Raw genomic sequence first — 144,179 nt, forward strand, 5'->3', positions numbered from 1 at the left:
GTATTGAGCTTGACCAGTCCGGCATTTTCGTCCAAGCTTCATCATTGAATGGCGGTAAAATAGCGGTCCGAAATCCAGATACTGTTAAACATGTCCAACACCAAATCAGATTAAATGCTCCTAATATCTCGGAGAATATTTAATATAATAATTAGTTTATATTTATAAGATACGTTAGTCTTATTTTACTTAATCCTATTTGTTTTGGATTCAAATTCTGTATTTAACTTAGCACCCTTAGAAACCGTGGGTTTATATATACCATTGGTTCAATGTGTTAGTTATTATTAAGTTTTTCTTGTTTGTCGTTTTCTTAATAAAAGAGTCGTTAAGAGTTATAGAAATCTTGTGTACTGATTCACTTGCTCAAAGTGCTCAAAGTTTAACAGATACGTCTTCCATTGTAACTTTGTAAGTGCTCTAATAGCTAAATAGCTAAAAGAACTTTCTTGCTATTGGGCCAAGCCCAGGCCCATTAACAACAATATTTATATAAATCCTATAACGAAAGTCTTACAACTCAAATTATGGGCCCGACTCATATCCTTTCGTTCATGGTCCGTTTATTTCAAAAAATATTTATTGATGAGTTTGTAGTAGATGTTTTCGAATTGTTATTGTTATTGTGTCGAAGCAGTGTTGTAGAACTCACTAGGTGCTAGTACTTGCTAGTCGAGTTGTAAACAAACCAAACGTTTAGAGAACCGATCGGTAGGAAGTTTGTTTTCGTTGGAACACGAACACGGAATTTTGTTCGTTTAGTTAAATGAACAAACATGTTCATCTGCCTGCGTTCATGAGCAAGCTCAATTTCTTAATGAACGAGCACAAACAAGATTTTCTATTCGGTTAGTGTTGAAGAACAGTTCATGAACAAGTTTAATACTAAACGAACGAACGTGACCAAGGCTTTGTTTGATTTGTTACTATTTTTCTTTCGTTTTAAACAGCAAAAATAGTGTATTGAGTCAGGTCACTGGCACTTGTTAATATAACTTCTGTAATTTATAAATTATAAGTGATGGTCTTACTGCTACTTGATTCTTTATTATTATTTTAAGTTTGAAATATATAATCTTATTTTTTTTGGTTTCTTGTTTGATAGTTATTATTTAATTGGTTTGGCATTTGCAAATTACTATGCGTGCTGTAGGAAACCGTTCGTGTATAAAAATAAAACACTTTTAATAAAATGATTACAGTATAAGGAATCAAACCTATCTAGGAAAACAAGTAAATTACAATACGAATTACACTGGAAAAAATCAAAATCACAATACAATTGAAATAAAATAATGCAAGAAAGGTGTAGAAGAAGAATGGTGTCGTAGTCTTTGTGGCCGAGGATCGTGTTTTACACGGGGCCCTTAAAACAAATCCCGGGTCTCTCCCCGTTTTGTTTCCCAGGGTACAACGGCCTAAGCAATATGTACTGCCAGGGAGGGCTCTAGCACCCGAATAGTATCTTAAAAAAAATGATGAAGATGATCAAGAATGTTGGAATTTTTTAGGAAGAAAGTTGGAGGAAACACTAGAGAGAATGTGTTATTTTGTGTGTCTACAACCAAGGAGCTCCCTTGGTATTTATACTAGTAAAAAGTTGAAACTATTCAACCATCATTAACCAAAACTTTAATTTTTGGCCAAATTAAAGGAATCGTTAACCAAAACTTTAATTTTTTTGACCAAATTAAAGGACATTTTAATGGCTCTGACTAATTGACTAACAACCTTGAATAATATAATTCAAAGTTTAAACATATATATTTTTTTTCACAAAAATTTTCCAAAAATCCCCCACATATGAAAACAAAACTTATTCATTTTCACATATTTTCCAACATCCCCCACATGTGAAAACAAAACTCATTCATTTTCACATTGAGATAAATCCATACATGCAAGTTTCTTAGATTCAATTCAACGTTTAAGCATTGCAGGATAGGTAGGTGTTACCCTTTGAACCTTCCTTTGTGAAGCATACATAGTCTCCTAGCGGTGTGTAGACATGATGTCTCTGAATATACCCCCATTTATATAGACGACAATACACTTCACACAACACTCTCCCTGGTCTGGCCAACCCCTCACTGTCGTGTCCTATTATGGTCCTGGAACACTAGCCTGGTTCTGCGAGAGTTCTAGGATTTTTGCCCCAAAATCCATTCGAACCGACCCTAGTTCTCTCTCACATAGGTGATTCTCGCTCGAATCATTAAAAACAATAGGTTTGTTGATTTCCACAAATCATTAACCTTTATTATGTTTATCCTTACAACATGTGTCACTGATTGGAATGGACTAGGATGCGCGCGCACGCAACGCCCTTTAGTTTGGTTTGGGGTACTCCCCCACAGTGACCACCCTTGGTTTCATGATTAAGTTGTCCTATTGAACCTAGATCTTGGGATCTCCAGTCAACTAGGTTAGGTTTCCCTCGTGTCCCCTTTTCCTATGGGCTTTAGTCCCATTCCTTTTGACGACTTGTTAACTAACTCTTTGCTTAAGCCTTTTTTTAACGGTTCTGCAATGTTATCTTTTGACTTCACATAGTCAATCGTGATAACACTCGTTGTGAGTAGTTGTCGTACCGTGTTATGTCTACGTCGAATATGCCTTGATTTACCGTTATACATCACACTATGGGCTCTACCAATCGCTGATTGACTGTCACAGTGTATGCAAATAGCCGACAAAGGCTTTAGCCATATTGGAATATCTTCCATAAATTGACGTAGCCATTCCGCCTCTTCACCACATTTATCCAAGGCGATAAACTCCAATTCCATCGTGGATCTAGCTATAACCGTTTGCTTAGAAGACTTCCAAGCAATAGCTGCACCACCAAGTGTGAATACATATCCACTTGTTGATTTAGAATCTTTTATATCCGAAATCCAATTTGCATCACTGTATCCTTCGATCACAGCTGGATCTCGATTATAATGGAGTCCATAGTCTCTTGTGTATCTTAAGTACCTTAGAATCCGTGTTATAGTTTTCCAATGTTCCACGCTCGGATTACTAGTATATCTACTTAGCCTACTCACGGCATAAGCTAGATCGGGTCGAGTACATGTCCTAAGATACATTAGACTACCAATAATTATTGAGTACTCTAACTGAGCAACACCCTCGCCTCTATTTTTAGATAGATGGTGGATCGTATCAATTGAATTTGACGCGACACGCGTGTTATCCTTATTGAATTTCTCAAGAATTTTATCCACATAGTGATATTGACTCAAGATAAGACCATTTTGGGTTCTAGTAATTTGAACCCCAAGAATCACGTCCGCGAGACCCAAGTCTTTCATGTCAAACCTCGCTTTCAACATATCTTTTGTAGATTTAATCATAGTATCATTACTCCCAATGATAAGCATATCATCTACATAAAGACATAAAATCACATAACCTCCTGGCGTGTCCTTCACATAGACACATTTGTCACACTCGTTTATTTTGGAACCACTGTCAAGCATGACATGATCAAACTTTAAGTGCCATTGTTTTGGAGCTTGCTTCAAACCATACAATGATTTGACTAGTTTACATACTTTGCCCTCTTTCCCTGGGGCGGAGAAACCCTCAGGTTGCTCCATGTAAATCTCTTCATCTAAATCGCCATTTAGAAATGCGGTTTTTACATCCATTTGGTGAATTTCCAAATTTCGTAAGGCCGTAATTGCAAGAACCAACCTTATTGAGGTTATTCGCGTGACCGGTGAGTAAGTATCAAAATAGTCTAGACCTTCTTTTTGTCTATACCCTTTGATCACTAACCTTGCCTTATATTTATCAATACTTCCATCGGCTTTCATCTTCCTTTTGAATATCCAACGATATCCAAGGGGTTTACAACCCGGCGGAAGATCTACTAACTCCCAAGTATGATTTTGCAATATAGAATCTATCTCGTTCTTAATTGCTTCTTTCCATTGAGGTGATTCCGCGGAGGTAACCGCCTCGCGGTAGGTATTGGGCTCACCCTCAACCATGTAGCTCACGAAATTAGGACCGAATGATTTTTCAATTCTTGGTCTTTTGCTTCGTCTAAGCTCACCTTCCTCAACTTCGGGTCGTTCATGTCTCTCATCATGAACGGTATCATCAATCGCTCTTGATGTACTTGCTTCATCAACCGCTCTTGATGAACTCGCATGTGTTTTCCTTAAACAGGGAAACACAATTTTGAAAAAAATCGTTGGTCCTCCACTCAACAATAGTGCCTTCATGTACATTGGGATTCTTGGACTCATGTACAAGAAACCTATGCACATTACTATGGTGTGCATATCCAATGAATATACAATCCACGGTTTTAGGTCCTATCGTTAGTGCCTTTGGTAGCGGAACCGTCACCTTGGCAAGGCACCCCCACACTCGAATGTATTTGTATGAAGGTTTATTACCCTTCTATAACTCATACGGAGTCACGTCCATTTTCTTGCGGGGTATCTTATTCAAGATATAATTGAATAAGATACCCCGCAAGAAAATGGATTTTCAACCTCATCTTTATACAAGATAAACTTGTCTATTGTTTCATCCTTACTTTTAAGTAAGTATACATAGCAATACCGAGTACTATCATCAATGAACGTGATGAAATACTTATTTCCACCTCTTGTAGGAGTGGCTTTTAAATCGCACACATCGGTGTGGATTAAATCAAGGTTCGGTTATTCGTTGAACCGATTTGAAAGGCTTTCTCGTTAGTTTGGATTCAACACATGTTTCGTATTTATATTTTGAATCGATTTTAAAACATGGAATGCTATTTAATTTAATTATACGTCGAATTGAATTAAAATTTACATGTCCTAGTCTACCATGCCAAACACAAGAATTAGAATTTGACGACTCAATCATGTAAATAGAAGTTGCAATTTCATTCATAGAATTTTTGACAACAATTACATTCAATTTTGAACATAGCATTGTCGGCATAACCCTTGCCGACAAATATTCCATTTTTCGATAAAATAAATTTATCTGATTCAATCACCAAGCGAAATTCGTGCTTGTTGAGCATCCATCCCGAGACAAGATTCTTGCGAATCTCGGGAATATAGAGAACTTTGGTCAACGTGAGCTCCTTGCCAGAAGTCCACTTCAAGACCACATCGCCTTCCCCCATGATGTCCGCAGTCGCTTTATTCCCCATGTAAAGCTTCTGATCACCCGCCGCCTCTTTGAAATTCTTAAAGAGTTGTTTGTCGCCGCAAACATGGCGGGTTGCGCCGATGTCAACGTACCACCCTTTGGGAGCGTCTCCCAAAACGTTGAATTCCTCGATGAAAGCCGCTTCATCGGTAATCATCGCCACGAGAGGAGTGCCATCCTCGTCCACTAAATGCGCGCGCTCGCGCTTCGGTTTCTTGCACTGGTTCGTCCGGTGCCCCATCTCGTTACAGTTGTAACATGGTCCTTGGAAAGGTGAAGGCTTCTTTTTCACAGCCCCTTTCTTCATGCCAAGTTCCATTTTCGCTTTCCCTTTGTTACCTTTGCCTTTGCCCTTGTTGCCCCCTTTGGAGGATTGACCGTACTCGACTAAGTTAGCCTTGGCGGAAACATCCACTAGGCTACCTTTTTGAGCTCTCTTATTGTCTTCTTCTATCCGAAGTCGAACAATAAGATCATCAATAGTCATCTCATTTCGCTTGTGTTTAAGATAATTCTTAAACTCAACCCAACTAGGAGGCAATTTTTCAATCATCACTGCACTTGAAATGTCTCACTAAGTGTCATTCCCTCAGCAAAGATGTCGTGAAGTATAACTTACAACTCTTGGACTTGACTAATTACAGTCTTAGAGTCAACCATTTTATAGTCCAAGAAACGGGCGACAACAAATTTCTTTGTTCCCGCATCCTCCGTTTTGTACTTTTTGTCTAAAGACTCCCATAATTCTTTGGCAGACTTTATTGAAGAGTACACGTTATACAACGCGTCAACTAAACCGTTTAACACATTGTTTCGACATAAGAATTCCGAATGCTTCCACGCATCTACCACACTCAAAGTTTAAGCGTCGGTCTCCCCCTCCGTGTTAGTGGTTAGGGGAGCGGATTCTGTCAAGAACCTCGCAAGGTTCAAGGTGGTCAAATAGAAGAACATCTTCTGTTGCCACCGTTTAAAGTGCAAACCCGAGAACTTCTCGGGTTTTTCAGCGTGATTAGCCATGGTAGTCGCTCCTACCATAACGGGCAAAGGCGTACCGGTAACCTTGCTCGATGACGGTGATGCCATTTTTTCTGAAAAATAAACTATGCTAAGTTAGTTTTTCGAAAATATTAATAGTGGTCGCTCCCACTAATTAAAGTTACGCAAAAAATTTTAATCCGAACTCTCGAATTAACCCACCAAAGGTGTTCTAAGTCCAACTTTGAAGGGACCAAACAATGGGTTTTTCCAAGAGTTTAGCGTTAAAAAATCCGAATTGTAACCGGTTTCCATTTCTACAAAGTCGCTCCTTTGAATAGAAACGGAAAAAAAATGTTTTTTTAAAAACACAACCGCGTAAAACAAAACTAGTTTGAGTCACACGAGAATGTTTTGAATACACGAACGGTTATTTTTAAAAAATTTTGTTTTAAGATTGTAGGAAACCGTTCGCGTATAAAAATAAAACACTTTTAATAAAATGATTACAATACAATGAATCAAACCTATCTAGTAAAGCAAGTAAATTACAATACGAATTACACCGGAAAAAATCAAAATTACAATACAATTGAAATAAAATAATGCAAGAAAGGTGTAGAAGAAGAATGGTGTCGTAGTTTTTGTGGCCGAGGATCGTGTTTTACACGGGGCCCTTAAAACAAATTTCGGGTCTCTCCCCGTTTTGTTTCCCATGGTACAACGGCCTAAGCAATATGTGCTGCCGGGGAGGGCTCTAGCACCCGAATAGTACCTTAAAGAAAATGATGAAGATGATCAAGAATGTTGGAATTTTTTAGGGAGAAAGTTGGAGAAAACACAAGAGATAATGTGTTATTTTGTGTGTTTTGTGTGTCTACAACCAAGGAGCTCCCTTGGTATTTATACTAGTAGAAAGTTGAAACCATTCAACCATCATTAACCAAAACTTTAATTTTTGACCAAATTAAAGGAACCGTTAACCAAAACTTTAATTTTTTCTACCAAATTAAATGGCATTTTAATGGCTTTGACTAATTGACTAACAACCTTGAATAAAATAATTCAAAGTTTAAACATATATATTTTTTTTTTCACAAAAATTTTCCAACATGTGCACCAATTAGGGGTGTTTATATATAGTTAAAAGTTAAAACAGGTTGAGTTAGCAAATCAAGCGATTTGGGACTTACATGATTTAGTTCATGGTTTGAAAATCTGGGTTTAACGATCAATATCTGGACATAATATTTATGAACCATCTTCGTATCGTGAAGTAACTTAGCCTGATTCCTTAGTTTTGCAACTACCCTTTCATTTGGTCATAGAACAAGCTATGTCTATGTGACTTCCAACTTAATAAATTTACTAGGTTATACATTTTGATTATATACTTGAAACCTAGGTGTGATCATCCTTTTTATTTATTACAAAATAATTTTTTTTATTTTCAATTTTATTAAATTTTTATCAAACCAATTCAAAAGTTTAGTTCATTTGGTATAAATAGTCAAAAGAAGCATGTAATACTGATCACATGTTTCTCGTGGATACAATACCCTGTTTACTCTAACTATCTAGGTTATTCAAGCTTTTGCATGACTTTAACGATGGTCAGCTCACGCATATTCTTCCTCTCATTCGTTTAATCCAAAGTGAGTCGGCCATTTAACTGACATGGGTCTAAATCTCGATTTCTCATAATGCATTAGAACCAAGCCCTTTAGCTCATGAGAAGCGGCCTCACTTTGAAATTTACATAGGTGAACCTTATCAAGAGTTCCTACAACTAACACTCTATGGTAGGCCCTTTTGATCGTTTATTCAACTTTAATATATCATGAAACACAACACGTTATATTTCAACTCTTCTATAACTTATTAATGCGTGTATTTCAACACACCGGTATATTAGTATGATACTTTTGGTTTCCTTGGCCTTGAGAATGTGGAGCTACTTAGTTGTATTCAACGGTTCGCATACGTAATGTTATGACTCCAATATCTATGGATATAATTTTTTGGGTCGGCCGCCTCATACCCGTCTCCTCTTTCTGACTTCAGCTAATAACTAGGCCCAAACAATTTACATCAAGGTTTGTAATAACGACTTAAACAACATGTTTAACACGATTTTTGTAGCCGATCATTTAAGTTACCATGCTTGAAGTACACTAGAATGCCACATTATCATGTATAATGATAGAAGTTAAATTTATTTCCCAAGTTTTTATGGGAATTAACTTTCAACCATTAAGGAATTAGTAGTAATGTTATAACTCCAAATTAGATAAAACTTTATTCTAACGTGTTTGACCTAGTCAAAAGTGGCTCAACTTAAACATGGAGGGTGTGGAAGAAAAATGATCGGGATGAAATGATGTGACGGTTCAATTCCAAATGGAACACCGCCTCTTCCCTATCGGTACCGAAAAATTCATACCTGTCGGTAGTATTTCTACATAGATACATAACTACCTTTTGAAATGATGATTATTACTTTATTAGTAGGGAAAATTCCGAGAATGTCCACTTTAAAAAGAGATTTTCGAGTTTTATCCCCGCTTTGCAACATATTCCCAAGTGTCCATCATAAAATAATCGTCACACCTAGATTGTTAGAGTCAACAAGTAGTTTATAAAATACTGGCGCGTGGCACCAAAATTTGCCGAAACGAGTATTTTAGGAAAACAAATTTGTTGGGACGAGTAATTTATAAAACAAAATGTAAAAGTCGAGTATTATAGAGAACAAATTTGTCGGGACGAGTATTTTGTAAAATTTTTTGTTTTTTTTGTTTTGGAATATGTTATTAATTTGACTCATAATTAAATTTTCTTTTATAACTTTTAAAATATAAAGTTATATAGAATTCCGAATATACCATCGAGATGTACTTTTTTTTATCTACGTCCTGACATAAATATTATTCAAAACTGAGCCGGTCAAATTTATATTGAAAAATTTGGCTAAACTCGGTTTTGAATAAATTTTTTTGTCGGGACATAGATAAAAGATAAACAAGCCTCAACACTATATTCAAAATTTTATAAAACTTTATATTTTAAAAGTTATAAAAGAAAAACTAATTATAAATAAATTAATTGTAATAATACAGCATTCAAGAAAAATGAAAAAAATCGTCCCGACAATTTTGTTCTTCAAAATACTCATCCTTCGCATTTTTTCTTCAAAGTAATTGTTCCGGCAATTTTATTCTCAAAAAACACGGCCCTGGGTGTTTTATGGCGAACATTTTAAACGGTAATTAGATTTGGACAACTTTGGAATCGCTTTCTTGTTGATGGACATTGATGGCTTAAATGCTTAGCCACGTCTTCTATTAATAGTTCCTTTACATCATGAAAATTAAATTAGTGGTTAAGCTTTCTACGTCCAATATTTTCTAGAATAATTATTATATATCGTAAACTAGTTTTTGAACATGTTTATTATACAAGATTAATACAATGCATTATTTAAAACAAATAATTTTTAAAAAAATTTTAAAGATAAACCAAAGAACATAATTATATTAAAAATGCATTACAAATACTTCTTTGTATAAAATATTTGAAATGGTATTGATAACTTCGATTAGAGTCTACTTACCACTCTGTCTAAACAGATTTTGGCTTGAACCATTTTGACTAGAACCAAAAAGTTGCCAGTTTCAACCCGAACCCATTTTAACCATAACCAAATTCATTTATTAAGTTGGTCCGACTTGACCGAACTCATTTTCACACAAATCCGTCTGAGGAAAACCAGTATGAACCAAATTGGTTTTTGAGCTAAACAAATTTTTTTAATTGGCCCATGTTGACCTGAACTCATTTTCATTCAAACCAATTTTGACCTCTTCGATTCATGCCTCATTGACTCATTTGATAGAAAATACGTCAGAAGCTCATCCTTTTTATGCTATGAGCATCCAAAATCCATTTACATAACATAACGTAATATGCTAACCTTATGTCATAATATCTCATATGAAGTCACACAACCTGATTAAATATGAAAAATCACAATTGTAACATAGGAAACAAACTTATCTCCAACCATCTCTAATGGTTTATGCATAAAAAGTGATATATTTAATTCAAACATAACACATGCTACCATTTCAAAATATATTATAAATTAAACATTTAAACCCACAAAACATGCATCAACTTATAATATCTCAATGTGGTATTTAAAAGCTCAAAACAAAATTCATAAACCAATATTTGACAACCATAATAAACTCAAATCTCAATGTTTTACTCAAGATTTCATAAATATCCAAATTATCCTATCACCCATTGACTACATTGATAAGTGCAACAAAATTGGTTTAATAGTAATGTCATAAAGTCTATAATAATGGATGTCCATATATCATTTTTTGACAACATTGATACATTTAATAAAATTGTTAAGTCTATGAATAATCATGCAACCCCATAGAGAGTTGTTTGCAAACTATGGAATATAAACTATAAGCAGACTCTATTTCAACCGAATAATCGTGTAACCTCAAATAGTGTGTTACATATTGTAATATAAACTATAAACAGACTCTATTCCAACCGAATAATCTTGAAGTACACACATATTTAAATATCTATTTAAACATAGGTCACTAATTATTATACGATAATTGTTGATAAATCATTATTTAACTAATTTAATACTTCAATGTTTGATTTTAAACTTATTATAGATATTCAATAGTTTGTATGTTTTTTTTTTAATCATGGTTAAACTTTTTAGATCTAATAGTAAAATTAGATGTAATGGGTTAGTAGAAGTTAGTGTGATTTAAATTACATTAAATACATTTTTTTTTCATATGGGTTACAACAAATTGGTTATACCACATTAAACTCATGGCCCATGGTCCATGAATTAAGGAGAGTATAAATTAGAAAACATGAGAGAATAAAATTGAATGTTATTATGATACATCATCTTTATTATTTTTGTTTATTAGTATAAATAAAGATAGAAAGGTAGATTTATACGATTAAATCTGAATGTTGGTGTAAATCGTAAACATACATTTATTAGTTTCATTGTCATCCCTTTTACTTTAAATTATAAATCTTTAACGTATTTTATTTTCATTTAGATTGATTTTTTTTTTTTTGATAGCATGCGCTTGTTAACTCTTTTAAAAAACTTCTATATAAAGTATGTTTTTTCTTTTACTTTTTCTTTTTTTTTTTACGTTCCAGTATAGTTTTGTTTAAAATTGAATTGTATTTATAAATGATGGCTTACATGCTTAGCCATTTTTTAATATATCTTATTTTAATAATTTTTTTACATTATGAAAATTAAATTAGTGGTTAGCTTTCTATGTCCATGTCCAATATATTTTCATTACATAGTATACTAGATTTTATCTCTCGTATTACGTGGGTTATTTTACATTATTTGTTTTTAATATTTATATATTATATTTGGAATTTAGTTTTATTTATTGTAAAAAAGTTAATAATTAATATATAAAATGGTTTCACAAATAAATGATATGTTATAATTCGGTTTAAAAGCCATTTGAATTGGTAATACTCATTACCCGTTTATTTTCTTTATTATAAAATTGTTTCTTAATTATAAATAATATCTTTTTTTAAATAAAATAGGATATTAATTCTTAGTATATCCCTATTTTATAGGATTTTCATATCAAATATATTATGAGATTAATTTTTAATATAATGAGATGTTATAACCCCTTTAAGAGCTATCTGGGTTTGGTGAGACATTTACCGGTGAATTCGGGTCAAATACGTGAGAAACCTTCATTTACAAATAAAGCAATTTGATGGCTTAAGAGAATGGTTGTTTTACATTTTTCGTTTTCTAATATTTATGTTTTGGATTTTAATTTTCTTTATTGTAAGAAAGTTAATAATATACTTAGGGGTTGATGATAAAAGGGTTTCATAAATAAATTATATGTTATAACTCGTTTAAAAAAATATCTGGATCGTTTAAAAGCTATCTGGATTTGGTGACGTATGACCCGCTTATGTTTTTTACTATAAAATTGTTTATTAAATATAAATAATATATTTTTCTTTTTAAATTGGATATTAAATTTTAGTATATCCCTATTTTATAGGATTTTCATATCAAATAATTGGTAAGATTAATTTTTAATTTAATGAGATGTTATAACCCGTTTAAGAACTATCTGGTTTTGGTAAAACCCATACCCATGAATTTGGGTTAAATCAATGAGAGACATCCATTTAAAAATCAAGTAATCTGATGGCTTCCATAAAAGTGGGGAGCAACCACATCGCGACACATAGGATTTTATAGGTTTGGTTTATATATATTATATATAGATATATACTATTAAGTCTGTTTATTTTTAATAATTTTTTACATTATTAAACTAAATTAGTGGTTAGCTTTCTACGTCCAATTATTTTACTAGCTTTAGAAACCCGTGTATTACACGATATAAGTTAATGTATAAATTACAATGACTAATTTAATACGAGTAAAATAAAAGATAATTAAGTTTCTTTATATTATTATGTAAAAAATGTATTACAAATATAGTCGCTTTATATCATCAAATATATTTGAATTTTCAATCGATAATGTGTTGTTCTACCATCAGTATACAATAATGAAACAATTCCACTGGAAGCAACATTTAAAACAACGAGGCCTTTAGATCTGAAAGATGTAATTAAAGTCTTTCATAAAAATGTTTTTTATTCCATACCCTAAACCATAAACCAAAAGGGACACCAGATTTTCCTTTTTGAACAGCTTTTATGATGTCCTTATAAACACACTGTTGTTCAACTGTCACAATAGTCTTATGCTAAACATAAAAAATGAAAATTTTGTATATGAGTTTTGAGACTTATTAAATATTGAATATTTGTAAAAAGTAAACAAAATTATTATAGTCTTCTTCAATATGAAGATGTCTCAAAAATTAAATGGTAGTGTACTCTTTAAACATAAACTCTTTTATATATATTTTAATTTTAAAGAAAATATTTTATGGCACGTAATTATATATATATATATATATATATATATATATTAAGTATGTTTACAATATAATTTATAGCATTAATAATTCAATCAATGGAGATTAACCAATTAATACGGTATTTTGAATTTATAATTAATACTATTTATAACCAAAATATATTTTTTATTTTCAATCAATAGAAGAGAAATGATTTGGGCAGGAATTTGATAGTGAGAGTTAACATCAGAATGTCATGTGCCAAGAATTATTTTATTTTATTAGTATAGGTAGATAGGTAGATTATCTATATTTATGGTATATTTGTTTTTAATGGTCCCAACTATTGCCTTTTGGTCACTGTTGGTCCCAACTAATGAATTGTCTACTCATAGGTCCCAACTTTTAAAGTATTCGTTTCTAATGGTCCGCGACTAACAGAATCCTAACGCCGTTAGTTTCAGGTTGTCGGGAAAACGTTTTTGGCCGGAAAATTCAAATTTATTGCTAGAAAACACCACCTGAACACCGTAACCACCGCCAATTGACTCACCGCTAACCAACTACCACCACTTGAGCACCATCAACCGATTCCGACGATGCTTCTAAGGTTTATGGCGACCTCAATAATTGGGGCTTTTACTAGAAAAAAGGTTCCTAATGGTCCGATACGAAGTTATCAAGATGTTTGGGATAAAAATGTTGAGTTTTCGGGAAAAAAATTGGGTTTTCTGGCCAAAACTGTTTTTCAGGCGACCTGAAACTAACGATGTTAGGATTCTGTTAGTCACGGACCGTTATGAACAAATAATTTAAAAGTTGAGACCAGTAGTAGCCGATTCATTAGTTGGGACCAAAAGTGACCAAAAGACAATAGTTAGTTTCAATTCCGCCCCTTTGTCTTTAAATAATATACGTATGTATCGCATTTAATTTTCATTCGTTTGAATTTTCAATAACTCACACCGCTTGTTAACCTTTTTTCTTTTAAAAAAATAGTTGAATGTGTAAATATTGACATCCTGACATAATTTTTTTTAATACGAACTTGTATTTAAGTTAGATTATTTTGTGCCATCGTTCGCTTCACGAGTGCAAGTACTATAATAACTCGATATCAGTACCAACCGAATTCTTGCTACATCGCATGAGAAAATCCTACTACTACTATTACTACCAGTAGTTATCACCACCACCACCACCACCACCACCACCACCACCACCACTTTAAATTGGAAATAAATGATCTATTTTGTGTATTAGCTAAAAATAATAAGAATATTGGATTTTAATAATCCATTTTGACCTATCGGTCGATATTAATCCTAACTTAAGAAATTCCCTAGATTAATCCCAACTTTCATCCTATTGGCTTCCACTGAGCCTTTTCTTACCGGAAACTAACCCAGTTAGTTTTAGAGCAAAATATGTAATTTCTCCAAATTGAGAGGGATGAATAAAAAATGTAATAAAACTTAAAAATTCACCACCACCTCCACCATCGCTGTTGCCATTGCCACCATCATTACGACCAAGACCGTGACTGCTGTCGCCGCTGCCACCACCACCACTCGCGGGTATGGACCGGACTTTGGGTTTCTCCCTGGAACTGTACCCGAAACCGGAACCAATGGAACCGAATCCACCAATACCCGATCAAAACCTGACACTAACCTACCCGAAACCTGAAAAAAACCCGGAAAACCGGGTCATAACCCGATCAAATACCCGACTAATACTATACCTGAAACCGGTTCTTACCCAAACCAGTTTTGACTTTTGTTGACTATTCCTAGAACCAGTTCCGGTTCCTAAAAGTACCTGAATTATGCACCTCTAATCTTAAGTTACTTAACCATCACTCATCAGACAGAAAACCCAACTGCATGATTGTTTCATTAATTATCTGAATTATGTACTAGAATTAATTACACAGTTACGTACAGGATCTGATTATGTAACCATGCATTTCTTCCGTGTTTCATGAACCATATATTAAACTTATATTTTTCAACATATGTCTACCTATTTGGGAAGGTTCGAGGTTCAACTCAGTTTAAAATTATTTATATAAAACAGGGTAGGAGTAACATTTACCCGTTAAAATATATAGTATACTTGTTAACAAAAAGATTTATCGTTCTTTGGTCTATAATTCACTCACGAAGAAATTCATTGATAATTTATATTGACTTTCACGGCAAGTAAACGATTAATTTTAGAATAAACTCTCCAATTTTATTAACCAAGAAAATAACTCAAAACTTGATTACAACCTTGCTATGACTCGACATATATAGCTAAGCATAACTCATTTATACTAAAACTAGGATTCTAACAAAATAATAAAATTAATTAAGATAATTAATTCAAACTTGATAATTATCCAATGCCCTCTCAACTTTACTTACACTCTACCAATACTTCTTCCTTGCATCAAAAACCACATATAATTTAAGGACGGTTTAGTATTTAACTCCCAGAGACTTTAATGCAATATGGGTCTAATGAAAGCATGGATAAAAGACATATTTTGAGTACATAGCATTGTTTTGGGAAATTGAAAAAAAAAAGTTGAGTAAAAAGTATTCATTGAATTTGTAACAGCCTAGAAATGACAAACATAGCATATGAATATTCATAAAAACTATACCATAATGAGTAATATGTGTAGATTGAAATTGAAGTTGCCATAATAGAAGTAGGTAAGAAAATTAATGTTTTCTGTTAATAAGTTTATTCAAAATCATGTAAAGAAGTCCTTAAGTTGTAAAATAAAATAAAAATAAAGTTGTAATAACTTAGAGTTAGATGTGCTATTCTTTTCGTCCTTAACGTTTAAAAATCACATTAGACATTCTTTACGTTTAGGTAAATTGGATTTTAATAATTCCATTTAATTGTTATTGGCCGATAATAATCTTAACTTCGTTTATTGCCACTGGTGGTCCCAAATTTAAAAAAAAAAAAAAAAAAATTGGCTCTCAGTGGTCCCCGTTGAAAAAACTTAACGACATTAAGTTTTTCCGAATTTCAAACTGGTTTTTTAGGGCTTTTGATTAAAATGAGGATACGACCCAGAAACACTATAAAAGCCTCATTGGAATAAAGCCCCATTTTTAAAATATGTAAATACATATTTAATGTATATATTAGGTTCACTTTAAGAGCTACAAACCAAAATACAATCCTGACATAGTGGTAAGGTTCAACTTTTGTTATTGTGGGTGCATGTTTGAAACCCACAGTTTCCAACTTTATTTTACAATGTTTTTTACATCTAATGAAAATGGATACCGAAATTATGAACCAATTTGATTTTATTTTTTTTTAAAGGCCACAGATTTATTTTTTGTTTTTAGGCCTTTAAAATGATTAATTTATATATTTATAATTTTGGAAGAAAGTATGCATCATGGGTTATAACTTCTGCCGTTTAAATTGTACACATTTGTTATTGGACCACTATGTCCCCTTCTTTCTTACGTTCCAACGTCTCTTTTACGATCGTTCTAAAATTCATCACCATTATTTGTGTTGTTTCCGTTTGTACGAATCGTCTACTCTTAATTAATTGTTCTCCGATTCATCCCCGCAGTGTTTACGGCGGTGGTACTGTTAGTGTTTGTCGGTCGTACTTTTGATGCGATGATGCATGCCTGAGCATCGAGGACTATGATGCTCTCCTTAGCCCTATTTTGTCAAAATCTTATACGGGAATATAGGGCATTGACATCATTGTAGGTTCGTATTTGGAACCTTCGTCTGTTGTGCTGTTGATTGTCGGTTGTTTGTTGTTCCATGGTTGCTGTATTGTCTCTTTGAACTGATTTCGTGGTTTAGTATGCCTCCTATATGTGTATCTGTCCAATTTCCACTGAAAGTATTTAAAGCTATGATGGTCTCTTGAACTTTATACCCGATGATGTTGTCTGAGACAGTTTATGTTGTTACATTTACGAGTATGGGTGTTGTAAATTTTGCATCATTTGTAGGAAGGTTTATGCTTAATTTGATTTCCATTTGGAATTTTGGTGTGGAGTATAGATCTTTTTATTGAAGTTTCACATTGGTACTGAAGAAACACTAACCGGACCCCGGGCAGATTACTGGTAACCTGGGGGTTAGATAGATGTTTCCCACGAGGGGTTAGACCCTTGGAAGATGGTTCTTCTGATAACCTGCAAAACAGACACCGTGAGCTCGTCACTGAGAAGGGGGGGGGGGGGGGGGTTCCTCCTTGTGACCACCCTCCGGCGTGAGAATCAGACTAGATTGCTCTTTAAATATAAAAGTATATTAAGAGATTGCTAGAGCAGATATCAGGTATAATATGATGATAATGTGGTAAGATATGATAAGATGAGATGGTCATACCATTTGTGGTATTTATAGCCGAAGGTAGGTTTCCAAAGAGGTATGGCCGGCTGCAACAGTGTTCCTGTTCCACCAACAGTAGCCTACGCACGTGCCCTGCTGGTAGTTGGTGGGTAGGTAGCGGCTGATAGCGACCAGGCCTGCTGTATACTATTCCTGTTCCACCAACTGACGGCTACGCACGTGGTATGGCAGTAGTTGGTGAGTAGGCAGCGGCTAATAGTGACATACAGTGCAGGAGCATGCTGCTCGCCATACTGTTGTCAATAAGCTGTCGTATCTTTAGTCAGATCTTTTTCCCATACCTCGTCAGGTACAGTACAGAAGATCTTCCTGTATCGTACGGACTGGCTTATTTGGGCGGGAGTATTCCCCCTCCCGCCCTTGTGCGGGATTGTTCCCGGCTTCGCTCATTCCTTCAGGTGACACTGAGTGAGAGCTAAGTGCCTTGTGCGTGTAGCCTTGCTGCGCGGGTGGCCTTCCCTGATGGCTTGTATCCGAGGCTGCGGGAACAGGCGGAGTCCTTCACCATCGGGAGGCATTTCCTGCGGGACCAGCTTGCGTACTGCGCGTAAGGACGTCACGTCTCTGAGCATGGTTGGTCCTGCGGATCCAGTTGGTTTTTGCGCAGACGTCCCTCTTTTAGGTGAGTCTTGCGGGTCCAACTGGGCTTTGCTGGGACCTACCTCTTCAAGTCCCCCCAGTCCAATGTTCTTCTCATGAGTGTTTAATAAAGTGAGGTGAACTTTTGGACTTAAGCAGAGGGTTTTGAAAATGGTTTTTCTAAGGTTTTCCATGGGGATTCTTCCCGCGGAAGTCCTTGTCACTTGCAGAAATGCCCGAGTTTCCTGCTTGGTCTTTGGGTATGATGCGGGTAGGCTGTAATCTCCTCGCACGTCAGGAGCGTTGAGTCCCACTTGTGTGGATTCTCCTTGAGGTTTTGGTGGTTTTGAACATAGTGATCAATTATGTTAAGACCACCAATTCCATCCTGGAGCTTCGAACAACGTAGTTCTCGACGTTCCCGCTATGCGGGGATGTTATTTCCGTTTCCGCAAGCATTGCCCAGAATATCCTTCTTGGTTTCAATTCCCAGCGGAGCGCTAGGTATGTGAAGGGTTTTGCCTTAACACTGTACCTGCGCTCGTCTTACGGTTATTTTACTTCCAATGTATTCCTGGCGTCAATTCCCTGCGGGTGCTAGGTTTGTGAAGGGTTTTGCCTTTACACTGTATCCGCACCCGTCTTATAGTTACTTGGTTGCCGAGGTACTTGGCTTCAATTTCCTGCGGGTGCTAGGTATGTGAAGGGTTTTGCCTTTACACTGTACCCGCATCCGTCTTACGGTTACTTGTTCGCCAAGGTTTTCTTGGCTTTAATTCCCTGCGGGTGCTAGGTATGTGAAGGGTTTTGCCTTTACACTCTACCCGCATCCGTCTTACGGTTACTTGTTCGCCAAGGTTTTCTTGGCTTTAATTCCATGCGGGTGCTGGGTATGTGAAGGGTTTTGCCTTTACACTGTACCCGCATCCGTCTTACTGTTACTTGTTTGCCAAGGTAAGGGGGGTATTTTCCCGCCTACTTTATGATCTTTTTAAATTTTGAATTTTGAAATTCGAAAGGTTGGTGAGGATAAGAACAGTCCAAACATCTGAAACGTCGTGCGACGGTTTCTTCTGACTGTGTCAGGACGTGCAGGAAGTTATGGTGACATGACAGTACATGATCATTCCAGACGCTTTTTCAGGCGCGTGGGCGCGATTTTTCGGGCGCGTGGCCGCGAAATTTCTGGCACGCGTACTTTTTACAGCTGTTGCCAGCTAGCTTTTTGCCACGCGTCATAGTTTCATTTCACCTTCGATTTCTCTCTCCTTCGCATTAAATTCACCGCATTAATTGCGATCACTATATAAAGGGGGAGAGGGTCATTTTTAATTCACACCTTCACCCTTCTCTTCCTCTTCTTAGCGATTTCCGGCAAATACTCCCCTTTTCAGGCAAGCATTTTCCCGAAATCGCTTTCTTTCTGCAAGATGTCTTCACATGATCTCGAGTCTACCACCGATGACAGGAGTACTGCTGGTGAGTGCCAGTGTGCTCTGCCCGGCGATCAGTACCGGTATGTTGTTAGGAAGTTCATGCTCGATCCTTTCGAGCCTGAGTTTCCTGAACCCCATCAGACCGTGTACGATGCCCCCAGAGGCAAGATCGGGGTTTATGCAGCATTCTTTGTCTATGGGAATCTTAGGTTCCCATTGACAAAGTTTGTTTACCGTGTCCTTGAGAGGCACGGTGTTCATCTGACCGAGTTGCACCCCATGGCGATCGCCAAGATTCGCCATTTCGAGTGGGTGTGCCGGATTCTGGGCATTGAGCCCTATGTGGACCGCCTGATGACCTTCTATACTTGGAGGTGCATCCAGGGGTGGTACACCCTGACAACCCGGATCAAAGGTTTGAAGATTTGCGCGACCGAGCGCAGTCTCCGATCGTGGAAGCGGGAGTTCTTCTACATTTCTGCCCGCGCCATCCCCATTGCCATGAAGTTTAAAAATGGCCAAGCAATTCCGAGCCACCACGCCACCAACTACCAGGAGGCGGAATGGTTTGCAAAGATATCCCGGGTCCAATCTCCGGTTTACCGGTTTGCGGAGTCCGGGATGGTGATGCTGGGGATGAGCCGGGTATGGAAGGATGCGTCTCAGGTTCCCATCCTTCTCGAATACGGTTTGAACTCTACTCCTTATGGTATGTCTTGTCTTTCTTGCTGATATGAGTTTGTCTTCTAACTGTTTCTTTTCTTTCAGAGGGGAACAATTTGGAGTCGCTCCTGTACCCGCGGGAAGCTGACGATCCTGTGCGGGTGGGTACTCGTGCTCTTGACGAGAATGAGTTGCCCATCCTGGAGCAAACAGCGGATCGGTTTGTGGAGGTCTATCCGCTGGGCCACGAGATCCTGAGCCACCGGCGGCCAGGTAAGGCGTTATTCTCTCCTCCACCCCTCAGTGCTGTACCCGCTGCTGGGATTCCTTACATGCTGTCTTCTTCTGAGGAATCCGCAGATGGTCCTCCGTTAGTGCGGAAGAGGAGGGCTGCCGTCGGGAAAGGGAAGGAGAAGGTGGCCTCCACAGCTGATCCGGTGCTTCTATCTGACACCGAGTCAGATAGTGAAGAGTTGGCGGGGAACCCCGGTGGTGAGAAGACCACTGTTCCGGAGGCTACGACTGTTACCTCCGGAGAACCGATGACGACGACGGTGACCGGCATCAAGAGACCGGCTCCATCGGGTTCGTCCCCGCCCGTCCGTACGTTCAAGCTCAAGAAAACCCGTAAGTACAACTCTTAGGCTTTTATCTTCGTAGTTTAATCTTCCAAGTCTTTTAACACTTTTCTTCTTTACGCAGGTGTGGATGTTGGCGCATTCCAGAGTGAGGGGCCGAGTACTACCTCTCCGCCAATGACGGTAGGCTTGGTCAGCCTACCTGAGGCGTCGACCCAGGCGCCTGCGCCTGCTTTCGCTGGTTCTGTTGCCCATTCTGAGCCGACTGTTCCAGCCGAGATGACGTCACCGCCGGCTGTGGGTGCGATTTTTACAGCATCCTTCACAGAGCCGGCGGTTACTTTTGCCGCGGATTCTGCGGCAGCGACTGCGGCGGCTCCCACCATGCCCCCGCCACCGGCACCGACGGCCGGCCCATCAGGTACGCATGGGAGTACTCGCCAATCTTTGCCACCTTCCCATCTGCCTGACCTTTTGGATGGGTTTCCTTTGGGTTCAGGTGATGGGTTCGGCGGTTATCGGCCTGTTATAGACCCTACAGGTGCGTAGGGTTCAATTGGCCCTTTTTCACTTTTAATTTTTATCATCTTTTCCTAACTGCTTTTTTGTTTTTTGCAGTGTCGGATTCCAATGAAGTGTATGTTCCGCGATGGAACATACGCCGAGGAACAACCCTTCGTACCCCTGTGGAGTGCGTGGAATGGGCTCGCCACGCTGCTCCCCATGGTGCGTTGGGGGAAGCCATGGCTAGCTACCAGGAGGGTAGGCTAACCAATGAGCTTCGGGTTCTCCAGGCCCGGATGCAGCCGCGCGTCGAGCTGCTTTGTCGTGAAAACGACAAGTTAAAAGCAGCTCGCGCCAAGGAAGTATCTCAAGCGCGTGCTCTTCGGGAGGAGAACCAAAAGTTGGCCGCAGCTGCTGCGGAGAAGGAGAAGGCCTTCAAGGCCCTCGAGGTTGAGGTTCAAGCGCGACTCGAGGCCCGCTCCAAGGCTGCCCAAGCTGTTAACGAACAGCTTCGGCTGGCTAAGGAGACTGCGAGGAACGCAACCGAGAGGGCCACCAAGGCTGAAGCCGTTGCTGAGCCTTTACGCGTGGAGAACGAGGAGCTCAAGGCCAAATTGGAGGCTCTCCAACGTGCTCATGATGCCTTGGCGATGGAGGATGCCAAGAAACTTCAAGAGATCCTGGACCAGAGGGGCGTGCTTGATCACACCGAGCGGAAGCTTAAGGGCGTCGAAGAGGCTGCCGCAAAGGAAGTGCTACTTGCCAAACTTAACAAAAGCGAAGCCGAACGCGCCTGTACCCAAGCTCAATCCGCCCTTCAAGAAGCTCTGGTTGCCAAAGAATGGCTTCTTCGAGAAGCGTTGCCTCAGGTATGTTTAGCTTTACGTCTTCACGCTTTCCTTTGTAAATAGAAAAGGTTTTAACACTTGTATTTTTTCTTGTAGGTTGTGCATCGGGTCTTCTCAGAGACATCTTACGACGATGCTATGAGCGCAGCCCTCAACGCTTCTCACGAGGATGGGGAACGAGCCGGCTTCTTGCTTGGTCTAGGGTTCGTTGAGAAAGGCGTCCCGCCTTCCAACTTCCCTTTGTACAATGTTGATACTGAAGCCATATATGACCAAGCAGTAAATCAATACGCCGCCTTCCCGCATCCAGTGGTGGAGAAGGTGAACCAAGTGGCTGCTGCTGATGATGGGTTAGCTATCCTTAAAGCTTTCCTCGAACCGCCCCGTTCTTCTGATGGAGCGGGTCCAAGTGGAAGCGGCCCTGAAGCTTGATCCTGAAGATCCCTTCCCATTGCTAGGATAGTCTTGTACAGATGTATTTATTTTCTTTTCGTAGGCGGGTAGTTACCCGGCCATTCTTGTAATAATTCGTTTGTGAAATATTAATCTTTTTGCGTATAGGATTGTTATTTCCTTCTTTGGGTTTATTGCTTTATAAACTTATGACTTGCATACTTAGTTTAAATTAGCAATTTTCCAAGTGTAGAATAAGTTAACCTTTTGAACGTGGTTGATTATGGGTTAAAGTTTTGCTTCCTCTTTCGTGATTGTGCGGGTAGAACCGTCACTTGCACTTAGTAAACTTTAACCTTCATCTGACCTGCGTGTAGGTTTTCCTCATCCTTTGAGGATAAGTTAACCTTTGAACGTGGTTGATAATAGGTGTGAAGTTTTGCTTCCTCTTTCGTGATTGTGCGGGTAGAACCGTCACTTGCACTTAGTAGGATGGCAAAACTTTACCCTTATCTGACCTGCGTGTAGGTTTTCCTCATCCTTTGAGGATAAGTTAACCTTTGAACGTGGTTGATAATAGGTGTGAAGTTTTGCTTCCTCTTTCGTGATTGTGCGGGTAATACCGTCACTTGCACTTGGTAGGATGGCAAAACTTTACCCTTATCTGACCTGCGTGTAGGTTTTCTTCATCTTTTGAGGATAAGTTAACCTTTGAACGTGGTTGATAATAGGTGTGAAGTTTTGCTTCCTCTTTCGTGATTGTGCGGGTAATACCGTCACTTGCACTTGGTAGGATGGCAAAACTTTACCCTTATCTGACCTGCGTGTAGGTTTTCTTCATCTTTTGAGGATAAGTTAACCTTTGAACGTGGTTGATAATAGGTGTGAAGTTTTGCTTCCTCTTTCGTGATTGTGCGGGTAATACCGTCACTTGCACTTAGTAGGATGGCAAAACTTTACCCTTATCTGACCTGCGTGTAGGTTTTCCTCATCCTTTTAAGAATTGTTTTGAACCGTTCGACGCGCGGTTGTCAATAGGTTATTGTTCAGTTTCCTCATTATGATTCGTGTGGATAGACCGGCACTTTCATTTTTGGGTGCTGAACCTTTTCCCTTCAACTGACCTGCGTGAAGGTTTTTTCACATTATTGGGTTTGTGCGGGTAGGACCGCCTTCCCACGCAACGACTTCACGTAATTATGCGGTGAAAGCCGGCATACTAGTGTTTAGAAAAGTAAAATCATCAGCTTCGATGTTCTAAAGAGAATCATTTCCATTAGAAGTGGCTCTTGGCCTTTTCTTTACAAATTGGAATTGATTTACATGCAAATTGTGTAAATGAGCTCCCTTCCATGTTGGGATGGGAGTGCCATCGAGCCGATACGCACCTGGTTCGGGATCTCGTTCTTTACGCAGCATGTAGTCTCGACATTGAAGCTGGAACTTTTATTCGTGTTTTCCCCAGCTGAGGTTCTACACGCACCCGCCTGCTCAGCCTTTATTGCGCCACGAGGTGCGCGAGCGTCCCATCTCTGACAAATGCTTCGACCATGTCTTTTACGTCTATGCATTCTTCAGTGTTGTGGCCTTTTGTCTTGTGAAAGTCACAGTATTTGCTCCGATCAGCATCATGACGATGTCGGATTATTGGAGGCTTTGGCCATGGGAGCTCTTCAGTAGCGAATATCTCAGTGACGCTCTTGGTGAGTGGCGTCCATCTGGAGTTCCGGTGCGGATGTACATTATCCCTTCCGCCCAATCGATGTTGCAAGCCGGATGAGGTGTCAAAGTTTACCCTTGACTGCCAAATGCCTAGCTTCCGCTTTTTATTTAATCGGGCGGTGAGGACGTTGTCTTCTCTCGTTTTCTGAGTGTAGAGGTTTGTGCTCTGGGGGAGATCTCTACCCAGTTGCTTCTCCGTTTCCGCATAGCGTTTTGCTGCTGTCATGATGGCATCCCATGTGGATGGCATGCCATCTTTACCCGTTAGGGTGCGGATGAGCTCTGGGTCATGCGCGCCCTGGATGAAGGCAGCGCGAACAAGATCTTCGCTGATATTGCCCAAACTTAGCTTCTTTGAGTTGAAGCGAGTGATGAAGTTTGGCAGAGATTCATCTTCTTCTCGTATGCATTTGAGGATTGTCCATTGCTCCTCGGTATACTTCCGTTGCTGGCTGAAGTGTTGGCTAAACTTCTGCTGGAAGTCTGCCCAGTCGTAGATGTGGTTGACCGGTAGACGATCAAACCAAGCTCTAGCAGCCCCAACAAGCGTCATTTGGAACATGTAGCACCAGGTGGGTTCCGTCCAATTGCTGACGGTTGCCCCCGCTATGAACCTGTTCAAATGATCGTCTGGATCAGATATACCGTCATATGTGCCTATGTTAGGCATTTGTTTGGCACTCTTTGGGGCGATTGCTTCCGCAATGTCCCTTGCAAACTTGGACGTTCCTGCATTTGCAATGTTTGGTCTGAACGTTTTGGAGAAGTCTCGTGGACTTCCACCTGTGCTTTTTGGTTTGAAGGCTTGTCCAAAATGCCTTTTCGGTTGGGATTCCATTTCCTTACGCTTCCCTTTTGCCCTATGGCGAGGGTTCGCGTCGAAGTCGGATTCCTCCGAGTCATCCTCCCAGTACTTGAATTCGTCGGCCTGTTGTATGGAACGCAAGCGTTCGTCCAACTCAGCCTGGAATTCCTTTTGTCGTGCCTCCGCCCATGCCTTAACTTCATCGAGAGTTTGGCGGGGGAGTCTTCGTTTCTCAAACTGGGTATCAGTGGATCCCAGTAGGCGATCATTTACTGCACTTGCTCCAGCTTGAGTAACTGGGGTAGTGTTCGTAAAATTTACTTCACTTGCCCCGGCTTGGGTAACCGGGGTAGTGTTTGTAAAAACTGTGTTACCGGTATTCACCCCAGTAGCTGGGGTTGTGGTTACCGGAATTTCTCTAACCATCTTTGTAGAAGTTTGAAAAAACTGGAGAAAAATAAAGTTCTAGCTTTATGCACGGATGGCGCCAATGAAGAAACACTAACCGGACCCCGGGCAGATTACTGGTAACCTGGGGGTTAGATAGATGTTTCCCACGAGGGGTTAGACCCTTGGAAGATGGTTCTTCTGATAACCTGCAAAACAGACACCGTGAGCTCGTCACTGAGAAGGGGGGGGGGGGGGTTCCTCCTTGTGACCACCCTCCGGCTTGAGAATCAGACTAGATTGCTCTTTAAATATAAAATTATATTAAGAGATTGCTAGAGCAGATATCAGGTATAATATGATGATAATGTGGTAAGATATGATAAGATGAGATGGTCATACCATTTGTGGTATTTATAGCCGAAGGTAGGTTTCCAAAGAGGTATGGCCGGCTGCAACAGTGTTCCTGTTCCACCAACAGTAGCCTACGCACGTGCCCTGCTGGTAGTTGGTGGGTAGGTAGCGGCTGATAGCGACCAGGCCTGCTGTATACTATTCCTGTTCCACCAACTGACGGCTACGCACGTGGTATGGCAGTAGTTGGTGAGTAGGCAGCGGCTAATAGTGACATACAGTGCAGGAGCATGCTGCTCGCCATACTGTTGTCAATAAGCTGTCGTATCTTTAGTCAGATCTTTTTCCCATACCTCGTCAGGTACAGTACAGAAGATCTTCCTGTATCGTACGGACTGACTTATTTGGGCGGGAGTATTCCCCCTCCCGCCCTTGTGCGGGATTGTTCCCGGCTTCGCTCATTCCTTCAGGTGACACTGAGTGAGAGCTAAGTGCCTTGTGCGTGTAGCCTTGCTGCGCGGGTGGCCTTCCCTGATGGCTTGTATCCGAGGCTGCGGGGACAGGCGGAGTCCTTCACCATCGGGAGGCATTTCCTGCGGGACCAGCTTGCGTACTGCGCGTAAGGACGTCACGTCTCTGAGCATGGTTGGTCCTGCGGATCCAGTTGGTTTTTGCGCAGACGTCCCTCTTTTAGGTGAGTCTTGCGGGTCCAACTGGGCTTTGCTGGGACCTACCTCTTCAGGTACTGCAATTAGGATTGGTGACTTATGTTGTAGATTGAGTTAAACTAGCAACATGCTTGCTGTTACAATATCCTTTTAGATAAAGAGTGGTTATGTTTACACTTCTAGTAACCTGTTTGCTTACCTTCATTATTTATTTGTTATTACCAAGTTTAGAGTTTGATTAGCTGTTAAAATGTTTGGTAAGTAAATTGGAACCATGGGTATTAGCATCTAGAAGTAAATCCTTTTGAATTTATGTAGCACACAATCTAGATGTTATAAAATCCTTTACATCTTATGTAGTAGCTATCATAAAACCGCAGCATATACCAGCAACAATATTATGGACTAAAACTAACATGTTTGCACTCACTTGGCATCCCAACTACGCCGCAACTAGTGTTATAATTCGTTTATAATTAGTGATATGCTATATATTTCGTTATCATAACTATAATTATTGATATGATATATTTCGCTATGATAACTATAATTACTGATGTGTTATATCTATAATATATATAAACGAAAACCCTAAAATCTTACGTGTCGCGATGTGGTCGCTCCCCTTTTTTATGGAAGTTACCAGATTGCTTAATTTTTAAATGGATGTCTCTCATTGATTTAATGCAAATTCGTGGGTATGAGTCTTACCAAAACCAGATAGCTCTTAAACGGGTTATAACATCTCATTAAATTAAAAAGTAATCTTACCAATTATTTGATATAAAAATCCTATAAAATAAGGATATACTAAAATTTAATATACAATTTAAAAAGAAAAAAATATTATTTATAATTAATAAACAATTTTATAGTAAAAAAAACATAAGCGGGTCATGGGTCACCAAATCCAGATAGCTTTTAAACGAGTTATAACATATCATTTATTTATGAAACTCTTTCATCATCAAACCCTAAGTATATTATTAACTTTCTTACAATAAAGAAAATTAAAATCCAAAAAATAAATATTAAAAAAAGAAAAATGTAAAACAACCATTACCTCAAGCCATCAGATTGCTTTATTTGTAAATGAAGGTTTCTCACGTATTTGACCTGAATTCACGGGTAAAGATCTCACCAAACCTATATAGCTCTTAAACATGTTATAACATCTCATTATATTAAAAATTAATCTCATAAAATATTTTATATGAAATCCTATAAAATAGGGATATACTAAAAATTAATTTCCTATTTTATTTAAAAAAAGATATTATTTATAATTAAGAAATAATTTTATAATAAAGAAAGTAAGCGGGTAATGAGTATCACCAACCTTAAATAGCTTTTAAACCGGATTATAACATATAATTTATTTGTGAAACTATTTTATTATCAAACCTCAAGTATATTAATTACTAACTTTCTGACAATAAATACAATTAAAATCTAAATATAAATATACATATATAAATATTAAAAACGAATAACATAAAAAACCCCTGTAATACGGGGGATAAAATCTAGTATGGATATATTTCGATATCATAACTATAATTCATGGTGTGTTATATATTTTGTTTTCATAACTACAATTATTGATATAATCATTGATATGTTATATATTTTGTTGCATAATGTGTTATCATAACTAAAATTTATGATTTATGATATGGTAGATGCCTAATTCATCTACGGTCTTATATTACAAGTACCCGAATGAGACGACTTCTAGACTTGACTTCTGGTATGGTATTGCCACGTAGCTTAATCCCGAGTCACCCTTTCAGGAATAGAATACAATAATATCTTGGATCAATGCAGTCCTTCAATTGCTAAGGAAAGAATATCGATATTAGTTTCCTTGCCATTGCTACTCTTGGAATCGATAAAGTTAAAAGTAATTCGAACATCACTTTCTTATTCAATTTCTCCGAAATAAGATATTCATTCTACTATTCTAGTGTGGTTTGGTTCTGTTCAATAGAGCTATGCCTTTTTCCAAAGTAGGCTAACATGGAGACGATCGTAACCTTGGGTGGTCAACCATATGAGGTTCTAATTTCCCGTAATTTTGTTATCATAACTATAATTATTTGTTATCATATGTTATAAATTTCGTTATCGTAACTATAATTAATGATATTTAAAATCTTTCATTATGACAACATAACTATTAAATTTATCTATCTATCTATATCTCTATTAAAGAAATTGAGTTCTTGGACACTTGTCCTCTTATGATTAGTCCATAGCTATTAATTCTATATATATCTATCATTCTAATAATTTCTTTACAATTAAATAAATAAAAAAAGAATTAAAATACAAATATTTATGATCATTGGTCAATGATTTCTTAATTCACATTGAATTCTATGTTTTGTATGAAATTAATGTTTGAATTTGTAATGTATTTTGACTCCCTTATAAATGTTGACTCCATCCTTGTCGGTTTTCTTAACCAAGAAAGAAATCATGATTTGAATTAAATTATGTTAAACCGTTTCCAAAAATTTGGATTTGTACACATGGTTTTAAATACGGTATAAACCATTGTTTTCTACACACCTCATTGAACTCTCCCCTCTATCACTATTGATTCGACGCTATTTCGACGACCACCGGAGTTTGGCAGCAATCACTTATGCTCTTTCTGGTTCGACATCAACGATCATCTTGGTACATCAACAAGAAGTCGGCAATTCTTCCTATTAATTATGTTCTCATACTTGGTAACAAATCAAACCATAGTTTTATTATAAACACAACATATTTGTTTTCAAACGCTACTGTTTAAGGTTACCTAATCTTTCGTTTAATGAAAATATATTAATTGGTTTATAATTTTACTCTAAAAATTTGTTACCGGAAGTATTGAAACCCTAGAATTATGAGACGATTTCTTTTAAATCTTTACTTACAGTATATATATAAACAATGTTATATGTATGCTCTATAAAGAAAACTCAAAAGTATATATAAAATTGTTTGTCACCACATTCAGTAAATTTAATAATTGTTGTTTAAAGAAAATAATAAAAGTTTTAAAAGGAGGATTTATTTATACGCTTACGTATAAAGAATCTCTTATTTTACTTGAGACCAAACAATTATTGTTTTATTGTGCTATAAAATTATTTAATTTTGATATAACTGTTTACAAGTGTGAACTGATTTCACGGCATGAACCTAACACGAAATTTGTGGGTTGGAGTTTACTATAAACGGGTTCGGGTTGAGCTTAGCTATAAATTATACGTTCACTGTTTTTTTTAAACTTTAAACATCTGTTTGAATAGGTTATGTATAATTGTTTCATATATATTTATTGTTTTCGAATATTTTTAAACAGATGCTTATGGTTTCTTAATAATAGATTGTGGTTTGTTTCAACTTAATTATATAAATGTTTATTTTTTTCTTCAATTTCTTAACAGATGATAACTAGCTTTTTGTCACATTTATTACACCTCTATGTGATTTATGATAACCATTTAATTTTATCATTTCAGTTTGTTTTTTAATAAACTGATTGTTCTGAACAACTTTAATAATGTAGTCACTGTTATCTTTATTATGTCAACACATATTCAAAGACATCTCCGATGCTCATCAAGTTCTTATTCATAAAATGTTTTGTATCAAGATAGATGTGCATTTATTTATATGAAACTTCTATCAATTGTTATATATGAAAACAATTGTTATATATGAATAATTATTTATATGGAAATAATAGGATTGGACCAATAAGAAGAGACTATGTGTCCTAAAACTCTATTGATTTAATAGCAGTGTTTTAAAAACTGGTTTAAACCGGCCGGTTGAACCGGTTAAACCGGATTTCGCGCAACAGGCTGGTATTTTGAGCCCGGTATTTTTGGCCGGTTTGCTAGAACATCGTACCGGCGGTTTTTTTTCTAAAATACCGGTTTCTACCGGCAAACCGGTTTAAGCCCGAGAAATTTTTGATATTTGCTAGCCCATATTTTATCAAAATGACTTTTAACACAACAATTAACATCCGGCGTATAAACTTTATGACTATTTTTTTTTAAAATTGAGTGCTTTTGTTTTATTTTTTTAATATGACTTAACTTTTGGATTATTGGAATCATTTACTTTTAGGTTATTTTGAAGTTGAAGTTGCATATATAGGAAATTATAAGGTAAACTATTTAACCGGTCGAATCTTCCGGTATAACCCGGTTCAACCGGTTGTACCATTTTTCAGCACAATCCGGTACAAGTAAAAAACTGGTTTTTAAAACATTATTTAATAGTATAGTTAGATGCACGTTTATTTATTTCTGCTTTTATATAATACCCTTAATTTATTTTTAATAATCATAACAAATTTAAACCCATTTTAAATACGGGCCAATTTTGCAAAAAAAACTTTAAAAGTTTCCATATCTTCAATCTCATCAAGGTTCCCATTTTTTATATTTGATTTTGGTACAGGGTAATGGAATAGATTAAGGAATATAATGGACGTGGGAATGGAATGAATCATTACCATTCCGTTGCCATGTTTGGTTACTATGTAAGAATGGAATGATTAATCACTTTATTATTATTAATATTTTTATTAGTAATAATAATAAAAAATAAATAAAAATACAATTAAATAATATTAATAATAAATGAATATTCATAATAACTATTTTTAGGACACTTGTGCTGCAACGAGATCATTAATCCGTATACGCGTTGTGAATGTTAACTCATCAAATATATATATATATATATTGATAATGTAGTAATAGTGCTAATTTAATAATAGTTATTATTATCTACAAAACTATAATGATGATTATATATAATAATAACAATATAATAACTATAATTGGAAAATAATAATTATTATTATAAAATTATAATATAATTATAACTTTATAATAGTAATAATGATTGTTGACTTTTTGACTTTTACATTCCTTGGAGGAATGAAAAAAAAACATCTATACTCAAAGAAATGAAAATTCTAAAAATGGAAGAAGGAGTTTCATTTCATGTGTAATGATCTATTCCATTCATACATGGTAACCAAAAATGCTATTTTTCATTCATTTGGAATGATCTTTTGCATTCCACCTTCCATTCCTTCATAACAAACACCACCTAAATGTCAAGATTAGTGTCTAAAATAAACCCTCCATTTTAATGTTTCAAAAATCAAAAGCGTTTCCATAATTTTTGGTAGTTTTCTAAATAATCAATTTGATTTTAAATTTTGTAATCATATCTAAATTATTTAGTAAAGATTTCTCAAACTGTATAGCTAACAGATTTGTGACTTGAGTCAATATGAAGAGTTGGTGACTGAGTTACTATCGCGTTATTATTTATATTTTGTTTTTAGGCCTTATAGATTTTTATTATATTGTAGTTATTTTTTTGAATGGTCAACAATTTATGCTGCACCTTTTAAACTTTCAATCAATTATTCAAAGTATTATCATAATTATATAGTTATTTATGGGTATATAGATGTATAATTAATATGAAACATTTAATAACTGATTTGACTAACAATAATAATTTCCTTAATTACATATCAATATCAATATTTGAATAAATGTCTTTAAATACGTTTATAAATGTCTTATATAATATTATTATTACGAGATTTTAATACTTTCAGACAAATTAAGATTAATCAAATTATTAAGTCATTTTAAGATTTCTCAAATTTTGACATATATTTTTTTATTCCTAATTTTATTTTATTTTGTGTTGATTTTTTCTTTTTGTGGTAACAAACTAACAGTGTCACCAAGTGGATTCATAAACATTCAATTAACTTTCTTTATATTATTCTTTGCTATTATATTTAAATGTGATCGGGCTAAAACAAGAAGAGTTTAGGTAGCGTCTGGTATGCATGAATGATAGAGGGAATGGAATGATTCATTACGTAGGAATAAAAAAAATGGTGTTTGGTTGCTCAATGGAATGGAATCATCCATTACACATGGAATCTTATTCCATCAAAACCATTCCTTCCTACCCCCTTTCTTTTTTTCATTCAATTTCTCCTTCACCCTACTTTCTTAGAACACCATCACCACTACTATCGCCATCACCGACACTTACCGCCACCATCGCCACCACCACCGCCTCTGCCACCACCACCTTACCAACAGCGCAACCACCGCCACCGCCGTCGCCACCATCGTTGCCGTAACCACCGAAAACATTTTCATTGCCGTCGTCTGACCATCACCGCCATCCTACCATCGCCATCACTACCAATGCTACCATCGCTTGACCACCGCCACCCCCACTTCCACTGTCGCCACTGCCACCACCATTTTCGCCGCCGGAGCTAACACCACCGCCATCGCCATTGCGATTTTTTTTTTGTAAAAAAAATTGTTTTTGAGATAGGAGCGTTTTTATTATTTCTATTTCAATCATACAATTTTTTAGGATACCAAACAACATAAAAAATAATTTATTTCATTTTTATAGGTTAACCAAACAAGATAAAGGAATGGAATGATCAATTTCATTCCCTTGTCCATTCCATTTCTTCTTCCATTCCATTTCCCCTTCATTCCATTACCTCCAACCAAACATACCCTTAAGGATCATAACAATGCTTACATTCTTATTTGATCATTCTCAAAGAAAGTTTAGTGAGTAGTTCAGTAAATGAAATAGTTTCATAATATTATAATTATTAGGCATGACTTTCTATGCATTCCATTTTTGGATACATTTAAAAAACATAACATTTATATAGAACTATCCGTTCATACAAATACAAAATTTACAATATATATTTCAATATACTAACATATATTTATAATTGACGTCTTTTTATATAATTTTCTCCCGTGTAGTACACGGGTCACTAACCTATAACCTATTAAAGCATATATATTTTCAAACGTTTTTCTTAATGTTACAAAGTTTTGGGCATGTAACATATGAATTAAATAGATTTTGCATGTTTTTCTGAATGCATTTTTTTTTGTTCATGGTTTAAGTTATAAAGATGATTGAACTTATAATTTTACTCTTATAAATACCTTATACTTCATATACAATTATATTTTTTTTTAGAAAATACAACTTTTTACAATTCATTATAGTGTATAACATATATATATACATATATGACATATTATACATTTTCCGCCTATGTGGTAAACGACTCTTTGATTTACTAACCCGTGTTGAACATTTCACTTTTTATTTTAAGATAACTTTTTTTTACAACCAAATCTTAGTCTTTGTAATTTTATATTTTAAGTCCGTGACAACATTTTTTTTTCCAAATATCATTTTTATACACACAAAATGTAATATAATAATATCGGTATGAATGTTTTATTTTTAAAATAAATCACACCAAATTTTGGTTTATTTAGAATTAATAGTGTATAAATATATTAAAAACTTATTAAAAAGTCATATATAAATGTTATTATATGAAATAACTAAATTTACGTATTTATATATAATTATCACGACTCAAGGTGGATCTTTTAAACATCATTTATTATTTTTAATATGTTTTATGAACAATCTAAATTATAAGTAATTTAATTAAATTATTTCTAACACATAATCATTTTCTTACACAAATACTCATAATCAAGTTCAGAAATATTAGATAAAGAAATAATGAATTACTTGAAGACAATGTTGGATTCTCAAAATCATTTGGTTCAAGGATGACGGATGGTAAGTGACTATTTTTAAAACGATCCCGGTATGTATTTAAAGTTATGCATTACTGGAACAAAGCAAAAGGATGCAAAGACTTACAACCGGCTAAAAATTTCTAAAGTTGTAGGTTAATCGTTGGTGATATCGGTGACACAATAGATAATTACGATATAATTGTAACAACTTAAAGCAGATCTCTAGCAAGAGTTGGAATATATATGAGACCTGTTTTTACTTAAGGCCAACTATATGTTGCTTTATCAAGAGTGAAGAGTAGAGATTGTATCAAAATGCTTATTTTGGATAAGCAAGGTCAAGTTGCAAACAAAACAACAAATATAGTTTATAAGGAAATATTTAACAGTTTATAAATTTGTAATTTTTAAAGTTTTAAATTATGTTCCCAAACAATGTAATATGAATATTCTTTTAAGTAAGTTTCTTATATTTTTAAGTACTTTGTTTACATGCGAATATAAATTGCAATTATATCAAATAATTCTCCCAATAAACATACAAACAAATTTTTGTCATCTTAAATATGTCTTTAGTTGACGATTTCTATATTTACACCCGTATCGTACACAGGTCAATAACCTAGTATGTAAATAAAACTACTAAAAAAAACATACAAAGAATAATCAATTCAATAATAAGCTTGAAAAATTACTTACGGGTCAAGCACGAATTTTGGGAGAAAACCTTGAAACGAGTCAAACTTGAAAAGAAGGTTTGACTCAACTTATTGGCACCCACTATTATGTGTTTGTGATATATTTTAGGAAGAAACTTAATTTATGAAAGCATATAAAAAGCTTGAATCGATTTTTTTAAACATATATATATATATATAACTAACTTGGTCTTTACTCTTTAGTGGTGGCAATATTATGTTTGGTAAAATTAGATGGAAGATGTATTTTCATAGAGGCATTTGCTAAAATTTTGCCAAAATAAATCAAAGTTGTTGCCTATGAATCAAAGAATACAAACATGGCTTTGTTCGTTTTTATTCTTTTTAACTTTAATAATTGTAGTGATGGGCTAGATACAATAGGTGAAACAAAGCGACTTATTATACTGCATTATGTATCATAATTTAACATTTACATACGTTTATATAGTTTTATACTTCTCTCTGAATCAATTAGACAACCAACTTTCAAAGCAGGCAAACCTACATTTAAAGCTCTGCCAAAGGTATTTTATTGTTTAATTAAACATCAATTTTCAAACATAAATGATCTAAATATATAAAATTTAATAATTATTTCCAAACTCTAAACAAGAATGAACCAAAAAAACCCTCATACGCTAATGAATTTGTAGTGGAGTGGTAATGAAAAGACTTAGTGTTTCATGCGACACAGATTCGATTCCCGCTCTCATCATTTAATTTCAGCTAGCACCAGGTTATGATTGAAGACTAAGCGAGTAAGTGACGTTGTTGGATCTTTGAACTGAAGGGGTTTTATCTCATTGCACCGCCGTGTCTTCGGGCGAGTGTTCACGACATTGGTCTTAGGTGAGCGTTTTCCCAGAATCAAAAGGCGAGTTTATCCCGATGTGGTGAATTTAGCTAGTAACCTATTCGGAGGTTTCGTTGACCGTTCAAAAAGAATAATAAATAAATAACCTCACACAACTCAACTTAGCCCAACCCTATTTTCTTACTAAAAAAATTACATAAAATGCACACCATTATATAAAAAAAATCCTTTTATTTTATAAATAGATATTGGTAGTTAACCTTTGTTTAGACAGTTGTGTTACTTAGGTTAACCCCCATACCAACTCTTTCCCAAAAATATAAAACTACAACATTTCTTGATTACCTTAAATCCACCCTCCATTTCTGCTCACCAAATCAAATTCTCATGCACACTCAACCCACCCACCCCTACCCCACCCCCAACACCACCTTCATATAACTCATGACTTGCCTCCCCATAACATATCTTAAACATGAACCATCCCTCTACTCTCAAAACACCACCACCATGACCATGACCACTTCTTTTTCAAATTTTCCGGCCACCCGGCGGAAAATCTTGCCATTGCCAGACATTCAAATTCAAATCATTGAGCTTTTCATAGCTTTTCTAGTGTTCATAATCATACGTTCTATAAGTAAACGCAGACAAAACGGGCTGCCTGTGTGGCCCGTTGTTGGGATGCTACCATCGTTAGTTTTCGCCCTTCGGGTCGACATCTACGAATGGATTTCGGGTATTCTTTCGAGACAAAATGAGACCTTTATGTTTAAAGGTCCATGGTTTACAAATCTTAACTGTGTAGTCACTGCAGACCCACGTAACGTCGAGCACCTTCTCAAAACGCGGTTTCAAGCCTACCCGAAAGGGCCGTATTTCCGTCACGCTCTCCGGGATCTTCTTGGAGACGGTATCTTTAATGCGGACGATGAAGTTTGGCAAAAACAAAGGAAAACCGCGAGTATAGAGTTTCACTCGTCTAAGTTTAGAAACATGACGACCGAGTCGTTATTAGAACTCGTGCATGGACGGTTGTTGCCCGCCTTACAGGAGTCTGCAGATCAGTCTGCTGAGACTGATCTACAGGACATCCTGTTGAGATTAACGTTTGATAATGTTTGCATGATCGCTTTCGGGGTTGACCCAGGCTGTTTACAACCTGGGCTTCCTGAAATACCGTTTGCTAAAGCGTTTGAAGCCGCTACCGAAGCGACTATATTTCGGTTTGTTACACCGACGCTTGTTTGGAAGATTATGAGGCACTTTAACATTGGGTCCGAGAAGACACTGCAGGATTCGATAACAGAAGTCGAAAGATTTGCTGATGATGTGATTAGAACAAGGAAGAAAGAAGTGTTGTTGATGTCTGATGATGACAAGAAGCAGCGGTCTGATTTGTTGACCATCTTCATTGGACTTAAGGATGAAGAGGGACAGCCATTTTCAGATAAGTTTTTAAGGGATATTTGTGTGAATTTTATACTTGCGGGTCGGGATACGTCTTCGGTGGCTTTGAGTTGGTTTTTCTGGCTTCTTGATCGGAATCCGACTGTGGAGGAAAAGATTCTGTGTGAGATATGTCAGATAGTGAAGGAACGAGACGATGAGGGCGAAAATGGGAATTTGATATTTAGACCTGAAGAGGTGAAGAAGATGGAGTATCTGCATGCTGCTTTATCGGAGTCGTTAAGATTATATCCATCAGTACCGGTGGACCATAAGGAGGTAATATCTGTTAATATCCATGAGTGTTAAAACTGTCAATCGTGTCAAGTTGGTGGGTTAATTTGTTCAACCCGAACACAGCATGTTTTTAATTGTGTCAAATACATCAACCCTAATGGGAACATACTTAAAATGGTGTAACCCGAATACGACCATTAATCTAAACGTGTCAAATGGGTTGACAGGTTGGCAGGATCATTGATCAAGATGTTAACGTGTTAATCGGGTTGGTGGGTTGTACAAAAATGGGCTAAACGGTTCAGTGGGTCGACCTATTTAACTAAATAGGTTTGTGGGTCGACCTGCTTAACTAAACGGGCTAAACACATCAACCCAAACACAACCCTTTTAATTAAACAGGCCAACCCGAACACAACCTGCTTAATTAAACAAGTCAGCTCGAACACTACCGTTTAGACGCAATACGCGTCACACCTAACCATGTTATGAAATTCTAGTATTGTCACACATTAACTAATCATACCTTCCCTTAAAATTATAAAACACAGGTTGCTGAAGATGATGTATTTCCAGACGGTACAGTACTAAAAACAGGAACAAAAGTGATTTATGCAATCTATGCAATGGGAAGAATGGAAGCTATATGGGGAAAAGACTGCAAAGAATTCCGGCCAGAAAGATGGCTAAGGGACGGGCGGTTCATGAGTGAATCTGCCTACAAATTCACCGCCTTTAATGGCGGCCCAAGGCTATGCTTGGGTAAAGACTTTGCTTACTACCAGATGAAATTTGCCACCGCCTCAATATTATACCGCTACAAAGTGGCGGTGGTTGAAAATCATCCAGTGGCACCAAAACTTGCACTCACTATGTACATGAAACATGGGCTGAAAGTGAAGCTTTTGAAGCGCAGCGAGTCTGATCTTCAAGCGTATCACAATATTAAATATTAAGAGATGATAGGGAAGATAATAGTGAAGATGTGTGGTGTTTATGATGGTGATTTTTTTTTTTACTTTTTATTATTTTTTCATATTATTTTGCATTTATAAGTCAAGATTGTATTGCACAAAATGCTGAAAATGATGGGCAGAAAAAGATGAAGATGCATTTATTGTAAGTTAAAAATATAAATAAAAGATTTGTTCGTGGTATACAATTATTCATGCTTTACCTGACCATTCTTGATAAAATTCATTTAGAAACTCCTCCATGAATTTGTGCCTTTTCTCAGCCCTTGCCTTCCCTGCCTGTAATTTATATAAAGAATCATATATACACGGACTGATTATCCAAAACGGCGAGTGAATTTGAAAACAATACCTTTGTTTTCATTAAATCTTTGAGTTTAAGGAGCTTTTCATGAAAGTGATTCACAGTAGTTTGTTCATCTTTATTCATGTATTGGTCCTTGGTCAAATCCGACCGAGGCTGAATGTTAGGATCATGAAGCACTCTGTTTCTACTCCCGCCAAAGGTGAAACAACGAGCAATACCTGAAACCGAAGCTAATGAATAATGAATGATATATAAGCATAACTATATTAGTTTTGATAATTAAGGGGAAGATGTTAATTTACCAATAGCACCAATTGCATCAAGACGGTCAGCATCTTGCATGACACCAAACTCAGGTGTATAAGAACCGTTTGCAACTCCACTTATTTCCTCTTTGAAACCTTTAAATTAATGAATGAAGGATTAAATTGAGTAACAATCGGCTAAAATGGATCTTTAGTAAAGGGAACTTACCCATCTTTTTTATGATAGATAATATTTTGCTGCTCTTATCCACATCTATACCTTCTTTTTCAAGAAAATCCTCTACAATTTTCTCCTCGGATGGATTCTTCAAGTATTTGTAGTCTCCTGCATATGAAATAATTATCATCAATACCAAAAAAGGTGAGAATATTTGTGGCCACACGAAGACGAGAAGCAAATTCTCGGTCTTAAAAAGCATGAGGCGCTAAAGACGTTTAGGTCTTGAAAGCTGAGGCGCGAGGCGAGAGCTTCACGTACGCAAGGAGTTGCTTATGTCCAAACCAAAACTGCGTTTCTTTTACATATATTATCAGCCTCCTCCAGACCCTAATATTGACCAATTTCGGCCCATGTGTACATAAAGTGCCACCTCGAGGAGCTGCAACGTTTTTTTCTGATTGCCTCGCGCCTCAGGCGTGCTTATTAAAACCATGAAAGCAATCACCTATATCATGAAGGAGTGCAGCTAGCTCAACCTGCAACAGTAGTAAGATTTTTTATAATGGTCCAAGAATAGGTCAAGATTAAAATACAAAAATAAACAAGTCAGCATATACTAATTAAACCAATCAACTAGCATTAATCGTTTATAATCTTATGCTAGACTAAAACAGAATTTTAATATATACAGGTAACTATGTATGAATTTCACGAACTAGAAAGAAAGTAAAGGTTTTACTGAGGTTCGAAGCAGTGGCGGAGCCAGGAATTTTTTCCTATGGGTTCGAGATTTTTCGATGTTTGATTTTCTACGGTGTCAAAGTTTTCAAGCCTGGACGAGTCGAGTCTGGTCAGATAAATAGAATGCAATATCACTATCATTAGAAAAGAGAATTGTCAACATTAAATACAATATAAAGACATTTTAAATTAAAAAAAGTTATTATGTGTAATAATTATTTCATACACGTTTTCATGTTTAAAAAACGTTTCTTAACATTTTCAATCACGACTTTCAACATTGCTTTTTACCCGTATTGGATTTGATTATTTGAAAATCAAAATAAAAGAAAGATGAATGGACGCAACGGTATAACTTAAACATTTAAGTTGTGGGGTCGAAAATATATCTTAGATTTAGACTTTTGAATTCAAGAGACCTTACCAAATAGAAGTAATGTTACTCTAACATAATGGACTAACATTAATATAATCAGTGGCTAAACGAAAAGGTTTTAACCGGGTTCACAATTAATTTTATAGATTTCACTTGTATCGTAAAGAAAAGTTCAATTTAAAGAATCTAAAATATTCTTGAACTTATAGTTCACTCACTAGATTAATGACCTGGATAAATTAAATAATCAAAGGGGATGTACAAGAAAGATTAAAACTTAAAAGTATAATGTTGGGCTGGGTAATGGCCCAAAGCCTAAACTAATTTAACCATAAATTCTGGAAGGATAGCACATGTCTTTCTTCTTCTTTCTCACATCACCTGCATATATAAAACTCATTCACATCACCTGCAAATTCCTAAACACAGCGAGTACGTTTGTTTTTTTCTACTTCTTTCATTTTTTCAACTGGGTTCGTTTGTCGAAAAAGCATGGGTTCGCTCGTTAATTCGATATTATAGGTTATATATAAAACCGAAAAAGACCGGGTTCGGACGAACCCGGTGGCCAAGCTGTAGCTCCGCCACTGGTTCGAAGCTCAAATTAGGTATCAAAATAGTGTCTTAATGGCAATTGAACTATCAGCAGTAGAGGATTCAGTTTCAACAGATCGTGAGTAAGATTCAGATCTAAAGTGAATTTTGATGTCAACAAGCATAGACGAGCATAGACAAGTGAATTTACAAAGGGAAACCATGTAAATGAATCATAAAAGACTAGAAACATAACTTAGTTTAAACCAGTGACATAATGAGATATTGTAGCCAACAAAAGTTAAGAACTATCCCCTGTAGTCTCAGCTTGACTTTAGACATTATTAGACAAATTATACAACCAACATATCTAGAAGGTATCCAAGTGTAGCATTAGTCTGTATATATAGATCCCTATGTAACCCTATTATACACAATCAAGTGGTATTTTGAAAATATCAGTTGTGCTTTTGCTTCCCCAATGGTTTTGGTTAAAAAGAAAAATGGTGAGTGGTATATGTCGTATGAGTATAGATTATAGGGACTTGAACAAAGTCACCATACCATATAGGTTCCCAATTCCACTAGTTGAAGATTTATTGGTAAACTATGTGCGAATTGGTTCTATTCAATAATCTTTTAAAATATGGTTATCTCCAATTTCTATAGAAGAACGCATCCTGATGATATGCAAACATAAGACACCTTTTTAGACTTCATATACTTGATGACATACTCATCTACAGCCTAGATTCACTTAAAACACACTTTTAGCAACATTTAGGGGTGCAAACGAGAGGAGATGCTCATGAGCTACACAATAAAAAGCTCGAAATGAACCGAGCCTTGTATGCGAAGATTGCTTAGGCTCGTTGAGCCTTAACGAGCCTAGTGTATGTTTAAGTTTCAACTCTTTCGGACTCTTACATATTAATTTCACACTGCACAACCGAGCTTGAGCCGAGCTTGTACTCGTTTAAGGTACTGCACACAAGCTCAAGCCAAGCTTAGGCTCGTTTACGTTTTTCCCCAAATTATTCAAATAACTAAAATGCACATATATTAATTAATAAATAATACACGAGCTGAACTCAATCTCAAGTAAGTCAAAACGAGCCGAGCTTAGGCTCGTTTTTCCTAAATATATAATAATTAAAATGCACATAAACTAATTAATAAATAACAAACAAGCTGAGCTCTCGCTCGAGCTCTCGTAAGTCAAAACAAGCCGAGCTCAAGCAGTTTCCATCAGTCGCAACATTCACTATAGGCAAAGCTGAGTAAAATGTAACAGACAAGCTTAATTCTATCATTAATTAACCTATCCGTGTAACCTAGGATTTCTTCGATTAACAGAATAGCGTAGAAAACTTAAAATCATAAGTATAGCAAAAGCACTACACCTTATGCATTCGTACGCGTTAATTTGTCAATCAATTGAATAAAACCAGGTCATATCATATAATATAAATTATAAATCATGTGATTAGGAGTTAAAAAAAGCGTACGATTTCGAGAGAGATTGATGAAGAAGAGAGGCTTGCTTCTTCGTGAGCAAGCGAGAGATCACGAAACGCGTGAGCAGCATCGTGTGACGCGTCGTTCTCCTTCATCATCACTTCCACTAGTCTCTCTGCGTTCCTTACTGTTTCAGTTTTCGCCATTTCAATTCTGCAGGGATGCTAGATTTTTGGAAGCTGTAAACAACGTATATCAGTTTGCAAGTGAAGTGACTGTATTTGTCCTTTTGACCAAATTTTCAATCATTTTATGCGCCAGCCGCCAGTATAGGCCGGACCGGGCCGTGCACATATCCTGTTTTTAGGGGTGCAAACGAGCCGACGACTCACCTCGTTTAACTTGTACAGAGAGCTCGAGCTCGGCTCGCTTCGAGCTTTATTTTTAAAGCTCAAGCTCGTGAGTAGATTTCCAAGCTCGAGCTCCGCACGAGCTCGGCTCGTTTACTATATATCGATTATTTTTTATATAATTATAACTATTTATATATATCTTTTTACTAAAATTATATTATTTAGTTTTATTCATTTTTACATAGCGTTATATATATTAACTAATAATTATTAAATATATATTTTTAAAAATTACATAAATGACATGCTTGTTTAGGCTCGCAAGCCAGCCGAGCTCGGTAAGTGAAGCTCGGGCTCGTTTGTTAAACGAGCTTACCTTTAGGCTCGAGCTCGGGCTCAAATAAGCTCAGCTTGATTGAGTAGCCTGCGAGCAGCTCAGCTTGTTTGCACCCCTATGTGTTTTTCTACTACCCCGGTTTCGGATATGGAACCGGGTATTGGAAAATCGGTTATTGGCCAAACCCATGCCGGGTTCGGGTCCAGATATTTTGTCTAAAAACCAGGTATTTGAATACTCTGTTTTCGGGTATTAAAAAACCGTATTTCCGGGTATAGATATGACTTTTTTAAGGTGCTACAATTTTTGGGGTATCACTATATTTTTCTCTCATTTTCAATTAAATAATATTGTTTACACAATTATGATTATTCTTTCTTTTCCCTCCACTTACAACCACTTTTAGAAAAATATTTAAAAATTATACGGTGTGAACACTGTAAACCCAAATTTAAGTTTCCTACATAACATTTTTTCTCTTATTTACTTACAACCATTCATAGCGATGTCATATAATTTATAAAACCCACTCACATATTTTTTTATTCGAAGAAGAAAGTTTCAAAATAAGGATTAATTGGATCTAAGTATTAATGGAGCATTGCATCAATGATTCTTAACTCAATAAAGCAACATAATTATTTCAAGTGATTAATTGTAGACAAGGTAATTTTGGATCATGTATGTATAGCTTGGCAGGTTAAACCTACCTTGAAATTAAAAATTCTATAATAAATCAAAAAACGTGTTAAGACGTATAAACCGAACTAACGTGATCCTCGTGGTTCGGGAAAACAAATTATTTGATGATAAGCATATTGACACTTTTAACTTTTACGTTAGAACTTTACGATTTCTTTTTTTTAGTTGTTATGTTTAATGCCAATATATTTTTAAACTTTCATAAAATGTATTTGAAAAAAAAAACATATAAACAATAGGGATATTTACATATTTCCGCTTCCTAAACTTTGAAATTACATATTTTCCCAAACCATGTTTAAAGAGCATTGTACATTTTGCATTAAAAACTTGTATTTTGGGGAAATATGTAATTTGCATAGTTTAAGAAGGAGAAATATGTAAAAATCCCTAAACAATAGATATGTTAGACGGGTTATCCTGTGAAACTATCACGTTAACAGGAATACAACCCATTTAGCTAAATGCGCTTACGATTTGACATGATACTTACTCAAAACCAGGCTAAACTAACTAAAGCACACGAATTTCGGTTTATTCATGTGATGTGGCTAAACTAACTAAAACATACGAATTTCGGTTTATTCATATGATGTTTTCATATCATGTCGGGAACACACAGCCGGTTAATTTTGAGAAATCCTTGTGTTATGTATACGTAATAAGCGATAATAGAAGTCAACGCTGATAACTTTATATAAAATAAAAAGAATAAAACTAAATAAAAAAAACTATTCATGAGAAGTAAAATAGGCCAAAAGAGAAAATAACCCACATTTTGTGAGTATGAATCAATTGAATCATTATTAGTTTGTCACACAACTTCTAAAAGGGTACAGTTGGCAACTTTTGATTGGACAAAAAGTGTCTAATAAGTTGAAGAGCTTCTTTTGGTTTAAAAGTTGGTACTTGATGTCCAGCTCCTCTAATCGTTACGTACATCAATCCATCGTATGCAACCGTCCAGCCACCAACCTGTTGATCAAAAAGCAACATAAATATTAATGCTTTTTACATTTATCTAACATGATTGATATGTGTATGGTTTAATGTATTTAGAGGTTGTAAATAGTTAATGTATATAAAATATGATGATGCAAACCATATTGTTAAAATTTAGGAAAATTGGTTTTAAATAATCTTAATTATGCCCTATTAGTAAATAATAGTATCAAATTAGCACTTGCTCGGTCCGCGACTAATAGAACTCTATCGCCATTAGTTGCAAGTCGCCGGAAAACGTTTTTGACCGAAAACTCACATTTTTCGTTGGAAAACTCAACCTGAACACCACCAACAACCGACTAACCATCAACCAATTGCCACCACCAATTGACTCCGATAGTGGTTTTAAGGTTCTGACGACCTCAATAACCGAGGCTTTTACTAGAAAAATGTTCATAAATGTCCAATCTAATATTACAAAGAGGTTTCGGTCCAAAATATATGAGTTTTTCTGCGAAAAATGTGATTTTTCCTGCCAAAAATGTTTTTCTAACGACTTACAACTAACAGCGTTAAGTTAAAACTGTTATTTGTCAATAGCACATAGTTGGAATTATTTGAAACGAATTTTCCAAATAAATATTATCTTTTGTGATAGTGTAATTCAAGAAAACATTATAGAAAAACTTTTACATGTTTGACTCGTTTGATATTTAAGTTCATTCATTTTAATGTTAGGAGACTCAAGCTTTCACATGTGAAAATTATCATTTTTTATCTTTATAGGAATAATATTAATTACCTGATTTCTGGTGTACCATGGAGACCAGTCCTCAACTATGTTCAATCCAAGTTTCCTCAATGTGAGTCTTGTTGAGGTCACCGGAATCCTTCCATCGGTGTCTCCACTGAAAACCCAAACACGAATACCCGCGTTGACAAGTTTTTTGATGACTGGAAGCACTGATTCCGGTGCATCGTTCCAATACGTTATAGCATCACTGATTAAAGTGCAAAGACCGTTATAATTATATTTTAATATTTTTTTTACTACGCTAAAGGGGTTGATGAAATATAAAATATTACCTACAATGCGACCACGGGTATGAAATTTTCGTGGTATTAGCGTGGAGCGCCGCTTGAACACTCGGCTTGTTCATATACGAGTCGGTATATTGTGTTTGACACGGGTCATAACCCGTTGGCTTAACATGCCATCCTTTCTGTAGTTAACAATAAAACGAGTAAGTTCTTAATACTACAATATTCATACACAAATGATAAGACTTTATAGGTAATAGAGTAGGTGTATTCATAAACTATTAAAATGGTGGAAGTAGTTAAATCAAAATAAATTGGCCAGTTTGAGGCTTATATGATTTGGTTCCCAGTGTGGAACTGGGAATCGACTGTGTAAAGTGAACCGACCGTTTATTTTGTATTTATTTAATCTTTTTAAAGTTTTAGAATATGCAGTCGATGTATAGTGTTCAAGAACCACAAACAAGACATTTTTTTGTTAATTCGTCCAACCGATCCAACCAACCCAGCTTCTTTGGTGGGTCCATCTTACCCAACCAACTAAACCGGTTTGGTTGGTCCGTTTTTAATACTGGTTGTACCAGATCGTGAACATAAGTATAGTTTTAGTGAATAAGTACTAACATTCTTTATGAAAATGCGAGGGGAAACTTTGCCGTGCATATGTGCACGTCGAGTGGAATTGGAGGTTGCATTGAAACACGAGGGTGCATACAAGCTATACATATCGATGATTTTGTAAACATCAAAATATTCGTTCAATGCTTCATCACATGCATCTGACGATTTCGAGCTATTAAAGTTGCATTTGCTCTTAACACCATTATACACGCGATCTGATATCACTGCGTGATCCCAAGCATAATCGATCATTCCAGTCTGATCAGTTGCATCATCCAACAACGCATTTCCAATCTACATATTGATATTCGCATGTGCACGTTAAAATGATTGCAACAAACTAGGCTACTACATTTCTTTAGATATTAGGGAATGCTAACCATGATTCCCTTGAAGTTTATCCTATTTTCCTCGGATATGGTTTTGTTTTTGTCGAGTATAAGATCGGCTAGTTGTGGAATGTAGTGCCCTAAATTTGTAATTATGTCAGTTTGCTAAAGTGAATGTCCATATATAAATATGTAATGCATGTATGTGTGTATAATGTATGTTACCTGCATAGCTTTCACCAGCCATGTAGAATTCATGTGACTTGTATTGTGGAAATCTTCTAAACCACTTGAGCAGAAAAGCGTACGAGTCTTGGGCTGTCGATCATTAGTTAGAGTTACATGTGTACGTTTATGACATATATACCAGAATGTACGTAGACATACTGGTGTCATTGCGTCACTACTTTTAACTAGTTAGGTAAGTCATGCATAAATAACAAACGAAAAATAATTATTAGATACTATATAACACGTAAGTTTTGTTTTTGCGGGTGTCACATGACATCAATGTTTAGTGTTTAACATTTAGCCTGGCCCTTGTGTATAGTGGAACTAGAAGTCTAGAACCATAACTTTTCAACTTTGAGTTGCGATATAAACTTCTTTTTAATCTACTATTTTTGCTTCAAGTACTTTTTCAACGCAATTTCAGACATCTAACTATAAGACAATGGCAAGGTTTGGTACATCTTTTAATAGAAAATTTTGTTGGTCTAGGTTAAATGTATCATGTATGTGTGTAGATTGTGAAATGCACATATACGTATGCGTGTATATTGTAAAATGTACCTGTTATTTTATCGCCGAGCTGATGGAGATCAATGCTGGTGTTGGTGTACGAGAATCCAACACCAACCGGGGACTCGAGAAATAACAAGTTGGCAGCTATAACAAAAATAAGTATACAACATAAAAGAAATGCAAAATTTTATACGTATGACTATTAAACCATAGATATATAACTAATTTATATTATATATTTAAGTTGCATAATTATTACACTAACATTTATACTTATTTTACCTTTGTTCCACGCATAATTGTTTAAACGAAGCTTAAATGTGTCCTTTTCAGCTACAAATGGTCCTAACTCTTCCATCCCACCGTATCCAATTGAAGAACATCCTGGACCTGTATTTATAAAGCGATGTTATTCGCGTGTTTAATTTATATCTGCCATCATCCTTTTTCATGTTGTCATGCACCCATCATACAATTCACATAAGTATTATGCAACTCGTATAGTAGGTGTTCAAATAGGTCAAAGATGTGTGAATAACGACCAGGGTCGGCTCAACGAATGTGAAAGGCTAAATCAAAACAAGATTTTGTGGTATTTTCATGACAATTGTTAAGGGGAAAAAAGTTGCTTATTACAAAGTTGTGAACTCATAGTCTATACGTTAGTAACACCCAAGCCTATCACCACACCAATAGATTATTTTAAGTTTACTTTATCCATTATAATATATCTATATATAATATCTTCTTGGATTTGGATGCCTTAATTAAGTGTGAGCCTAAAATCCTAAGTTTTTTCCGCTGTCCCACGAGCCGCCCCTGATAACTACCGATAAGTTTTGCCATGAGAATATAATATAGACAAAATGTAATAATATTACAACGTGGCTTTTGGGCTGTGGTCAATTATACGTGGGCCTAAAAGCTGACAACCTTTTTATTAAGGGCTTTTCTTCAAAGAATTGTCCTTTTTAGACAAATGAGTTTGAAAGAATAACTTGCAGGGGATTACGACGTCGCATTGCGTGCACTTCAAACTAAATAAGTTCGCCACAAATTGTGATAAAGAGAAATTAACATTTTTTCCAAATACTATTTTGTTAATAGTTTTGCTAGTAAGGCCATGACTTGTTAGCTAAGTAGCATGTGCTGGTTAAAATATCGCGTCACTTTACATGGACGGTAAAACTTTAATTAGCTCATCCTTTAACTTTAGCGTTATGAGTTAACTAGCATTAACTTTAAAAGAAAATACAAAAAAAGAAAATGTTTGATTGGTGCATTGGGGTGAGTCCCGCTCGAATTCTTGATAATGGGCGTTAACACAATAACAACAATCAGAAACAACTCTAACACCCAACCAATAACCCACCCCCCCCCCCCAACCAATTATTGTGGCACCTTGTTTTGCGTGTTAGCAAGGCTATGTAGCACCAATAGCGCCCACTAGTTAAACCAAAGCATCCAGCCTAAGATCATCTTTAAAGAAAAATTAACAAATTTAATGGTCAATTGTTCTCTCCTCACTTTTTTTTTTGTCCTTATAACCGACATGTAATATATATCATGTAATATAAGTATTTAACAAAGCTCATAAATAAAAGAAGAAAGCAAAAATGGTAATGATAAGGTAAAAGAGGGGACCAAATGCTTTTGTGCATTTCCATCATGATGAACAATGAGTTGTAATTTTGCAATCCAAAAAAATATTTTATTTACAAAATATGTTTGTGAGCGAAAGATAATGTTTGCAGTTGCAAAATGTAGTTACACTTCTGGAACGGTAAATTTTAAATTGAACTTTTGCTTAAGTTCAATTCAAACTTCGTTCTGTACAAGAATTTAAAAGGTCCAAGTATGAAACACTAACGTTGGATAGGTACCCATGCATGTTATCAATTGATCCTGCATCCGCCCTTCGACTCAACCCTTGGGTGGTTTACATGTTGTTCGATTTACATGTTGCTCGATATGATATAGATCATTGTTGAAAAAGATATGCAATTGTTTTGAATTGTTTGAGTTGGGTCGTGATTCTTTGGATGTATTCCATTAGAGTGTATCGAGCTCTGTTGTCCGATAATATTTGGATTTTAAGAACTTTACTTATTATAACACTTACTTTTTACTATATTCACATGTTCTGTGACAATCTTTATACAAATACTTATCACTTGTTTTATTTTCATAATGTATAAAGAAGTTTAGAATAACTTGAAAAATGAATGTTTGAAGTGCAAACAAACACGTTAAGACTTTCGTATTCTTAATTATTTTTTTCATAAATAAATTATTAAAATACTTTTTTTTTCTTATATCAAAGTATTCTTTTATAGATTTTAATCTTTTATTATGAATATTACAGTTTGAGGTTGTAATACATGTGTTATCAATTATATAGATATAATTAGTCAACTCTAAACAAACTTTTATCCTTAATTAATGTATCCATAAATTATTAAAATACAATTTTTCTGATATCACAGAATTCTTTTATAGATTTTGTTATGTACATTACAGTCTGAGGTTGTAATACATGTGTTATCAATTTTATGGATAATTTGTCAACTCTAAACAAACTTTTGTTCAAAGCCTCAATTGGTGTTTTTTAAATTAAAAAAGTTATAATAATGGAAATTGATAACTTTGTGAAAATTAATTTAGCATTTTGTTTTACACGGCAATAATCCAAATTAGGCTATATGATATTTTACTCACTGCCTAGCTCTATACATACACGTACTCTACCCTAATGATCCTATTCATTCCAAGGTACTTGGGGTATGAAATTAGTACTTTGGATCAACAGTAAACTAATAAGTAAACATTATTTTATGTATAGTAATGTGATTTTTTTATGTTAAAGCATTATTTTATGGTATGGGATGTGTCTTTAGGATCAACAATAAAGTAACATTATTTTGTGAAACATTTAAATGAGTCGTATTGAAAGACATTCCATATTTAACATGAGTATTGATCTCGAAACAACACATTTAACTAATGTAGCATTTTCTTAAACACTAATATGAACAGCTTAATAAGTAGATTACATGATATGACATAACACGATTAGATTTAACCGACTCAATAACACAAATGACAGAACACAATTAACTTGAATTGTTTCAATAACAAGAATCAAGCCACGCGTGTTTAACACGATTATTTGCATGACTCACCAAACACGGTTAAAAATAATAACACAATTAACATGATAAGATAAATGTAAATTATAGACAGGTACAATCCATAATTATATATAAAACTATAAACGAAGGTTTTTTATTTTTATTTTTTTTACTTTTTTTTTGTATAAACAGATCATAAACATGTTGTGTCAACCTATTACTATTAGCCTATATAACATTCTAATTAATTATGTTATGCATGCCATAATTCAGTTAATCGGGTTGAATCCATTTAGACACACTTTTAATCGTGTTATAATGCGTCGATCGTTTATCCTAAAACACTAATTACTCATTTAAGTTTCTGTCGAATCATGTCGTGTTATACATTGCAAGCTCTAATTTTATGTAATTCAATCCAACAATTTACATTATAAGCTACAATAAGTAAATATTACCTCCATTTAGCCATAGAAGGAGAGGCTTCTTTTCCGGGCTTTCTTCAGCCTCAAAAAACCAATAAAACAATGCTCTACCATGTGTTTCATTGACTGTAACATATCCAGCATATTGCTTGAAGCTCACATAAGGTTGTCCTGGAAGACGAATCACTCGATCGCCGTTTTGTTCTAGCAATGCTTCACCCGATGGCGGCTGTTGGCCGGAAACCACCACAGCTATTGAAACTATGATGAGAAAACTACATATCATTGAGGTGTTCATTGTGTGTGTGTGTATTTTGAAATGATTGAAGGACAAATGGTATGAATATATATACAAGGATACAACTATACATGTTGCAATATATTGACCATATATAAGTGTATAGGTAGCAAGTTTCTTTTTCATGGGCATCAACATTGGAAATATCTATTTGCGACCCTACTCAACTTGTGTGTATTTTTTTTTACATAAAAAATAATAACTATATATATTTTTTAAAATTTTAGCCTAAGATTCTTTTATTTCTTTTAGGTTTTACGGTAAACTCATCTTTTTTTAATGACTCATATTATTAGTGTTCTTTTTTATAAGAATGTATGAGTTGGTGTTAATCTATAACATAACAACTCAAATTCGTATATACAAAAACAATTTTACATTTATCGTGTTTTGTTGATACTGGGTTTAAACTTATAGAAAATTGCCTAACTAAGTGTATTAAAATACATAAAATCTGATTAATAAGAAATACGTACAGTTTTAAAGATATATACTCTATAACCATATTTAATATATTAGTGATTTACAAATTATTTTAAAAAAAACTTTCTTGACTCATAGTTCAAAATCACATTATAACATGACACGAATGCCCGTTTTGTCTCAGTCTTTGATATTTTTTAGACCATATGTCTCATAAATGACTAAGTTTAATTATGTTTATATTTGATTCACGGACCTACAAGGCTCCAATTTGTGTGTCATGTGTTAAAGGACAAATCAATCAACTTCAGGCATTAACTTGCCACATTCATATATTTTGACCACAGTCCACAGATACGTTTGTATACAACTAGTACATTACCCACGATGCGTGGAGAAATCGGATAGTAAAAACCAGGCTTTGCAACGGCCAATTAATGCGAATTCGGTCGGTATTGACTACATTCGTTGTCATACTGGAACAAAACTTAAAAAATATATTCGTCATATTAACATGCTTATAATAAAAGACAAGAAAAATAGCGGCATTCATATAGCGTATTAAAAAACAAATTAGTATATGCATTCGGTCGGTAAACTCGGGTTGGTAAAACCCAAGTGTTATGACGATAAGTCAACACAAAAGCGGTTAGTATCGTTTACGTTTGTTACGGTATAAACGTTTGTAAAACCCGAGCTTTAAAATAAAAAAAATAAATTCGTCAAATTAACATATAAAAGGAGTAACATAAGAAAAAATAAAAATTTAAAAACGACATTTATTTGCTTAGTAAACCCCGGACGATGGTAAAATTCAAGCGTTGTTCCCAGACATTGAGGCGATAACTTGACGTGAATTAGGTCAGTTTTTTGGTTATATTCGTTACTGTGTCGAACTAAAACAAACAAAAACCAAAGTATAAAATTTGAGGTGGACCAATGGGGTGCGCGGTTCGATAAAACTCAGTGAGTCTAAGCGAATTCTATATGTTTCTGTTATGTTCGTTATGGTATCGGAACTAAAACAAAAAAAATAAAAAGAATTGGTGTTCGGTAGATTTCGATCATGTTCGTTATGATACCAGAACTAAAATTAAAGATAAAAAAAAATCTCACTGACCAATGCAGTGCCGCTGAATAGCCTAATAGAGGCCCTTACGACACCAAAATTGTAATTTTAGTAATAATTACATAATTTATATATTTCTTAATGCATTTAAGTTTACAAATTTATTTTTATCATGTGTGAGAAGAGTTACAACTTAGAAAACTATTTCAAGCATACAAATAATATTTTTACATTGATAAATCACCTCTTCATCCGTATATTTCAATTTATATATGAACATTCTAGTTACGTTTCTCGATTGAAATATATATGCTTTCATTTTAGAATGACTATTATTTTGAGAACGATGTGAACCACATGATCACATGTAGATAGTGTTTCAATAAAAATGTAAAATTGTAAGAAAAAAATGGTTTGTTTTTCTCTTCTCGTATTTTTCTATATTTAATCTCATCTCTTCTAGCATTTTATATTAAAAAAGAGCATAGGTAAACTGTTAAAGTGGTTATTACAGTTTTTAACATTTTATCGATTCCGAAAAGAACAATAATTAGAATTTAATCAAAACAATGCTATACATTTTTTTCAATTAGGATAACTTTTTAAATCTATCTATAATATATATAAACGAAACCCCTAAAATCCTACGTGTCGCGATGTGGTCGCTCCCTCCTTTTATGGAAGCCACCAGATTGCTTGATTTTTAAATGGGGGCCTCTCATTGATTTAACCCAAATTCATGGGTTTTTCAATTAGGATAACTTTTTAAATCTATCTATAATATATATAAACGAAACCCCTAAAATCCTACGTGTCGCGATGTGGTCGCTCCCCCCTTTTATGAAAGCCACCAGATTGCTTGATTTTTAAATGGAGGCCTCTCATTGATTTAACCCAAATTCATGGGTATGGGTCTTACCAAAACCAGATAGCACTTAAACGGGTTATAACATATCATTAAATTAAAAATTAATCTTACCAATTATTTGATATGAAAATCCTATAAAATAGGGATATACTAAAATTTAATATCCAATTTAAAAAGAAAAATATATTATTTATAATTAATAAACAATTTTATAGTAAAAAACATAAGCGGGTCATGGGTCACCAAATCTAGATAGTTTTTAAACGGGTTATAACATATTATTTATTTATGAAACCCTTTCATCATCAAACCCTAAGTATATTATTAACTTTCTTACAATAAAGAAAAAATCCAAAATTAAATATTAAAAAACAAAAAATGTAAAACAAACATTCTCTCAAGCCATCAGATTGTTTTATTTGTAAATAAAGGTTTCTCACGCCACGGGTAAAGGTCTCACCAAACCCAGAGTCTTAAACGGGTTATAACATCTCATTATATTAAAAATTAATCTCATAAAATATTTGATATGAAAATCCTATAAAATAGGGATATACTAAAAATTAATATCCTATTTTATTTAAAAAAGATATTATTTATAATTAAGAAACAATTTTATAATTAAAAAAATAAACGGGTAATGGGTATCACCAAACCCAGATATCTTTTAAATCGGATAACATATCATTTATTTGTGAAGTCATTTTATCATCAAACCTCAAATATATTAATTATTAACTTTCTTACAATAAATAAAATTAAAATCCAAATACACATATATAAATATTAAAAACGAATAATGTCAACCACCGTAATACTGGGGATAAAATCTAGTTATTAACATATATTATATTAAATGTTGTGTAGATGGAAACTTAGAATTCTTGCCCCTGCTAAATGCTAAGCTGCTTTTCCGTGAGTAAAGGCCAAGGTTCGACCATATACTTTTGAAAAGTTTCAATTCAATAATAAACCAAGTATTAAATACAAGATATTGTCAATAACAAATTGATGATTTAACATGCAGATTTAAATATGCAACTTTTTGAATAAACATATTCGGTTTTATATGATTAAAAAATAAATAATAATAGTTTGACCTTAAAGATTTGACCATCACTTTTAACATCTTCGCTGTATGCAAATCTTACAATATATTGGATATTGTTGCACTACACCCTCATATTTTTTGCTTTAAAAAGAAGCAAAGTTAAATAAATATAAATAAATTAATAATAATAAAATATACATATATTATTTGTCTTGAACAACGGGACCCATACCGGACCATGTTTACTAGTTGGGCTATTGGGGTATGTCTTGTATGAACAGTTGTGTTCAAAAATCATTACATTTGTCCGAACTGTTTAAAGTTTAGACCGAAACATGTTGGCGTGTTTAATCAAATTGAGATTTACAAAGTTTGGTTTACAGTTATGTTACAACAGGTTGATAGTTTAATAGCTTGATTGACGGAACAGAACTTGAAATCATATGTCCAATCTATATTATAGTTTTTATACATGAAAACACAACTTTTTTTTTCTTTAGGCAAATTTGATATCAAGACTTTTCAACTATCTGAAAAGTCTTATTTTGATATCTGTCTTAGAGGCTGTTTGGCAAGTGCTGAATCATTAAGTGGTCTGAATGGTTAAGAGACTCTGAACCAGTAACTGCTGAATCAGTAATTGTTGTTTGGTTGAACCTCTGAATAACAGTGCAGAATAACTATTTTACCCCTTTGACTATTTAGTACTGAATGAAATATATCTGTTTAGTTAGAGCTCTTAATAACTGCACTGAATGACGAAACTTTTATTGTAACCAACCAAAATACATCTTAAAGCAGACTTTCATTATAACCAATTAAAATACATCTTAAAAACAGTTCATCAAGACATTAACACAAATAACTTAACAATACACTCACAAGTAGACAAACTCCTAAACATCAAACAAGACTTGAGCTAAATCTGCTTATTCACTCCATGATTGAGTTGATGCTTATATTTTCCAAAAGTGAGGTTTGTTCTTCAATCCATGGTCAAAAACATGTTGTCGTTTTTTCTCCAAATTGTGGCCTAAATTTGAGTTAAATTGCACGTTATATAAATAGAATCTTGAAGATCCAAAATAACAAAGTAATCACTAATTGTCAAGATACATACCAAATGATGTTGAATGACCTAAATTCAAAAATCATCACATGGTGCTCCACTCATTTTCACAATTCCCCGTTCTTCAATCAAACTTGCAATTCACATATTCATAATTTCAAATGAATTGATGATGTAATTTAGGGACTAAATTCCAAGTTGGAAGAATGAAAGCTTAAGTTCTAGTGCCAGCTCACCAGCTTCCCCTGCATAAAATATCCTGTTAATAACTTGATTACATGATATAACAAATCAATCAACTGGAAAAAAAAAATACATTCCAACTAAGCATGAAACAAAGCTAAGATAGTTTTTTGTGCACTAATCTTTTTTTTAATACAGGAAGAGGGATAAAATGCCCAACAAGACAGTGACAGATAACCTCCTAATTTTACGTTTGAAAAAAAAAAGACTAGGTAGTGTTACTAATGAAAGAACTTAGGCATGCAATTACAAAGAATCTGTATTCGTATTTAGGTTTAGGCTGCAAAGTCTCATCAGTGTATCAATTAGCTTCAAACTCATTTTCAAAAGCTTGAAAAACAAGTTACTTTCTTTTGGGTTGTTTGTATGTGAGCCAGAGAAGTTCTAGATCATTGATCTTGAGGGAACATCTATTTGTAACACATCGTATATATAATACTTTATTTGCAAATATAACTAAAGTTATTTGCAGCCATGACATATATGAAGATGAATTACAATTTTGTATTTGAGCTTAATATTGTTTTACATGTGGGGCATGAACATACAGATGGATGTTTCCCTAACGGTATCATATAAGAAACATGCATGTGTGTGCACGGCCTCGTGGGTGAATAAGCGGATTAGATGGAACCATAAATATTCAACTCGTGCTGCGGTGCTGATAGTTATTGTTAAGTAATTTAATAGACAAATTTCAGCATGTTAATGGTCTTTCTTCTGCACAACGTAACTACATGATACCAAGAACAATGTTGTAACGAATTTACCATCATCTGTGGTTCAAGCTACTTTTATACTAGTTGGATAATAAGAATTATAATATGCACAATAAATAAAGTTCTATGTCTCAATATCTATGCCTAATGGCCACTGAGAGGCTGGTAATTATTCCCAATCAATTAAATAATATTCAAAAGGTTCATTCATGGACAGAGCACTTTTAAGTGTTGTCACAAAATTTTGGATGCTCATGTTTCATTACAATCACTACTCCGGAATATATATACTTTGTTATTAACCCAATTAAGCTAACAACAGTATGATAAATTAAGTAACAATTCAACAAAATTAAGCAAATAACACATATTATACATGAATCAAAATTACCTCCTACGCGTAACCGATGTCTGCTCTGCTCTCCATCGACGTATTCTGCGGATGGTAAATGTGTTTGCAGGCCTGTTAAGATCCTTAGCTGCCTTCCTCTAAGGGAGAAATTACACAATGGATAAGAACCCTGCATCAACTTACCAAGCAATTAAGTAGTAAGCACACTATGAATTATAGAGATATAGGGCAAAATCAACTTACAGGGCAGTAAGGGGTTGGAGGAACTTGCGATTGAACAACACAAGGGGAGAGATTAGAGAAGCATCGACGAGATTAGAGGAGAAGGAAGGAACGCTAATGGTGGGGCGTGGGTAATTTGGTCTCTTTTTCATCCAGCGATGTCTCAAGGCTGAACGCAAACGGAGTCATTCAGATGTTATTTTGGAGTGAGCCAACCGCTCTGGATGTGAGCGAATCAGATATGAACCTTTGAATGATTCCATTCAGAGCCAAACAAACAACACTTAGCCGGTGTTTGGCAGAGGGATTTGATCAGGGAGAAATGGAATTAGAAATATTTCTTTTGTTTGTTTTCCACTTTTCATTTCTATTTCTCTTTCTATTTCTCTAAAACTAGAGAATTCCATTTCTCTTTAAAACAAAGAGAAATCCATTTCTCAGCAGCCTCCTCATAGCATATCACCACCTCGTCTCCGGCCACCACCCCGTCTCCGGCCGCCACCTCGTCTCCAAGTCTGCAACCGCCACCCCGTCTCCGCCGTTCGCAGTGGTGAACACAGAGACGGTAACCGGTTGTAGGTTGCAGGTGGTACGGGTGAACGGATATTAGGGTTTCAAGTGGTGGTTCGTGGTAGGTTAGGGTTTTCAGATGGTCAGGTGATTGTGGTCGCAGGTGGGTGACAGTGGTGGTGGAAATCGGCTGTGGTCGCAGGTGGCTTCTGATTATCATCATCATCATCGCCACCACAACCACCACCACAAAATCTCCAAAGAGGCAGTGATGACATATCTGAGCCTCCTTTTTCTATATCTTATGTTCCAAAAATTTGAATCTTTTTAATTTCTTGTGTAATGTGATTGAAGAAGGGGATTTGGTGGCGGCAGCCGGTGGTGGTGGGCTGTGGTTGAAGAAAGGGCTGTGGTGGTGGGGCTGTGGTGGTAGTGCTGGTGGTGGTGGGGCTGTGGTGGTGGGGCTGCGGTGGTGAGTGGTGTCAGGTTGGGTGGAGGTGGGGTTGGGTATGGTAGAGTTCTCTGTTTATTTTCTCGTGTACCAAACAAGAGAAATGATTCTCATTCTCCATACCAATTCTCTTTCTCTACAATTCCATTTCCATTTCTATTTTCTCTCCTTTTCCATTCTCTGTACCAAACACCCCCTTAGTCTTCTACCATTCTGTTTATCTTCACACAACATGTAACAACTGAACATGGCCTCATGTAATCGTCACATTTAAATTTAAATTAAGAATAAACGAGCCATTTGAGCCGCCTTGTTTAACTATGAGCTCGGACCGGAGTCTAAGTTGGCTCGACTCGACTCCTCTATGAACGATGTCAAAACATCACCAAGTCCTTTTTGAATATCATATCACCTTTAGAGACAAGTCATTAAAACATATTTAACCCAAAACCAAACGAATCTGATGAAAATAATATGGTTTTAGGTGAACATTTTTTACCTGAATTAGTTGATTATGGAAATAATGACATATTTAGATTAGATTAGGCATGCTCCTCTTAATTACAACCCAACAAAACCATAAACCGGATTAAACTAACGCAAGCAATGGGACCCGAACTCGATAAAACACTAACACAAACTTGAACTATGGGATAAGTTTAAAAAATTTTCATAGGTATGGGATTAGGTGATACCCAGCCTTATTATCAAAATCACAATACCCATTTGTCCGAACTATATACCTGAATCATAAACCCGGAAATATTTAATTTTAATTTTTTCTCTTAATCGTTGTCTAATAATGTTTTATTTTAATAAATTCACATTAATGTTTCTTTTGAAATATACATTTAATGATTTAATTTTATATTTTTTGAAGTAAATACGTAAAATTATATAAAACGTATAATGATATTATTAATTTACGATAACGTTTATGTGTGTGTAATGTATCATATTTTAATCGTGATAAATGATATATAATAAAATATATATATATATATAATAATCGTCGTACTCAGTATATCCCACCAATAGCAATGATATGGTAGGGTCTGAGAAGGGTAAGATGTAGACAGCCTTACCTCTATCCCATAGGGATAGAGAGGCTGCTTCCGGTGAGACCCCCGGCTCGATAGTAGTTTTGAATCAAGCCTTGGACATAAGACACATAACACTCAATCATCGGGACACCGGCTGATTGGTGCATGTGCCCTTGTCTTTCGGCTATCAACGCCACCACATGATGCCTGATTAACCTTCCGCCACTATATATAATAAAATGTATATAATAATTATAATGGTAACAAAATACACTTAAAATTTTTCACGTGATTTTTTAACAAACTCACAAATATACCCGATGCTCATGGACAGATTTTACAACCGGGTATGAGACTCAAAGCAGCAATGCCCGAACCATTACCAACCCTTTAGACCTTTTGTTATAATTTTCATAAATACTCAAAACCAGATTAACCCAATCTAAACCTAAACTTGAAAATCCATAAGAGATTTAGGTCGTGTTTTGGCTCTAGATTTTAAGCAGCGAAACCTGAAAAACTCGAAATCTTAATCCGAAAAACAAACCCTCCCTGAATTGAAAAGCAAAGGGGAACTATTATTTGTCAGTCGGGTCGGGTGGACACTAACTAAAAAAAGAAGGTGGGTGGGTCACGCGCCAGAGAGACGAGAAGAGAAACTGGGTAAAAGCGAGTGAAGCTACAAACCCTAATTAACCAATATCCAATTTGGGGCCAAAAAGTTCGTCAATCCACTCGCTCACCTCCCTCGCGTGCACCAGATCTATTCAAACCTTCGTTACTTACATCTATCAGGTACACACACACGTACATCATATACACATATATACATAATAAACTTCATCATCTACGCACGATATAATGTTACTGATTATCGATTTTATACTTTCTCATGTTGATTATGCTTCTGTATACGCTCGTGTTTCCAATTTGTGCTGGTTTTATGAGGATTTCTTCGAGATTTGGCTGAATTTGGTGATGCAGGTTGATGATTAACTGTTTTTGTAGTTCGTGTTATTTGATTGTTGCATATAGTTAGTGAACTGTAAGTGCGTTGGTTGAATTAGGTTTTTAGGTTACTCGAAACATCTAATCATGATTATATGTATGAATACTGATGCTTAATAGGAACCCTAGCTTTCATCAGTGTACGATACGTTTTACGGAGCGTCGATTTTGTAGTTTCTGATGTTGATTATGCTTTCGTGTGTGGTCGTGTTTCTGAGTTTTAACTGGTTTTATGAGGATTTCTTTGAGATTTGGATGAATTTGGTGATGCAGGTTGATGATTAACTGTTTTTGTAGTTCGTGTTGTTTGATTGTTGCATATAGTTAGTGAATTGTAAGTGTGTTGGTTGAATTAGGTTTTTAGGTTACTCGAAACATCTAATTATGATTATATGTATGAATGCTGAAGGAAGTTCAAGTAACACAGTAAATGCTCAATAGGAACTCTAGGTTTCATCAGTGTATGATATGGAGCGTCGATTTTGTAGTTTCTGATGTTGATTATGCTTTCGTATGTGGTTGTGTTTCAAGTTTGAACTGGTTTTATGAGGATTTCTTTGAGATTTGGATGAATTTGGTGCTGCAGGTTAATGATTAACCGCTTTTGTAGTTCGTATTGTTGCATATAGTTTTTGAATTAGGTTTTTAGGTTACTCGAAACACCTAAATCATGATTGTGAGTGTAATTTAGATGGTGAAGTGACTGATTAAATTTTTACTTCAAAATCAAGTATGATTATGTTATATACGTATGAATGAACGGTGTGAAGTAAATTTATGTAACACACTATGACGCTAACACATTAAATATTTATTAGGAATCCTAGTTTTCATTAGTTTCGGTTTATACTGATATGCTCCTTGACTCTGTTGCTTATCTCTTTTGAATGCTGGTGGTTAATTGATTCTCTGGAAGACGTACAATGTTACTGGAGCAATCATCTGTATGCATTACTTGATCATGCATTTCAGAATTATATAAATAATTAGCTTGCTCTTTAAGATGTCATTTTGTAAGAAAAAAGGTTGTCTAGCTCTTATATCTAATGCAATGATTCACTATACCTGGTAAAATGAAGTTTATTGTTAGAACTTAGAAGGTTGTCTTACAATTATGATATCAGTAAAAGCATTATTGGCTTATACTATCAGCCAGCTTCTAGAACAAAGGCTCAATAGTATGCAGTGTTGTAGAACTAGCTAGGCGCAGTCAGTGGGGTACCGACTAGCGATGATTTGAATTGAAAGTATATACATATGTGTGTGTGTGGGCACACACATTTTATATGCTAGATTTTGAAGTGGACAGGTTTTAACACTTCAACCCATTCCAGACAGAAAGCACTGGAGTTGGCCGGAATTGTGGGCGATTAGCATGATAGTATGTAGATAGTGTAACCTGTGATGCAATTTTTAAATTATTTTTCATTTTTTGATATTCAACTGTTTCTTGTAGGTAACCACCAGAAGAATCAACTGAAAAAACTAAATTCTTGCTATGGATATTGATCTTAGGCTCCCATCTGGAGACCATGAAAAGGAAGAAAAAGAAGATGCAAAAGAATTAAGCAATTTGATTGATAATGAAAACAAAATTCACAATGAAGATATTATTATAAATTCCCCGTCAGCCGATATGGTAGATTTTAAAGAAGATATAAACCTCGAGCCATTATCCGGTATGGAATTCGAATCACACGGTGAAGCATATTCTTTTTATCAAGAATATGCAAGATCCATGGGCTTCAGTACCGCAATACAAAACAGTCGTCGTTCGAAAACATCACGCGAATTCATTGACGCAAAGTTCGCATGTTCTAGATACGGTACCAAACGCGAGCACGACAAATCGTTTAACCGACCTCGCAGCCGACAAGGAACCAATCCCGACCCAGAAAACGCATCATCTGGTAGACGAACGTGCTCAAAAACAGATTGTAAAGCAAGCATGCATGTAAAAAGACGGTCAGATGGAAAATGGATTATTCATAGATTTGAGAAGGATCATAATCATGAACTGTTACCCGCACAAGCGGTTAGTGAACAAACAAGAAAGATGTATGCTGCAATGGCGAGACAATTTGCAGAGTATAAAAAAGCTGTCGGGTTGAAAAATGATACGAATAATCTGTTTAATAAATCGCGTAGCATGGCGTTAGAACCGGGAGAGGTTAATATTTTATGCAAGTTTTTCTCACAGATGCAGAGTGTGAATTCAAATTTCTTTTACTCGATAGATGTCGGTGAAGATCTACGATTGAAAAACATGGTATGGGTGGATGCAAAAGCCAGACATGATTATGTAAACTTTTGTGATGTTGTATCGTTTGATACGACTTATATTAAAAACAAATATAGAATGCCCCTTGCTCTGTTTGTTGGTGTTAATCAGCATTATCAGTTTATCTTGTTTGGATGCGCTTTGCTGTCTGACGAGAGTGTGCCCACTTATTCCTGGGCTATGCTGACGTGGCTAACTGCAATGAACGGGCGGGCCCCGAAAGTTGTCATTACTGATAAAGACGAGAGTTTGGAATCTGCTGTTTCTCAGGTGTTCCCGGCGTCAAAACATTGTTTTTGTTTATGGAATATATTCAGTAGGATATCTGAATCATTAAAGCAGGATAATTTTGTGGAAAAGTTTGAAAAGTGTGTTTATCGATCGTGGACTGACGAGCAGTTTGATAAAAGGTGGTTTAAAATGGTGGATAGGCTTGGGGTCAAAGATGGTGATTGGATGAATTTGTTATACGAGACACGTAAGCAGTGGGTCCCGGTTTACATTCGCGATGTTTGCTTGGCAGGAATGTCGACTTTGCAACGGTCTGAGAGCGTAAATTGTTATTTTGACAAGTACGTACATAAGAAAACGAGTGTGCAAGAGTTCGTTAAACAATACGAAAGTATTATTCAAGATCGGTACGAAGAGGAAGCGAAAGCTGATTCGGATACATGGAACAAACCGCCTGTGCTAAAATCACCTTCACCATTTGAAAAACACGTGTCGAGTTTATACACACACGCAGTTTTAAAGAAGTTTCAAAGTGAGATTTTGGGTGCGTCTGCGTGTATGCCTAAAAAAGATGCGCATGTGGACACAATCATTACTTATCGGGTTCCGGAATATGAAAAGAATTTTGAAAACATTGTTTATCATAACGAATTGACTTCTGAAGTATCGTGCACATGTCGACTGTTTGAATTAAAGGGTTATCTTTGTAGACACGTGTTAATTGTTCTTCAATTCTACTGTGGTCTTTCTGTAATACCGTCTCAGTATATTCTCAAACGGTGGACAAAAGACGCTAAAAACCGGGGGCTAATTACAGATGACTGTGAGTTGGTGCAAAATCGGGTTCAAAGATACAATGATTTATGCCAAAAAGCGGTTAAATTGGGTGAAGAAGGATCATTGTCTCAAGAAAGCTATAATATAGCAATTCGTGCACTTGAAGAGATTTTTGCAAGTTGTGTGTGTGTAAATAACTCAAATAAGAATATTATGGAGCCTGGTACATCAAATGTTTCGGGTGTTTTAAGAATCGAAGAGGATAATCATAGCAGAAACATGCGTGCAAATAAAAAGAATCCCATGAAGAAAAAGAAGGTTATTTGATTATCATTATTTGTTTATATTGCTGTCACTGATCTTATGCTAATTTTATAAATATTCTTTTTTATCATTTTTATTATAGATTAGCTCAGAGCAGGATATTATGACAGTTGGAGCACAAGACAGCTTGCAGCAGCTGGTTTGCTTCTACCTAAATCTTGCATGTTTATATTTATCATCATATATTGTTGTAACTTGACGGGTCAAATTGGTAAATAAAAAATATAGGGTAAAAGGAAACGAGTCAAAACATAGTCAAAAGTCAAAATTGTGTCATTAACGCACACTAGTATACAACTTGCAAATTGGCTTTATATAAAAACTTAGATTATTATTGTAACAGTATGCTTTCTATAATCATAGTTAAGGCAGTTTTCTTATAAGTTGAAAAAGAAACTTGACAGAATGTCAAACAACCTTACCACCCTACAAAATTATTCATCTCTCTCTGTTAAAGTTAGAGAAACTTAACCATTAAGAGGCTCCATGAGCCATTAATAGGTGTCATTTTAGTGAACCAAGCACATTCTTGACTCTACCTTTGACCGATTCAGAGGTAGTCTCTTAATGGAATCATTAAGAGGCTACTTAATCTGATAAAAGATTAAATATTCGTGCATATTGTTGAGTTAAATGAAAGTACATAAATTGACTTCACACAGGACAAGTTGAGCTCACGGTCATCGACTCTGGATGGTTATTTTGGCGCACAACAAAGTATGCAAGGAATGGTAGGGATTCATATATTATCAAACCGTGTTTTAAAAGGAAAAGGCTTATAATATCTTTTGATCTTAAAAGTATAAATAATAAAATGCGTTTATGTGGTTTATTCAGGTTCAGCTTAACTTGATGGCACCTTCAAGAGAGAATTTTTATGGAAATCCACAAACTATTCAGGGACTGGTAATTTATCATAATCATCGACTCTGATGCTCTATTTTATTGTTGCATATTGCTTACAGTTTTAAACTTTTCCTTTTAATTTCTACAGGGACAGTTGAATTCCATAGCACCAAACCACGAGAGCTACTATGGGGCTCCACCAACCCTTCCAAGCCTGGTATCTTATTCATGAGTATGCGATTATTTTGTGACAGTTTTTGATCTTGTGATATAATAGCAGTCCAGAATTCTTGCTTGCAGGGACAAATGGACTTCTTTCGGACACCAGGTTTCACATATGGTCTTCGGGTTGGTGTTTTGCAAATTTTTTTTATTTTATCAGTTTAGTGGTGGCAAATGGGCCGGCTAGGTGGGTAAATGGGTAGAAATGGGTTTGGATCAAAACACATAATTTTGGGTCTGATCGGGTTTGGTTGACCCCAAACACCTCTTAACTAAAATTTGTTATGAACAGTTACATTGTTAAATATGCTATTAATTCAATGATAATAGGATTGGATTTTATGCATTAAAATTACAATTATTAATGGGTTAGGATCAAAACTCGTAATTTTGGGTTGGGCCAGGTCGACCCGAAGCGTATAGTATTATTTGAGTGATTATTGAATTAGATTTCATCCATTAAAAATACAATTTTCATTGGGTTTGGAGCAAAACACCTAATATTGGGTTGGTTCGGGTTGACCCAAAAACCGGTCGAATTTTTGTTATAAACAATTAGCCTGCTGTTATATAAAGTTGACCTGTTAGAACAAAAATAACATTAACGAATTCATATGTAAACATGTCAAAAAAACATAATGTTTAAAATTCTTTTCTCATAGGAGGAACCGAGTGTGCGGACCCCACAATTGCATGATGACGGGTCAAGACACGCATGAGCTTACCATCCGTTCCAACTGCTTTACCTAAATCATCAAACCAATAAACGTGTTCATTCGCCAAGAATGCTTTTCATATCCAAGGGTAGTATACCGTTCTTGATGAAATTTACCATTTTACCCCTGCGGACCGAAACAATCAACACAAGAAATTTGAAAGGTAGAGAGAAACCCGTGTTCGAGCGGTTATTTTGCAAAATTTGCTGCTGTATCATGTATTTAAAGATTACTCTTTGCAGTAAGGTGCGGTGCTAATATGAGGTTCGCTTTGAGAACCAGAAATTGGAATGAGGTATGTAAACAGGTATTTTGTTGTATAAAGGTTGTGTATTGAGATGTATTAAGCCAAATGCGTATGCTGGTTGAATCTAGTTTGACTTGCCTTAGATTCTTGATTAGTTAGATGTGTTTTTTGGTTTGACGGCGTTGGCAACTTGCTAATATTAGCTTTAACTGATGTCGTTTCGTATCGTTAAATAAGTTAAACATATATGTTTGTCATTTCGTATAAGAATTAAAAGAACTTTTTTCATGTGAACTGTAAAGGGTACGAAGTTATCATAACCCGATAGGTGATTTTAGTGCAAGGGATGTATACGCCCGTAAAGTTATCCAACATAGGTATATAGTCACACTATTTACTTGACTTGATAAGCACCATATGAATAATTCCAAGTCTCATTAGAGAGGTTCAAACCGGTTCCTATATTCAAAACTCCCTTATAAACCGGTTCCAGGCTCGAACCGGTTAGAGAACCGAACCGGTTCTCCCACCCTCGGACCCCTAGCCTATGTTACCGGTTCCTAAACCGGTTCCTGTACCCTAACTGGTCAAAAAACGGCTATTTTTGACCCCAACGGTCAAAAAACGGCCAAAAAAAACGGTTAGGAACCGGTTCCGGTTCCAGAACCGGTTCCGGTTAGGTTCCGGTTCCTACCCGCCCCCATTCAGAAATGCAAGAACCGGTCACGGATCATCGGGTTGAATCAGATAGGGTCCGGTTCCTACAAAAAACGGGTAGGAACCGGTTCGGGTCCGGTTCGGTTCCACCGGTTCCGGTTCCAGAACCGGTTTATTTGATCATCTCTACGTGTCATTTTAACATCAGCAACGCCTTTTTTTATTTTAAAATAAAAAGATTCAATAATTGAATTATAAAGAGGCTGTGACACAGCTTGTTAACCGCTTACATGTCACTTTATTATAATTTTTTTGAGGCAAACAATTTTAAATTGAATATTAACTAAAAATACTCATTAAAATATAAACATGTTCGATTTTATGGTATAATTTTTCTCAAATAACGAAGTACATAACAAAAATTTCGATTTTAACTCGATTTAATAAAATAAAATCACCAATAAAGGCTTCACGTTTTTACCCCTTCAGTCACTTTTAACCTTTTAATCCATGATGTGTATCATCTCAACTTTAATCATGAAAAAAGCTTGATCTAGAGTCCTAAAGTCACTTGACACCGAATGATTATTACTTATTTGACAGGGATTCTATATACAAAAACAACAGTATAAAGTTAAAATTCATTCAAACTTGCAGAACCTGTACAAACAAACTACCCGAACCATATGAAAAACAAGTTCCGGTTCCACTTATGACCTAATGTTTTTATAAACCATCCATAAACAAACAAACATCAGCCACCACAGGCCTTATAAAACCACCTTCAATTGGCAGATGAGGATGTCCAACAAACCTTTATTCACTCACACACTCACTGATTCAGGAGCAACCTGACCACCGTCACCTTTATGACCACCACTGAACCCACCGACGTGCATTGACCGTTGACTAAAGTCAACCAACATCTTCCTTTGACTATCATCTGTATGAGGCAAACTAGCCCTAAGAAGCTCAACCGGCATCTCTCTACTTATCGCCTTTGCAGCTTCCGACCACACTATCTCACTGCTTGGTGCTGCCTGTACATACATCGATTGCACTAAGCTGTCATATTTACTTAAACAGTACTTCGTCAAAAGCCCAAAAAACGCATCGAATGAAGCCTGCCAAAGTGTTGGGTTTGTGTTTTGCAAACCCGGGCCAGCACTCGTTAACAGCTGAGTAGCTCTTTCTAGAACCGATTTTAGAACAATTGATGCTCCATCGCCAGCTGGACTGCCAATCGGGCGAAGTGGCGGTTGCTCTCGTGAACAAACAACAGCAGCTAAACAAGCACTTAACGAGTTAAGATCCATGGCGGTTACACACGTTTTCACTATCTTCACTAATAACGTGACGGCTTCAGATGCTTCGGGTTCTGACAGAAGTCCACCGAATAAAAACCTCAAATGACGGAAAACGGTCATGCATACAATTCGGGCCAGGTCACCGTTCGGTGACAGAAGTTGAAGATATTTGGAAATAAGTTTCCGTCCTTTGGGAAGCGATACGACCCGTAAGAACACAATATCATCTTTCGGGCCCAGCCCGGAAGACGTGTTTGTTACACCAAGCGGGTCCACAAGTTGAAGAGCCGCCGCTAAACCTTCTAGAAGAATCTTCCGCCTCTGTCTTGCCTGAACACCGCCATCTTGTGGCTGAGTTGACTTCAAAAAACGGTCAATGTCGTCCACATCAGCAAGCACAGAAAACCCATCTTCAATCATGATTCTAGCTGCAAGCAACGGATCTTGTTCCAACGATTTCAGGTCAGACCCTGATCCGTTATCACCCAAACCGGATAACAAGCCCACTTCAAGAAGCGGCTGTAGCCGACGAATTAACGAGAACGAAACCCTTCCGTATGAATTGACACTTATCTGAGCCTGTGAATCTGACCCGTTACGTGCCCGTTGTGAATCTTTGATTTGGGCCAGGTGGAAACGGGCTCTGGAAGAATTCTTGGCAAGACAAGCCTGATGATAGTAATCATTAATGTACGGATCGTTACTATGCGTAGAAGCATGTTGCATGTTTAAAATGCTTTCAATTTCTTCAGATGTCATATATTTTGATCTGAATTGCACCCGGCATACATTATTATTATTATTATTATTATTATTATTATCATTCTTCTGACTGCTGCCATCCGAACCCTGTCGAGAAACCCGTGACCCGCGTTTACTCTTTTGTTTTGTTCTCTGTTCGCGTGTATCAGGGGATACATATTTGTTTAAATGCAATGAGTGAGACGGGATATTGTCGTATAAGTAAGGTGGTTGGAGTGCAAACGGGCTGAACCGTAAAGAATGCGGCGGGATAAAATGTTGTGGTGATAATAACCCGTTTTGAAGCAACATGTGGTTAGGGTTAGCCCAATGGTTTTGGGCTTGAGTGAACTGGGCTAGGCCCAGATGGAGCAATTGGGTACGGTTTCCACTGTAATGAGACAAATGATGGGACCCACCTAGAGGTGAAAGATTTGGGTTTGAAAAGGGTGTGTTGGGACGACTGATGCCAGATGGACGGGTTAGATGTGAATGCTGATTGTTACCGGGAGAAAATGAAGGTAATGATGAGCTCGGTGCAAGTACGGGTTCAGTGAAAAGTTGGTGTTTTTCGTGAGGGTATGATGATGTACGGTATAAAGGTTTCGAATCTAGAAGATATGATTGTGATTGTGAAGACCATCTTCTGCTGACCTGGCTGCTTTCTGTGTCGGATATGTGTTGATCTAACCACTCGGGTAAGTCTCTATCTTGTACCCAGTCAGATGCAGATGAACCTAAAAACATAATATATGAACCTTAATAGCAACAAGTATTTCTTAAAATCTATAATGAGATGTGAGAAAATAATGGTCAGATGTGTACTCACTTCCTCTTGAAATAGATCCTGACCCTCGATCACCAATAACTCCAGGATGTCTTGGTCCGCTAACTGATCTGTTTAACTATAAAATAAAACATTATTATATCATTCAATTAGTTAAGCATACAAACCCTCACGCAATAAGAGTGTTGCATTGAACTTGTAGTGTAAATAATAATTAAAAAAAAAGAACTAAAAGTTACTGTACTAACCTTTGAAAATGTAGTTGACAGATCGTCTAAATCGGATAGGGATCCTACACCCGGATCCTGTGAAAAACAATACATATAGATAAATAAGTTATATCAGCAACGCAAGTTTAAGAACTGCATTAACGAGCCATCAAGTGCAAATCTTTTTTTTTGGTTACCTGCTTACCCATAAAAGTAATTGTTTTTAATATTTGTATATAATAATTAGAATTTGTTTTTGGCTTCTAATCTATTTGACCCCAATTTTTAATTATTCATATCCTTCACGCAGAATGCATCATATTCAAAGTTTCATTTGTGAACAATCAATATTGCACTTATTAGCAAACTGGAGTGCAATTAAGTTATTGCACATTTATCCATCATTAATTTCAAATATGCATTCTGCTCATCTGCAATTTAAAACTCAAATTCAAATTCAATCTGTATTCACAAACAAATCAAGTAATTCTAACTTAATTCAAGTACGGCGACTCTTTTGAGAATAAAAACCAAGTATTGTAACTTAATTCAAATAACACGTTTACAAATTACAAAATTACTTGTAAATAATCTTATCACGATAAGCAATCATGAACAATAATCATTAGATTTCTAGGAAACTAAAGCATTACCTCTTCGCGATCAAACAAATGGTATTCGTCGTCAGCAATTCCAGTTGTAGGATTATCACCACCATCTTCTTCTAAACACCCAAAGTCAGCCATGTCGATAGCCGGTTGGCCAAAGAAAGCATATTGTGAAGCATCAAACAGTCTATCATCTGCCAAACAATTTACAAAAACTATAAGAAAGCAAATTCATGAAAACAACAAAACAGATTGAAGCAAACCCTAGATAACAATATCACACTATCAATTTACAATAAACTCAATCAATTAACACAAATTCATCATTCAAACAGACTCATATCCAATTCAAAGCCTATATAACAACATTACACTATCAATTCACAACTAATTCAATCCATTAACACAAATTCATCATGCAAACAGAATCATATCCCAATCAAACTCTAGATAACAATATTACACTGCTACGCTCAATAAGAAGCTGAAATAGCTATTAATCCACAGTTAGTTTGATCAATAAACACAAATTCATCATTCAACCACAAATCCACAATCATATCCAATTCAAACCCTAGATAACAATATCACACTATCAATTTACAATCAATTAACGCAAATTCATCATTCAAACAGAATCATACCAAAACTAAACCCTAGATAACAATATCACACTATTAATTTACAATTAGCTCGGTCAATAAGCACAAATTCATCACTCAAACATAATCATATCCAAATCAAACCCTAGAAAACAATATCAAACTACTAACTTGCAATTAATTCAATCAATTAACACACTAAAAACTCACAATTAATTAGATAACCACCACAAATTCATCAATTAACACAGATTCATCGTTCAAACAGAATCATATCAAAATCAAACCCTAGATAACAACATCACAACTAATTCGATCAATAAGCACAAATTCATCATTCAGACCAAATCAAATCCTAAACACGAAGGCGATCAAACAACAACAATAGCATAAGCTGAGCTGATAACAAACCTTGATTGATGCTACTCAACTCCTGGCTATCAGATCTCTCCATGATCAAACGGCCAAAAAAGTTAGGGTTTCGAGAGGTAAAACGATGCCGTTTTTTGCAAAATTGACTGATCGGAGATCGTACGGACGGGTGGAAGCTGAGTTAGCGTATGAAGATGAAGATGAAGATGAAGATGAAGATGAAGATGAAGATGAAGGTGGAATTGGATGGATTTGGTACTTACGGTCAGTACGCAATCATTTCGTAACCTAACCAAACAACTAACAACAATGTGTCCTAAAAGATATGATTCTTATTCTTATAAACGTTTAAATAATGACAATATCAGCACCGGCCAACACGGGTGTGTTTAGAAGTTGTCGAAACCGATTTCTTGACCAGGCTATAATCGGTTTCTGATTGGGTTTTTATTAGTTTTTCGGTTAACAGGTTTTAACGTAGAATATTTCAAACCGGTTCCGAGCCTACGATTTTAATCGGCTTCAACCCGAACCGTAAGACTGATTTGGAGATAAAAAGAAATACATATTTTATAGATAAACTAGTGTTTCATCCGGCGTATTGTGCCGGGGCAGTTGGTAAAACCTTAGTGTTGAAGCCCGGTTGTTGATAAAACCCAAGCGTTACAACGGTGAGTCGACGCAAATTTGGATATTATCAGTTACACTTGATATGGTATAGACACCATTGGTAAAACCTGAGCGTTAAACCAAAAAGATAAATTTGCCAAATTAACATATAAAAAAATAAAATATTTGACGTTTATTTGGGCGGTAAACCTGGAATGTGATAAAACCCAAGCGTTGTGGGTCCTCTTTATTAAGGCAGTAACTCGACACGAATTTGGTCGGTTTCTCGATTGATTTCCGTCATGTTCGTTACCATACCAAAATTAAAACAAACAAAAAAACACAAAATTGACGCTCGGTCGGCTTCCGTTTTGTTCCTTACAGTACCGAAACTAAAACAAAAAAATTAAAAAACAAAAAATAAAACAAAATGTCAGGACCAATAAGGTGTCGCCAAGTAACCCAATTAGGACTCAGTGACACCAAAGTTTTTAATTAATATGTATAATAATTGTTGTTTTTCAATCCATTTATTTTCCACGTAAATAACTTATTCATTATTTCAATTGAAATGGATTGTTTTGTGTGTAACGGTGTCTTTCGCTGGTTAACGCCTGCTTGCGGTGCGTGCATATAATGTATATATGTGTGAACCCTCGGGGGGGCAAAAGTGAAATTGCACTAATTTTGACGTTATTTTACTAATCTCGTGAAAATAACGTTAAAAGCGGCGAAAGGTTAATCAGGCATCATGTGATGGCGTTGATAGACGAAAGACAATGGTACATGCACTAATCGGTTGGTGTGCCGATGACTGAGTGTTATGTGCCTTATGTCTAAGGCTTGATGCAAAACTATTATCGACCCAGGGGTCTCACCGGATGCAGCCTCTCTATTCCTACGGGGTAGAGGTAAGGCTGTCTACATCTTCCCCTCCTCAGACCCTATCATAGCTTTGCTATTGGTGGGATATACTGAGTACGATGATGATGATGATGTCTTTCGCTGGATGAGATAAATTGGATTGTAGAGTGAAAAAGTGAGATTTTCTTGTGATTTATAGAATTGATGGTGCTCGTGTATGTAAAAGGGAGTCTATGCGGAAAGGGAAGTTAAATTAGTCATTCACGTACATCTAATGGACATATAAAGTTTGTTAGTTAAAAGATCAAAAGCATGATGTTTTGTTCCGTGAATAGCGGAGATTATATATGTAATTTATCGGCGCTCGATCTGTACTCATTACGCTTGCTCGGTTGGGATGTATTATATGTCTTTAACTCTTTACTTTTAGTGTTGCAAGTGAAAAATGTTATTCATGAAATTGTAATGGGCTAGGATTATAAAGGCAATTCATGGGAGAAAGGTGGACGTTATAGATGGGTTGGGGCGACTCCAGTCACGAAGATTGACAAAGATTCGTAAAATTTATTGTCAACCTAAAGAACAAAGGAATGATTCTTTTTTATGTTTTATGGGAAAAACACGAGGAAAATTCTATCTTTGGAATGATTGTTAGGTGCGGGATAAAGAACGATTTCCTCCGTTATATAATACTACATTAGCGATTCGTGTAACACGGGTTGTATAATAAAATTACATGTAAAAGATTACAAAGAAAGTTATGTCTAGAGTGAAGTGGTTGGAGCCATTACAATCCTAATCAGAAGAATAAATGGGAGAAAAAACGACGAGAGAGAATGGAGATTTGAAATAGAAGATATTAAAGGGTCAACATATCTACATGAAAACAAATCGGCTTATAAAAAACCAAAACGGGCGCGTGTGTTTTTATGAATATGTGGTGTATTTTGATTATAATTAATTAATTAGGTGAATTCTATAAATGGTAATAGTATTAGTCAGCTGCTCTAGTTGAATGACATGTGGAAGATTGGTCTTCTTTTAATAGTATAGGTAGATAAGTAGATGAGGATTGCAAAGCAAAGGAGTGTGTGGTAAAAGATTAACAAAGTAGCAACAAGTGGAAGTGGAATTGGCGTCGGTCTCTCATAGGTGGTGCCCAAACTTTACAACTTCTAGATTTATTCTTTTTGTTATAAGAAGTTCAGTTGTTCAGATAATTCGAATAAGTGGATCTGAGATTTGAAGATAGAAGAGACGTTTGCAGTGAACAAGGTGAGAAAGTACATAAACAACATTATCTTTCCTTGTGGCCGTGTTTCCATGAGATGGAACAAATTCATGGCTAGAAAGGTTAATATTTTGGCTTCGAAGATTTTGGCTGACCGTATTCCAACAAGACTAAGTCCTGTTAATAGATATTGATGTCCCTTCTCTTTTATGTCATTTTTGTACGTAAGAGGTGGAGACAATGGAGCATTTGTTTGGTTCGTGTGAGATTGTGATGGGTGGACTTGGTGCTTTGGACAACAAAAAGCTCTAAATATATTATTTCTTTGATTTATAGACGACATTATCTAGTATTAAGAATGTTACATGCAGTGGCGGACCCAGGATTTTTTGTCAATGGGGTCCCAATTTTTTCGGTTTATAAAATTTTTTGGGTCGGTCGTTATTCGGGTCGGGTCGAGGCGAGGAACATAATAAAACACGGAACTATGGTGTCATTGGAAACGAGTAAGTAGAAAGAATCTAAATTACAAACTAGATGAAACATACAGTTTTAATTCATACCCGAAAAACATGAACGTAATCTATATATATGGTCTTACATAATTGACCAAAACATGAAAAAATAACTCTAACACAAATAAATGATTAATTATAATATACATACACAAGGTAAATAATAAAAGAATATGCAAAATCCATGTTAACATTATATGTTGCATGGTGATAATGACTATATGAGAGAAACTAACAAAAAGCACAAATACCCTAACTGAATAACTAAGACTAGGATATTAAAAAAACAACAAAAAAGGAGTATGATGGGGCTTGAACCTACAACCTCTCACAAGTAAAACAAGGGACTTTCCACTGTACCAGTTCAATCTTAATAGTATGGGTTCCAAGTATTAATTTTTATGGGGTCCTTACAAAATTTAATATACCGTCTCTAAGTAATTTTTAAAAAACATCGGTGTCCCGGGACCCCGATCGGACCTATGTGGGTCCGCCCCTGGTTACATGCCATTGTTATGGCAGCTTGGTGGGTGATTTGGCGTTTCAACAAGACACCATGTATCGTGGTTTCAAGCCCATTAATGCTTGTCTAGTTGTTTGCTTTTTTGTTTTTTTGCCCGTTTAGCTTTTTATTAGTTGGTGGTTATTTTTAATGTTTATATTAAAGTTTAGCTGTTGAAAAAAAATAAATTAGATGTTTTTTTTTTGCGTTTGATAATAATATGAAGAGCTACATGCGTTGACCGTAGTTAAATGTATATGTCTTGTGTGTAACAAAGACAAAACAAATAGATGATCACATATATATATATATAAAACGATTATGTAAATTAAATGGCTCGAGGTGTGTTTTCTTAAAATTTGCACTCATATTCGTAATAAAATTTCTCTATCATACACATCATAAAACGTCTGAAAATAAATAGGGCTATGAATTGCTTTTCAAAATTTTATCCTTTGCCTAAAGGACAAAAAATGTAATTTGGAATTCATTGAAATGTGAAAATATAGGTTTTGGTCCCCTTCACACATAATTCGTATGGTGTTATTATTATACTCGCAAAAATTCATTATGATCACGTGAATTGTTTGGGCCATTTAAGTTTCCAGGAAATAAACTTTTTTAAAGGATACTTTTTCCCTTCCAATAGCATCAGTTATTCCCTAATTAGTTTTATTTTTCCGAACACTGAATGACCAATGAGCCCCTAACCCATTCGACCTTTTTCATTTCACTCACATAAGAAAATTTATCATAAGCGAGAAAACCATCAGCCCCAGACTTAAACCTCATAAGAAGCAATACTATATTCAATTTAAAGAGAATAAAATAATCAATTTAAAGAGAATAAAATACTCGTTTTTAAAGTATATATTTTTTTTATAAAATATTAACATGTGAAAAAAGTTATAAACGTTTAAATGCCGTAGGGGTAGTTGGTTTAAAATAAGGGGTATACATGTAATTATTTTATAAATTAACAAAATGTGATTAAAGTTAAATGACCAAACTTTTAATTATTTTTGAATAAATTAAAGTTAACCGTACATAATTTTGCTAAAAGACAAAAGTGTCCCTAAAATATCTTAATCTTATGCATTATGATTTGTACTTAAAACAAGTTTGGTACCTCCTTAAAAATTAAATGGTCTCTTACTCATGTTTTATATATAGTATAGATAGGACAAATTTTCTTTTTTCACTTTAAAGTTACTTATTATATACCCAAAAGTATTATTATTATTATTATTATTATTATTATTATAAAAGATAATTTTGGTGCTGCAAGTGTCTGACTGGGCCACCTGGCGACACCTTAGTGGTGACGACACTTTTTTTTAGTTCTGACACCGTAACAAACATAATGTAAATCGATCAAATGCCAATTTTGTAACACCCCGACCAAAGGCGGATTATACATCGGGGCGCCACATATTGCTTCATTACTCGCGACACTATTGGTGTCAATATTTATTAATACACATTTTATCGCGCACGCGCAGCGGGAAAAATAAAGAACATAAATCAAACATAAATCAATATATTATAAATTATAACATTCAAACAACATTAACTTGTCTTGATACATTTTAATTCTAGGTCCAAAAGTAAAAACGTCCTACGTGTCCACAAGCTCCAAAACAGCTACTGCAAACCTGAACATGTGTTAAAATAAACGTCAAACACTTGCGTGTTGGTGAGAAATCAAGTTTAATAGATAATCATAGATAATCATAGTAAATCTGCGCGCAACACGTGTATGTCTAGAGTTTAACAAGGGTGTAATCAGATTGTGATCAAGCCTAAGATAGTTCATAGATCATAGTTCAATCCATGCTCCCAATTGAGCATAAAAACGAGAAAACATCTGTGCAAGTGTAAACAAAGAAAACCGTAAACGATAGGTCTCCCGTGTTCAACTAATGGTACCAACGGAACTGCGGAATAGGCCGAACAAAGCGGTTAATGATACACATACAAATAAACAGCCAAGTAAACGTCCTCAACACATGGGATACTGCACGACTAAAGTTCATAAACAAGTTTAAGACTCAAGTTTTGTATGAACACATGAACATCCCAAAGCATTTAAAATAAAAAGGGATTAGATACGAGATAACTCACATGATAAACGATGCGGTGATAGATAAAGCAAGAACCAACTTTAAACAAGCACAAGTTAACCTATAAATAAGATTATTGTTTTAATGATTTGTTTTAAGTCTTGATTATAAGTTAGCATCATTAATAAGTAAATTATAATATATATTACCGGAAAAGCAGGAAGAACAGGAAGGACGACGGAGGCAGAGAGGAAGACGGCAGAGAGCAAGGAGCAAGAGAACAGGAGAGATTAAGTGTTTGTGTGTGATGTGTTAGGAAAAATAATGCTATTATTTATAGAGAAACCCTAGGGAACACAATCCTAGAAAAGGGGAAAAGATCTCAAAAAGCAAAAGATTCCAAAAGCAAAAGATATCAAAAGATATGGCAGCTGCAGGGGGCAAGATAAAGCTGTCAGCGAACAGTAAAAAGGCATGGGCAGTTCAGATAAAGGTACTGGATAAAGCTTGGCAAAAGCAGATCTCAAAAGATAATGTCAGTCACTTTATCTACCAACCAATGGGGTTGGTACGCATGCAGCGCCGAAAGTAACTATTCAGACATAAAGCAGATTAGGTCAACAGCTCAAAAGATAAGACAACACAAAAGCAACGGCTAGATTCAACACAAGAAAACTCAAAGGGTACAGCGCGAGAAGGCTAAGGCGCGAAGGCAAACACAGAAGGTCAAGAGAGCGCGAACGCGAAGGTAGACAAAAACAACCTTAACGCGTCGCGGAAAGAACTATATTTCCATGCGCACTGCGGGAAGAACCACATTTCTTAGCGCGCCGCGGGAGGAACTAAGATTCCTAGCGCGCCGCGGGAAGAACTATAATTCTTCGCGCGTTGAGGGAACTACAAATCCTTAGCGCGTCGCGGGAAGCGTTCGTCTCGCGTAACGCAGGAACAGATGGTCTTCACGCAGGATTCCTTGTAAGGGGTCTGGCGTGTGGAGCTGCGCAGACATCCTTAGGCGGGAAGGAACAAAGGACAAGCAAAGAGTTAGAAGAAAGAGGGAAGCAAGGCTTAAGGGCGGGACGGCGACAAGAGGGAAAAGAAGGCGGAAAGAGAGAAGGAGAGGGACGGGACAGCGGGAAGGAAACGAAAGGCGGGAAGGAAAATACATATTATTATTAAAAATAAAATACAAGTATAAATATTAAATAATAAAAGAGAGATCGGGTCAGAGAAACGGGTACCTGGGTCGGGTCGGATCGGGGCAGAAGTCACAGTCTCCCCTACTTTAAGAAATTTCGTCCCGAAATTTATCTCGAAGTAGGTTGCGCAGAGAACAGGTGCGGGTACTTGATCTTCATTTGATCTTCCCTTTCCCATGTAAACTCGGCTCCGCGCTTGGACTCCCAGCGAACTTTCACGATAGGGATACGACTGCGCTTGGTTTGCTTAACCTCGCGATCCATAATCTCAACAGGCTTCTCAATGAAATGCATGGATTCATCAACTTGAACTTCATCAAGTGGAATGTGAAGGTTCTCGTCAGCTAGACACTTCTTGAGATTGGAAACATGGAACGTTGGATGCACATTACTGAGCGCGAGCGGCAGGTCAAGTCTGTAGGCAACTTTTCCCACACGCGCGAGAATCTTGAATGGACCAACATAACGAGGAGCAAGCTTACCCTTCTTCCCAAAGCGGACAACACCTTTCCAGGGCGACACTTTGAGGAGAACAAGATCACCAACTTGAAATTCGAGAGGCTTTCGCCTACGATCTGCGTAACTCTTCTGTCGGCTTCTGGCAGTCAGCAGATGATCACGGATCTTGGCGATTTTATCGGTTGTCTCTTGAACAAGTTCGGGTCCTGTGATTTGAGTTTCACCCACTTCGCTCCAACAAATCGGGGAGCGGCACTTACGACCGTAAAGTGCTTCAAATGGGGCCATACCGATACTGGAATGATAGCTGTTATTATAAGAGAACTCGATCAAAGGCAGGTGTGAATCCCAATTACCTCCAAAATCAAGAACACAAGATCGGAGCATATCCTCAAGAGTTTGAATAGTTCGCTCAGACTGTCCGTCAGTCTGAGGATGATATGCAGTACTCATGTCCAAGCGAGTTCCTAGCGCAGATTGGAGAGATTTCCAAAAGCGAGATATAAAACGGCCATCGCGATCGGATATGATGCTCAAAGGAGTACCATGGCGGCAGACGATTTCCTTGACATAAAGCTGCGCGAGATGCTCAACACGGTAGTTTTCACGAATGGGCAGAAAGTGAGCAGATTTAGTCAATCGATCCACTATTACCCAGATGCTATCATGTTTGCTTGCTGTCAAAGGTAACTTGGTAATAAAGTCCATCGCTATACCTTCCCATTTCCACGTAGGAATTTCTGGTTGTTCGAGCAAACCAGATGGGCGTTGGTGTTCAGCTTTAACTTTAGAACAAGTCAGGCACTTAGCTACGAACACAGCAATATCCTTTTTCATGCCAGGCCACCAATAAGTAATGCGCAAATCCTTGTACATCTTATCAGCGCCAGGATGAACAGAATATCGAGATTTGTGCGCTTCACTCAGGATATCAGCGCGAAGATTCTCATCACAAGGGATCCAGATGCGATTGAGATAGCAGAGAATTCCACTCAGATTAGGGACAAAGAGTGCTTCCGCGCCACACGCTAACTCGGCGCGAAGGTTACCATTACTGATGGATGCGCGCTGCGCGTCACGAATACGCGATTCAAGGTTGCTTTGAATCGGCGCGAAGTGAAGCTGCGTGCGCGGCAAAATACAGTTAAGATGGCAGGGTTTTCGGCTGAGCGCATCGGCTACCACATTAGCCTTACCAGGATGATACCGGATCTCACAATCGTAATCGCTGATGAGTTCGTTCCATCGGCGTTGCCTCATGTTAAGTTCCTTTTGATCAAAGATATGCTGAAGGCTTTTATGGTCAGTGTAGAGGATACACTTAGTACCATAAAGGTAGTGTCTCCAGATCTTCAAGGCAAAAACAACTGCACCAAGTTCGAGGTCGTGAGTTGTATAATTCTTTTCATGAACCTTAAGTTGCCTTGATGCGTAAGCGATAACCTTGCCTCGTTGCATAAGAACACAACCGAGACCTTGGTTGGATGCATCGCAATACACGATAAAATCATCATTACCCTCAGGTAGCGCAAGAACAGGAGCTTCACACAACAAACGCTTGAGCGTTAGAAAGGCTTCTTCTTGCTTCGAGCCCCAAATATACGGTTTACCTTTGTGCGTCAGAGCTGTTAAAGGCAAAGCGATCTTTGAGAAGTTCGAAATGAAACGCCGGTAATAACCAGCTAAGCCCAGAAAGGAACGGATCTCAGAAGGAGAGGATGGCGTAATCCAGTTCTTGATTGCTTCAATCTTGGATGGGTCGACATGAATACCCATCTTGTTTACAACATGACCAAGAAACTGTACTTCATCGGACCAAAATTCACACTTGGAAAGCTTAGCATAGAGTTGCTCGGCTCTAAGCTTTTGCAATACCAATCGGAGATGTTGCTCATGCTCGGTCTTGGTCTTAGAATACACCAGAACATCATCGATAAACACGATCACGAATTTATCCAAGAAAGGCCTACACACCCGATTCATAAGATCCATGAAAACGGCGGGTGCGTTGGTTAGACCGAAGGACATGACCAAGAATTCAAAATGGCCATAACGAGTACGAAAAGCAGTCTTCGGAACATCTTCATCGCGGATACGCAACTGATGATAACCAGAACGGAGATCGATCTTCGAGAAACAGGAGGCACCTTGGAGTTGATCAAAGAGGTCGTCAATACGCGGTAAGGGATACCGGTTTTTAATGGTGAGTTTGTTCAACTCGCGGTAATCAATACACATGCGAAACGATCCATCTTTCTTTTTAACGAACAACACCGGAGCACCCCAGGGCGAAGAGCTAGGGCGAATGAATCCTTTAGCAGTCAACTCTTGAAGTTGGCTGGCCAATTCTTGCATCTCAGCGGGTGCAAGACGATAAGGAGATTTAGCCACGGGGGAAGCACCAGGGACAAGATCAATACGGAACTCGACTTCACGAGCGGGAGGGATACCAGGAAGATCATCAGGAAAAACTTCAGGAAAATCACGCACAACAGGGATATCGCGAAGCTTCTTTCCTTCATCGGGTTTAACCACATGGGCTAGAAATGCAATACACTTCTTCCGCATGAGTCTTTGGGCTTCGGCGCAAGACATAAGTTTAAGACCACTGGAGGGTTTTTCGCCGTAGATATGAAGATCACTATTTTCTCGAGGAATGCGAATCAACTTCTTGGCGCAAATAACTTCGGCGCGATTCTTCGAGAGCCAGTCCATACCAATAATAACATCAAAGCTTCCAAGAGGCATGGGGATGAGGTCGATTAGAAAATCATTTTCGTTAAGGTTAAGCGTGCAATCTTTAATTACCGAGTTTATTAAAACAGTTTCGCCATTAGCCAATTCAACTGAAAAATCTTCTTTTAAGTCATCGCGCGGTCGCGCAAGCTTCTGCTCGAAGGCGCGAGAGATAAAACTTCGATCGGCGCCAGTATCAAAAAGCATAGATGCATAAAATCCGTTAAGCAAAAATGTACCATTAACTACGTCGTTATTCGCTTGCGCTTGGTGCGCGGTTATGTTAAAAGCTCGGCCACGCGTCACTTGGTTCGAAATTTGGTTCACCGGATTCGCTTGAGTAATCTGAACTTGTAGCCTTGGGCACGCGTTCCGGAAATGACTTGGATCACCGCAGTTAAAGCACGATCTGGGTCGTGGGTTTTGGTAAGTTGGCTGTGGGTTCTGCGGGTAGGCTGGTGGTGTTGGCGCAATCGGATTGGAGGGAGGGGTTCTACAGTACTCAACGGAGTGACCTACGCGGCCACATCGGTTACATTGTCGACACGGGACTTGAGGTGGGTGATGAAGTCTACAGGTTGGGCAAAAGGGTTGGTTTCCTGTGTAAGGTTTCTTAGTTGGCGGGGCAGGAAGTGCTGGATTGGTTAAGGCATAGTTGTGGCCTATAGGAGGTGTTGGGTAGGCTGACAGAGGTTGAGGGGCGTATGCTAGAGGCTGGTAAGCGGGTTGCTGGACAATGGGCGGGTTGGTAAGCGCATAGGCTTGTCTGCGCCTACGTTTCTGGTTATGGTTTGAGGGTTCTGGTTTGGTTTCTGTTGGTTCAGGGACAGTCTTGGTGGGTTTGGTCTTCTCAGTTCCCCGCAGGAACAGGGTTCCTGCTCTGACATGGTTGTCGCTGAGCACAGCGGCCAATTCGATGGCGTCAGAGAGGGTAACTGGGTTTCTGGCCCATACAGAATCTTGAATTTCCATGGGGAGACCCCCAAGGAATTTCTCGATGGCTCGGCGGGAAGGGGTAACAAGGTGAGGGACAAGCAGGCTTAGTTCATGGAAGCGCGTCGCGTACTCGCGCGCTTCACCGCTGTACTGCTTCAAGTTCCAAAATTCTTCCTCCAGGCGCTTAACTTCGTTGGGAGGGCAGAATTCTCGCGTAAGAATTTCCTTGAATTCCTCCCATGTCATGCTAGAAGCAGCCTCTGCGCCACGCGCATGAGCTACTCCATTCCACCATGTAAGCGCTCTGGATTCCAGGACACTGGAAGCATATAGGGTTCGTCTTTCTGAGGGGCATTGGGTATGGAGGAAAGTGTTTTCAATCTTCTCAAGCCATTGGAGCATCACGGTGGCTCCTTCAAGACCTGTGAACTTCGGAGGGTTACCCGCATTAAAGGACTTAATGTTATAACTGGAGGTATTAGCATTGTTTTGGCTCAAAGCTTGGGCTATTGCGGCGGCCATTTCCTGGGAACGTTGCTGTCTACGCATGCGCGAGGCTTCTCTTCTCTGAAATCGGCGAGATAGCGGAGGCATTCTATAAAAATTTTAATTTTAGTTAATATCTTGGTTTTAGCGCAAAGTTTTAATCTTATAAAGCTTGGTTTCACGGAGTTAGATACTATCAAGAGTTAAAGTAAAATAAATGATCCTAAATGCAGACTTAATAAAGGTAACAAATTCGAATCAAGAACCGACAATTCACGTATCACCGTGACTTTCCGAGTTCTCAATTTAAAATAGCTAGTAAACGGGTATTGGAGATTGACGATTCATGTATCACCATGACTTTCCAATCTTCAATATAAAATATACAAGAAAATGAGTATTGGAGGTTGACAATTCATGTATCACCATGACTTTTCAAGTCTCCAACCTCAGAACATAATCGTAAATGGAAATTGAAAATCAACTATTCATGTATCACCATGACTTTTCGGATTTTCAACCCCAACAAACGAATATGTAAGTAAAATCAATAAAAATCGAAATTCAACAAAAGTCGAAATATCGCGGAATAAAATCATATACTGCGCAAGCGCGAGCATAATCATAAATAACGAGTAATTAACAATAAGCGCGCAAACATGAGATTTCTCTCATGCGCGAGAAGGGACTCTTAGGTATTCTAGGCCGTTACGTCTAACCACCTATCCTAAAGTCAACGAGCTCTGATACCAATCTGTAACACCCCGACCAAAGGCGGATTATACATCGGGGCGCCACATATTGCTTCATTACTCGCGACACTATTGGTGTCAATATTTATTAATACACATTTTATCGCGCACGCGCAGCGGGAAAAATAAAGAACATAAATCAAACATAAATCAATATATTATAAATTATAACATTCAAACAACATTAACTTGTCTTGATACATTTTAATTCTAGGTCCAAAAGTAAAAACGTCCTACGTGTCCACAAGCTCCAAAACAGCTACTGCAAACCTGAACATGTGTTAAAATAAACGTCAAACACTTGCGTGTTGGTGAGAAATCAAGTTTAATAGATAATCATAGATAATCATAGTAAATCTGCGCGCAACACGTGTATGTCTAGAGTTTAACAAGGGTGTAATCAGATTGTGATCAAGCCTAAGATAGTTCATAGATCATAGTTCAATCCATGCTCCCAATTGAGCATAAAAACGAGAAAACATCTGTGCAAGTGTAAACAAAGAAAACCGTAAACGATAGGTCTCCCGTGTTCAACTAATGGTACCAACGGAACTGCGGAATAGGCCGAACAAAGCGGTTAATGATACACATACAAATAAACAGCCAAGTAAACGTCCTCAACACATGGGATACTGCGCGACTAAAGTTCATAAACAAGTTTAAGACTCAAGTTTTGTATGAACACATGAACATCCCAAAGCATTTAAAATAAAAAGGGATTAGATACGAGATAACTCACATGATAAACGATGCGGTGATAGATAAAGCAAGAACCAACTTTAAACAAGCACAAGTTAACCTATAAATAAGATTATTGTTTTAATGATTTGTTTTAAGTCTTGATTATAAGTTAGCATCATTAATAAGTAAATTATAATATATATTACCGGAAAAGCAGGAAGAACAGGAAGGACGACGGAGGCAGAGAGGAAGACGGCAGAGAGCAAGGAGCAAGAGAACAGGAGAGATTAAGTGTTTGTGTGTGATGTGTTAGGAAAAATAATGCTATTATTTATAGAGAAACCCTAGGGAACACAATCCTAGAAAAGGGGAAAAGATCTCAAAAAGCAAAAGATTCCAAAAGCAAAAGATATCAAAAGATATGGCAGCTGCAGGGGGCAAGATAAAGCTGTCAGCGAACAGTAAAAAGGCATGGGCAGTTCAGATAAAGGTACTGGATAAAGCTTGGCAAAAGCAGATCTCAAAAGATAATGTCAGTCACTTTATCTACCAACCAATGGGGTTGGTACGCATGCAGCGCCGAAAGTAACTATTCAGACATAAAGCAGATTAGGTCAACAGCTCAAAAGATAAGACAACACAAAAGCAACGGCTAGATTCAACACAAGAAAACTCAAAGGGTACAGCGCGAGAAGGCTAAGGCGCGAAGGCAAACACAGAAGGTCAAGAGAGCGCGAACGCGAAGGTAGACAAAAACAACCTTAACGCGTCGCGGAAAGAACTATATTTCCATGCGCACTGCGGGAAGAACCACATTTCTTAGCGCGCCGCGGGAGGAACTAAGATTCCTAGCGCGCCGCGGGAAGAACTATAATTCTTCGCGCGTTGAGGGAACTACAAATCCTTAGCGCGTCGCGGGAAGCGTTCGTCTCGCGTAACGCAGGAACAGATGGTCTTCACGCAGGATTCCTTGTAAGGGGTCTGGCGTGTGGAGCTGCGCAGACATCCTTAGGCGGGAAGGAACAAAGGACAAGCAAAGAGTTAGAAGAAAGAGGGAAGCAAGGCTTAAGGGCGGGACGGCGACAAGAGGGAAAAGAAGGCGGAAAGAGAGAAGGAGAGGGACGGGACAGCGGGAAGGAAACGAAAGGCGGGAAGGAAAATACATATTATTATTAAAAATAAAATACAAGTATAAATATTAAATAATAAAAGAGAGATCGGGTCAGAGAAACGGGTACCTGGGTCGGGTCGGATCGGGGCAGATGTCACAAATTTGGTTTAACCGATCGAATTTCTATAAACTCACCGCATTTCGTTTTAGTTTGGTACATTAACGAGCGTACCAAAAACCAATCGAATGCCAAATTTCTTTTTGTATTATTTTTGTTTTTTTATTTGTTTTAGCGTATGTACCGTAACAAACATAACCTAGATCGACCGAAATTGCGCAGACTCACCCCATCAACACCCGGGATTGACAACGTTCGGATTTTACCTAAGTTTGAGTTCCGATACCATAATACACGTAATCAAAACTGATCGAAATCGTGTCGACTTACCGCCTCAATGTTCGAGAACCAACACTAGTTAAAACTAGAACAACATATATATATATATATATATATATATATATCAAACATGTGTTATATTAAAGGGTTGTTATATATAAACACCAACCCCATGGTGTGTGAATAAGGCAATACGGCTCGTATAGGGCCTATACGAGTCGTATAGGCCTAACTTATTAACAAGCGTACGGAGGTGACAGTGTGGCAGCTTTTTGCAGTCTATACGAGCAGTATGGACCATATACGAGTCGTATAGATATTCTTGTTTGTATAGACCCTATACGAGCCGTATAGGGTCTATACGACTCATATAGACAGCATGTCAGCTGTATTTTGGCCAGATATTTATAATTATTTTATGGTCTATACGAGCCGTATAGATGGTATACGACCCGTACAGGCCAGGTATCAGTTTTTCTTGCTCCAAACGTAATTATTTTTATGGCAGTTATATTTCAAAAGCTTAGATAACTCACATGTGTATCAACCAAAATGGAATGCATGACCACATATAAGAAGTCGTTACCCAAAGCGCTCATGTTGTACGTATGTTTTTATGTATATAGCAAAATATTTACTTTTAAATTACGTGATTCTATTTTGTAAACAACCCGAAAGTTATTTTTAACATTTTGTAATTAAAAAAAATACTATACGAGTCAAACAGACTCTATACGAGTCGTATAGCCCTATACGACTCATATAGGGGCTATACGATGCAAATAAATGAAAACGGACACTTCTAACCGAGAATGACCTAACCCTACAACTTATACGATTCGTATAAGCCTGTATTAAATCAAAGGCAAAGCATATATCCACCCCTACCTCTCGTTACATTACTTTTTGTCAATACACGTTTCATTCCGTACGCGTATTCGTCAATACATACATACGCCACTAGATCCACCAGATCTGCCGATCAATGCACGCCGGTTGTTTCCGTTACCGTTACCGTTAGGGTTAGGGTTTGGTTATCCAATTCAATTTCTGGACCGATGATGATGATGATGATCACCGGCGAGATTGCGATGATAATTATTGGAATCAACGGTTAGATCGTGATTTGTTTGTTTGTCTGTTGATGGAATCATCTCCGTCACCGTCGAAGGTGTTTTCCGGTTATTCTGACAACAAAGCTTCATATTCGAGTGTCGGTTTGGGGTATATTGAGCATGCGGTGACCAAATTCGATACGTTAGCTGGTGTTGCCATTAAGTATGGCGTTGAGGTAAATTAACTTTATTTGTTTATTTATTTATTAGAAATTCAATGTTGTTATGAATTTGTTTGTCGTTTGGTTTTTTACTTTTTGAACTTGTTATAATGAATTTGTGGTGTTTGAAATGTTTAATGTTATTTATAGAAGTTAGGTACATTCCTTTTTTCGAGTGTACATGCTCGGAAAACAATGAACATGTGTCGGTAGGAAGATAGTTGTTGAGAAAGTAGAACAGAAATTTTAGAAATTGTGTTATATTATCATGTGTTTAGGTATTTAGCTTGCTATGGTTGCTGAATTAAGTTGCATTATGAAGAATAAATGATAAGGAACCACATTTTGATTGATTATCATGCCAATTTTGCGATAGTTATAATGTGTCTTTTCTTGATATGAAAAGGTAGCCCGCCTTTATATTATAGGGCTGTGAATGAAGAGATGGTTTTTAAGAATATTACTGTTGTTTTACAGATTAAGAAAATTAGTTGCTAGTTTGTATGCTAATGCATTTGTTATAGTGGCGATATTATGTATACCTCTGAAAATGTCCATCCAAAAAGAATTAATATCGTATTCACCAATTCTGTTAAATACAATTTATGCTCTTTATCTTGTTACACTTCATTCTTTCATAACCTATGTTCTAAGAGAGCGGTAGTTATGTTAACGATAAGAAATGGCTATATTTGATTTTATGATTTTTTTGGTAAGGTAAATATGATATTATCTCCTTTTGACAAAAAAAAAATGATATTATCCTCCCTTTTACAAGCAGATAAACCACTTTTTGAGTGTTCTGATGAAGAAAAGTGCTTCTTTATCCCATTTTCTTGGGTGAAATGGCATGTGTTCAAAAAGCAGTTTCACACTGTTTATTTCCAATTTGTTATTTTTGGTGGAAATTGTCTACCTTAGCTGATTATTTTCTTCTGTTTTATAAGCATACAATGTGTCAATGTTTAAGTAAGCAATTCTAATCATTCCATTTTCCATAATGCAACTAACAAGCTGGCTCTTCAAAATTTATTCTAGACAAAAGAAATCAATCTCCAAAATCACGTGACAAATGATATGTTAGGAGCATTTAACTTATTCAGATTTGGCTCTTAACTACTATTGGGACTGCGACAAATTGTAAAGTTAGTTGGTGATGTAAACTGATTTGAGGACGCTAGCCAATTGAAGAAGTACTTATTTACAACCAACATTATGCGTTTTGTCATACTTCTTATGGAAGTGTAATTATCAAATCTTTTTTTGGAATCCCAACAAATCAACCATTGAAAAAGTAAATCATTTGATTTAGTGAACTCATAGGGATTATTTATTTATCTGTTTAAATGACGCTAAAAGAATATTATTGAATGAAGGCAGGACATATGGTAATTTTATAGATATTTATGTCTACATTTAGATGCACACATGCTAGTTTTAATTATTTTATTTTCTTTTTATTTAACATTGCATGCTATGACAGGTGGCTGATGTGAAAAGGATGAATGGTCTGACAACGGATCTACAAATGTTTTCCCGCAAGACACTTCATATACCACTACCAGGACGACATCCACCTTCTCCCATCATGTCAAATGGACATGAAACACACGTGTAGAATTTCTCAACATCACATCCTGTCTATGAATTTGTTGTGTTTGAATCTAATGAACCTTGTCTTGATTTTATGCATTTTATACATTATAACATATTAAAATATAGTCAAGAGAGTGTGCCATTAATTTGTTATTCACTACTTAGTACTTAATGCACAGTTTCACCGTTTTATCGTAGGAGTTTTTACTTCTACATCTCAGAATCTCATTTAGTATATTGTTAGTCGTAAACCATATCGTATCATAATGTAAATATTTCATAACTTTTGTTGTGCTCACAGATTATTTTCAACGCACACGTGTGTCTAATAAAAGATGCATACTTTTATGTTAGCTAATCAAATTGCACCTGATAAACATTTTTTATATTATATAATAGACAGTTATTTGTAGTTATTAAAACAGGGGATGAGATGGGTTGATTTTATTTCAGTAAGAATCTAAATTCTGGAATTAAAATAGAAATACACTTTGGGTGACTTTTGACCCGTTTGACCATATCCTTTCTAGTTATTTTTCTTTTTGTCCGTTTGACACTTTGACCCTTAACTCCTTAAGAGTTAAGACATAAAACATACCCAAATCGACCCATTCATAAATAAATGGCTCCATATTGAGATGGCAAGTAATATGAACCAAGTCACTAACTTGATAATTTTCTTGCAGGCCAAGAAGGCTCAGCACGACGCCACCGAACCATAGACACTCTGACTTACTTGACTCAATCAAATCTTTAAAACTATCTTCTTCTTCCCCACGAACCGTTTCACCATCAATGGAAGCTTTACGAGATTATCACGGTCTTAAACCGACAAATCAAAACGGTATTAACGAAAGATTTGAGAACGGGCCAAAACAATCTGAGCCTTCCAACCCGGCACATGGTCTTCACCGAAAATGTAAAAGCTTAGCATGCGAGTTATCAGAAACGGGTTCCACGGACAATGAAACCACACCTGCCACAAACGGTAAAAAATCCGATTCGGATTCATGGTACGATATATTAACAAGAAGGCGGAAATCAGAAATCGACCTCCAAAATCACACCCTGCAAACAATGCTCAAACCCGACACAACCATCACCACCAACACTGCCACTGCATTTTCACCTGCCGCCGGGAAGGGTTTAGCTCTGAGACCGAAAGCTGCTAGTCGAACCACCAGTGACGCTGACGGACCACAAAATATGCCGCCGTTAAAACTAGGTGATTCAGTGATTACCGACGCTTTTAGTGGGGTGAAAAAGTCTTCAAGTTCACCAAGCTTTCAAGAATCATTGACTGGTAATAATAATACTAACGGTACTTCCACGTCATCAATTTGGCCAACTTCCATGCTAAATTTGACCGTTGACCTACAAGCATTGTCTACAGCCGCCATTACACGACCGATGTTCGATGGTTTGCCAAAGCCAATGAGCGGTCGGAAGAGTAAAGCGGCTATGGACTAGTGAATTAAATTGTTTTTATATAATATGAATTGGCGGGAAAAGGGAAAAAGAAAGAAATTATATATATTTTTTGGGGGAGTTTTGAGTATACATTTAGATAGAAAAATCGAATATTAGATGTTTAGGATTGTGTATTATTGGGGGGAATGCAGGGAAGAATGATGTATGGTGTGTATATGTTTTTATTTATTTTTGTTGAGTTAATTTGAAATCAAAGTGTTAAATTTATGAACATAATATTCTTTATTGAAGTTGTAATACGAAGTCTCATTTATTCCAAGTTTGAAGTTGTTTTGCTGATTTTGGAGTTTGTCATTTCTTAAGTGGTTTTTATATGAGCATGGAGCACCCAGAATGGCGGGTCTGAAAGCGTGGCCATATAAGCAAGCGTTCACTCGGCTTTTCCCTTCTTGGCCAAAACGAGCTCTAAGAATGCCATAAAACGTGTAGTCTTTCATCCCCGTCTCACATAACAGCTCATGTTGATGAGAGCAAACACACTATTCCATCGATTATTGTGGTTTTTTGATTGTACGTATCATATATGTTCGTTAAAAGAGAGGGGTGGGACCGTGGGACTGACTCAAGAGAGAACTCTAAAGAAAACTAGAGAGAATATGTATAAGAAGGAAGTTTTATTTCTTTAAGGAACGTATTACAAGTTAGGGAGAGCCTTCTTTTTATAGGCAAGGAAAAGCTAACTAACATCATAAAACAAAATGCATGACATAAGACATGACATAAGGCCTACACATATGGACTAATCCTAATTAACTACTTTAAGAGTGATTAGACTTAAACCACGCACTTAAAACACTATTAATAAAATATTACACAACACCCATAACTATTGAGAACTTCTTTCACAAATTACAGCTTGGACCATCAATTTCCATTTGTATTGTTTGCACTAGGTCCTGGTAAGAGATTTTGTACGTTCATTTTTTCCATAATATCTTTTGGAGGTGTCTAAAAGCTCACCAAGACTTTGAGGAGATTTATCTTCTTGTAATTTATTTTCATTTAGATTTTTTGGGATTTCGTTCAAATCTATAATCCAACAATTTCCTTCCTTTTTTTTTTTTTTGAGATGCTCCTAAAAACATTGACTTCAAAGTAGTTGTCGGTGGCTACTTACCTAAATTTTACACGGGGGTGATTTGCCTGGCATAAATCACCTCCTCTTATGACAGCAGTATCCAACTTGGTGGGGTCTACGTTAGTTTGTTAACACCATCTCTCTTCCAATTTGCAATCAGGATTCGTAAAAGTTAGCTTTGAAAAACCAACTTGTTGGATTCACACTCGACCAAGAGTGGATCTCATAGCAAGTGCTACACTCGTTGAAACTGAAGTACCAGGCTTTAACGTAAGTTTTTACGCCATAACTACAAAACATAAACCGCAACGATAGGAAGCGATGCACTTAAAAGGTAATAACCGAGAGAAGTGTAGTCTAACCATATCTAGGCACGTGGCAAAAATGTTTTCCCGTTTTGAAGGCTTTAGTTTCATGACAGACAACTGTCGATATGGTTTCCCGTTTTAGACAAATAAGTACTGTTTCATATAAAAAAAAAGCTATTACCATCAACTTCAGTTTATAGTATTATCCAACTTCCAATCATAAGCATAGGTCTCATCACACAAACACAAAAGTATAGCACAATCAAGAGTCGATTACATTGTCGGAAATAACAAGATGCCAAGTATCTATAATCAACTGATCTTGGCAGTTTCTAGCAAAGAAACTATTTTAAGAAAAAAACATGGTTCTAGTTTTGTACTTTATGCTCTCACTCATCTGGTCTTGTATAATTCACAGCATGAAATCACTGGAACTCAAAAGATATCAAAAACCCTTGCCCCGCTTAGTTTTTCGTTACTTGAACCGGGCTTTCCTGCATCTAATAAACATAATAAGATGAAATTGCAAAATTACATTTATCAATTATCATTGTAATTTAGAGTTGTGAAACAATGTCAATCTTAACATTTACCATATTTCCCAAAATTGTTTATGCACGAAGATCTGTAACTTTTCCAATTGCAACTGTTTTTCCTGTACAAAAAGGTTCCTTTTTTTGTTAAAATTCTACTGTTGGTAGAAGAGATACGAGATTACGCATTTAAACAGATTTTACCTTCTGTGCGAAGTGTGAACCGCCCGAGCTGTTGGAAATCTGAGAATTTCTCGATGCATATCATATTAGACACCTGAAGAAAATATTTGAGCACAAACCTAAGAATATATTTTTAAACAATAATATTAATCTCTTCTTTTTGTTAACTATTTTATAACCAGTAACACGAAAATAGAGGTTGCTAGTGCAACCCACTTGCTTATGAATCTGTAAAATGAAGAAAATATATACCATAGCAAATAATAACTGGTCAAAAATGAGTTAGCAGGTTTGCAAAGTGTTATTTCAAAAGCGCAGATTATTATTGACATAATAATATAGAATATAATATCTTAATCATATTTAGGTGGTATTTGGGATTCCTTATTTTTAACTCCTTATGACCTATGGAAAAGTAATAAGTTACAACCTTGTGACTTATGGAACTTTTCCTCTCAGACATAAAGCAAACCCAAACACCTTTTTAATAAGTTATAAGTCATAAGGAGGCAAAAATAAGGAATCCCAAATACCCCATTAAGACATAAATGATTAATATTTAATATTCTGGTTCAAATGAAAACGTTTCGAGTCAACCCAGCCTTCTTAAAAATTTAAATTTACCCATTTCAACCAGAACGCTGCATTAGAAATGTAACAATTAAATATAATTAGTATAATTGTGTGAAAACTAACCTGAATACGGCATATAACAACTGCACCATTTTTCACAAAGAGCACTTTCTTTTTCATTGGTTTCCTAGTTTTGGGATCAATTTGCTGCATCAGCTCAATTATCTCGCATTCCTCAACGACCGAATGAATGTGCAGTACAGCCTTGTAACCAGCAGTGAATATAGCCTAAAAGACAAATAAATAAATTATATTAAAACAATAACTAATGAAACCATAGTAACAAATATAAGAGAGATGGTAGTTCCATACGTTATCCAACAATTCAAGAATATGCAACTGAGCAACAAACTCATCAACTGCTGGTATTGGTTTTTCTGCACAAAACAGACTACATTAAATACAAACATACAAGAGTGATAATCAAGTAAACAAAGAAAAATAAGCTGTTTTTATTGAGAGACCTTACTAATATGGTGTTTGTGTTAATATTGATTCTAGTAGGGAAAACATACCGATACTAGAAAGAACAAAACCGGAGAGTATGTCTTCTTCTTCAATCCCAGATAACCGAACCCTTAGATTCTCACCAGGGCCTGCACTCCTAACTTTGTCCTCATCACAATATAAAGCAAGAACTTTCACCTGAACCTGCATAGTCAAGTTACAAACATGCCCTTTTAGAAATTGGTCATAAGTAAATATCTTTTAAGTCGTTGGAAAAAGTACCTTGTTTGGCATAATAATGACGTTATTGCCCTCACGCACACTACCAGATTCTACTTTACCCATAACAACGGTCCCCATGTCCTTAAACTTGTCAATAATGGGCATCCTAGTAATTAAATATCAAGTTAGATAATAAAATTACTTTCTTTCAAAAACAAACAAGAATTTGAAGTGATACCTAAATGGACCATTTGGATCACGTGGAGGAACTTCAATAGCATCAAGGGCTTCAAAGAGACATTGACCATTCCACCATGGACATATATTTTTGTCCATTCTTGTTTTCAAATTGGTACCATTAAGACCAGATATTGGAAGAAACTGAATATCTGCAACCATTAAAAGATTATAAACATTAACAGACGGTAAATATTTCAAAAAGTAATAAAGTATACACAATTTTACCTTTCTTAACATTGTAGCCTGAAGACTTCAGAAAAGGAATCATTTTTGACTCAATTTCATCATACCTATAAAATAGTGTGACGGTGAGTATAGGAATTAGGTTTCTGTAATGCATTAAGAACAAAAAAATATAGAAATGGCTAAAGTACCTCTCTTTTGACCAGTTAACAGTTGGCCCATCCATTTTATTGACAACAACCAGCAGCTTAGAAACACCTAAAGTCTTTGCAAGTTGAACATGTTCACGAGTTTGTCCACCTCTTTCATATCCTGTTTCAAATTCACCTTTCCGAGCAGATATAACCTGAGTGTGTGTGTGTGTGTGTGGGAGAGAGTGAGATAAAAAAACATGTAATTAAGCAAGTAATTAAGCTATCACAATACAGATAAGCAAGGCTGCACTGAAACAAGCAATTACCAGTACACCAATATCAGCCTGAGAAGCACCACTGATCATATTAGGTACATAACTTTTATGTCCCTGAAAGATGCACAAAACCATTAAAATGATCATCAAAAAATCAACTAGACATTCTCATAATTATAAGAAAAATTGCATTGTAGTCTTCCTATTTCACTACATCAAAAACGGTAAAGACAGTTACCGGTGCATCCAATATAGTAAATCGTGTAGTATCTGTCTCAAAATGTGCTCTCCCAACTTCAACTGTAATACCCTATAATGCGCAATTTGGTATTGAAGTAATACAAAGGTCAAGCATAAACCAGAACAAGAATAAACTCTTTTGTCTCAAATGAATGAAGTGGATATAAAGTACCTTCACCCTCTCCTCTGCATTGGTATCCATAATGTATGCCATATACCTAGTATGAAATAAAAGTGAAAGTTAAGTGAACATAAAGAAGCATATCGAAACAACACACCCTGTTCAAAACCATAAAGGTCCCGAGAAAAAAGACCACAAACATGAAACATCATTTATTTTAAGTCAAAACAGAAACATTAGGTTGTACTTGACAAAAAGAAAAGGTAGAAAGATGAGTAGCATGTGAGTTGGATTCAGAAAACGATAAATCATGCTGAACAATACAGCTTATAACAATACACAACTAAGATATAGAAGTAAAAACATAATCAATAATAAGTAAACTCAAACTCCAGAAACAGCTTACCAGCTCTCTCTACTCTTATCCTTGGCTTCTTTCTCATACTTTTGAATCGTTCGCTCATCAACTTGACCACTGAGGTATAGTATCTGACCACCAATAGTTGACTTTCCAGCATCTATAGCTCATATCACAAAACAAAAAAGTATCAGATCATCATATGCAAGGGTCTGTACGGTCAGGTAGCTTTACAGAAAACCGACTAATCATTCTATAAAATAGTACAGATGAGCATGAACTCAGGATATATACCGACATAGTTGGTTAAGATGGTGGACCATATAACTAAATAAATATAACAAAAGTTAAAATGAAACTATGTTTAATATGGCCTGCCTTTAAAAGTTCTAAAAAGTGCAAATCAATCATTTCCATAAGAAGCAAAATTTACAATCAAAACTGAAATCATAGGCCAACATGAGCCTAAACTAGCAAAAAAGACAAAACAAAACAAAACAAAACAAAATCAAGTGCTTAAAACTCGGTTCATACACCCTGCAAAAATAACCACTGAAGAGAATAGCCACCTACCAACATGACCGATGAATACCACATTCAAATGCCTCTTTTTGTCCTTTTCGACCTCCTCCTCAATTGGTTCTGAAGCAGTACTTTGCTCTTTCACTGCATTCAAATAATTAACTTCGTTTGAGAGATCACAATATTTGTTAGGGCAATTTAGAAAGTATAGACACAGTTTCAGTAAGAAACCTTCAACCACAGCAGTTGGCTCAGTATGCTCTGTTTTGGAGTCAGCATTTTCATCCGTGTGGTCAGCGATATGTGACTCATCCTTCAGATCTGCAGACATAAAAAGTATACACAATAACAATCAAACATTGCACTCATATTAGAAAGACTAAACCAAAAAGTATAGTTCTGTATACACACAATAACAACCTATGAGAGAGTGACAGTAGATAATATTGTCAAAAGTTTGTTTCTAAAGCAAGAAGAGAGACGGTTTAGAAACTGTTCTCTCATAGACATGTATCAATTAACACTTGATACGCACACATATATATTCCTTAACTTTTATTTACGGGCCTTTGCAATAATGAAATGACATCAAAAAAACAAAATAAAGGAATTAACACTACAGGTGGCATAGGTTCATCATTTCTAGGTCTTTTAACTTTGTTTAACGCTACACCAAATAGACCACCATATGACAACGTAAATTTGCACATTAACTTAAGTTCATCATTAATTGTGGCAATTATATGAAATGCTAAATTCTTACCTTCTTTCACATTATCAGAAGCCACTAATTCTTCAGGCTCTCCACCATTCTCATTAGGCACAATATTACTATCTTCAGCTAGCATTTAAGAAAATAGTTTAATAACATCACAGAATTTTCAATATTTCCAAATCCCCTTTACACTTCCATCATTTTCAGTAGTACTGTGAATCTACTTTAAAGAAATTTAAAAAGAGCACCAAAGTAATACAAAGTTCTATAAGTGAACATTTCACAGATCAATACATAACTTTTCCAGATCAGCCTTCAAGATAGAGAGTACAAATAAAAAAACAACCACAAATGTCGATCGAATCAGATCAAATAACATACCAGATGAGTCAAGCTGCAATGCACGAATGTCGTCCTTGATATTATCTATAAATGAAAGAAAAGAAATCAGTAAACACTTAAATGTGCATACATTAAACGATCAGAGAATTTTATACTCAAAACAAATTGAAATCGGATCGCATTCACGATCTAATTGAAGATAGTGAACTTAAATACACGAGCTAAGGTCTGGCAAAGATGTACGAAATAAAAACATAGCAAAACTCTGAAGCTTACCCATTTTAGTAAGCTGCGAATATGATTTACTACACGACAATGAAATATGGTTGATAGAGTGAATGCTTGGCGTCACCCTGAAAGAGAAAGAAACATTAGGCTTCCTGCGGAAGTATAAATTTAGATATTTATAATGTTTAAATGTTATAAAATCGTAACTAAATGTCAAATTTGTTCACGTAAAGTATCCGCTCATAATAAATGATATATAGTCATGACGCTGAACTTAAAAAACAATATAAGGTGTATAACAGCATATAACGACAGAATAAAGCATTCAAACTACAAAGAGACAGAGAGTGAAAAGAAGCAATAAATGAATTAGTCAAACAAAAAAGTGCATTCAACTCATCTCCTATGTTAAAATTAGAATAAAACATGCAAAAAGCATCCTAAATATCACATAATTTTTAGAATTAGTTGTTTAACATTTAATAAACGGAAAAAAATGTAAACGTGAATTTAAAACTGATTAAATAAATCATTTATCCTAACAGAGTTTATTCAGCAGCAAATATGTCAAGGATTATCCTAAAACCTTCACATGTGGAAAAAAGATGCAATAAACAAGTTAAATAAACTAAAACTGCATTTAAATCATCAATTAGGTTAGAATTCAGATAACAGATACTACAATTATCCTAAATCCTTCACATGCAGAAAACAGAAGCTGTAAACAAGTTTGCTAAACTAAATCTGCATTTAAATCATCAATTAAATTAAAATTCAGAAAACAGATACAATAACTATCCTAAAACCTTCACATGCAGATAACAGAAGCAATAAACAACTTCGCTAAACTAAATCTGCATTCAAATCATTAATTATGTTAAAATTCCGAAAACAGTACAATAATTAACCTAAGACCTTCACATGCAGAAAACAGAAGCTATAAACAAGTTCGCTAAATTAAATCTGCATTCAAATCGTTAATTATGTAAAAATTCCGAACAGATACAATAACTATCCTAAGACCTTCACATGCAGAAAACAGAAGCAATAAACAAGTTCGCCAAACTAAATCTGCATTCAAATCGTTAATTATGTTAAAATTCCGAGCACATACCATAACTATCCTAAGACCTTCACATGCAGAAAACATAAGCAATAAACAAGTTCGCTAAACTAAATCTTCATTCAAATCATTAAATTATGTTAAAATTCCGAGCATATACCATAACTATCCTAAGACCTTCACATGCAGAAAACATAAGCAATAAACAAGTTCGCTAAACTAAATCTGCATTCAAATCATTAATTATGTTAAAATTCCGAAAACAGACACGTAAAAATCACCCTAAAACCTTAACATGCAGGAAGTAGAAGCACAGTCAAATTTATTAAACAAAAACTACATTCAAATCATCTATCAGGTTAGAACTTCAATAATAGATACAACGATTAACCTACAACCTTCACATGCAGATAACAGAAACAATAAACAACTTCGCTAAACTAAATCAGCCATTAAATCGTCAATTAGGTTAAAATTCCAATAACAGATACATCGATAATACTAAAACCTTCACATGCAGTAATCAGAAGCAATAAACAACTTCGCTAAACTAAATCAGCACTCAAATCAACAATTAAATCATAAATTAGGTTAGAATTCAGATAACAGATGCAAATATCATCCTAAAACCTTCACATGCAGCAATCAGAAGCTATAAACAAGTTCGCTAAACTAAATCTGCATTCAAATCATCAATTAGGCTATAATTCGGCTAACTGATACAACAAGTATCCAAAATCAGCATTCAAATCATCCTAAAACCTTCAGAAGCAGATAACAGAAGCAATAAACAAGTTCGCTAAACAAAATCAGCACTGAAATCATCAACTAGGCTATAAATCGGTTAACCGATACAACGATTAACCTAAAACCTTCGCATGCAGATAACAGAAGCTATAAACAATTTCGCTAAGCTAAATCAGCACTCAAATCATCAATTAGGTTAAAATCTGTTAACAGAAGCAATAATTAAGCTAAAACCTTCACACGCGTGAAACAGAAGCAATCAAAGGAGTATCCGAGAGTGTTGAAAGGATTACCGGCTGAAACAGATGCACCGATTGAGATGCCGATGAGAGTGCTGATGAAAATCTAGAAATTAGGGCAAAAGCCGCAAGATGAATCACGGAGTCACAGCAGTTGGGCCCGTTGGACCGGTGGGTTTATATGTAGGCCGCCTTCGTTGGGCTTATTAGATGGTTATTTTTGTTAAGGAAGTCTGAACCTTGTTTGAAAATTTAAATGCGAATAGGTTCAAGTCAAATTAGATAAAAAGTTTAATAAATGAATATTGTAATGAACTCTTTTCGAGAGAATTTTGGTAGAGTTACAATCAACTTCTAAAACATGAGTTAGTAAAACGATTTTATTTACCTGTTATTGCTTATTTATTCGTTTGGATAAACTTTGAAGTATACATATTTGTTTTTATTTGAAGAGGGTTGAACCCGGTTTAATCTATGCGCATCAAAAGGTTCAAGTCAAATTAGATAATAAAAAAGTTCGATAAACGAATGGTGTTAAAGAACTCTTTTCAAGTGAATTTCTATAGAGTTACGATCAGGGTATAAAACACTTATGCACGAGTTATTTGAACTGTCTTATTTGCCTGCTATAGCTCATTTATTCATTTGGATAATCTTTCAATTGATGTGATCTAAACTGTACGTAGACGTATTTGTTTTTATTGAAGAAATATATATACTTCTAGAAAGAACTATATTTTATAAGTGTATATTAATATGCGTTTGTACTTGTGATTTGTTGGCATTGGTTTTGGTAACCAAAAGTTGATATTATATTTAATATGATTACAAGAATATCTCACGTATTGGGTTCGATATCACACATTCATACCATATAATATATGATCATGACAAACGTAATCTATACATTTGCATACATTTACATGGTGGAAACAAACCAATAAAGGATTATCCGACCAAGATGCTAGCTGGACTTGAATTTACTTAACTTTTTTTTGGCTAATTCAAGTGAACTACGAGTAATTTACGAATTGTTATTTTACTTATTTGTCGACACAAGTGTCACGTTAGCTTCACCATTATTTTTCACAAGTTTTTTAGTAGAAAATATATTTCTAAGAAAACAAAAGAAAAAAATACATTTTCTTATTTAACTAATTTTTAATGCATATAAATACACCTTTTTTTATTTTCTTTTACAAAATTAACTATTTTTATAAAATTATGTTTATACGAGAAAACTAATGATTATATACCAAAAAGGGTGATTTTATAAATTTATTAGAAAAGGTTTTTTTAACTTTTATATAAGCATCTTCTATTTAATAACAAATCTATGGAGATAGTCAGGTTGATTCAAGACAATAAAGCCACTTCGTTCCTATGGGTTAACGCGGGAGCAAACGAGCATTTTTAGTTGGGAAGGTGGTGTAAGTTCAATTTTGTAACTTTCCTCTATATTTCTTTCGTGTTGTATGTTTTGCTTGTTTCATTGATTTTTTTTCTTTTCCTTGTATGATTGGGGGTCTTGCTTCTTGTGACCTTTGTTTTATTAAAGTTGGCCTTTCAAAAAAAAAAACAAATTACCAACATTTTAGTCCAGATTTTCACAATGATAAAAGTGAAACCATGAAAATACATTATACATCAAGGAGAATTAACTGTATTCTAATAAATAAACTAATCCCAAAATAATATATCCCACCGAATACTGCACTACTTCTAGTGTATTAGGTGGCTTTTAACAAGGTTTTTGTACAATGAAAACTGGACCAGAATTTAAACAATTCAGACTCCAATAACAACCATCAATGTCCAAACAGCCCGCACGCCACTTAACTTCATACGAACCCAAAGGAAACATAGAAACATCAAGCACACAAGTCGAGAAACCTTGGCCTTTTCGGTTAGGTCTAAAACAGACAATCGATTCTGTTAACTGCACATCATCATCTTTCTCACACTTGTTCACATACTTAACTAGCTTATCATTCAACTCTAAAACAGTATCATCTGCCCAATCATGCATATTCACCTTTGTTTGGCTTTGACTAGGTTGTTGATAAGACGTTTTACATTGAAGAATGCAATAAAGTTTGGTAATCCGAGCTTGGAATTCTGGTAAAATGTTATTTAATTGAAGGCATAGATCTAGATGGAGATGATGACCTGGCAGGACAGAGATTTTTGCACCATTTCCAGAGTCTCGGTTCATCGCAAACAGTTGACAAGATACACAGGGCCTGCAAATTATATGTAAACTTAATTAGTACAGAGAATTTAAACTAAAAAGCTCAATGAAAAAACCCTGAATACTTAATTAGTTCACCTTTATGCATAATTAGTGTGGGTCAAATATGATTACAAGATTATATTATTTCATTAACAATATAACTTCTTAGATATGATTATTTAGTAGGTCTTGCCAAAACGAGTGGGCGAGGTCAGGTAATGGATCAAAAGTTTCAGGCCAAACCAGGTCGTTTGAAAAAGTATCAGTTTCGCTCGGGTCAAGACAAATTTTGACCAAAATGGACTTGGGTTAACCCTAGAAAAAAAAAGCATTTCAAGTCAAAACCTCAAACATGGTAGCCTGAAAAAAGTATTACTTTCGATCGGGTCAGAACAAATATGGGCTCGGGTTAAAACTAAGCCAATTCTTTTTATTTTACTTTTTTGACCGGTTCGATATAAAACATAACCCAAATCGACTTGTTCATAAATAATCACATCATGATTATCACGTGTTAAGAGGATGCAATCATTTGGCATACCTTAAACTGAAGAAATATGTTGGAGTCATAAATGAGACATTCAAACACTTCTTTAAAACATCAAGCTGAAGCTCCAATCCATCATTAACTATTTGCAATTGAACTTCATCATCATTTTCATGCATTCTGTATGCTGCATTTTGTAAGTCTACAACTCCCTTGACCGCGAATCGGCAAATCTTTAAAATACTTGCTACTTCATATGTATTTTCCAACAGAGTTTTTGATTGTTGACCAAAAGAGATCTTAGGTTGACCAATACAAGTCTTTAAAAGCAACAAAAGCTCTTTACTAGTTTCCTGGTCTATATACCAAAGCCGAGCCACTAGGTCATGTATAAGCATAGAATGAAAACCACTAGATAAATTAACGTTCTCGAATTGAAAGAAAAGAGAAAAACCAGTAATAAAGGCCAAAACCGAACAGCTTAACGCATAAGCAGAAATGATGATTTGACTCGTGGAGTCCATGCCCATAAATGACGTGGCAACTAGATCATATTCACGTGCCAATTTCATTAAACGTGTAGATAGTTGTGTAAGCGGTTGAACCAGTGAACCATCATGATGCAAATGTCTGTTTTGCCCTTGGCTAAATGAATTGGTACCCAAAAGCCTAAAGGCATGAACTGCAATTTCAATAACATTTGTCCTTAGACCCAAAAACTGAATCTGAAAATAGTGTCGGCCACATGGCGTGACATCATTGGATGACAGTATTTCCTTTGAAACCTGAAGAATTTTGCAAACCCCATCAAGACTTTCAATATTGTCATCTGTTGGTTTGCTTATTTCACCAAAAACTCCTGTTATCGGTAATGAAGATCGGTTATTGACTAACCAATTTAACAGAGTTGACCGCTCTTTTGGTAAACTGCAATATAGAACTTTCATTTCTGAATACGCAAATAACGTCAAAGAAGTTAACCATTGATGGAAGGATTCAGAATGAACTTTGGTTGTAAACTCTCCGAAAATAAACGCAGCTGTAAACCACGCCCCATTAAAACACGCGTATTTTCCAGCTTTATAAGCCAACCAACAATCTTTCACTTCCATAAGTTTCTTTGCTTTCTCTAGTGCAAGAGCTTCTTTTTCAATCATGTATGCATTATCAGCATTATCAGAATTGCATTCTTTTATTTGCTTAAATAACAGAAGATGATAGATAATGTGCACATAGTAATCAAAATAACTGCATCCACACACATCTTGAATCAAAAGGTTCACAACATTCTGGATTTGGCTAGTCAAAGTTCCATATTTGACCGTGATTTTTAGACACTTGTTGACCACTTTTGATACACAAACCGCAAGCTTTGGTCCGAATGTTCCATGATCCTTATTCAGTAGGCATTTGATAAAAAGATGGAGCTTATTTATAGCAAGTTCACCAATATTAGGGGATTTGCGAAGCAAAAAGTTGATTATCTTAAATAAGCTCCAAATTTCTTGCTCTGTTTCTATGTTGGGTTGACTAAGATTTAAAACCGAGTTTGTTAGCAAAGTGATGCGATCCATGAGAAATGAAATCGTTTGCAATGTGAAAGTTTTATCATTTTCATCATATGTCATGTCTACTTTTCTTGTGAATTTCACAGATAAATCTGCTAGAAAATGCATGGCAAAGAGTCTGTTTGATACGAATGGAGATTGCATTACGTTCTCAACAATAGCTAAAATCTTGGTGAAACATTCGTTTATTTCTGAACAACTGAAGGTTAACATCTTGGACATCATGATCTGCAAATATCCTCAAATACATAAGAAATGATAACTAGAGCATTTAATACTTTCATTATATATTAATGATGTAAATGCGTATAGAGGTGGAAAATGAACAGGCTGGGTAACGGGTCAAAATGGGTTGTGTTGAAGCAAAACACTTTTTGACCAAAACTAAGTTATTTCAATAGCAATCGAGCTTCTTGAAAGTTTTATGCACTAAAAATACACTTTATCCGACTTTTGACTCGTTTGACCCGTTTCCTTCTAAACTAATAAACATAATCTGATAAATAATGGGCCAAATTCGCACCTCTTAACACTTATGTGTTGAGATATTCAAAGACTCAAGCACAATACCAACCTCATACAAAATATGGATCGCATCATGCTGCATCACTGGTGGGAGTTCTTCATTTAGTATGTTGAACATTGCAGTCATCAGTTTTGTTGTAGGAGAAAGACGAAAGCGACTTCTTGATAAAACAATGTTTAGACATCTTAAAGATGTTGCTCTTAGTAACATTGACTTATCTTGGCTTAAATATGTTAGAAGCAAATCTACCTGAACCAAGAAGTGGCACACACGCTAATTTTATCGAGTAAATTAAAGGACATGTAAAATAATATGAGGAACAAAGTAATACCTGCCTAGAAACCAGGAGTGCTGATCTGGAAGCAATATTTGAGAGTGAAATCAGCATATTTGTCACAATATCATCTTCTACTAAACCTAAGATCAGCTTTATCCCCTCCTACAGTGAGTTTTGGAGCATAATAAAAAAAGTCATATAGCTAGCAACAAGAAAAGTGCTTGTGTATCATGCTAATCTTTGAAAAATATAAAATATATATAAAAGCTCGTAAGCCGTACTAGATAGTGCAGAAGATCTTCCTAGTTTTGCAAAAGCACGAACGCCTGCTAGCCTACCAGCAACCGCCATGTCAGATGATGAAACCACTCTAACTAACATCTCAAGGAACACACAAGCAAAGTCATCTGAGAACTCACAAAAGCATCCAGCAGCAAATAACGAGGCCCTGACCTTAATAAACATTTATACAAGTAAATAACCATTAATTATGCATTCAAAATTTCAGTTTATGTTATATAATAAACAATGTTCTTATAATCATTACCTCTAGAACATGGCATGATACAATAGACGACAATACAAGATACCGAATCTCAGCGTTATCTTTAGCAAAATCAGACCAGCAGCCAAAAAGTGCTAACGACATTGCTCTAACTTCCTCGTCACCAGCGTTGAAACACAACTTTATTCTCTTCAAAAGTTCCAAGTGATTTGGTATCTTATAGTTTGAGATAAAACCTTTGTTTTTCTTGTTAAAAGTTTTAGTTTTCCTGTGGTTCAACTCAGACAAGAACATCTTTACAATGCAGAGTTTGGTGTGTTTGTCACCTGACACAAATGTGTCAGCAAGGCGGAGAATTATGGCATTTGCAAATAGCTTATCCTCACCAGGAATTAAGCCAAACATGTCATATTCAGCCATAGTAAGCTCGGGTTCTTTGCTCCACCATTCCAGCCTGGCCCCAATTTCTTGAATGGCTTCTGTGCGTTTCCCTGAAAAGAAAATGATTTATAAAAATGAGATAAAAAAAATTCATAACATTTATAAAAAGGTCTACAAATATAACCTACTTTGTTCTACAAATACAACCTAAGAATTATACCAGATTTGTGAGAAATTGGGGTGCAAATAAGCCGAGATGCTCGCGAGCTACTTGAGATCGGATCGATGAAAAGCTCGAAACAAGCCGAGCCTTATAGAGCCCAGGCCTCATATAAAGCCCGCTTAGTCATCAAGCCCGAGCTCGAGCCTTGCATGTGAAGATCGTTGAGCCTAGTAACTCTTTTGGCCTTCAACATGTTAATTCACACTGCACAGTCGAGCTCGAGCTGAGCTTTCGGTCGTTTAAAGTACTACACACGAGCTCGAGCCGAGCTTAGGCTTGTTAAGATTTTTCTCATAATATATTAGAAATATAATAATTAATGTATATAAATTAATTAATTATATATACCAAGCAAGCCGAGCTTGAGCTTGAGCTTGTAAAAACATCTCACAAGCTCCAAAAACGAGCCGAGCTCGGGCTCGTTTGAGTGAGAAAGCTTCATTGTCATCATACTAATTCACACACATGTCATTCTTTCAATTCAAACTTACACCAAGCTAATTAACAAAACAGTAACAGAGGCATAATAATAATAATAATAATAATAATTTGTTATGTAATTGGAATAAATGGAAGAGTGTATAGGTATTCAATAATAAAGTCGAGGAAGTAAAAGAGGGTGACTCACTAGGGTTGTTAGAGCGTAGGGCTTTGTCAAGCTGAATGCTCCAATCCATCGCACAAGCTGCCGGAGTTCTCTCCATATACCTGAAACTCTTCCTTTGCGGTACGCTTGAATCAATCAATCAGAGGTGCACAAATCGGTTTAAACCAGAAACCGGTCCGGAACAAAACTCAAAACCGATTTATAATAGATTTCGGTTCGAAACCTGTTACTATCATTTTTGGTTTGAGTTTTGATTGGTTTTGGTTCGGATATTGACCAGTGTTTGGCCGGTTTTGGTCCAGTTAACCGATTTGGTTGAGAATATTACAAACTTTCTACATAATCGGTTTCAAACCGGTTCAGTTTTGGTTCGATTCTCGAGTCGGTTCGGTTAACTGGTTCTTTTGCCTACCTCTACTTGGGAGTGGGTTTACATAGCGGCGGGGGAATACAATTGAACGGCACTTTCGTCAATTATCATTTTACATATTGTCGTTGGGCTGTTGTCCGAAGGTTTGAATCTTTAAGGTGTCAAACTAATGGACGGATGAAATTCCGTCTCAAGGCTCGAGTTGGTGTACGGATGATTGGTAGGTCTAACGGCTTAGCAAAGAGTTAAAATGTCGTTAAAATTTAACGTGTTTAAATTTCAACTTGATAGCTTTTTCTTTTTCATCGTAACTAATTTTTCTTTTCCTGATGAATGGTTTTCTTTTTCTTTTTTCAATTTTGGTGTTAAAAACCGGTGGCTTGTACTTTTGCTGTCCTCATTGTTTCTAATTGATTTGGGGCTAGTTTTATCGTTTATATGTTAATGTGTCTAACTAAAACAAAAATTTAAGTACTTGTAAGTAGATTGACATTGTATGAGAGTTCACTAGTTTTACGTTTAGAAATTAGATTTTATATAAGTTCATAATTTCTTGTCTAAAACTTGTTTAATAGAGAGTTTGATTGTGGAAACTAGAAAAAACGATTGGAGCTGGGAATACTTCTTTACAATATGCTATTTTCTTTGTTGTGACTTTGAGTTCAGTATTTTATGATATTTTATATAAACTGATGAAACTCGTATGGGCCTTGTGTGGCTGCATAGCTTGTACAGACCAAAAACCGGTCTTGTGTAGGAAAAAGGGTAAAGCTAATATGCTCTTATTTGTTTTTTTGATTATTATGATGACTAGCAAGAGGTTAAGTTTTATATGTAAGTCCCAATTCCAAACATGTAGCTAGAGTTTAATTAAGTTTTATGGTGGTGATAGTTGGTCAATCACAACAGAGCCGTGAGTTACTTGCCCATACAATATATATAGTATTAAACATCAAGATCAATAAAATCAACTGGTTGTGCTTTTTAACAAACTTTAGTAATCCATAAGTATCTTTCACGTGATTATATTTCAACAATCATTTTCTTATTGCTTGTTTAATTGTATTTATGCTTCCTCAAAGTTCATGTCTTTCTTATTAATGTTTGGAAAAAAAAAACAAAACAAAAAAAAAACAAAAAACTAAAGCTTCTTCCGGATTCGAGAATGGTTAAAACTCTAGAATTTTTATATTTCTTTGCATTGTCCTTTGAGCTCATGATATTTCTCGTCATTACATGTGTTACTCTTATGAGTTAAGACATGCCTATTCATGTTATAACATTCGTAGTTGTAGAATATCAGCTTAAAAATTCAAAACTTAGCCATGCTAAACACATAATACCGCTTTGTAGTTTGGCTGGATCCACTAAGATGATGTTCTTTGCCTCTTGTGCTGGCTTTTGTTAGATGACTTTTTCAAATATGTTTGAAATGGATAACTTGAGTCTTCAATTTTATATAGTCAATTCAAAACATTTTAAACAGATACACGCTCGTTTGAAATATTGAAACCTTCATGATTGACTATAATTTGGCAAATAATATGGTTACATCATAAGTTATTTTCTTTAACTTTTTATAAAATGTATTTAATAAAATACATGTTATGTTATTTAAAAAACATTTATTTAATTCATATGTTTATAACCTAGTTTAGGTTAGTATACTAAATTCGACTTTACGTAAAAATCTAAGACATTTAGTTATAGAAGGAGGTGTTTAGACAATTAATTTCAATGAAAATATACCGCTCCCACTTTAATGGGGTGGGAATATAGATAAGACATAAAGATTCAATGAAAAAAATCAATGAAAATCCAGTTTCATAAAGTCACATCCAAACAAGCTTTATTACACTTTTTAAAAATTTTTAAAAATTGTTTGAGTTAGTGTTCCTTCATTTTTAACAACCAACGAATAAAGTCCGACTACTCAGGTAACCTAATGACAAAAGACGGTCCCACTGTAATAAATCATGATTGAGATAAGACTATGTGTTGTGACCATTGAACAGGGGGCGCGCAGCCAACCCTTGCAACGTTGGCAGCGTACACCACAGGGTCAACTGGTGAGCCATGACACGAACGTTGAAGTGCGACGGGGCTAGCGGGCCGTGAGCGAAGGAGATGACGTTGGACAACAATTTTTGTCTTTTTTTTCTTTGATACGTACAACATTTCTGGTTGCGAAAGCAGCCAAGAATGTGGAGAAGAAGATGGAGAATGGAGAAGAAAGATGGAGATATCGGTTTTCTATTTTTTTTAACCAAATTTTTTAGGCTTTTTTTTTCTATTTTATGTTTTTCATAGATTTTGTTTATTATAATTTATATTATTTGGTACAAAACTAATATAAAAATTGGGTTTTTCTTTTTATATAATGTATAATTTATATGAGTTTAGGGTTTTTTATTTATTTATAAAACTAGTATATAATTTTATCTTTTATTTTCAAAACATGACGGCTCCTGTTATATTGGTAGAAAATATTACTATAGAGGAGAGGAGTGGTAGAGATAGACTCAAACTGACTTGGGATGAGAGGATTAGACATTATTTGAAAGATATGCACCTCTCAAAGGATATGGACGATGATATAAATTCTTGGAGACGTAGGATTAAGGTTAAAGACCTCTATGGCAATGCATAGCTTATTGTTATAAATGTATTTTAGGGGTTTTCTTTCCCTTTCTGTTTTGTGTCGCTTTGTTTATTTTTTTGGTCATATTTTCTTCTTACCTTTAATTCAACCTAATGTAATATGTTTAAGTATTTATCTATTTATTTGCAAGGTCTAAATGATATACTATTATAGGGGGCGGTTAACGTACGCTAATACACTATCGTACATTACGTACGCGAGTATCTAGAACGTACAATTATACGCGATTAAAATTTTAAATACAATTATACGTCACGATACGCCAATTATAAAAAGGGCATTTCCGTCCAGAACGTCCAACTATACTTCCCAAATCTATTCTTCAATTCCCCCAGATTCATGTTCTTCAAAAATTCATCAATCGATTTATCGAACGTCCATCCATATCAATATAATTCAGCCGTCGATCGGTATTAAACTAATTTGCAGGTTGATATCAAACTAATTGAGTTATATAACCCTAAAAATGTTCGTTACCTGCAAATAAAACCTCAAACCCTAATACGTTCTGCTTATACGTTATGCTAATACGTTCTGCTAATACATTATGCTAATACTTTCTGCTAATACGTTATACTGCTAATACATTTTGCTAATACATTCTACTAATACGTTCTACTGCTAATATATTATGCTAATACATTCTGCTAATACATTCTAATCTTAAACGTTCAATGTCAAAAACCCATCATCCAGAACTCAAAATTGATCGATTGAAGTTTCAAATTGATGATTAATTGAATCGATTTCAAAGATTAACCGATCAATTGGCTCCAATTTCATTTGTTGATGGCGCCGGCAAGCGGAATGCGCGCCGGCATCGGCAATTAAAGGGCGGCTTTCGGTTTATGGAATCTCAATTACTCAACAAAAACGGTTTATGGAAACAGAGTATAATAGAAACCGTTTCTAAATTTAGTAGCGACGTTGGCGTTGAATTTTTAAAGGATGTTAAAAGACAATTCTACCCTTATGTTAAGTTACGATATCAGATTGTAAATAGTTACGATCTACGTTCAATATACTCGCGTACGCAATGTACGATAAACCATTAGTGTATTATATCCTTTATCTATTATTATAATATTTTATTTTTTTACATTATTTTATAGTATTTTAATATCTATCATTATTATCTACGTTTGTCATGCATCTATTTAAGAATAGACTATTATTATTAGCATTATAACATATTAATTCGTTGATGTTGTTCTTTGTTATATAGGGGTCTAGTGTTGCACTTATGTTTCCTTTTACACGGCTTTATACATATATTTTTAGAGCTGGGGGTCTCTCTGGAAGCAAACTCTCAATTCTTTTGATAGAGATACGGATTGCCTACATCCAACCCTCCCAGACCCTGTTAATAGCTTTGCTATGGTGGGATTTTTACTGGGTACGATTGTTGTTGTATTTTCAAAATATCTTATAAATTATATTGTTATTTTACATTTTCGAAAACCAAAAAACAAAAATAAAAAGAAACTCGTTGAAACCCCCCGCTCACCTACACCATGACAGGCTCAAGTAGCTTCAGCCTGGGCTTTATCCAGTGACTAGCCAATGTCCAATCAATGCTAGATGAAACAATATTAGAAGATGAATCCATGACTAAGCTTCAACAATAACACACAGTCTAAGATCCAAACTTCAAACTTAACGTGTCCATCCAACATCTCATTTTAGCTTGGGGGTGTTTGGGATTCCTTATTTTTACCTTCTTCGCAATAAGTTATAAGTTATAAACTCATCCTCGGATATCAATTGAATAAATAAAGAAAGTAAAAAAAAATAAAAAAATAAATCCTGGATGCTTACCCAATCGTGAAGTAAGTTTGATGTTGATGATGATGATGATGATGATGATGATCACACCAAGGCGGTGTGCGTCAACCGCCTGAATAACCAATAACCAAATCAAAACCACCTCCTTCAATCATCTCATCTCAACTACTTATAAATAACCTCTTCCCCTAAATTCTCATGCTTTGACTTTGACCTTATCATTTCATCATCATCAACCACCATGAACAACAACAATGAACACGAACACCAATCATCATCAAATTCAAATTCAAATTCACTCCTGCTGGAGGATTTCGGCCAGAAGGTAGATCTAACCAGGCGAATCCGCGAGGTGTTGTTGAATTATCCCGAAGGAACCACAGTATTAAAGGAGCTGATTCAGAATGCGGACGACGCTGGCGCCACTAAGGTCCGGCTGTGTCTGGACCGGCGGACGCACGCCGCGGACTCGCTGTTGTCGCCGAAGCTCGCGCAGTGGCAGGGACCGGCGTTGCTGGCGTATAATAACGCTGTGTTTACTGAAGGTGATTTCGCGAGTATTTCTAGGGTTGGTGGAAGTGGTAAGCAGAGTGAGGCGTGGAAGACCGGTCGCTTCGGGTGAGGTTTCGGTTACGGTTAATAAGTTGCTGTAGTTTTTTTAGATAGGTTAATTATTATTATTATTGTTGTTGTTGTTGTTGTTGTGAAATGATGTGTAGACCGGTCGCTTCGGGTGAGGTTTCGGTTACGGTTAATAAGCTGCTGTAGACCGGTCGCTTTGTGTGATTGCTAATAGTTGAATGAAGTGAAATGATGTTGTGCTTAAAAATTAGGATTATTATTATTTGTTATGTGATTGTTAATAGTTGAATGAAATAAAATGATGTTGAGCTTAAAAATTAGGATTATTAATATTATTTGTTATGTGATTACTTTTTCGGCTCCTACATCCCAAAGCTTCGTTTTTAGTAGGATTGGCTTTGCTATTCAAAAGGGGGTCGCGGCGCAGCTCGTTGCCTGTTTGCTTGCCACTTTATTGTAATCGTTTTGAGTTTAATGAGAAGGTATGAAATTAATTCAATAAAAAAAATTGCTAATAGTTGAATGAAACAAAATGATGTTGAGCTTAAAAATTAGGATTATTATTATTATTATTTGTTATGTGATTGCTAATAGCTGAATGAAGTGAACTGATGTTGAGCTGGAGAATTAGGATTGTGTGATGGAGAGAGAGTGAGGAATTGCTTTAAGCTGATAAATTGAATTAGGATGAATGAGTTGCTCTTTTGAAGGTTTTGTTAGTGGCTAAAAGACATCTGCTCGTATTGCTAGAGAGTAGGTTAATGGATAAGATAAAGGCTTTGGACATTTTGGGGAGTGTTATGGATGCTGATTATTATTAATATTTGCTATTATTGTTATTTGTTATGTGATTGTTGTGTTGTGGTGTTATGTGTATACTTTGTGTTTGATTAATGAAATGGAGTGATGTTGAGCTAAAAATTAATGGAGGGATACTTAATGATGATACGTCTAGCCCTAGTACTTACTACATAACCAAATTAGGAATTTGTTGATTTTTTTCGTCTCTTAGATTCTATTGGTTGCTAGTAGGTTCATGGTGCTAACCTCAATTGCACTTTTGAAGGTCTTGTTAGTGGCAAAGGGTAATCTGAAACTTATGGTGGTACTATAGATGGAATTTTTAATCTGTTCATCTCACTAGAAAGTTGGTTACAAGAACAAGATATCAAGAATGTATATATTAGTGTACTTGTTTTGAAATATCTAATTATGGTTAGAAATATGCTCACCAGGTTTGATATACATGCTTCTTTTATTAGTTGATTCAGAGTGTACATTACTATATTTGTGTTTTTTTAGTTGACAAATGCGAAAAAGGATACTACTGGTGTTATCACTTGTGATGACATAAAAGGAATTGTCGCAGTTAGTTTTTCTTTTTAATTGAAAAGGAGGTTCATGGCTTCATGCCAAAGACCTAAGAACCTTAATTATTTGCAAGGTTTTCCCTAGAGCAGTTATCTTTGTTTGTCAAAAAAAGTATGACATTCTTGTTTAGATGGGTATACTTGACAAAGAAGGAGCTGATTCACTAGGGTTTGTAATGCAAATTGTCTTCAAATGATGTAGAACCATTAGATGACTAGGGTAGATACGAGGTTAGTGGGTAAGCTAAATTACCTTAGTCAAGCAATTTTGTTTTCTCAAAAAATGCTATATGCTGTCCCATGAACCAATCATTGGGATGCTAAAGTTCATAGTCACACAGTAATATATCTTAAAAGAGAGCCCAAGGAAACATTCTAATGTACCATGATCACAGACTATACAGTTGGATATTTAGATGTGATAATTCCTAGATATTGTTTGTTAAGAATTCACATCAAGCCTTTAAGGTTGCAATCTCTAACTACCACACTTGCAAGATATCATCTGCTAAGAACTCATATCAAGCTTTTTAGGTTATAATCTGTAACAAGCAATATTTGCTTGTAATTATTAACAAGTGCTAGCTCTTAACATATATGCTCGATCATGCTAAACTTAATTGTTTATTACTAAATCTATAACTATTTGTTTGTTAGGGTTGGCTTCAACTCGGTCTACCATCTGACTGATTTGCCATCTTTCGTGAGTGACAAATATGTAGTCCTGTTTGATCCTCAAGGTTTCAACTTCAAACCCCGGAAAAAGAATCGAATATGTCACTTCAGCAGCCATCACTAAATACCGAGACCAACTTACTCCATACATCGCCTTCGGTTGCAACATGGAGACTTGTTTTCCAGGAACCATATTCAGATTCCCTTTAAGGAATAACGAGCAAGCATCAACCAGTAAACTGTCAAAGCAAGCTTATTTACCAGATGACATTTCTTCGATGTTTAATGATTTATTCGAAGAAGGCGTTTTCACGCTTCTGTTTCTGAAAAGTGTAGTTTCTATTGAAATGTATTTATGGGATACTGATATGCCTGAACCTAGAAAAACTTATTCCTGTTCTATCAGTTTAGCTGATAAAGATACTGTTTGGCATCGCCAAGCACTTTTGAGATTATCCAAAAATATGAGTTTTTCAGATAATAAAACGATGGATTTTTGTTGGATTTCTTGAGTGAAAATGCAAATGGAGATCAGTCTCAAAAGAGGGTGGATACGTTTTATATAGTGCAGACTATGGCTGCGGCATCCAGCAGGATTGGTGCTTTTGCTGCAAGTATGTCTAAAGACTATGACATTCATCTACTACCTTGGGCAGCTGTAGCAGCATGCATCTCAGACAATTCTTCCAGAGTAATATTTACTTTATACTATTGTAACATTTGATATGATGGAATCACAGGAGTTAAATGAAATGAAAACTATAGCGTGGCTGAATTTTTATTTATGTTAATCTGTAATAACATATATCTGTAAAAAAATGTTCAAACTTTAGTGAAGTTACTTATTTTAATCTTTTTATGTCTAACAGGATGATCTTCTTAAAGATGGTCGGGCATTTTGTTTCCTCCCGTTGCCAGTAAAGACTGGAATGGCTGTGCAAATCAATGGATACTTTGAGGTGTCATCAAACCGACGTGGCATTTGGTATGGTGCTGACATGGACAGAAGTGGAAGAATTAGGTCTCTCTGGAACAGGCTTCTATTGGAAGATGTGGTTGCTTCTTCTTTCGTTAATTTACTGCTTCAAGTCCAACCGATCCTGGGTCCCGCCAACTCATATTATTCTTTATGGCCTACTGGCTCGTTTGAAGAGCCATGGAACATTTTAGTCGAGCAAATTTATAAAAACATTAGCGATAGTCCAGTTTTGCATTCAGATCTTGATGGAGGAAAGTGGGTCCCGCTAGTAGAGGCTTTTCTTCATGATAACGAGTTTTCTAAAAGTAAGGACCTTGGTACAGCTCTTGTCCAGCTAGGATTACCTATTGTACATTTGCCTATCCCCTTGCGGGACATGCTTTTGAAATTTGCATCTAGTGTGCGGTTAAAAGTCATCACTCCTGATTCAGTACGGAATCTTTTAAGGAAATCAAAAGCTGTTAACAGCTTAAGCAGATCTTTGAAGCTTGTATTGTTGGAGTATTGTCTTGAAGATTTGACTGATGATGATGTTGTTACAAATGCATATGATCTGCCTTTGGTTCCTTTAGCAAATGGTGAGTTTGGATCATTCTTTGCTGCTTCAAAAGGGGTATCTTATTTTATCTGCAGTGAATTGGAATATGTGCTCTTACAAAAGGTACCCGATAGATTAATTGATCAAAATACACCTCCGAATATGTTAAGCAGGCTTGAATCTATTGCCAAGATCCCGTCCACAAACATCTTTATCTTTGATGTTGATTTCCTTTTACAATTGTTCACAAGAGTAGTACCTGCTGATTGGAAGTATAAAACCTCGGTTTTGTGGGTTCCAGAATCGAATTCTAATCATCCTAGTAAAGCATGGTTCCAATTGTTCTGGAAGTATCTTGGTGGTAATTGTAAAAGTGTCTCTTTTTTTGGTGATTTTCCTATTTTGCCCTCGGTTTCTGGTTACCTCTATAGACCATCCCGTCAACTGAAACTGTTGAATGTTGATACATTGTCGGACAAGATGCAGGGTGTTCTTCAGAAAGTGGGGTGTAAGATACTTGACACAAAGCATGGCGTTGATCACCCGGATTTGATCAACTATATACTTGAGGCTGACGGTGCAGGTGTTTTGAAGTCAATTTTTGACGTCGTTTCTTCTAATGATGACATCAAAGAAGTTTTTCTTCAAAACCTAGAAGCTTCTGAGAGGGATGAGCTTTGTGTGTTTTTTCTTGATCCAAAATGGTATATTGGAAACATTATGTCCGACTTTGATAAACGATCATGTATTCGACTTCCAATCTTTAGAATTTATGATGAGGAATCCGTTGAAAATTTCTATTACTCCAAATTAGAAGACCAGAAGTTTTTGCCCCCATTTGATTGTCATGAATCCTTACTTTGTGGTGATTTTATAAAAAATTCATCTGGTACAGAAGATGAAATTTTGAGTAAATATTATGGTATCGAGCGCATGGGCAAGGCCAGATTTTATAAGCAATACGCGTTTAACAAAGTTAAAAATTTACCACCCGAGTTTCATGACATCATCATGTCAGTTTTGCAGGAGTTACCATATTTGTCAGCAGAAGACCCGACTTTCAGGGGACAGCTGGCAAATTTGGAATTTGTTCCATGCGCCAGTGGTTTGTTGAAGAGCCCAACACAGCTTTATGATCCTAGAAATGAAGAGTTATACGCGCTATTGGAAGATTCTGATAGTTTTCCAGCTGGCGTTTTTGAAGAATCTAGCTGTTTAGACATCTTACATGGTTTGGGTTTAAGGACTTATGTGTCTCCTGATGCTATCATACAAAGTGCTCAACAAGTGGAACGGTTAATGCACAGTGATCCACAACGGGCCCATTTTAGAGGGAAAGTGCTTCTTTCTTATCTAGAAGTAAACGCCTTAAAATGGGTACCTGATTTTCTTAATGATCAAGGAACAATGAACCGGATGTTTTCACGCGCTGCGAGTGCGTTTAGGGCACGCAATCTCAAATCTGATTTGGAAAAGTTCTGGAATGATCTAAGGTTAATTTCATGGTGCCCGGTGCTCGTTTCACCTCCATTTCAATCATTACCATGGCCCGTTGTGTCATCAATGGTTGCACCACCAAAACTTGTGAGACTTTACTCAGATTTATGGCTTGTTTCTGCCAGCATGCGGATATTGGATGGTGATTGTTCTTCAACATCACTATCTCATTGCCTCGGGTGGTCATTACCTCCAGGTGGCAGTGTTATTGCTGCCCAACTTCTTGAACTTGGAAAGAATAATGAGACGGTAACAGATCCCGAGCTTCGCCAGGAGTTAGCTTTAGCAATGCCTAGAATATACTCCATTCTTATGCACATGTTAAATTCAGATGAGATGGATATTGTGAAGGCGGTTCTAGAAGGTTCTAGATGGATTTGGGTAGGAGATGGATTTGCAACACCAGAAGAAGTTGTCATCAACGGTTCTCTGCATTTAGCTCCTTATATACGTGTCATACCTGTAGATTTAGCAGTTTTTAAGGATTTGTTTCTCGAGCTCGGGATCCGGGAGTTTTTGAAACCCTCAGATTATGCTAAAATTTTATGCAGAATGTCTACTATTAAAGGGTCAGCTCCTTTGAATTCAGAGGAGCTAAGGGCAGCTTTACTAATTGCACAACATCTGGCTGAAGTCCAATTGTACGAAGAGCAAGTTAAGATTTTCTTACCAGATGTTTCATGCATTTTAGTTGATGCTACTGATTTAGTTTATAATGATGCTCCATGGTTACTTGGTTCAGAAACTGATGCATCTAATGCGGCCATAAATGTTAAAAAAACTGTGCAAAAATACGTGCATGGCAACATTTCGAATGATGTGGCGGAAAAGCTTGGTGTTCATTCACTTCGTCGAATGTTACTTGCCGAGAGTGCGGATTCAATGAATGTGAGTTTGTCGGGAGCTGCAGAAGCGTTCGGTCAACATGAAGCTTTGACCACCAGACTTAGACATATACTTGAGATGTATGCAGATGGGCCCGGCACACTTTTTGAGCTTGTGCAAAATGCTGAAGATGCTAAAGCTACTGAGGTGGCTTTTCTTTTGGATAACACTCATTATGGGACTTCATCTGTTTTATCCCAGAAATGGCAGACTGGCAGGGACCTGCTTTGTACTGTTTCAATAACTCAGTTTTCAGCCCACAAGATCTATATGCAATTTCTCGAATTGGTCAAGAAAGTAAACTCGAGAAACCGTTTGCGATCGGAAGATTTGGTTTAGGGTTTAATTGTGTTTACCATTTTACAGACATACCCACGTTTGTTTCCGGGGAGAATATCGTGTTATTTGATCCTCACGCGTGCAATTTACCGGGAATCTCACCTTCTCATCCTGGATTACGCATTAAATTTGCTGGCAGGAAGATTCTAGACCAATTTCCTGATCAGTTTTCTCCATTTCTTCACTTTGGTTGTGACATGCAACAATCATTTCCCGGTACACTCTTTCGATTCCCTTTAAGAAATGCTAAAGTTGCTTCAAAAAGTCAAATAAAAAAGGAAGCATACTCACCTCAAGATGTGACATTACTCTTATCATCATTTGCTGATGTCGTTTCGGAAACGTTACTTTTTTTACGCAATGTGAAAACCATATCCATTTACACAAAAGACGGGGCTGGTGGTGAGATGCAGTTGCTTCATCAAGTCCACAAGCAACATATTGGTGAACCTGGAGCTGAAAGCACCACATTTCAGCTTATGGTAAATCATATGCATGAAAACCGAGACGGATCAGACAAAAATCATTTCTTTGACAAATTGAGAAGAAACAATGAAGTGGGTCTCCCATGGAAAAGTCAAAAACTTTTGTTGACTGAGAAAAGATTCTCTGAAGAAAAGTCAGATATTTGGTTGACCAGTGAATGCTTCGATGGCCGACACGGTAAACGAACCTCTGAAGCTAAAGACAGCAAATCTCATAAGTTTATTCCATGGGCTTGTGTGGCATCATGTTTAAGAACTATGGAAGCTGAAAAGAATTTTGTGGGTAAGGCGTTCTGTTTTTTACCGCTTCCAGTAAGTACGGGTCTTCCGGTGCATGTTAATGCGTATTTTGAATTATCATCTAACCGAAGGGATATATGGTTTGGAAATGACATGGCGGGTGGTGGGAAAAAAAGGTCAGAATGGAACATGTACCTTCTAGAAGAAGTTGCTGCACCGGCTTATGGTCACTTGCTTGAAAAACTCACAATGGAAACCGAGTATTCTGATTCATTCTATTCTTTCTGGCCCACAACCGCCACATCAGGCCCATGGGCTTCAATGATGCAGAACCTTCATAGCTTCATTGCTGATTCTGGTCTTCGTGTATTGTTTACTAAAGCAAGAGGTGGTCAATGGATATCAACCAAACAGGCCATTTTCCCTGATTTTAGTTTTGAGAATGCAAGTGATCTTATCGATGCATTGTCTGATGCGGGTTTGCCAATGACAACGATCCCGAAACCTCATGTGGAAAAATTTATGGAATTTTGTCAATCTTTGCATTTTCTCACACCTCACTTGCTAAGAACGCTGTTGGTTCGTCGGAAACGGGAGTTTCGTGACCGGAATGGAATGTTGTTGGCACTCGACTATTGCTTGCTTGATTTAAAAAGTCCAATTGAGCCCGATAGTTTATATGGGTTACCTCTTTTGCCTCTTTCTAATGGTTCGTTCACGGTTTTTGAGAAACGAGGGTTGAGTGATAGAGTTTATGTAGCTCGTGGAGATGCGTATAATCTTTTAAAGGATTCTGTTGGGAACCAACTTGTGGATTCTGAAATTTCTGATACCATTTATGGGAAGCTATGTGATATTGCCCAAAGTGAATTGTTCAACGCTTCATTTCTGAACTGTTATTTGCTTGAAAAGCTGTTTCTGAGATTACTTCCAGCAGAATGGATGCATGCGAAGCAGGTGACATGGGTTCCTGGTCAACGAGGTCAACCGACTTTGGAATGGATGAGGTTGTTGTGGAATTATTTAAATGCAAATTGTGATGATCTTTCTGTGTTTTCTAAGTGGCCAATTTTACCGGTTGGAGACGATCATCTTTTGCAACTTGTTGAGAATTCATATGTGATTGAAGATGACGGATGGAGTGAGAACATGTCATCATTGTTGCTGAAAAGTGGATGCTTATTGTTAAGGCATGATCTTCAATTAGAGCATCCACATTTAAATAAATATGTGCAGTCTCCAACTGCGAGTGGCATTCTAAATGTATTGTTAGCAATTGCTTGTGAACCAGAGAAAATAGAACGGCTTTTTGTCTATGCATCAGAGGGTGAGCTACACGAGCTTAGGAGTTTCATTCTTCAATCCAAGTGGTTCTCTGGAGGCTTGCTGGATGAATCCCATATTAATATTATTAAAAGAATTCCCATGTTTGAGTCCTTCAGAAGTAGAAAGCTGGTTTCATTAACCAAGCCTACTAAATGGCTTACACCAGAAGGAATCCTTGAGGATCTTTTGGATGATGACTTTGTTCGTGTTGAATCAGAGAAAGAAAGAAAATTATTGAAAAAATATTTGGATATCCAGGAACCTTCTCGAGTGCAGTTTTATAAAAGTTATGTATTCAACCGTATGCCAGAACTCGTCTCTAAGCAGGGCGTTCTCTCAAATATTCTTGATGAAATCCGTGTTTTGATCAAGGAAGACAGCTTCTTCAAGAAAGAACTCATGATGACACCGTTTGTCCTCACAAATGGTGGATCTTTGCAAGAGCCACACATGTATGTTCTTAAGACCTTTCCTTTACATGGTTCACTATTTTGTTTTTGATTACAGGCAAATTGGATTTTAATAGTCCTAACTATTATCTATTGACAGATAATAATCCAACTGACAATTTGACCAGTGACATTTCTATTTTTCACTTTCGTTGCCAAGGGCAATTCCAGAAATATAATCATCAAAAATTTACACTTGATTTCCACTCAATTTCGCTCACAATGATGATTATGAACGAGATGAGGAAATTTACAAGTGAAATCGAGTGGAAATTAAGTGTAAATCTATGATGATTATGCTACTGGGATTGTCCATGTGCCATTTTCCCGGCATGAATTATTATTAGCCAACGAATGATAGTTTGGATTATTTGAATCCAATCTGCCTTAATTATATTCATATATATATATATATATGTGTGTGTGTGTGTGTGATATGTTATGTACATGACATGCCTTTTTTACAGGCTATATGATCCACGTGTACCTGAGCTACAAAACTTTCTGCACAAGGAGTTGTTCCCTTCTGAAAAGTTTACCGACCCAGAAACTCTGGAGATGTTAGTTACCCTTGGGTTAAGGCAAACCCTAGGTATTAAGGGTTTGCTTGACTGTGCCAGGTCAGTGTCTATGTGGCATGATGCAATGGATCCGGATGCTGTTGTGAGCGCGAAGAGATTACTTGGTTGTTTAGATGCATTGGCATTCAAGCTCTCAACCGAGGAAGTGGAATTCAGTTTTAATGAATTTGGGACTGCAGGGGAAAGCGACATCAGCTTGCCAGATTATTACACAGATAACCCGCTTGATCAAATGCCTGGTGAAGAGTTTTGGTCTGAACTGAGAACCATTCGTTGGTGTCCTGTTTATGTGGACCCGCCTTTTCAAGGACTTCCATGGTTATCATCACCTCAAGAAATTGCTGAACCAGATGCAGTTAGACCCAAATCACAGATGTGGCTCAGTTCATCCATGATGCGCATACTGGACGGTGAATGTAAGTCGGTGTATGCGCAACGCATGCTTGATGGACAGAGAGGTTACCTATAAGCATTTTGTCTACTCAACTAGTTGCTCTATCAAATTCCTATACACAACTCAAGAAGAACTCAGATTTGGATTCAGAATTTGAAGTTTCTTTACAGGAGCATATGCCCATTCTTTATTCAAATCTGCAAGAATATGTTGGTACTGATGAGTTTGAGCTTCTTAAAGCTTCCCTCAATGGAGTTAATTGGGTTTGGATTGGAGATGATTTTGTAACCGTTGAAGCTCTTGCATTTGACTCACCTGTAAAATATAGTCCATATTTATACGTCGTTCCATCTGAATTATCAGTTTTTAGAGATTTGCTTTTGGCTCTGGGAGTTAGGCTTAATTTTAATGTCTCTGACTATGCTAATGTTCTTCAACGGTTACAAGACGATGTTAGAGGGTCACCACTCTCAGAAGACCAGCTGAGTTTTGTCCTTTGTGTTTTAGAGGCCGTTGCAGAGTGTCAGTTAGATAAAGGAAAGCTTGAGTCGTCTAGTAGTCCATTATTGGTCCCTGATTTTCAAGGAGTTCTTATGCCTTCACGGAATGTTATGTATAACGATGCACCTTGGTTGGACAATAATACCCTTCTGGGAAAATGTATCATACATTCTAGTATCAGTAATGATCTGGCAAACAGGCTCGGGATTTAATCTCTTCGCTCCATGTCTTTAGCCAGTGAAGATTTACCATGCATGGACTATGCCAAAATCTGTGAACTTCTTGAGTTGTATGGAGGCAAGGATTTCCTTTTATTTGATCTTATTGAGCTCGCAGATTGCTGTAAAGCCAGAAAGCTGCACATTATATTTGACAAGCGTGAACATCCATGCCAATCGTTGCTGCAGCAAAATTTAGGTACGGATTGATCAAATTTCCGTGAATTATTACTTTATATTCAGTTGAGATGAATTTATGCTTTGTGAAGGGCTAATCGAATAAAAAGTAATCAATCATGGTCAAATATCAGTCAAACCATCAAAGTGTTATAAATTTTCATCTAAAGTGACCTACATTTAGAATTTTGAGTTAGGGTAATCTGACCCGGTCACCCGGTTATATAGTTAAACTGATACCGTGGCAGTTGATATGCCGGTAATTTTGACCAAGCTGACTGTTTTTATCTGATGTACCTACTTTTAGAATTTTGTGTTAGGGTAATCTGACCCGGTCACCTGGTTATATAGTTGAACTGATACCGTGGCAGTTGATATGCCGGTAATTTTGAACAAGATGACTGTTTTTATCTGATGTGGACCTGGGAAGTGGGAACTGTTTTAACTTAGAAAACACCTTAAAATTGGAATTCTTACTTAACTTTGATGGTTTTGGTGGTAAAAAATGTTGGTTACCTGAAGGAAAAATTTGAGCAAAGTTGGTTACTTTTATGTGCTATCTGCTGTTCTTAAAGTATGATATGATATGTTGGAGCCTGTTTTGCATACAAAATGGTGCTTCTATTCACCCTCAAGTTGGTTACTTATTTTGGGAACTGGACTTCATTTTAACCATAATATATAAATATACGTGCATACATACATGCATATTTCTGAAGTAATGTTTTTTTTGAGTTTTATAATGACGTTTACCTTATGATTATGCTGCTTTACAGGAGATTTTCAAGGACCTGCACTAGTTGCTGTTCTTGAAGGAGCCAGTTTAAGTAGGGAAGAAATATCAAGCCTCCAATTTCTTCCTCCTTGGGGTTTAAGGGGTGACATGCTTAATTATGGGTTAGGGTTGATGAGCTGTTATTCTATAACTGATGTTCCTTCAGTTGTATCTGGTGGGTATTTATATATGTTTGATCCTCGTGGTATGGCTTTTGCTCTTCCTTCAAGTCGTTCTCCTGCTGCGAAGATGTTTACTTTAACAGGTATTGGCATATTCTGTTACTTATTTGAAAATTTTATCAAGCTTCATCTAGTTAGGCTAGTTTATAATCTGTTCCTCTATTTATTAATGTTTATCTATATTATTGTTTAACTGCAGGCACCAATTTAACTGAACGATTCCGTGATCAGTTTAGTCCTATGTTTGTTGGTCAAAAAGTTCCATGGTCAAATGATTCTACTGTTATACGGATGCCTATTTCATCGAAGTTCATTGAAGACGAGGGTGAATCTGGATGGACAGAAATAACAAAAATATTTGAAAATTTTATAAAACACGCATCTAGAACCATTGTATTTCTGAAGTCAGTTTCAGAGGTAATAATTTCTTGTACATTATTGTAATGCAGTTTTATTAGTAATTGCAGCTGTACTTGACAAATTATGCCTTTGTTGTAATTTTGTGCAAAATTCAGGTGTCATTGTCAACATGGGAGGAAAAAGAGCCACAACCTTCACAAGATTTTCTGATATATGTGGATCCATCACATGCTGCATTAAGGAATCCATTCTCAGAAAAGAAATGGAAGAAGTTTCACTTATCAAATCTATTTGGTACATCAAGTTCTGCAGTCAGGGTGCATGCTTTAGATATAAATTTGCACCAAAAGGGATCAATGGTTGTGGACTGTTGGCTTGTTGTACTTTACTTGGGTTCTGGTCAAACAAGAAACATGGCTCTCGATAGGTATTAAATATTAACGTTCCATTTGTCAGTTATGCACACTTTTGCAACAAATACTTATCATTTTTAATTCCAGGCGATACCTTGCTTACAACCTGACACCTGCCGCTGGTGTGGCTGTACACATTTTAAGAAATGGACATCTGGCTGACGTCCCTACAACCCGTTCCATCATGTCTCCACTTCCTTTATCTGATTGTATCAGCATGCCGGTTGCTATTCTTGGTTGTTTTCTCGCGCGCTACAATCGAGGCCGTTACATTTTTACGTACCAAGATGATGAATCTTTATCTAGAGCACAACCAGATGCAGGAAACCAGTTAAAAGAAGCATGGAATCGAGAACTAATGACTTGTGTGCAGGATTCATACGTAAGGGTAGTTTTGGAAATGTTTAAGATAAGAAGAGACCCTTCATCTTCAACACTCGATTCACGAGCAGCTCATTCAATTCACATGGCTTTGAATGCGTGTGGTAGCCAGATATATTCCTTTTGGCCCACGTCTACTGGGAAGTTAATATTTAATGATACCGAAGATGCTCATGATTTAGTAATGACAAAAACCCTTAAAGCTGATTGGTACTGTTTGGTTGACCATGTCATAAAGCCGTTCTATTATCGTCTTGTTGACCTTCCTGTTTGGCAGTTATATTCTGGTAATATAGTCAAAGCTGAAGAGGGCATGTTTCTTTCACAACCTGGAAGTAGAATTGGCGGCAATGTGCTTCCCACTACAGTTTGTGCTTTTGTTAAAGAACATTATCAAGTATTTTCAGTACCATGGGAATTAGTGTCCGAAATTCAGTCAATTGGGTTCCGTATACGAGAAATTAAACCGAAAATGGTCCGTGACCATCTTAGACTTTCTCCAACTTCAATCAATATACCGTCGATTGATACTTACGTGGACGTTTTAGAATATTGTTTATCAGATATTCAGCTTCTAGAACCATCTAATGATGACGGGCCAAGTACGTTTAATGGTGACTGGCCCAGTCCACCAGAGCCCAGTGGGCCCTACAGGTCAACAACTTTGACTTCACCGGGCCAAGGAGACCCAATAAAAATGATGGCTAGTTTAAGCAGGGCTCTGTTTGACTTTGGGCGTGGCGTTGTTGAAGACATTGGTCGGGGTGGTGGTTCGTTTTCCGAAAGGCACAACTTCCCAGGACCTAGTTTTGATGGTCAAAGCAGAGGTCCGGACCGCTATCTTTTAAAAGTAGCCAATGAGCTTAAAGGCTTACCGTGCCCCACTGCATCAAGTCATCTTACTAAACTTGGGTTGACCGAACTTTGGGTAGGAAACGAGCAGCAGCAATCACTTATGACCCCTTTGGCGTCAATGTTTATCCGTCCACATATATTAGAGAGACCGATTTTGGCCTGATTCTTTACTGATGATGATTTGATACCATTATTAAAACTGAACTTATTTTCTCCACGTTTGCTTGCTGAGCACATGAGTTCGCTTTTTCATGAAAATTGGGTGAACCATGTCATGCACTCGAGTCCAGCCCCTTGGTTCTCATGGGAAAATAACGCAAATTCGGTTCGTGAAGGTGGGCCCTCTTGGAACTGGGTGAAATTCTTTTGGAAAAGCTTCAGTGGGTCCCAAGATCTACCACTCTTCTCTGATTGGCCGATAGCTCCTGCCTTACTTGGTAGACCCATTTTATGCCGTGTAAAGCATTGTAATCTTATATTCATTCCGCCTATTTTACCAGATTCCGACTCGGAAAATGCTGTTACAAAGTGGGGTCTTGAAGATGATGACATGGCGTTTTTGGATTCCTCACCTGAAGAGGTTTGGCCTTATATGTTAGCCTTTAAAGTTACTGATAAAAAGTACCCGTGGCTGTACTCATTGCTTAACCAATGCAACATACCAATAGTTGATCCCATTTTCATGGACTGTGTTCCTTCACTTAACTTTTTTCCAGCTATTGGTCAATCATTGGGTCAAACCATAGCCACCAAACTCGTTTCAGCTAAACACTCTGGTTATTTACCTGAATTGACCTCGTTCCTAGCATCAGACTGTGATCAATTGTTCTCACTTTTGGCTTCTGATTTCTCATCCAACGGCTCTGATTACACAAGGCAAGATCTCGAAGTGTTGCGTGATTTACCGATTTACAAAACTGTTACCGGAACTTACAAAAAGTTGAACATCCAGGAAACATGTATGATTGCTTCAAACACTTTCCTAAAGCCATATAATGATCAGTGCCTGTTTTACGGGTCAGAGTCGGTTGAGAGTCAACTGGTCAAAGCACTTGGAGTCACCGAGTTGCAAGATAAACAAATACTGGTTAGGTTTTCATTGCCGGAGTTTGAAAATAAGTCTCAATCAGAACAGGAGGATGTATTAATATATCTTTACATGAATTGGGATGATCTCCAACAAGAATCTTCAGTCATTGAAACGTTAAAAGATACCAAATTTGTAAAAAGTGCTGATGAGCAATCTGGAGATTTTCACAAACCAAAAGACTTGTTTGACCCTGGTGATTCACTATTAGCATCAGTTTTTAATGGTGAGCTTCAAAAGTTTCCTGGTGAAAGGTTTGTTTCAGATGGATGGCTTAACATATTAAGAAAAGTGGGCCTTCAAAACACTGGTGATCCGGATATTGTTCTAGAATGTGCTAGAAGAGTCGAGTTTCTTGGGGCTGAAAGTATGAAAACATAAATCTTCAGGGTTTGTTGATGATTTTGAAGAAGATTTTTCAAACACGAGAACTGAAGTTCCTGTAGGGATCTGGTCATTAGCTGAGACTCTTATCAGTGCAATATTTGCAAATTTTGCTATTCTTTATAGCAATAACTTTTGTAACACTCTTGGCAAGATTGCATGTGTTCCTGCTGAAAAAGGATTTCCATCTGTAAGTGGAAAGAAAGGAGGTAAAAGAGCACTTTGTTTTTATAGTGAGGCCATTTTGTTGAAGGATTGGCCACTTGCATGGAGCTCTGCTCCCATTCTTTCCAAACAAAGCATGGTCCCACCTGAGTACTCGTGGGGCCCTCTTCAATTAAGGAGCCCTCCTCCTTTTAGTATGGTTTTAAAGCATCTGCAGGTACGAATTATGATCTCTTTTTTTTTTAATATTTGGCGGGTCAAAACGTGTTTGAATGACTCAATGACCCACCTGGCAACTCTTCTTTGTATACAGTTTTATAATTTACTAACGTACTGAATTTGATTACAAAGACTATATTCCCTGTTTAACCTGTTAAGAGGAAAACGCTTAATTCAAACCTAGGGGTGTAAACAAGCTAAGCCACTGATGAGCTACTCAAGACTGGCTTGCTAAAAGTTCTAATCGAGCCGAGCTTAAGCAAGCTCAAGCCTACTAATTAGCTTGTTTAATAAACGAGCCCGAGCTTCACTTATCGAGCTGGCTCATGAACCTAAACTAGCCTATTATTTATATGATTCTTATTTAGCATACTAAATATATATTATGTTATATATAAAAATTACAATTAAAAAACATGTGAAAGGTAATGATAAATCTATATAAATTAAATAGTAAATAATAAACGAGCCGAGCTTGAACTTGGAAAATTACCAACCGAGCTTGAGCTTTGGTGAGTTAAACGAGTGGAGCTTGAGCCTAGTCGAGCTCGGGCTTTGCTTGGCTCGTTGTAACTCTTAACAAAACCAACCCGTTTTGAAGTATTAGCTTGGTTTACCGCCTTTAAATGTAGTGAGAATCAAAAGATTAACCAACCTAATGATGCTTGCAGGCTATTGGAAGAAATTTTGGTGAAGACACTTTAGCTCATTGGCCTAATGAGTCAGGCTTGAAATCTGTTGAGGAAACATCTTTTGAGATTTTCAAATACCTGGACAAAATTTGGGGCACACTATCTTCCTCAGGTAATTTTAATTTCCAATCTTTTCGGTTACATGGCTTTTGCTTATTGAACAACTAAAATATTATATTCTCATCTTTTTATTCCCAGATGTATCAGAGTTGAAACAAGTAGCATTCATTCCCACTGCTAACGGGACCCGTTTAGTTACTTCAAGCTCTCTTTTTGCCCGTTTGACTATAAACCTTTCCCCATTTGCGTTTGAACTTCCTTCACTCTACCTGCCATTTGTCAAGATTCTTAAAGAACTAGGGCTCCAAGACACGCTGTCTATTTCTAGTGCAATGATTATTCTTTCAAATCTTCAAAAATCTTGTGGGTATCAACGTTTAAATCCTAATGAGCTCCGTGCAGTCATGGAAATTCTACATTTTCTTTGTGATGAAACCCTAGATTCCAAATGGGAATCTGAGTTGATTGTTCCTGATGATGGTTGCAGACTCGTTCATGCGAATGCATGTGTATATTGATCCCTATGGCTTGTGGTATGTGAAGTATATTGATTCATCAAGGTTGAGGTTTGTTCAACATGATGTTTCAGAGAGGTTGTGTTCGGCTTTTCACATGAGAAAGCTTTCTGATGTTGTTGTGGAGGTATTAGACATCTTGTTTTACCTTTAGTTATCATCTGCTCTAGGGGTGTTTGGATTATAATCAGTTTTTAAAAGCTTGGACGAAGTGATTATTTAGGGGTCAGATAATTGGTTTTTTGGATACTCAGTTTTTATAGTTAGCCTTTTGAAACAAAACTGATTATTTACGCAAGTATGAAAGTTACTTATTTACCCCTCTTTTTTGCTTCATCTTAAAGACAACTGACATTATAATTATTAGTAATACCATTAAGGAAAAAAGATGTTTGTTAGAATTACGGGTGTGCATGGGTCGGCTTGGGTCGATTTTGGGCTCAAACAGAACCAAAAAACTGAAAATTTAGTTTTTAGGCTTTCGATAACCGTTGTGTTGTTTGGTTTCTGTTTTTACCATTTGGACTTGAAGTTTTTGGGCCGAAAAATAGATGACCCAAAATATGAATTTGGGTCTACTTTTTTTTTTTGTTAATCATCGTTTAATTTACCTAAATATTTGGGCTACACTATTTATTAGTTTTTCTTCTTGTAAATTACTTGAGATTCAAAAAATAAAGAAATGTAATCCATCCATTAAAATTCAGCAACAGAAGTCTCTCTCTCTTTTTTTTCCCGGTTTCTACGGCTTCAGTTTGATTGTATTAAAGTCCGTTCATTTTTTTGTTATTCGGTACATCCATTAAAATTCACCGAGCCCTCTACTACGTTGACCGATTGACTACGCGTATGCTAATCGTTGAACCGCCAACTTATGTCTCTGTTCTCGACCTTGTGTCAATTGTTGTGAGCCATGTTTTGGGGTCTCCAATCGTGTTACCGATTGGTTCGTTATTTCTTTGTCCGGAAGGTTCTGAAACCGCAGTTGTTAATATCCTTAAACTTACAGCCAATGAGAGGACGACAGATGGCATAGGTAGTGGAAATGGGTTTCTGGGTCGGGATATTCTTCCACAAGATGCAATGCAAGTGCAACTTCACCCGTTAAGACCGTTCTATAAAGGAGAGATTGTCGCATGGAGGAATCAAAATGGAGAGAAATTGAAATATGGAAAGATTCCCGAGAATGTGAGACCATCAGCAGGACAAGCACTTTATAGATTTAGCCTTGAAACGTTTCCTGGGAAAATTGAAGCTGTTCTTTCTTCGCATGTTTTCTCGTTTAAAAGTTTATCCATTGGGAACGAATCTTCATCGCATGTGATGTCTGATGACAGTGATAATACAGTTGGCAGTATCCATGTTGACCCTGCTGACCAACCCAGAGGGTCTCAAGGAGTGAAGTCAAGAAATCAGGTTTTTATATTATTTTTTTGTTTACATTTTTGATATTGGATAATACAAAGGTTGCTAATTTTAATAATATTTTGACAGACACAACCGATTAAAGAACTTGAGCATGGTCGTGTGTCGGCCCATGAGTTGGTTCAAGCGGTTCAAGAGATGCTGTCGGCTGCTGGAATTAGAATGGATACCGAGAAGCAGTCTCTGTTGCAAACAACTTTGTCCCTGCAAGAACAACTAAAGGAATCTCACACAGCACTGTTACTCGAGCAGGTATATGCATCTTTAATTCTTTATTGACAAAGCAATATATACATCACCACCACCGACACCTTTATCGTCGCCCGTAGCCACTACGGGTGTAAACGAGTAAATCGAGCTCGGCTCATTTGGCTTAACAGTAATTATGTTCGAGTCGAGCTTGATTTGTTTATTATTTATTTGTTATTTGAATATATAACATACAGTTTCTTTTTTATATATATATATATATATATATTTATACTTGCAATAATATAAAGCGCACCCTTAATATTATTTTGTTGTATTTGTCATAACTACAACTGTAACTGTTTGCCAAAACATAACACCAATGGCCCCCAAAGTGTATGGACATTGACTTGTTCCGTTAAGTATGAGTGAAATGTCCAAAATACCCTAAGTTAATTCTGATTATTACCATGTAATTCACGCAAACAGTTGGTCACAAGTTGTACTTTTTGGAACTTGGGGATTAAAGGCGCAATATGAACAAACCCACATGGACCGTCAGTGTAGTTAAATCCTATTTGTATTTTGTAATATATTTTATTATATAAATACAAATTATTATAATTATATAATAATAAATAAGAGTCCTTTAGGCTTGCGAGATATGATGCTTTGGCTCTAGCTCGTTTATTAAACAAGCTTATTTTTAGGCTCGGCCTAAATGCGGTATTACACACTTAAAGTTCTATTGTTTCACCTGTATTTTATGTCATCTTTGCAGGAAAAGTCGGTAACTGCAGCAAAAGAAGCGGACATAGCTAAAGCAGCATGGCTTTGCAGAATATGTTTGACGAATGAAATAGATATAACCATTGTGCCATGTGGTCATGTGTTATGTCGTCGATGTTCGTCTGCTGTATCTCGATGCCCGTTTTGTCGGCTACAAGTTTCTAATACCATTAAAATATATCGTCCATGATAGACTTAAAAGTGCTAAAGATACAGAGTCTGTTCTTTTTGAGGTTTTATCAGCTTTCCAAAGACTTTGAACGGCTGGTTTCGATTACAGTCACGAGTATATATGGTTTGTTTATATTCTTTTAGGTGATATTATGATTTTGAATATGTATGCATAGTGAAACTTGTATCATGCAACTGAGGTAGCAAACAGTTGCATATATAGAATCTATTGTACAGAAGGTACCCATCAAATTAATTTCAAAATGTATTTTCTCAACACTTTACTTCAAAATGCTTTTTAATCTTTTGAAGCTTCGTTGAGCGAACAACACAGATTGCGCAATATTAGAAAGGCTATCTAAGTTCTTAGCATGAACCGTTGTTCTATGTATGTGCAAGTAGGGGTGTAAACGAGCCTAGCTGGCCCCATGTCGGATCTTGACTAGGCTTAAACTCATCTCGTTTTGACTTATGAGAGCTCAAGCTTGGCTCGTCTTGAACTCTTTTTCTAAAGCTTAAGCTCAGCTCGTGAGTAGTTTTTTTAAGCCCAGGCTCGGCTCTTTTACTGCTTATTAAACTAATGTGTGAAGGATTTTAATCATTTTTAGACATTTTAAGGAAAAAACTTAAATAAACCTAAGGTCAGCTCAAGCTCGTTCAGTTTTGCAGTGTGAAATTAATACATAGAAGTCCAAAAGAAAACTTAAATATACATGACGAGCCTAAACAAGCCTCCCATACAAGGCGCGAACTTGGGCTTGATAATGAGCTTTATTTGAGGCTCGGTCTCAGCTCGAGCTCGAAAAAGCTTAGCTCACTACGAGCATTCTATTGATCCGATCTCGAGTAGCTCGCGGTCTCAATTCCCACATGACCCAGATCCACATATTTGCAAATTTGGTGAAGAATCTAATACATAACAAAATAAATGTATAGTATCATGTTATTAGATACAACCCTACTCTAAAAACATCAGACAAAAATATAAAACAAATCCGAATCCGATTTTCTTGGCTGTTCATATCTCATCTTTATAACAAGTTTTTTGAATGGTTTATACTGAATACATATTTGCTCACAAAATAAAAAATATTCTATGATGATTAAATGACCTTTCAATAAGGAATTGATGGCTGCTACTCTTTTGAAGTTATTACTAGCAGTCCCAAAGCACATATTAAAATATACTGCATACAACAAAACCGATAATATTATGCGATAAATGATAGAACAGAAGCAGAGTTAAATCAAATCAAACCTTGATGGCGGGCTTTTCCGTCATTATAATTGTCACCCAACCAACATAAGGCAAAAACCTGGAAAAAGTACCATTTATGCATTTAAACTTTTTTTTTATATTTTCTGTTAAATAAACAAATAAACAATTTAAAGTTAAATTTACCCGACGGCTCGTCCCATAATATGTTTCCTTTGCAACCACATTTGGTCTTGAGCATACAGACCTGATCTATGATCATCTTCAGGATTGTTGTCTCCTGCAATGACAGTTAAATATTCAAAAACTTCTAACCAAATTGTTTTAAATTTTACTCAACTCCACTTATTATTTTTTTTAAAACTGATCTTGTTGTATTGATTTACCTTTCGTAAGGACATCAACTTCTCCATCTTCATGTTCATGAACCTGCAGAATTATATATCAGTGATTACACATTACATATATACGTTAATAATAATATCAGAGATGACCAGTTAGTCCATAGTTCAAATGACGAATGCGACATTTGCAACTGTGTGAAATAGACTGAAGTTATGGTTTTAATAAGAAAAAAAACATTGATTCAAATGCAGTTTATCGAGTCTGTTTAGGCATGTAAAAGAATTGAACGAACACGAACAAGGGCGTGTTCATTCATTTAACTTAGGGGTGGCAAATGTGAACCATTGGGTTGAATTGGTTGTAATAAAATGTATATAATGGGTCAGAATGGGTCAAACTGAAAAAAAGAAAAGGATTGAAACAGGTCAAAACGGGTTGACATTTCTTTCTTTTTTTTTTTAATGGAACGAGAAAAACGGAAGAAACTTTATATTTTTTTTACTTTTCTAATTTTTGATTTATATTTTGAGATATGGTTTTTTAATTATTTTTTTTGAATTTTTTAATGAGGGGTTTTTTGAATTTTTTAATGAGGGGTTTAGAATTTTAACTTTAACTGAACACAAACACGAACAGTTAATTGAACAAATATTTTTGTTCATGTTCGTTTGTTTAAAAATACAAATGTTCGTGTTCGTTCGTTAAAAATCTAAACAAACAGTTCACGAATGTAAAGGAACATAAATGAACATACATAAACGAACATAAAATTACATAGTTAATGAGTTAAACGATTTGGAAATACGAGGCTAGGGTTAATGTCTTAGGGGGCTAACGTATCACATATTTAATTATTTTAAAAGTTTTATAAAAGTTACATAGTTAATGAGTTAAATGAAGTAATGAACAGACATAAAAGAACGTAAATAAACGAACGTTCACGAGCAAACAAACAAAACATGTGTTCATGTTCGTTTTTAAAATAAATGAACTTCCCGCCGAACAGTTCACGAATAGTTCGCTAAACGTTCGGTTCGTTTACAGGCCTAATCCAATATGGGATAAAGTGTAAGAGAAAATAAGCGCCTTCCAACACGCACCTTAATCACTCGATGAACGATTGGAATATCACGTCCCTGCATACAAACAACAGCAGCACAAATAAACAACAGTAAAGTTAATTCATTTATCAAAAGATTGTGATGCTAACAAGTATTTAAAAAGCTTGGTAATAACAAAAGAGAACAACATATTAAGAAGCATACCTTGACATTAAAGACCACGATTTCACCGGCACGAATTGGTTCCTTACTCATGTGCAAAAATAAAACATCACCCTGCAAGTTATAACTTCAAATATACATGTCCCTTACATAACTAAACTAAACGATAATTTAGACATGTAGCCGTTCACTTGCCCGTTTAAAGCCAGGCTCCATGCTTCCAGAGAGCACAACAACAACAGGTGATTCGCTACCAGTAATGCACATCAGCCCTTCCCATATTATTAATGCGGATGTCACAATCATACCTGTAAACATTATCAAATGAGCTAAGATATAAAAGCCAGCACGAGTGCACTTAGGGGTGTAAATGAGACGAGCTGCTCGTGAGCTACTGAAGATCTGCTGGTTAAAAACATGAAGCCGAGCTTTTATTTGTATAACTTTTATTTAATATACTTATACAATAACTATATTAGATATAAACATATGATAAAAATAATTAAATAGTAATTATTATTATTATTTTATAAAAAATATAATAAATATTATTATATATAAAAATTATAATTACATATGTGTAAATAATTATAAACATATAAATAAAATAATTAAATAAATAATAACCGAGCCGAGCTTGACAAAATACTCACGAGCGGAGCTCAAGCCCTCTTAAGTTTAACGAGCTAAGCTCGAGCTTGACAAAATAGTCACGAGCCGAGTTCGAGCTTTAGAAATAGCTCTAAACTAGTCAAGCTCGAGCTCGAGCACTCTTAAAGTTAAAATTAGCTGAGCTCAAACTTGACAAAATACTCACAAGCTGATCTCAAGATTTGAAAGTACATCTCTATACAAGCAGAGCTCGAGCCCTCTCAACCTAAAGCGAGCCTATCTACTTTCGGGTAATACATATGGTAATAGATAGTAAAAACCTCAGAAAGTTGATCTTTTGAACCCGCTTCAAGTCATGATGACTAATCAATCAATCTTGGGGTAAAAAGTCTCTAATACTTATATTAACTTTTCTTAACTTTTGTACATAGGAAATGAGATTCAATCTTTTACTGCAAATTTATAAGCCGTTTCTTTCACTCATATAACTATCTGGTTTCCTTCATCAACCCCCGAATAATGAATAAAAAAACGAAAAGATATATTCAACTCATGACACTTCCTTCCTAGAAAGAAAAGAAATAGCGGGAAATTTATGTCTTAATGAATCACACGTAGAGATATTGATAACACACATAGAGTTAATGGTATTTCATAACTAATTGATTGAGCAGCAGCCCGTAGACCACCTAAAAAAGAATATTTATTATTTGAGCCATATCCTGACATAAGAAGGCCGACAGGAGCAATACTTGAAATAGCAATCCATAAAAAAACACCAATACTGAGATCGGCTAGAACAAGGTGATAACCAAAAGGAATTACTAAATAACTTAATAAAATTGATATGACTGCTATAGATGGTCCAATACTAAATAAACGAGTATCTCCTCTAGATGGAAACTCGACTCGTTTACACCCTACTCTAAGTTATCCACAACATTGATTCATAGCAACAAGGTAAACTTTTTAAGGATATAAAATAATTAAAAATGGTATGATCTGAAAGAGAATAAAGAACCGAGGCTAATGGCTTGAGCGACGAGTTGTCTGAACTGCGTTGATTTCAACGAATCGATTTGCTTTTCGACCAATCCCATTTTCTTGGAGTGAAAGACAATTGTTGAGTGATTTTGGCTTAATTTCTTGATTCATTCATTGCGTAAGTTGACTTGGAGGTAATAGACTTTTGACTTTTCAAAAGTTAGTTACAAAATGGGACCTTTAACTATGTGTTTTTAAAAGTCAGTTTGAACTTTCTTGAGCAAGCAATCACATGGGATCCGGTACCGGTACCAACCAGGTATTTTTTGGTAGCAATTCATTACCGCCTTTTAAGGTTTCCGGGACCGGCAGGTACTTTACCAATTATTTCTCTTTAAACACCGTATTGTACCGGTACCGGTACTCATTTTGACTCATTTACGGTACGTTTATATCGAGAACTTGTTCGTTTAGGTTTGGATTAGTATAGAAATGATAGATCTGTGTTTGTATGGTAAAAACGAATCCAACAAAGCTATACTTACTGAAAATGGATATGATTTGATGGGTTAATCGATTGATAAAAGAACCCGTAACCTATATGCCTAAATTGCACCCTTTAAACATCGATGTTAGGTCGATTTGATGGTTGGGGTTTGTAGGCGCTGGTCAGACGATTCCGTGAATACCTAAATCGAGTTATTTGGTTAAGAAACGAAGATGATTAAGGGATTTAAGGACGAACAGTACCTGCAGCTGGACAACTTCGCCTGCAAGCTAAGTTCGCCTGATGAACTTCGCCTGCAAAGCTAAGTTCGCCTGATGACAACTTCGCTGCAAAGCTAAGTTCGCCTGATGACAACTTCGCCTGCAAGCTAAGTTCGCCTGATGAACTTCGCCTGCAAAGCTAAGTTCGCCTGATGACAACTTCGCTGCAAAGCTAAGTTCGCCTGATGACAACTTCGCCTGCAAAGCTAAGTTCGCCTGATGAACTTCGCCTGCAAAGCTAAGTTCGCCTGATGACAACTTCGCCTGCAAAGCTAAGTTCGCCTAAGGTTTAACTTCGCCTAAAGCTAAGTTCGCCTAAGGTTTAACTTCGCCTAAAGCTAAGTTCGCCTAATTGATAACTTCGCCTAAGGCCAAGTTCGCCTAACTGATAACTTCGCCTAAAGCTAAGTTCGCTTAAGGTTTAACTTCGCCTAAAGTTAAGTTCTATTAGAAAATAAATTAAAAACCTAATGAAAAATGTGTTAAGACAGTTAATGGAAATAAAATTTTTCCAAGCTGACCTGGCAGCTCGACCCCAGCCAGGGGCTCTGCCCCTTGGACCCTGCTAAGGGCTGCCGCCCCTAGACCCCACTGCCAGGGGCGCTGCCCCCGGACCCCCGTTCGTTGTGGGTTGTATAAAGATAGAAATACAACATGAGTAGTAGTAGTTAATTGATACATGTAAATATTATACAGTTAGTCGTGCACAGCTCAAGAAGGGAATAACGATTAACGGAGAGCGTGACAGGATTCAGGTGAGTTCTAGCCCCATTTATGTGTTATGTTTTCGGGGCTGTGTGCATACTCGATATGTTTGTTAATACGCTTATCCTAAGAGATAAGTGTATGCCTTATGTGAATGATGTGATATGTATGAATGATTGCTTGATGGTACGTGAACGATATTCGAATATTGCATGTACTATCAGGTTGTAACGCTATGTATAAGGTAAGTATGATATGTATGCTTATGTGTATGAACGTGATAATGTTAATAAAAGAAGGAAATGATGGTTGTATGGTTGTATGGTTACGAAAAGGGTACCGAGCCCTAATAATACTCGAGGTATGATGTATGGTTGTATGGTAACGAAGAGGAATCGAACCCTACTAATATTCGAGAACTAGGGAACCGAACCCTACTAATATTCGAGGAAAGAGGGTACCGAGCCCTAATAATACTCGAGAAAGGAGGGTACCGAGCCCTAATAATACTCGAGGTATGATGTATGGTTGTATGGTAACGAAGAGGGAATCGAACCCTACTAATATTCGAGAACTAGGGAACCGAACCCTACTAATATTCGAGGAAAGAGGGTACCGAGCCCTAATAATACTCGAGGAAGGAGGGTACCGAGCCCTAATAATACTCGAGGAAGGAGGGTACCGAGCCCTAATAATACTCGAGGAAGGAGGGTACCGAGCCCTAATAATACTCGAGGAATGTAGGGCGTAATGCTCTTTATAACGTAAGATATGAAAGTAAGTTAATACAAAAGAAAGTATGAAAGTATGAATGAAAGAATATAAGTTTATGTGTATTGTATAGTGTATGATTAACTAGAACTCACTCAGCGTAGCTGACTTTTAGTATGCACGCAGGTGAGTAGAATGAGACAGCTAGCTTGAGCGGGCACATGGTGGGCGAATAGGAGACTGGCATCTGAAGACTCAAGATGTTTTAATGTAATTGACGTTTATTTTGAAAGACAAGAATGTTTAAATAAGGCAAGTTTTGGATTGTTGTAACGTTTCATGAAAGTTTTTATATTCCGCGAAAGTTTTAATGAACTCTGATTTGTAAGAACTGTGTTTATGAGTAAATCCGACGCTAAAGTAAGGCTACCGGGTTCGGGGCCTTACAGGTACCGAGCTCATCCATATTCATATGTTATTTTTGTAAGAAAATCCACAAGATCACTAAACTTCTGCAAATCGTCGCATCAGTTGACACACCAAATTAACTTTATTAAAAAAATAAAAACACTAGATCTTTACTCCTTGTTAAATATATTAAGATAATGTGTGTGTGAGAGGGGGTTTAAAATGTAAATCCAAACAAGTTTGTGAAATCCGTGTATCTGGATTTCAAATCCAGACGCAAGCATGCCACAAACCAACTCCACTTTGCTTCTTGTCTGCCACATTGGAGTTTGTGGATTCGGACGCCCAGGGTTGGGGGAGGGTGGGTCCTTCCGGGTCCCTATATAAGCTTTGCCTATGGTTTGGTTGGAGGTGGCCTAATTGGCTAATTTTACTATTTTAACACTCCTAGTTTTCTGAAATTGGAATGAATTAGAAATATTGGCAATATTCATTTCTCACGTGTCTATGAGTGGTTATAAATAAAACAAATTTAAAAATAATAAATCTAACTAATATATTAAAGCAAAACCAATTTGTCAACTTGTCGTGTGCACCTTATGTTCCATGCCATTCACTTTCCATGCTTATAATTTTCACATAATTAATCAATTAATTTTAATCCTAATGCTAATCTTCTTACTATACTTTAAAGCAAAACAAGATATCCACATAGCTTTCAAATAGGATGACCACATAAGCTTACAAGGTTCCATCTCTAGAATTGCCATATAATTCACTAATTAATATTTTCTAGAATCATAACATCACTAATTAATGCTTTCTAGAATCATAACTAACTATTTCCTTTTAAATGATTTAAAAACCGATTTTGACTACAATTAATTATTTATAACTAATTTTTGCTACCTTTTTTAGTATGACTATTACTTTAGCAAATCAATGATTTGTATATTTATACAGTTTCTCATTCACACTGTTTATACATTTTTTCCTACATCTTGTGGTTTTGCAGAAAACAATGTAAAGAATTTTTATGATAGCTATATATATATAGGTTTAAGTTCAGGAGAGAAATGAGATTACTGTGAGAAATGAATATGGGCCACTAGTTTTATTTTATGTTTTAAATGTTTAAAAATAAATAAAAAAATTTTAATGTAACAATAAATACATTCTCTCTCTTAAATTAATACAACTAATATAACCATAATAAATCCATCTCTTTTCAATTAATATAACTAATATGACCATAATAAATCCTCTCCAATTAATAAATATCAAAACATAATATATTTTTTTTCAATTGATATACTTAGAAAAATTATTGTTATAAATAATAATAAAAAATATCATACAAATGTGTTCATTAAATATAAACAATAAATATACAACCCACACAAAATTATATAACCTACACTTGTTTTGAGCAATAAAAATGTACAACATACAAAAAAGTATACAACTTACATATGTAATTCGACATCAACAATTATATAAATTAGACAAAGATACACATATCGTATACGTGTGTAGGTTATATGTTTTTCGTGTGTAGGTAATATGTTTTTTTATTCTTAGAACAAGTGTATGCTATATGTTTTTGTGTAGGTTGTATATTTTTTATTGACATCTAATGCTAACATATGTAAGATAGTTTTTTGTATTATTCATCACAATGTACCTATGTGTTGATGAATATTGATATATTGATTTGGAAGAAATTGGTTTTGGATAGAAAAAATATTTAATGTATGAATAAACTGTATTTGTGTATGATAAAATTTTCGAGTGTACGTTATATGTTTTTCGTGTGTAGTTTATACGTTTTCGTGTGCTTGTGTAGTTTATTGATGCTGAATTTTGTGTGTCGGTTATATGTTTTTCGTGTGTAGGTTATATGTTTTCTTATTCTTAGAACAAGTGTAGGTTATATGTTTTTGTGTAGGTTGTGTACTTTTTTGTTGATGTTTAATGCAAACACGTATAAGATAGTTTTTTGTACTATTCATCACAATGTAAATACGTGTTGATGGATATTAATATACTGAGTTGGAAGAAATTGGTTTTGATAAAAATAATTTTTAATGTATGAATAAATTGTACTTGTGTAGGATAAAAATTAAAGAGAGAAAAAATAAGTTATAAAAATAAATGAATTCTTAATATTTTCCAATTATAATAATTTGATTAGTTATATTAATTAAATAGATAACTATTATATTTATTAGTTATATTAATTAAATAGATAACTATTATATTTATTAGTTATATTAATTGAAGAGAGAGCATGCATTAATACTTTCCTCATTTATCTTCAAGCATTTAAACCCAAAATAAAATTAGTGGCTCATATTCATTTATCACATTTCTCACAGTAATTTCATTTCTCTCCTGAACCATCCCCTATATATATATATACATATAAATACCATTAGTAACAGAGTAGACCTGGATAGTTTTACAAAGCTATAAACCGTCAATAAGTTTACCATTATTTTACAAAATAATAAACCGTCAAGATAGTTTGTAAGGAATGAAAAGGCGTCCTAAAAACAAATTAAACATACGGACAAAGTTTCCTTACATACTAACTGCCAGTCTATAATTTTAACTTAGCCAGTAAACTGCTTTAACCTTTACTTAATTATTACTTAGATAATTTTAGAACCATTTCTTAAAGGGGTGTTATTATGCCATGATTCAATACTTTAAGGGCTTAGCCCATCATATAGTTTATAAATTTGTAATGCAAATATAATAGAATCAGAACTTCTTACTTGAATAAGAATGACAGACTAGTAACACTCTAATAGTAAGACTTCAAAGCTTGAAGTTTTTGCTGGATATTATACAAGCGTACTGAAAGGAAAGAAGAGAGGTGCTAAAACTTAGCGTGTCGCTATCTAAAATCTAACTCCCCTTTTATAGGGAAAACACACGGGAAAAGTACAAAACAAATAAATTAAAATTACAAAAGTTATAGAAAAGTAAAGATGCTCTATAAGAGCAGGGCCATTTAAATTGGCATCCAAAGTCTCCATTATGGTACTATGTCGGAGAATCTTATCATGATTTATAGGCTATCTCCTTTTGTCAGAGCTTTATCAGAGCACTCAGAGATTCCCATTATGAACAGGGAATAAACTTTATTAATTTTGGACCTTTTCTTTTTCTTTGTCGGATTTGCTTTGGGAAGATTCCCCTGGTTGGTCTATGAATTCTTCTTGGAGTTTTCTTAGATATTTCTGCATCTAGGCATGTGATGTCTTCTATTTCTTGTGCCTCTCCTGCTAAACAAGAAAACTCATTATAATCTCCCTGACTATTAGACGAAATGGACATGGCCTTTGAGGAATCGGTTGTAGAAAAACGTTTCTTTAATTCTCTTTTCATTTCTTCTATATAAGACTTGATAATTTCAGACTTTGAAACTTCTTGTTTTCCTTCTATTAACCTTTTCGAAATCTGTTCGAACGGACTGTTGATTTCCTTTTGTCTTTTTACCATCTGGGTTTTATAATATTCTATTCTTGAGGTGATTATATCCACCGTATCCTGGCTTTCAATCTTGTTGGTAGACATATTTATCCTGGTCATTTTTGTCCAGAACTTGGTATAACAAGTTCTTTTAAGGCATGGGAAATTATCCCTTAGGGTATACCCTGTGGTCGGCTTCCATTTCCAAATCCATGGAATTGAAAATTCTATAAAAAAGTACATTGAGGCTATTCCCTCAAACCATGAATTATTATTTTTTGCTTCTATAAGATTGGGTGATACTTTTACCCATTCCAAATATAACTCTTTAAATGGTTCAGGAAGAATCTGGACTGTTGGTCCATATAGAATGAACCATTTTTGGAACCAACAAGGTATACCTTGTTTGAAGATATTATCACTGACTTTTATAAACCATGAATGTTTTCTTTTTGGATTATCATAAAACAAACATTTCTCGAATCCATGGATATAATCCCAATAGTTATATTTATAAGTTTGCCTGTCAGTTGTTTCGGGATATATGAATTCCCTTTCTTTTAGGGTACTTAACCCCCATTTTTGAGGAGGTATAATTGTTTTTATAAAAACTTTACTAAAATTATACATATTTCTTTCTCTCTCTCTCTGGGATAAAAATGTCTTATTTCTGCAGTTTCTGTAAGTCACAGAATATTTTCATAATATTGCCGTGTTTTATAAGACGGCGCTTCATATGAAGCTGGTTCTATATATTTTTGCATAAGTATCCAAGGATCATTAAAAGATTCGATATCTTCTTGATTTAGAAGGATTATTTTCTTTTGTCTCTCGGTTATGAACCAGGAATCTTCTTCATCATTGTCTTGAGTAACATATGCACAAGTAGGAGCTTTTGAAGCTTCCTCTTCTTTCTGGGCCTGTATCATGGCCCTAATCTTTTCATATAACGGATCATTCAAGTCAATTTGAATTTCTGTATCATTTGTGTTGTTATTAACAACATTTGAACTGGAGGCAGCATTTGAGCTAGAAGCAATGTTTGAGGCTATAAGCCTCCTGGTTCCCATTTGGGCTAGGACTATTTCCTGCCTGTTATTAATACTGAGTCCTCTACCTCTTCCTCGAGGAATCATTCCTGAAAACACAAAATTAAGCCGAAGAGATTATTTTCTCCTTTTCTTTTAGGATTTTTATCCTTTCTCTAGCATTTTATATATGTATATACATATATATATGTATATACATATATACATATTCTTTTTGGGTAATATCCTATATATATATATACATATATATATAGGATCAGGATCATATGAGAACTTTTTGGGAATGGAGAACTGTAAGAACCATTTTGGACCACAAAAAAACCCAATAATAAAAAAAATCATAAAACAAAAAAAAAACACAAAATTAAAAAAACTAAAAAAAACCAAAATTCTTATTTATCATCCCGGTTTCTAAAAAAACGTAAAAAAAAATTCTCGGTTTAGCTAAATTATACATATATGTATAATATGTACACACATGTTTTTTTTTCATATACACGTATGTATAATTTAAGGTAAATGATAATATACATATGTGTACATTACGTAACTAGAGATTAAATGAAAGTATACATACATGTATAGGTATAATACGAATTAAAAAGAAAAAAAATCATTTTTTTATTATACATATATGTATAATATGTACACACATGTTTTTTTTCTATACACATGTATAGTTTAAGGTAAATGATAATGTACATATGTGTACATTACGTAACTAGAGATTAAATGAAAGTATACATATGTGTATAGGTATAATATGAATTAAAAAGAAAAAAAATTCGTTTTTTTTAATGAAACCGGAATGAAATATAAGAATTTTGGTTTTTTTTACTTTTTAAAATTTTCATTTTTTTTGTTTTATAATTTTTTAAATATTTTTTTAAAGACTTTTTTACTGGTCCAAAATGGGTATCAAAGTTCTCAATTTGTCAATGGTTCTCTTAGGATCCTTATCCTATATATATAGGGTTAGGTTAAAATAAAAACCCATTTGAGTTGTGAAAACTCTAGAAACTCATTCTCAACCACATGTTTTTAATTAATGATTAAATCTTGTGGTCCACGATTAAAGTTAATAAAAAATGTTAACATGAATATAACTTTTTCTCTCTCCTAAAAACATATAAAAAAATTAGTAAAAAAATATTAAAAAATAGCAAACCAATTTTTTTTAATGTTTCGATGTTTTGTATTAAATGTTACAACATATATTACATGTAACAAAAAAAAACCGATATTACATAGGGTTTTCGCGAGTTTTCACAACTCAAGTGGGTTTTCATTCTATACTTTGCCTATATGTGTGTGTGTGTGTGTGTGTGTGTGTGTGTATATATGACGCTTGAAATTTTTCCACCCGTGTGTAACACGGGCCACTATCCTAATAAAGATATAAAGAAATATTATTTAACTAATTTCAAATTAATAAAATTAAAATTGTACACAGAGTATTAATTTCTATTTGGATATTAGTATGTTTTCATGGATTTTGAAGTAATAGGTGTAATTTGAATTTTCTATAATGTTTTGTTTTTTCTTTTTATAATTATTTATCATTTATTACGCTGTGTTCCAGAGTTTAATTTAACAAGAGGAGAGAAAAGATTTGGAGAGAAATAAACAAAATTGGTGTTTCTGAGTTTTTTAATGAAAAGAAGAGAAATGAGGAGAAAAAGTTTTTAGTGTATTTATATGTCTTTCCAAATTGGAAAGATATGGAGAGAAGAGAAGATATGAACCCACAAAATTGGTAAAACTGTAACTTTCTTTTCTGTTCCTCTCTACTCGGGGACACATAAAATGATTAATATTCTTTCTTTTTCTCTTTTTTTCATTAAACTCGGGAACACGATATCATTTTATTTTCTTTCATTTCTTTTCTATCTTAATTTCCCTTCTTTTCTCTTCTCTCATTAATTAGAACTTCGGAACACAGCTAGAGTTCTAAACAAAACAGATGCATTTCAATCGGCATAAAATAGTTCAGAGGGTAAGATAGTTATTTTGTATAGTTATTCGGATGGTCAACCTAGGGGTGTGCAGAATTAGGGTCGGACCGAAAAAACCCGAAACTGGACCGACCCTAATTTTACAAAAATGTTTTCGGTCTTTGATATCCATTGAAATCGGTTTCGGGTATCTGCCCCTGAGGACCCTTAAAAACCCGAATAACCGGTAGATGCAAACAATAATATGCAATAACCCTAAAAAATTACGTATACGTGTATCTATTTCTGTACCAATATAAGCTTCTATCAAGCTGCTACTGTCAATATGCTAACACTTTGATTCTTGTTGTTCTCCATTCTACCAAACTGCTACTGCCTACTGATATTGTTCATATCATTGTTGCTAGTTCATTAAGACATTTCAACGAACACTTGGAAGGCATA

At 35.9% G+C, this 144,179-nt stretch overlaps 12 protein-coding genes across 16 annotated transcripts; 4 read left to right on the forward strand and 8 right to left on the reverse strand.

The window, feature by feature from the left end:
* Positions 1-2,426: 2,426 nt before the first annotated feature.
* LOC143578165 (uncharacterized) lies at positions 2,427-5,722 on the reverse strand. The gene is made up of 5 exons (XM_077061827.1): positions 4,924-5,722; positions 3,992-4,273; positions 3,561-3,619; positions 2,980-3,431; positions 2,427-2,796 (listed from the first exon to the last, which is right to left on the reverse strand). The coding sequence occupies exons 1-5, from the start codon at positions 5,720-5,722 to the stop codon at positions 2,427-2,429; spliced, it is 1,962 nt and encodes a 653-aa protein (XP_076917942.1).
* A 30,446-nt stretch (positions 5,723-36,168) lies between these two features.
* LOC143578151 (cytochrome P450 86B1-like) lies at positions 36,169-38,337 on the forward strand. The gene is made up of 2 exons (XM_077061814.1): positions 36,169-37,387; positions 37,897-38,337. Exons 1-2 carry the CDS (start codon positions 36,170-36,172, stop codon positions 38,299-38,301), a joined length of 1,623 nt encoding a protein of 540 aa, XP_076917929.1. The 5' UTR covers position 36,169; the 3' UTR covers positions 38,302-38,337.
* Positions 38,338-38,392: 55 nt separating this feature from the next.
* Positions 38,393-42,367, reverse strand: LOC143578152 (uncharacterized). Its single transcript, XM_077061815.1, has 6 exons — positions 42,212-42,367; positions 39,558-39,588; positions 39,101-39,217; positions 38,929-39,027; positions 38,672-38,844; positions 38,393-38,598 (listed from the first exon to the last, which is right to left on the reverse strand). The coding sequence occupies exons 1-6, from the start codon at positions 42,365-42,367 to the stop codon at positions 38,512-38,514; spliced, it is 663 nt and encodes a 220-aa protein (XP_076917930.1). The 3' UTR covers positions 38,393-38,511.
* Positions 42,368-44,378: 2,011 nt separating this feature from the next.
* LOC143578173 (serine carboxypeptidase-like 34) lies at positions 44,379-51,087 on the reverse strand. The gene is made up of 9 exons (XM_077061836.1): positions 50,823-51,087; positions 47,516-47,623; positions 47,282-47,377; positions 46,715-46,807; positions 46,541-46,629; positions 46,164-46,454; positions 45,585-45,721; positions 45,301-45,499; positions 44,379-44,528 (listed from the first exon to the last, which is right to left on the reverse strand). Exons 1-9 carry the CDS (start codon positions 51,085-51,087, stop codon positions 44,379-44,381), a joined length of 1,428 nt encoding a protein of 475 aa, XP_076917951.1.
* Positions 51,088-60,025: 8,938 nt separating this feature from the next.
* Positions 60,026-65,726, forward strand: LOC143578153 (protein FAR-RED ELONGATED HYPOCOTYL 3-like). Of its 4 annotated transcripts, none has more exons than XM_077061817.1 (8): positions 60,026-60,091; positions 61,572-63,722; positions 63,811-63,867; positions 64,391-64,459; positions 64,566-64,634; positions 64,723-64,791; positions 64,860-64,922; positions 65,459-65,726. In XM_077061817.1, exons 2-8 carry the CDS (start codon positions 61,614-61,616, stop codon positions 65,513-65,515), a joined length of 2,493 nt encoding a protein of 830 aa, XP_076917932.1. In that variant the 5' UTR covers positions 60,026-60,091; positions 61,572-61,613; the 3' UTR covers positions 65,516-65,726. The 4 variants fall into 4 exon arrangements, with proteins under 4 accessions (XP_076917932.1, XP_076917933.1, XP_076917931.1 ...); XM_077061818.1 differs by lacking the exon at positions 60,026-60,091 and adding an exon at positions 60,356-60,388; XM_077061816.1 differs by lacking the exon at positions 60,026-60,091 and adding an exon at positions 60,585-60,701.
* A 1,410-nt stretch (positions 65,727-67,136) lies between these two features.
* Positions 67,137-71,211, reverse strand: LOC143578155 (protein PAT1 homolog 1-like). Its single transcript, XM_077061820.1, has 5 exons — positions 71,082-71,211; positions 70,114-70,262; positions 69,500-69,556; positions 69,294-69,369; positions 67,137-69,201 (listed from the first exon to the last, which is right to left on the reverse strand). Exons 1-5 carry the CDS (start codon positions 71,122-71,124, stop codon positions 67,241-67,243), a joined length of 2,286 nt encoding a protein of 761 aa, XP_076917935.1. The 5' UTR covers positions 71,125-71,211; the 3' UTR covers positions 67,137-67,240.
* Positions 71,212-86,727: 15,516 nt separating this feature from the next.
* LOC143578166 (uncharacterized) lies at positions 86,728-90,052 on the forward strand. The gene is made up of 3 exons (XM_077061828.1): positions 86,728-86,874; positions 88,343-88,473; positions 89,142-90,052. Exons 1-3 carry the CDS (start codon positions 86,728-86,730, stop codon positions 89,923-89,925), a joined length of 1,062 nt encoding a protein of 353 aa, XP_076917943.1. The 3' UTR covers positions 89,926-90,052.
* A 1,479-nt stretch (positions 90,053-91,531) lies between these two features.
* On the reverse strand, positions 91,532-96,775 carry LOC143578156 (uncharacterized). Its single transcript, XM_077061821.1, has 19 exons — positions 96,757-96,775; positions 96,520-96,564; positions 96,187-96,264; positions 95,655-95,744; positions 95,475-95,567; positions 94,950-95,061; positions 94,595-94,640; positions 94,421-94,492; positions 94,234-94,296; positions 93,965-94,119; positions 93,816-93,880; positions 93,589-93,739; positions 93,411-93,516; positions 93,197-93,332; positions 92,994-93,058; positions 92,745-92,909; positions 92,070-92,142; positions 91,926-91,987; positions 91,532-91,832 (listed from the first exon to the last, which is right to left on the reverse strand). The coding sequence occupies exons 1-18, from the start codon at positions 96,758-96,760 to the stop codon at positions 91,944-91,946; spliced, it is 1,563 nt and encodes a 520-aa protein (XP_076917936.1). The 5' UTR covers positions 96,761-96,775; the 3' UTR covers positions 91,532-91,832; positions 91,926-91,943.
* Positions 96,776-100,447: 3,672 nt separating this feature from the next.
* On the reverse strand, positions 100,448-104,004 carry LOC143578174 (uncharacterized). 2 transcript variants are annotated; one of them, XM_077061837.1, is made up of 4 exons: positions 103,903-104,004; positions 103,620-103,820; positions 101,532-103,273; positions 100,448-101,000 (listed from the first exon to the last, which is right to left on the reverse strand). In XM_077061837.1, exons 1-4 carry the CDS (start codon positions 103,957-103,959, stop codon positions 100,499-100,501), a joined length of 2,502 nt encoding a protein of 833 aa, XP_076917952.1. In that variant the 5' UTR covers positions 103,960-104,004; the 3' UTR covers positions 100,448-100,498. The 2 variants fall into 2 exon arrangements, with proteins under 2 accessions (XP_076917952.1, XP_076917953.1); XM_077061838.1 differs by having other exon boundaries at positions 103,620-103,816; positions 103,903-103,983.
* Positions 103,973-105,661, reverse strand: LOC143578167 (uncharacterized). The gene is made up of 5 exons (XM_077061831.1): positions 105,586-105,661; positions 104,740-104,844; positions 104,396-104,679; positions 104,130-104,301; positions 103,973-104,010 (listed from the first exon to the last, which is right to left on the reverse strand). The coding sequence occupies exons 1-5, from the start codon at positions 105,659-105,661 to the stop codon at positions 103,973-103,975; spliced, it is 675 nt and encodes a 224-aa protein (XP_076917946.1).
* Positions 105,662-110,622: 4,961 nt separating this feature from the next.
* On the forward strand, positions 110,623-130,548 carry LOC143578168 (uncharacterized). The gene is given in 18 exon segments (XM_077061832.1): positions 110,623-110,999; positions 112,991-113,074; positions 113,076-113,493; positions 113,496-113,699; positions 113,878-117,100; positions 117,103-119,749; positions 120,214-120,770; positions 120,773-121,639; positions 122,394-122,657; positions 122,774-122,991; positions 123,090-123,361; positions 123,435-126,042; positions 126,044-126,436; positions 127,110-127,242; positions 127,329-127,697; positions 128,523-129,121; positions 129,200-129,382; positions 130,101-130,548. Coding segments are annotated over 18 exon segments (13,614 nt in total). The 3' UTR covers positions 130,299-130,548.
* A 693-nt stretch (positions 130,549-131,241) lies between these two features.
* LOC143578175 (uncharacterized) lies at positions 131,242-134,826 on the reverse strand. Its single transcript, XM_077061839.1, has 8 exons — positions 134,697-134,826; positions 133,259-133,371; positions 133,106-133,177; positions 132,941-132,976; positions 131,882-131,924; positions 131,682-131,775; positions 131,538-131,595; positions 131,242-131,466 (listed from the first exon to the last, which is right to left on the reverse strand). The coding sequence occupies exons 1-8, from the start codon at positions 134,773-134,775 to the stop codon at positions 131,416-131,418; spliced, it is 546 nt and encodes a 181-aa protein (XP_076917954.1). The 5' UTR covers positions 134,776-134,826; the 3' UTR covers positions 131,242-131,415.
* Between the last annotated feature and the right edge of the window lie 9,353 nt (positions 134,827-144,179).

The sequence above is a fragment of the Bidens hawaiensis genome, unplaced genomic scaffold, assembly GCF_021521415.1.
Source record: "Bidens hawaiensis isolate Kalapana, Puna unplaced genomic scaffold, B.hawaiensis_p1.1 tig00029045_1, whole genome shotgun sequence".
Lineage (NCBI taxonomy): Eukaryota > Viridiplantae > Streptophyta > Magnoliopsida > Asterales > Asteraceae > Bidens > Bidens hawaiensis.

What these genes read in the sequence shown, in the direction of transcription:
- LOC143578165 (XM_077061827.1), bottom strand. Translation starts at nt 5,722, where the DNA reads ATGATTGAAAAATTGCCTCCTAGTTGGGTTGAGTTTAAGAATTATCTT. An exon ending in CCCCAGGGAAAGAGGGCAAA is followed by an intron (nt 3,432 to 3,560) that starts GTATGTAAACTA and finishes GTCTATGTGAAG; the next exon opens with GACACGCCAGGAGGTTATGT. An exon ending in ACTATAACACGGATTCTAAG is followed by an intron (nt 2,797 to 2,979) that starts GTACTTAAGATA and finishes GGTTATAGCTAG; the next exon opens with ATCCACGATGGAATTGGAGT.
- LOC143578151 (XM_077061814.1), top strand. Translation starts at nt 36,170, where the DNA reads ATGACCATGACCACTTCTTTTTCAAATTTTCCGGCCACCCGGCGGAAA. An exon ending in TACCGGTGGACCATAAGGAG is followed by an intron (nt 37,388 to 37,896) that starts GTAATATCTGTT and finishes TATAAAACACAG; the next exon opens with GTTGCTGAAGATGATGTATT.
- LOC143578167 (XM_077061831.1), bottom strand. Translation starts at nt 105,661, where the DNA reads ATGGAGAGAACTCCGGCAGCTTGTGCGATGGATTGGAGCATTCAGCTT. An exon ending in CATGTTTGGCTTAATTCCTG is followed by an intron (nt 104,680 to 104,739) that starts GTGAGGATAAGC and finishes CATTTGTGTCAG; the next exon opens with GTGACAAACACACCAAACTC. An exon ending in AAGATCTTCTGCACTATCTA is followed by an intron (nt 104,011 to 104,129) that starts GTACGGCTTACG and finishes AACTCACTGTAG; the next exon opens with GAGGGGATAAAGCTGATCTT.
- LOC143578152 (XM_077061815.1), bottom strand. Translation starts at nt 42,367, where the DNA reads ATGGCGAAAACTGAAACAGTAAGGAACGCAGAGAGACTAGTGGAAGTG. An exon ending in CATCAATCTCTCTCGAAATC is followed by an intron (nt 39,589 to 42,211) that starts GTACGCTTTTTT and finishes CTACTGTTGCAG; the next exon opens with GTTGAGCTAGCTGCACTCCT. An exon ending in TGATGCAATTGGTGCTATTG is followed by an intron (nt 38,845 to 38,928) that starts GTAAATTAACAT and finishes CTTCGGTTTCAG; the next exon opens with GTATTGCTCGTTGTTTCACC.
- LOC143578175 (XM_077061839.1), bottom strand. Translation starts at nt 134,775, where the DNA reads ATGGGATTGGTCGAAAAGCAAATCGATTCGTTGAAATCAACGCAGTTC. An exon ending in AGTTGATGTCCTTACGAAAG is followed by an intron (nt 131,776 to 131,881) that starts GTAAATCAATAC and finishes CTGTCATTGCAG; the next exon opens with GAGACAACAATCCTGAAGAT. An exon ending in CGGAAAAGCCCGCCATCAAG is followed by an intron (nt 131,467 to 131,537) that starts GTTTGATTTGAT and finishes TGTTGTATGCAG; the next exon opens with TATATTTTAATATGTGCTTT.
- LOC143578173 (XM_077061836.1), bottom strand. Translation starts at nt 51,087, where the DNA reads ATGAACACCTCAATGATATGTAGTTTTCTCATCATAGTTTCAATAGCT. An exon ending in GCTCGGCGATAAAATAACAG is followed by an intron (nt 46,808 to 47,281) that starts GTACATTTTACA and finishes AATGATCGACAG; the next exon opens with CCCAAGACTCGTACGCTTTT. An exon ending in CATGGTACACCAGAAATCAG is followed by an intron (nt 44,529 to 45,300) that starts GTAATTAATATT and finishes TTTGATCAACAG; the next exon opens with GTTGGTGGCTGGACGGTTGC.
- LOC143578174 (XM_077061837.1), bottom strand. Translation starts at nt 103,959, where the DNA reads ATGCTGATTTCACTCTCAAATATTGCTTCCAGATCAGCACTCCTGGTT. An exon ending in CGATCCATATTTTGTATGAG is followed by an intron (nt 103,274 to 103,619) that starts GTTGGTATTGTG and finishes GGATATTTGCAG; the next exon opens with ATCATGATGTCCAAGATGTT. An exon ending in ACATATTTCTTCAGTTTAAG is followed by an intron (nt 101,001 to 101,531) that starts GTATGCCAAATG and finishes TATAATTTGCAG; the next exon opens with GCCCTGTGTATCTTGTCAAC.
- LOC143578166 (XM_077061828.1), top strand. Translation starts at nt 86,728, where the DNA reads ATGGAATCATCTCCGTCACCGTCGAAGGTGTTTTCCGGTTATTCTGAC. An exon ending in CCATTAAGTATGGCGTTGAG is followed by an intron (nt 86,875 to 88,342) that starts GTAAATTAACTT and finishes ATGCTATGACAG; the next exon opens with GTGGCTGATGTGAAAAGGAT. An exon ending in AATGGACATGAAACACACGT is followed by an intron (nt 88,474 to 89,141) that starts GTAGAATTTCTC and finishes ATTTTCTTGCAG; the next exon opens with GCCAAGAAGGCTCAGCACGA.
- LOC143578155 (XM_077061820.1), bottom strand. Translation starts at nt 71,124, where the DNA reads ATGGAGAGATCTGATAGCCAGGAGTTGAGTAGCATCAATCAAG. An exon ending in GTTGAGTAGCATCAATCAAG is followed by an intron (nt 70,263 to 71,081) that starts GTTTGTTATCAG and finishes ATTGTTTGGCAG; the next exon opens with ATGATAGACTGTTTGATGCT. An exon ending in ATTTGTTTGATCGCGAAGAG is followed by an intron (nt 69,557 to 70,113) that starts GTAATGCTTTAG and finishes TGTTTTTCACAG; the next exon opens with GATCCGGGTGTAGGATCCCT.
- LOC143578156 (XM_077061821.1), bottom strand. An exon ending in ATTGCAGCTTGACTCATCTG is followed by an intron (nt 96,265 to 96,519) that starts GTATGTTATTTG and finishes CTTAAATGCTAG; the next exon opens with CTGAAGATAGTAATATTGTG. An exon ending in ATGCAGAGGAGAGGGTGAAG is followed by an intron (nt 94,493 to 94,594) that starts GTACTTTATATC and finishes TGCGCATTATAG; the next exon opens with GGTATTACAGTTGAAGTTGG.
- LOC143578153 (XM_077061817.1), top strand. Translation starts at nt 61,614, where the DNA reads ATGGATATTGATCTTAGGCTCCCATCTGGAGACCATGAAAAGGAAGAA. An exon ending in AAGACAGCTTGCAGCAGCTG is followed by an intron (nt 63,868 to 64,390) that starts GTTTGCTTCTAC and finishes GACTTCACACAG; the next exon opens with GACAAGTTGAGCTCACGGTC. An exon ending in AACAAAGTATGCAAGGAATG is followed by an intron (nt 64,460 to 64,565) that starts GTAGGGATTCAT and finishes TGGTTTATTCAG; the next exon opens with GTTCAGCTTAACTTGATGGC.